The sequence below is a fragment of the Salvia splendens genome, chromosome 16, assembly GCF_004379255.2.
Source record: "Salvia splendens isolate huo1 chromosome 16, SspV2, whole genome shotgun sequence".
NCBI lineage: Eukaryota > Viridiplantae > Streptophyta > Magnoliopsida > Lamiales > Lamiaceae > Salvia > Salvia splendens.
Genome location: NC_056047.1, coordinates 17,435,974 through 17,577,020, shown reverse-complemented (window position 1 = coordinate 17,577,020; position 141,047 = coordinate 17,435,974). Strand labels below are relative to the sequence as shown.

Genomic DNA, 141,047 nt, shown 5'->3' with positions numbered 1-141,047 from the left:
TTGACTCGATTCAAGTTTTAAAAACTATACTCTGGAAAGTGGATAGAAAAAATTAGTAAATTGTGTCCTACTTTAATATAGTATGAGTAGTTTTATAAAAATAAGATATGTTAGTGGAATGTAGAATCTGAAGTAGTAGTAAATAGTAAATAAGACACTTAATTTTGATGGACAAAAAAGGAAATTTGAGATAATTAATAGTGGATAGACGGAGTATATTATACAAATTTATAGAGATTGTTTTAATTTGAAAAGAACATCAAAGTACACCATTTCTATCTCTCTTTGTTGGTTAGGGTATCCACAGTGGTGATAGCCCAGCAATAGCCCAGCCATAGCCCAGCCACAAACTCCTCCTGCCACATCATCAATACTAAAAATCCTCCTGCCACATCAGAAATAGCCCAGCCATAGCCTAGCCATATCATAAATAGCCCAGCCACATCAATAGCCACATCACTAATAACACAATATACGGAATTTAATTTACGAGACATATACGGGAAACATTAATAATACTATTTTAATTTTAAAAAAAATTTAAAAATTTTAAAAAAAAACAAAAAAAACGCTGGGCGATGCGCTGGGCGATCCCGACGCTGCAATGGCGCCGAGCGGATCGCCCAGCGCCCGTCGACCGCCTAGCGCTAGGCGATTTTTAATTCCGAAAAACCGCTCGGCGGTTTTCGGAAGCTGCAATGGTTCGCCTAGCGACCGCCTAGCGCCGGCGCTTGGCTAGGCGGTGCGCTAGGCGCCATTGTGGATAGCCTTATGGGACATAAAATGGTCTAACATATATAGAACGATGATCAAAATGTTAGGGAAAGGGAAAATCATGAGAAAGTGGCAAGTGCTGCTTCATTTCCAAGGCATCACCGCCACTATTATTTTGTCAGTATTTAGGCATGCCTCGCCCATTTCCATTTTTCGCCTATTTCAAGTGCGTTTCTTTTCTTTTTTTGTCAATATATTTTATTGAAAGAGCAGGTTTGCGTCAGGTGTCGTTTAAGCCCAAGTGTATTCTACTGATCAGGATAAAACAAGCCCCAACTAATCCTGAACCTGGTATCAATAATTCCTCAACCATTTTCTACTGGGTAGTATAGTGAAGGTAGAGGTTGAATCCCACACAGATGGTGACGATTTAGAGTGATTGTGGTGATATTCTGGAAGGTTTGGTTAGCTACCACGCTTTGGGTTGAGACTTATCTATGTTGGAATTTAAGGTGGTACTCTACTGACTAGGAGGTGTGAGAGACGTTTGATAAGCAGCTGTGTACGAGAGAGTAGGGGACATTATGTCTCTGAAAAAATGTGTAAGGTACGAGACTACTATAAAAAGCTAAACGGAATATCAGAGGAAAATAGGTAGTTAGGTGACTAGACTGACAGATCTGTAGGGTACCGCCTGAAAAGGTAGAAAAAGTAAAGGACAAAAGCAAAAAGTAACTAAAAAAATAAAAGTGGTCCCAAACTTAGATGGAGATGTTGTCTTCTTCAACATAAATCAAATCAGATCAGCAAAACCAGATTCATCACCATAAAAACACAGATTAACAACTTCAAGAACACGGATCTACAATTAAAACTTCAAATCAAAAGATCGAACACTGAAACTGCAATTATGCTTACTGGCCAACATGCAGGGTGGCAGAAATCACGTAAACTGGGTTTTCACACTTAACTAATTCAGATCTAAAATCTAACAGCTATCTAGACTTGCAAACTCAGAGAGATTAACTACAGAAATTAAAACATGCGATTCCACACTGGAAATTACCGTAACAGCTAGATCTAAGCTATCTAGGCAGAATGAAGCGAAAACAAACATGAACCGATGCTGGAAAACAACTTCATATTCAATAAAACGTTTGGATCACAACTAAGACTTCAAAGTAAGCAAATATTTAAAGTGCAACAAATCCAATCGTAAGAAAACAGAATGCGATTAACTAAGAAAGCAATAAAGATTGTTTGCCACTCCGGGCGATAAAACTGTTGACACTGCGAGACACGCTGACTGGAACGAGAGAAAAGAACTCCGGCGAACTGATGATCTTCAAGTGACCATGGCTGTGGCGAGGAACGAGAATCACGAAGGATAATGCTGAAGGAGTGATCTACCGAAGAGAGATTGCTAACTAAGCGTAGGAGTTAACTAACTAATTGATGATAATTCTCTCTCCAAGTGGCTTCCTTTTATAGGGAGGCATCCCTTGATTTTTAGGGTAGACTTCAAACATGAAATGACTCTTTTGCCCCCTTGCTTGCGGCTGATCTTCCCAGCTATCCTTCTTCTCCATCTCGAGCCTTTTTGGCATGCATACTGGTCAGGATAGCAACATCCTGACGCCCTTTTCGCCTGAAGTATCTGAAGCTTTGCCTACTGGCTAGAACACTCAACCTGCACACTTAAGCAACTGTTTTGCAGATATAATTCAATTATGCACATCATACTGACCAGTAACCAAGGCCTAGAATACGACTTATCATTTATACATGAAAATAGAAGAGGATCTATTCAGTTGAACCAAATCTATGAAATATTCCTCTCGACCTTTAAATAGTTACTTACACATATTTTACTATAAATGTTTAAAGGATAAGGTCAAATTTAAGTCTATATTAAGTTATTAACTGATTGATTAATTGGATGAATTGCATTGTAATTTTATACGTAAAGCATGAAATGGTATCATCTATATTCTATGACAAGCTAGTATGTAAAAGGAAACGAAATAGCCTCGAACGTAATTCAAGAGATAAACATGTAATCTTGTTTCAATTAAAACTAAGGTTGACCACACCCAGTGGTGTATAATAAAGATTATTTTTAGTGTTTATACTTGAAAATATTTCATTTATAAAATGGTACTCTTCTTAGATGTTTATGAAATTAGTAAATTGTGTCTACTTGAAATTTGAGTACATTGTAGCTAGGGCTGGCAATTTTTGACACGACACGATAACACGACACGAACCGGCACGAAAATAATGGGTTTGGGTCAGAGCTTATTGGGTTCGTGTCCTTATCGGGTCGACCCGTTAAGGACACGAAAATTTCGTGTCGTGTTCGTGTCGTGTTTGTGTCAGGTTCGTGTTATCCGTTAACAATACGTGTCAGTATCGTGTTCGTGTCGTGTCCGTGTTATCCGTTAACAAATATAATTTTAATATTATTAATTCTTATTATTTTCATTTTTAATAGGTTTAACCGTTATCAGGTCGTGTTGTTATCGAGTCGTTATCGTGTCATCTCGTGTACGTGTTGTTATCGTGTCGTGTTGACCCGAATTGGTTCGTGTCGTTAATGGATTCGTGTCGTGTTCGTGTCGTGTTCGTGTCTGAGGGTTTCGTGTCGTGTTCGTGTTCGTGTTTGAGGTTTTCTTAACGGGTCGTGTTCGTGTTTGTTGTTATCGTGTTCGTGTCGTTATCGTGTCGACACGATAACGACCCGACACGCACGATTTGCCACCCCTAATTGTAGCCCTCTATTCTTAATTGAATCCGCCACTTACCACACCTTAATAAATTAAATCATAGGATCCAACAAAGCTATGGATGTAGGGATTATTAAATGGTTAAGAATTAAGCCCTCTATTATCATTTTTTATGAATTTGTTCATGTTATCATTATGACTAGATTGATTCAAGTAATGTTTTTTTGTTATATTAATCAAATATTTAAGCATAAAAATGTTTGACTTTATGCCCTTGAGCATTTTTTTGCATCATAAAAATATTTAACTTCAAAGTTGTACCTATTTTTAGAGTGTTAGTAATTATTTATAGTACCAAATATTGCACTTTTAGTTTTAAGTCAAGAACCCATTATCTACATTTATTTATCCAATATTAATGAACAATAATCCGTTAGATTTCATATATTTAGTTAATGTGTAGAGAGTTAGTTCAAAACTTAATTTCAAAATAAGACATTAGATCTCTTTCATAAGTGGGAAAAAGGGTACTTGTGTAAGTGATTAAAGTACTAATGAGCACTGACTATTGCTCCATTAATTAATTATACCTGGAATTAATCTTAGTCAACCATAACTAATGTTTTTTAACCACAAACAAACAAAATCATTAACAATTCACACATTTTTCGAGCCCATGTGTAGCTACACAAAACTCCTGCACCAACAGATTACACATTTCTCTGTTACATACAATTGGATCATCACCAATGTTCTTCTTCCATTGTATCTACCTATATTCTTCAAGTAAAAAGAAGAAAATGTATACTAATAAACAACAATTGGATCCTAACCCAAGTCCCAAGTGTTTCATCTTGTGTAACAACACAGCTAACATAACACACAGTAGTATAGAATAGACGACGAAACACCATTCGCGATAGAGGATCCCGTGTGAATGCACACACCTCGAATGTGCAATGTATAGTCTTTACTTCGCCTAAGCCCTCTTGTGCGATTGCTGTTTCTGGTTCAGCCTCACCAGCAGCTCCGCGTAGAGGATCTCGTTCCATGCATCGGGCACTCCCGGGAGGCCCTAATGGCTGCAATCTTAGAAGATCAGTGGCGACCGCCTCTCCTCCTCTGTGTAATTCAGCTTCCTGTATATCGAGGGATGCCCATCCTTCCGATAATCTGTCAATTTCGTTATGTTCATGTATCCTACCGAAGTTTTCATCCCTCCAAAAACACGCTCAAGAACACTCATCTTGTCCAGATACGGCGAAAGATAAGCATCATTCTTGATTGGCTCTGTTTCATTGTCACATGCCCCCCCCCCAGAATTCCACTGCCCTCCACTGAAAAATTTATGTTCATTGCTTATTGTTAGGATTGGCACACACAAGGCTTTCACACACTCAATAAGATCACACACACACTCACTGTTGTATGAGATCACACAATGCAGAAAACACACACACTCACACTTTGAGTATTGAAGATGATAAACTTGGAGAGAAAACTGGAAAACTCTTTATTGATTAAACTCTTTTTAAACTACATACACGGTGAGCTTTTTAAAGCTCTATAATCAAGTAGCAACTGCTACTAACTAACTACAAGAAGAATCAAGAAAGCAAGAAGAATAACCGCTACATCTCAGCTAACTAACTGCTGCTTCAACGGCTAGTTCGGCTAGGTTGCTTCTACCTTCTCGGTTCAAGACCGAACTCCTTCCTCGGCTTAATACCGAACTCCTTCTCGGCTTACAACCGAACTCCTTCTCGGCTTACAACCGAACTCTTCCTTCTCGGCTCATTCCAGCTCAACGCCGAGCTTCCTTACCGAGCTTCCATACCGAGCTTCCTTACCGCTGAGCTTACCGACTTCTGCCTTCTTCTTCTTCTCGGCTAGTTCCAGGCTAGTTCCAGCTCGGTAAGCCGAGCTTACCGAACTCCTTTCTAGCCGAGCTTCTTCCAACTGAAATGAGCACTCCATTATTACAATTCTCCACCTGAGGGCTCATCTCAGTTCTTGCACAAACATTGATCAATTTCTTGCAACTGATCAGCTTCCTCTCCTTTCCATCTGTATTCAGCTTGGATTTGTCCACCAAAATCCATGTTTTGTTCTTGAGTAAAGACTCTATTTCCTCATTCATGGCTTCAATCCATCTTTCTCTATCTTTACTCTGCATAGCTTCTTTATATGTGAGTGGATCTGCACCATCAATACCTTCAGCTGCACACAGAGCATAATACACAACATCAGAGAACTTTGTTGGTGGCTTTGTTTCTCTTCTAACTCTGTCCCTTGCAAGCTGATAGTCTCTGATAGAGTCTGATATAGACTCACCAGCCTGGTTGCCCTGAGTTGGAGCCTCTTCTTTATCTGAATCAGACTCTCTCCCTGAGTCAATAACTCCACCTGCTCCTAGGCCAACCCCCACAGGCTCCACCTTGAAGAAATCACCCTCATCTTCATTGGAGTCCGGCTTATCTTTCAGGTATGGCATCTGATCCTCCAAGAACACCACATCCCTACTCACCAAGACCTTCTGCTTACCGGGCTCAATACACCAGAGCCTATACCCCTTAACACCCCTCTGATACCCCAGCAAGATACATTTCAGAGCCCTAGCTTCAAGCTTACTTTGCCTAGCATGAGCATAGGCCACACACCCAAACACCTTGTATTTTGAGTAGTCACTATGAGCTCCATACCACATGTAATCAGGAGTTTCAGATTTCAGGGCAGTAGATGGGCATTTATTGATGAGATAGGCTGCTGTATACACAGCCTCACCCCAGAATCTGCTGCTCAAACCAGACCCAAGAAGTAGGCACCTCACCCTCTCTAGGATTGTCCTATTCATCCTTTCCACAACACCATTTTGCTGAGGATTACCAGGAACAGTCCGGTGCCTCTTCATACCCTTCTCTTTACAAAACAGATCAAACTCAGCAGACAAGAACTCTAGGCCATTGTCTGTCTTTAAGCATTTAACACTTCTACCCTTCTCTAGCTCAACCTCCTTACACCATATCTTGAACTTTGTGAGTGTTTCAGATTTTTCTTTAAGAATATATACCCACAACTTCCTTGTATAGTCATCAATGATAGCTAGATAATATTTTCCTCCACCAATTGAACACACCGGTGAAGGCCCCCAAAGATCACTATGTATGTAGTCTAAAGGGGCTGTAGAAGAGTGAATACCTGTAGGATAGGGTGCCTTCTTAGCCTTTCCAAGTATACATTGCTCACAGGGGTCCATCTTGTTGAAATCTCCAGAGATCAGACCCTTCTTGATGAGTTCTTTCAAGCTTCCTTCGGCTGGGTGGCCCAATCTCTTGTGCCATAGCATTATGGAATCATCTGACACTGCATTGCTTTCTCCATCAACAGCCTTAGCCTTCAGATAATAGAGAATATGCTCTCTGTCAGCCTCCATCATCACTGCATCTCCAGATTTCACAAACAATTTTCCTTGACTCATCAATATGGTGAACCCTTTCTGCTCCAGCATTCCCAATGAGATGAGGTTCCTCTTTACTTCTGGAATATACCTCACCCCAGTTAGGATCTTTATAGAGCCATCTTGTAGGCTTAGCTTTACCTTCCCTATTCCTTTGATCTGACAAATGTGGTTATTACCAAGAACAACCGTACCCGATGCTTCTTGAAGATCATGAAACCAGCTTCTATTGGGGCACATATGGAAGCTGCACCCCGAGTCCATTATCCACCTATGACTGACCCCACTATCACTGATATTCATGAGTTGAGCCGGGGGATCAGCACTCTCCACACAATCAGATTGATTGTGTCCCTCTGAGGCCATCTTTCTCTTCCATGCATGACAATCTTTCTTCAAATGTCCAGGTTTCTTGCACCAATAGCACGCTCTGGTTTCCTTCTGAGCATCAGAACTTGAGGGTTTAGGGCCCTCAAACTTCTTCTTGAAGTTCTGCTTCTTGAACTTCTTCACATTCAAGGCCTCTGCAGCTTGAACATTGGAGCTTGCAGAGCCTCTGTTGGCTGTCTTCTGGAGTTCTTTGGCCATCAAGGCTGAATAGACTTCTGCATAGGTGATAGGTTTATCTCTTCCATAGATAATTGCATCACTTAGCTGGTCATACGAGCTAGGCAAGGCATTCAATGTGAGAATGGCCTTATCCTCATCTGAAATCTTGACATCAACAGATCTCAGGTCATCAATGATCTTGTTGAACTCCTCTAGCTGCTCAATGATGGACCTATCTCCAGAAAAACTATAGGCATACAGCCTCTTCTTGAGATACAGCCGGTTAGCCAAGGATTTGGCCAAGTAAACTTCATCTAACTTGTCCAAGATCTCCACCGCAGTCTTGGCTTCTTGAACTTCCCTCAAGACCTTATCTCCAAGGCACAGAATCACTGCAGAATGTGCCTTGAGCTGCATTTCCTCCATCTTTGCCTGAGCTTTTTCATCAAGCACTGGAGCCTTTCCTCTCTCCTCTGGTTTTGCAAGAACTGCCGCCAAGCCTTGTTGAATTAAAACCGCCTTCATCTTCATCTTCCACAGGCCATAATCATTCTTGCCTGTGAACTTTTCTGCATCAAGCCTTGCTGCCATCTCTGAAACCGTTTGATCCTCTGCAAATCAGTTTCAATATCCCTTTCCCACAGACGGCGCCACTTGTTAGGATTGGCACACACAAGGCTTTCACACACTCAATAAGATCACACACACACTCACTGTTGTATGAGATCACACAATGCAGAAAACACACACACTCACACTTTGAGTATTGAAGATGATAAACTTGGAGAGAAAACTGGAAAACTCTTTATTGATTAAACTCTTTTTAAACTACATACACGGTGAGCTTTTTAAAGCTCTATAATCAAGTAGCAACTGCTACTAACTAACTACAAGAAGAATCAAGAAAGCAAGAAGAATAACCGCTACATCTCAGCTAACTAACTGCTGCTTCAACGGCTAGTTCGGCTAGGTTGCTTCTACCTTCTCGGTTCAAGACCGAACTCCTTCCTCGGCTTAATACCGAACTCCTTCTCGGCTTACAACCGAACTCCTTCTCGGCTTACAACCGAACTCTTCCTTCTCGGCTCATTCCAGCTCAACGCCGAGCTTCCTTACCGAGCTTCCATACCGAGCTTCCATACCGAGCTTCCTTACCGCTGAGCTTACCGACTTCTGCCTTCTTCTTCTTCTCGGCTAGTTCCAGGCTAGTTCCAGCTCGGTAAGCCGAGCTTACCGAACTCCTTTCTAGCCGAGCTTCTTCCAACTGAAATGAGCACTCCATTATTACACTTATCAAATCAAGATTAGAACAAAATCAATCCGAGAATGTGAAGGGATTCACCTGAAATGCGAGGCTGAGTAGCCTCTGAAGAACACGAGAGACTTTCTTGGATCGACATTGGCATCAATCCATCTGCCCCACGTCGTTATTGCTCTGCAAAAGGCCTCAAGAACATTCAACTCGCTATACACATGGCTACCTTCTTGATAGTAGTCCTGCCTGAGAAAATGTAACATGATTCTTTAGCAACAACACAAACTAAAGTTGATTTGTTTCTAAAATTTTATACCCTTTTGAGGTCTTGTCATGAGTCCACCAGTGACCAGTGTTGAACAAGAGCACATCTGCATCTTTGTACTTATCAGCAAAGCTGCTGACTAGATCAAGTCGAAGCGTCTCCTTCTTCGTCCCGTTCTTCTCTGTGAATTCCCATTCTTGAACCAAGAAAGGAGACACGAACAACTCCACCGTGAGTTGAAGTCCTAAACGGATTGACAATACCAAGTTATAGCAACGAACAAATCAAAATTTCATCGAAAAAGGGATCATTCGCTTACTTCAAATCGAAACGAATAAGAAGCTTCGCTTCGAAAAAATTGCCTCCCTGAAACCTCATACACTTTTTTCTCATCTTTCACAGAGTTTTTCAGAATGCAAATGAGTGATTCCCACATATTCCTATGTAGAGAATCACCAACAAAACCAGCCGTTTCCCTCTCAGCATTTCCAACATATGGCTTCCATTCAACCTGAATATCTCCAACATTTAACACAGTGCAGATGAATATGATTCAATCAATGCAATTAGTTAAGATGTCACTCTATCTAAACACCTACTCTACACAAAAAGGAAATTCAATTACTGTAAAATTGTTTATTACTATAAATCAATACACACAAACCAGGGCAGATCGCAGGATTTAGGCTTCCATTTAGGCTTAAGGTAGGAATTATCAGGCCTGCCATTGAGGAAACAGTTGAACTGTTCATCAATCAATGAGCAAGAGCCAGGCTCGTACAACGGATAAGACTCATCTCTCACCCAATTTCCATCAAACAGATCACACTCGGACAACTCATCAATCACCCTCGAATAATCGACAACATTCTTCACCAATGAAGCCGAATTCGCAATTGCGCTGTGGTTCCTCCTCAGAGACCTCCGCATCGAGTCCGATTACTGATCGGTTGATGAGAAACCTCCGCATTCGTAGTTGAATTAGGATTGGACGATGAATTGGGGAAGAGGAAGAAGACAATCGAGGAGAAATGCGATGTGTGAGACCCGTCGGACGGAGCTGAGGAGCTGATGACGTCAGGGGTGAAGGCGATGGAGACGAAAACTAGGGCGTATGCGATGGAGGCGGTTTTAGTGGCTTTGGAGAGTGAGAGGTTGGTTTTGAAGTAGGAGAGGAGAGTTCCGCCGTTGAGAGGGGCGTACTTCGCTATATCTGCCATTGCAGTTGCAGAGAGAGACTACTGTTTTGTTTGTCTTCGTGAGAGAGAAAGATAGATACAATTGCTGTATGTATATCCTCTGCAATGTGTATATTGTGTGAAATGAAACATGAAGAAATACCGTTAATGATTTGATATGATTTAACCAAATTTATTTAGGCATATCTAAAAATGAGTATTCCGATTTAAGAGTGATTAAGAAGTGTGATTAAAAAACAAAGCACCGTCATTAGAGCATCCGCAGCGGTGCTCGCGCCGACGGGCGGCACCGCCCTGCTCGCCGCTACGCTCTTGTCGTTGGCACGGTGCTACTCGATACATCGAGCACGTCCGTGCCAGCGAGCAGCTGACGTGGCGTTTGCCGTTGGCAATTTCTTTTTTTTTTAAATCAGATTTTAATTAAAAATCCGAATAAATATAAAAAAAATATTTTCCCACTTCCCAAAAAATTATATCCGTTCTCTCCCAACTTTTAATTTATTTTGCCCCAAAAATTCACATTTTCATCTATAAATACTCACACTTCCACACAAAAAATTTCACACCACACTACACAATTCTCATCTAAATTCTCTCATCTTCTCTTATCAATTCTCAATCTTTCACTCTTACTTACAAAAAAAAATGTCTGGCTCCGGCGATCACCCTTCTGACTCCCGTGGTTGGAACCACGAATGGTTCGGCTCACAACCATTTCCTAGTCCGGAAACGCAATTTCCGGCCCCTCTTCAAACCTAAGGTTCTCAAGTTCCGGGTGGCTACCGGCCTTACCCGGTGGACAACCAAGATGCCCCCAATGGGCGATACGGGTGGGCACCCGAACCCAGATCGGGAGGGAGCGGCGGCGGCTCTCAAACTCCTCCTCTTCCTACTCCTACTCCTACTCCTCGTGGTGTCCGCAGCCCGTACACTCCGGCGGAGATGAATCAATTATTCAAAGCATATTTGATTATCTCCGAAGATCCGAAGATAGGCACGAACCAAAGCGGGGATAGGTTTTGGTGGCGCGTCTCTCGCCGGTACAATGAAAATCGCCCGGCTGGAACCATCGAGCGCAATGAGAGTATGGTGCGCAATGCCATATTCAGAGCCAACGAAGAAATCCAAAAGTTCCAGAGGTATTACCTCCAGGAAGAATGGTCGACGGGGAGCGGTAGGAGCGAGCTCGACATCATCAGTCCCGCCTTGGCCACCTACCAATCCATAAATTACAAACCGTTCAAGTACCTCAGCGTTCGGCAGTAGATGTGTGTGCATCCGAAGTATAGGGGAGACGTATCATCCTCCTCCAGCTCCTCCAGTAAACGGTCGAGGTCGGTATCCTTATCCGACGCCGGAAGGGATGAGGTGGCTAGCCAGCTCGCCGGAGCTAATTTGGGTAGCCCCGACGCCGGCCCAAGCAGTTCCCAATGCCAACCGCAAGGAAGGAAGAAGGAGACGACCAACCGCCGTCGCGCCGCGACTCCATCCGCCCCCGCTCCAGCTCCTGCTCCCTTTGTGCCACCTCAACCCCCCACCAACTCATTGTGGACCCTTTTGGCCCAACTCAATTTGGCCGATAGGTCAAATATGACCTCCGAGCAACTTGATTCACATTTGGCAATGATACGGAGTCTCCGAAGAACATTGGGGATAGGGCTAGAAAAATAGTCTTCCACGAGGGTATTTTTTAGCCTATAATTATGTATTTTTAACTTTTTTGGATTTTAATTATGTAATTTTAAATTTTTAGTATTTTAATTATGTAGTTTTTAATTTTTTTGTAATTTGTAATAGTATTCCGGATATTTTTAATGCATTTTTAATATTGTGGAAAAGTTTTTATTTAAATTCAATAATAGAATGGTGGGACCCTTGAGCATGTCCTTGCGGAAGAGCATGAATGCGGGTGTTGTCCTCTTGTCTAAGAGCAGGAAGTAAAAAAGTAATAAAAGTGGGTCCGGGCCCACATCCGTGCTCTTGGCAAGAGCACGGATGGGGATGCTCTTAAGCCTCAGTTTGTGTCAGACAAAAGAATTAATTGCGAATATAAACTATATTTAGTTGACACGGATAAGGATGCTCTCAAGCCTTAGTTTGTGTCAGGCAAAAGAATTAATTGCGAATATAAACTATATTTAGTTGACACGGATGGGGATGCTCTTAAGCCGCAGTTTGGGTCAACAAAAGAATTAATTGCGAATATAAACTATATTTAGTTGACCCTCACTGCAAAACAATTTTTTAAATAAAAAGAATTTAACTTGTTGGTTATCGAAATATATTTGGAAGTATTCAAGTGACGCAATAAACATTTTTGAAGACTCGCGCTACTTTTTAAATTTTTACTTGATTAGTGCATGTGTCGTTAAATGTATTTATAAATTTAAGAACAATCACGGGTTATTTGCAAAATACAAATTAGGGTTGTGACGGTACGGTATACCGCGCCGAAATGGCCATACCGCATATCGTACCGTATTGTGCGGTATGACCAAAAACCATACCTTTTGTTAGGTTTAGTATACTGAAAAGCATGTTTCGAGCGAGTTCGCACGAATAGAATCTTGCTTGTGTACGGAAAAACTCTACAATCCACTTTTGACCCGATTCAGTATTATTCGAGCATTTCGCAAGAATAGAATCAGTATATTATTACATTGTGTTTGCTTGTGCGTTTATAAGATGTTTTATAAACATTTAAATGCATAAGAAGTAAACAAAGCCTAAGTCTTTTGCTTAGTAGACTGGTTGTGGGCGTCGTCCACTTTAAGGTAACTACAGTCGGTTCTATGCAATGCTTTGCAAAAGAAAAAGAAGAATTTCACAACCTAGATATGCTTTGGCTACCTTTCGTGAAAGGTTGCAATGTCAGTCCGATTATTTCTAAGTCTTATTGAAATAAGATGACGTTGGTGTGGTATAGCACTGAATGGATCTAACAGCAAGACGAGTCTTTATGCTATCTACTGAAAGACGAGGTCTTGATAAATATCTATTTCTTAATCTACATACGTTAGCATTGAGCATACGATATTGAGTATCTACTACTTTGACTTACCAAAGGTGCGAGTTTTTCGTCACCCAACGATCCAGGTATATTGGGTAGTGGTGATCATTATCTAGCGGTGCTAGGATTGCTATTATGTTGAATCGTGCGCGAGGTGAGTCTCGTTTGATAATGTCCTCAAGAGGAGCTTGAACAAGGTTTTATTATTCGGAAACTGGCCAGTTGGAATTTAATAATTCCATGAATAATAAATAAGTGTTTCTTGCTAAGTCCACTCTTGGAATTAATAAGATGTTAATTAATTAAGTCCATAGCAGACTTTAATTAATTAATGGACATTTCTATCTTAAGCGCGGGAAATAAATAATAAACAAAGTGGAAACCCGGATTACTTGTAATTTCGGATTTGGAGAGGGAGTTCAATATTACGTCTGTAGTGGCTGCTCGTAATATTCCAATATAAGCTTGTATTAAATTGTGAGTTCAATTTAATTAGTAAAAAGCTAATTGGGGGAGCTCATATCCAAAGCCTTCCATATATCCCTGATTGGGCCCAATATGAACTATTATAAATAGGAGAATAAGAGAGACAGAAAAATCAATTATTTTCATCATGAAATTTCGCCCACTCTATTTTGGAGAAGGGGACGATTTTTCTAGTGATTTTCTCCTCCGTGAGTTTTTCAGCTCCTCCTCTGTGAAAAAGTTCTGTCTTCTTTATTCGAGTCCTAGTGTTTCGATAAGATCAGCCCACACTGATTTCGGAATACAGTTCGGGACACCAGTCAGAAGATCCGTGGTCTAGTATTGAAGATCATCGTGGAGAAGGCGCAAGCAATCGACGATTCTTTGGAGAATCAAATCGGTAACTCTAAACCGTTGAATTCATGTTTAGGATTTATATTCTATGAGCATGAATTATTTGCGTTCTAGCATGCAATTCTGTGTTAACATGTGAATAGATTAATCCCGTAATCGGTCAAATAGATTCCACGTCTGATTTATTTGTTTTGTACAAGTCTTCCGCTGTGCAAGGGGCTCCAAACCCCAAAAATTGGTATAAGAGCTAATTTTTAGCTCTGATTATGTGGATTAATTTCATGTTATATGATTTGCTTGAATGCATGTTTTTTATGCGTTTGTGCGTGGATTGTCCAAATATGATTACATGAAAATATTAATCGATATATGCATGTTTAATATATGTGTTGGAAAGAAATCAATTAGAATCATGTATTTAAGGAGAATTACCATGTGATTAGGAAATTAATTGGAAAGGATCCTTACCATGTTTAGCCATTGTTGAACATATTTATAGGGGTGTAAATTAGAATGTAAATCATAAGAGTGAATGAAGAAAATCTCTTCCTTTTATCATGGCATCAGAGCAAAGGCTCAGAAAAAATTCATCATAGCCTAAAATACCAAAATCTCGGCCAAACGGCTTCAACCTACATCACAGAATGTCAGACGACGAAGAAAAACCAAACCTCGACCACTCGAGGTTAAAGATGAGTAAAAACGTTACTCTACCAGTCAGACTCAAAGGAACAAACTACCCACTTTGGAAGAAACTAATGAGAATCGCGATTGTCGGCAGACGGGCAAACCGGCATATCACAGGTGTGCCAACACCACCGGAACCAGGGGAAAAAGGCTACACCGAATGGGAGGAATCCGACATGATTGTTTTTTCATGGATCCTCGACAATATCGATACGGATATTGTCGTGGATTTTGCTCACCACCACACTGCACAGGCTCTTTGGGAGAGCCTATCTGTCACCTTCGAGAGCGTCTCGGATCCGTACCTGCTCTACGACCTAGAGGAAAAAGCGGGAAAAATGATCCAGGGAGAACAGGGGCTCGAGATGTACTGGCGCCATCTACATGGGCTCTGGATCGAGATTGATCGATGCCAAAAATGCCCAATCGATTGTTGTGATAAGGGCGTCGGCCAGTTCAGAAAGTATGGAGGGACGAAGCGTTTGTTCAAGTTCTTAACGGGACTGAACGAACGGTATGATGGGATTCGACGGGACATTCTAAAAGAATGCCCACTGCCCTCAGCCGAGGCCGCATACGGATGGGTGAAACGAGAAGCTACCCGGCTCAAGATCAATGCACCGGCAACAAATTTGGATCTCCCAACCGGTGCAACCAACGATGGCTCATCATCGGGCGGAATAGGGTTGGGATTTGCAGCCCGAAATCAAACACCACAGCACCAAACCCAACCACCGCGCGCCGCCGCGCTACCACCAAACCGCCGAGGGTTTAAACCTGACAAATCCAGAATGTGGTGCACCCACTGTCAACGACCGAGACACACCAAGGAAAATTGTTTTCTCCTCGTCGGGTTCCCAGAATGGTGGGATGAAAGCCAAAAGGCGAGAGCACGACTCGCAATCGGAGTCGAAGAAGGAGGTGGATTGTTCCAAGAAACGACGGGCAACCGAGGAGCTGCCAACGCCCGAGGGAGAACAGGCGAGACCACCCAACAGCAGGGCGGTGGTGGCGGCAGGCGAGGCGAACCGGACCAGCGAATCGGAGAGGCCGCGTTTGCCGAACGGAGGGGGAGTTCTGTCGGAGGTAACGACGGATTAGGGAATGACAACCCTAATCCCCAAATTAACAAATCAATTTTATTGCATGCCCCCTCAAGTTTGGAAATGTTTAAAAAGGGACCCCCTTCTAGAAAAAATTATAAGCCCAGTCCCTGTAGTATAAATCATGTGCAAAAAGGTCCTCAGACTCAAAAAATCCGAAAAACTACCCCTATATTGCCTAAAAATTCCTTTTTAAGCCCAAATAGTTTTGCACCGTTGGAAAAAATCCCTATAGCATGTATGGCCCAAAGTAAAAATGATCCTAAGGAGAATGAATGGATATTTGATTGTGGAGCCACAGATACAATGTCTTATGATAAAAATTATTTTTCTGCATTTACTGATGCTACAAAGAGTTCGATACAAACTGCTGATGGGGAATTGACTGCTGTTAGTGGGAGTGGAACCATTGAAATTTCTCCCACCTTAAAACTCTCCAACTGCCTTTATGTGCCCAAACTGTCTCATAAACTCATGTCCATTAGTCATGTTACTAAAGAGCTAAACTGTACTCTATTGATGCACCCAAATTTTTGTGTATTACAGGATATCAGGACGAGGAGGATAATTGGGCGTGGCACTGAGCGTCAAGGCCTCTACTATGTGGACGAGATTACTCAACAAGGTGGCACCGCGATGCTTGCTCACGGATCTGCTGAAAGAGAAGCTTAGTTGTGGCACCGTAGAATGGGGCATCCATCTTCGGGTTATTTCAAAATTTTATTTCCTAAGTTTTCTAAGTTTAAGAATATTACTTGTGAGTCATGTGTTTTGGCCAAAAGCCATAGACAATCCTTTAAATCTAGTGATACTCGGGTTAAGGATATTTTCTTCTTAGTACATGCTGATGTGTGGGGCCCAGCGCCCATTACTGGTGATCATGGTTTAAAATATTTTTTAATTTTTGTGGATGATTGCACTAGATTAACATGGGTATATTTTTTGAAAAATAAAAATGAGGTTTTCGAAAAATTTACCATTTTTTTACTATGATACAGACTCAATTTCAAACCTCTATTAAAATTCTTAGGTCAGATAATGGTAGGGAATTTGTTAATAAGGAAATGACATCTTTTTTTAGGAGCAGAGGACTGGTTCATCAAACGACTTGTCCCTATACTCCTGAACAAAATGGAGTAGCAGAACGGAAAAATAGACTGATTTTGGAAATGACTCGAGCTTTGTTTTTTGACTCAAATGTTCCAAAATTTCTTTGGCCTGAAGCTGTAGCCACTGCAGTTTATTTAATTAATCGTCTACCTACAAAGATTTTAGGTATGAAGACTCCTCTGCAAATTCTTTCAGCCTCAACAAATATTCCTGAACCCCTGATTATTCCTCTCAAAATCTTTGGTTGTTCTGTTTATGTCCATGTTCCCAAGCATGAAAGAAGTAAATTCTCTGCATGTGCCATTAAATGTGTTTTTATGGGTTATGGATTGAATCAAAAAGGATATAGGTGTTATGATCCAACTTCTAGGAAGATTATTACAACCATGAACTGTAACTTCTTAGAAAGTGAGTATTTCTATCACACCCAAATTCGGGGTCAGGGGGAGAGTGTTCCAAGCCAGGGGGAGAGTGTTCGACCCCTTCATTGGGATGTGCCACAATTAGGCAACTCTGAGGTGGAGCCAACAGAGCAAGCTAGTGTCATCGCCGAGCAGATCACGTCCACTGTGGAGCCTCCTCAGTCGCCATTGCCTGAACCAGATCCTCCTCCAGTGATATCTGAGGTAATTCCCGAAACTAGCTCAGAAAATACAGTTATTGGTTCTAACCAACCTGATGCAGAGGAAGGAGAAAATGCAGCAATTGATGGTGATACTGGGCGGTATATCTTACCTCCTAGAAGCACCCGTGGGGTGCCTCCTAAACGATACAGTCCAGAAAGAACCAACTCAAGGAGTCGGTACCCTATGGCAAATCTGGCTAAAGCAAACTTGAGTGAAATGGCCAGGGCATTTGAAGCTGCTCTTTATGAGGAAGAAGAGCTCCCTAGAACGGCAGAAGAAGCTATGAAAGTTGCCCACTGGAGGGAGGCAATGTTGGTGGAGATGAGGGCCCTGATAAAAAACAAGACTTGGGAAGTATGTTTGAAACCAGATGGGGTCAAGACTGTAGGATGCAGATGGGTCTTTACTATTAAGAGAAGACCAGATGGATCGATCGAAAGGTATAAGGCAAGATTGGTAGCTAAGGGATATACTCAGACATATGGAGTCGACTATGCTGAGACTTTCTCCCCGGTGGCAAGGATGAGTACTATTCGAGTACTATTCTCCATAGCGGCGAACAGGGAATGGCCCCTACACCAATTTGATGTGACAAATGCCTTTTTACATGGGGAGCTGTCCAAACCAATCTACATGGAGGCACCACCTGGTTTCTCTGGCCAGTTTGAAGGAGGAAAGGTTTGCAAACTTAAGAAGACATTGTATGGGCTGAAACAATCCCCTAGGGCATGGTTTGGGAGGTTCACGGAGGTAATGAAAAAGTATGGATACAAGCAAAGCAACTCCGACCATACTCTGTTCCTAAAAAGGAGAGAAGAAAAAATTACGTGTCTGATCATTTATGTAGATGATATGATCCTCACGGGTGATGATGAGGATGAGATTAAGCAGTTGAAGAAGAATCTCTTTGCAGAATTCCAAATGAAGGACCTTGGATTACTTAAATACTTTCTGGGAATTGAAGTACTAAGGTCGAAGAAGGGAATCTTTATCAGCCAGCGAAAATATGTACTTGATCTGTTGGCAGAAACTGGGATGCTAGACTGCAAACCAGCTGATACTCCTATGGCACAGAATCACGGTTTGCAGATAATTGAAGGAGCGGAGTCTACTCATCGCACAAGGTACCAGCGTCTAGTTGGGAAATTAATCTACTTGTCTCACACCAGACCCGATATTGCATATGCTGTTGGAGTGGTCAGTCAGTTCATGCACGCACCCCAAGCAGCTCACTGGGAGGCGGCTCTTAGGATTGTAAGATACCTAAAGGGGACGCCAGGACATGGAGTGATGTTCGAAAATCATGGACACTTGGAGATCCATGGTTTCACAGATGCAGACTGGGCAGGAAACCCAAATGACAGAAAGTCGACCGCAGGGTACTTCACCTTTATTGGAGGGAATCTTGTTACGTGGCGGAGCAAGAAGCAAAAGGTGGTTGCCCGGTCTAGTGCAGAAGCTGAGTTTCGAGGAATCAAGAGTGGTCTGACTGAGATTTTATGGCTGAAGAAGCTAATGACAGAGCTAAGCCTAAAGTCACAAAAGTCGTGTAAGTTGTTCTGTGACAACAAAGCGGCAATCAGTATATCTGAAAACCCTGTCCAGCACGATCGGACAAAGCATGTCGATGTGGATAGGCACTTCATTAAAGACAACATAGAAGCCAAGATAGTAGAGCTCCCGTTTGTGAGATCTGAATACCAACTGGCCGATATTCTGACTAAGGCTGTGGATTCAAGAAGCTTCCGCGAAGTATTGAGCAAGTTAAGAATGAGTGATCTCATTACTTAACTTGAGGGGGAGTGTTGGAAAAAAATCAATTAGAATCATGTATTTAAGGAGAATTACCATGTGATTAGGAAATTAATTGGAAAGGATCCTTACCATATTTAGCCATTGTTGAACCTATTTAAAGGGGTGTAAATTAGAATGTAAATCATAAGAGTGAATGTAAATTAGATATGTAATCATAGCGCTGCACTTTTTGGAGAAAATCAATGTATACGTGTTTTCTCCTAACATGTAATCATTATTCTTGCATATAATAATTACATAAATAATCATTGCCTTACGTGAATTTACATTCCAAGTCGGCAATTCAAGAATTTCGCTGCGATACCGCGTTGATACAGCAGCGACGGCAGTTCTTGGCTGCCGGAGGCGTCAGACAGCAGCCGATGAGACGAGCTACACTGTCACAGCAGCGTCGGCGGGTGCGGTAGCGACGTCGCAGCAGCGACGACGATGTACCCGCAGTGACAGCTGCGTGAGACTGAAAGAAAGCAGCGACTGGGCTTGTGTGCTGGTAGAGACTGCTCATCTGGTGGAGCGCAACGGCTGCGGATTTCCGGGCAGCAGCAGAAACGGCACGGACAGCAGCGACAGTCCGTTTCTGACAGCGGCGGCGACCGGAGTTTAGCCTGCCCAAGCTTGAGGGCTGGGCTGTCTCGACGGGGCGCTGGCAGCAACGGTGATGACGCAGCAGCGGCTTCGTGTTGGGGCTGTTATGAGGATTGGGGCAAAACTGCACAATCAGTCAAGCTCGGTGTTAGCCGAGCTTAATCGTGCTCGGCAGGGACTGATATACTGTTAGGTGATTGATTGAAGCTCGGTGTTAGCCGAGCTTAATCGTGCTCGGTGATTAGCCGAGCTTGCAGGTGCTCGGTATTAGCCGAACTTAGTCGAGTTCGGTGTTGGCCGTTGTTATTAACTGATGCATAGACAAACGTGAGCCGTCGGATGCGATTAGTTAGTTAGCTTAAATGACAGCCGTTGGATTTGTTTTGGTTGTTAGATTAGTGTTAGTCAAATAGAGTGAATAACCGAGCTGTGCAAGCGGAGTGAGAAAAAGTTTTTTCATCCATCAGTTTGTAATCTTCCACAAGAAATTGAATACAAGATTTCCATTAATTCTCCGAGAGTTGTTCTTAGCTTTATTCATTTTCATATCGAGTGTTTGTTCTTCTTGTTCCGGAATCGATCTTGTTGTGATAGCAAGATTGAGTCGCGTATTTGATAACATTACAAATTGGCGCCGTCTGTGGGAAAACGAAGAAGGACGACGCATTCAACAATGTCTACCACGAAGTTCGACGTTGAGCGGTTCACCGGCGAAAATGATTTCGGCCTGTGGAGATTGAAAATGAAAGCTGTTCTTATGCAGCAAGGAGTCTGGGATTATGTCAAATCCAAGGCGGATGAGGAGGAGATTCAAGGAATGGATGCGGCGAAATCTCAAGAACTGGAATACAAGGCGTATAGCTCGATTGTCTTGTGCCTCAGCGATAGAGTCTTGAGGGAGGTTCAAAAGGAAGATGATGCCGCAGGAGTTTGGGAGAAGTTAGAGAAAATCTATATGGAGAAGTCGATCTCAAATAGATTGCATCTCAAACAAAGGTTATTCAATTTCAAGTTTTCTGACTCCAAGAACTTAGCAGATCAATTAGAAGATTTTTGCAAGTGCATAGATGATCTTGAGAGTGTGGATGATGCCATGAAAGATGAGGATAAAGCTTTGATGTTATTGAATGCTCTGCCTCAGAGTTTTGAGCAATTCAAAGACTCAATACTTCTTGGAAGGGATTCGAAGGTGACTTTAGAGGAGGTATATTCTGCATTAAAGCTGAAGGGAATGCAGAAATCTGTCAGCAAGCAAATCGATCAAGCTGCTGAAAGCCTTAATGTGAAGACTGCATCAAAGAAACAATTCAAATTCAAGAAACCCTCATCTGATAAATGGAGACCACGGGGTGCGAAGGAAGGTGATCAGAAGGAGTCAAGAAGTTGTTTTTGGTGTAAGAAACCAGGACACATCAAGCAAAATTGCTTTGCTTGGAAGAAAAGACAAGCTGAAAATCACAAAGAAGATGGTACAGCAGCTATCACTGAGGAAATTGAAGAGGCAAGAGCTCTCAATGTGGTGGAGGATAGTCCATTATCAAGGCTGTGGATCATGGATTCAGGTTGCAGTTTCCATATGTCCTCCAACCTTGACTGGTTCCAAGATTTAAAGGAATCTGAAGGCTCGGTGTTGCTAGGAGATGATCATGTGTGTGATGTAAGGGGTGTTGGGAACATATGCTTGAGGATGGAAGATGGATCACTGCGAAAGCTTACTGATGTAAGGTACATCCCATCCATCAAGAGAAATTTGATCTCATTGGGACTTCTTGAGAAGATAGGTTATAGATTGACCCTTTATGGTGGAGAAATGCTTGTTACAAAGGATGGCCAGATGATTATGAGAGCTATCAGAAGTAATGTACTCTATTATCTACAAGCTGAGCCTATTGATGGTTCTGCAAATTCAACTCAACAAACCATCAATTGGCATACAAGGCTCGGGCATGTAGGAGTTGCTGGGATGATGCAGTTGGTGAAACAAGGCATAATTCAGATGTCTGAGTCTGATGTACAAAGACACATTGGATCTTGTGAGGAGTGCATACTTGGTAAGAGCAAAAAACTGCCATATGGAGTGGGCAAGCACACATCGAAAGAGCCTCTCCAATATGTTCACAGTGACATATGGGGACCTACACCAGTGAATAGCCTTGGAGGAGGCAGGTATTTCTTATCCTTTGTTGATGATTTTTCAAGGAAGGTTTGGATAGTAATAATGAAAGACAAGTCAGAAACATTCCAGATGTTTCAAGAATGGTGTGTAGGTGTTGAGTTGGAGAAAGGAAAGCCATTGAGGTGTCTTAGGACTGACAACGGGCTTGAGTTCTTGTCCCATGAATTTGATGGATTCTGTAAAGATAAGGGGATAAAGAGGCACAGAACAGTCCCTCACAACCCACAACAAAATGGGGTTGCTGAGAGGATCAATAGAACCATTCTTGAAAGGGTGAGGTGCATGTTAATAGCGTCTGGAATGTCTAAACCATTTTGGGGTGAAGCAGCCTCTACTGCTGTTGTTTTGATCAATAAATGTCCTTCAGCTGCCATTGAAAATCAGACCCCAGACAGCAAATGGTATGGATCTTATGGGGATTATTCAAAACTGAGGCCATTTGGGTGTAGAGCTTATGCTCACATAAAGCAAGGTAAATTGGAACCTAGAGCTCTCAGGTGTGTAATGATTGGGTATCAGATGGGAGTCAGTGGGTACAGGCTGTGGTGCTGTGAGGAAGGAAACAAGAAAGTGGTGGTTAGCAGAGATGTGATCTTCAAAGAATCTGAAATGCCTTTCCTCAACAAGGATAATCAGAAAGTTCATTTTGAGGTGGAGAACCAGAGAGTAACTACAGATGTAACTCAGACTGATCTAAATGCTACATCTGATGTCAGTGGTGGTGGAGCTTCTGGAATGCAAGCTGAAATCAGAACACCAGAGAGAGTGATTGCTAGAAACAGAGCAAAGAGGAATATTAAGCTCCCTTCTAGATTTAATGATTATGACATGATGCACTATGCACTGGCAGTGGCTGAACAGATGGATTACCATGAACCTTCATCTTATAAAGAAGCAATCAGAAGCCCTGAAAAGGATCAGTGGTTGTTAGCTATGCAAGAGGAGATTGATAGCTTGTATAAAAACCACACATGGATCTTGGTACTGAGGCCTACTGATCAGAAAACAGTAGGGTGCAAATGGATTTACAAAAAGAAGGTTGAGGCCTTCAACAACAACCATATCAGGTTCAAAGCAAGGTTGGTGGCTAAGGGGTTCACACAGAGGGAGGGTGTGGATTACAATGAAATTTTCTCACCTGTTGTCAAACACAGCTCCATCAGGCTATTACTTGCTATAGTTGCTCAAAGAGATTGGGAATTGCAACAACTTGATGTTAAAACTGCTTTTCTCCATGGTGAACTTGAAGAAAAAATATACATGGAGCAACCACCTGGTTTTGTGAAGCCAGGAGATGAAAAGAAAGTGTGTTTGCTAAAAAGAAGTCTCTATGGTCTCAAACAAAGCTCAAGGCAGTGGTACCTGAGGTTCAATGTGTTCATGCAGAAGATTGCGTTTGAAAAATCTTTGTATGATCACTGTGTGTTCATCAAGAGAAAAGGTGGAGTTGCTGTAGCATATCTACTGTTATATGTAGATGATATGCTGATCTCTGCAGAGCATAAGGAAGAGGTGGAGTTAGTGAAGGCTGATCTGAAATCTGAATTCGATATGAAAGATCTTGGTGATGCCAAGAAGATTCTTGGGATGGAAATTATCAGAGATAGAGATCACAAGCAGATATGGCTGACTCAAAGGGATTATATCAGTAGTGTGATCAAGAAATTCCAGATGGATCATAGCAAACCAGTGAGCATGCCCCTGAGTTCACAGTTCAAGCTCAGCAGCAATCAAAGCCCTAAAGATGATGAACAGAGAAGAGAAATGGATAAGGTCCCATATGCAAACATAGTGGGGAGTATCATGTACACCATGGTGTGTACAAGGCCAGATATCAGCCAGGCAATAAGTGTTGTGAGCAGGTACATGGCTGATCCGGGTATACAGCATTGGCAAGCTTTGAAATGGATATTAAGGTATCTCAATGGCACTCGGGATTATGGCATACTGTTTGATGGAAGTAAGAATTTTGATACACAGCCTCTATTGGGATATTGTGATTCTGATTTTGCAACTAACATTGACACAAGGAAGTCACAATCCGGCTATGTTTTCTGCATGTATGGAGCTGCTGTAAGTTGGAGATCGAGTTTGCAATCTGTGGTGGCACTCTCAACAACTGAGGCAGAATATATTTCCATGGCTGAGGCTGTAAAGGAGAGCATGTGGCTGAAAGGAATCTGCTCGGATTTTGGAGTCGATCAAGAAGCTGTGACTGTATTATGTGATTCAAATAGTGCCATATGTCTATCAAAACATCAGACATTCCATGAGAGGAGCAAGCATGTGGATGTTAAGCTTCATTTTGTGAGGGATGAAGTTGAAATGGGCTCAGTAAAGATTGAGAAAGTAGCTACTGAGCACAATGCTGCTGATATGCTAACAAAGGTGTTACCCGGACTTAAGTTGAAGTATTGCATGGATTTGGTGAATCTGATTCAGCTGGAGTGATTGTGGAAGATGGATATGCTCTGTGGATTGTCCAGTTGTGTCCCAAGGTGGAGATTTGTTATGAGGATTGGGGCAAAACTGCACAATCAGTCAAGCTCGGTGTTAGCCGAGCTTAATCGTGCTCGGCAGGGACTGATATACTGTTAGGTGATTGATTGCAGCTCGGTGTTAGCCGAGCTTAATCGTGCTCGGTGATTAGCCGAGCTTGCAGGTGCTCGGTATTAGCCGAACTTAGTCGAGTTCGGTGTTGGCCGTTGTTATTAACTGATGCATAGACAAACGTGAGCCGTCGGATGCGATTAGTTAGTTAGCTTAAATGACAGCCGTTGGATTTGTTTTGGTTGTTAGATTCGTGTTAGTCAAATAGAGTGAATAACCGAGCTGTGCAAGCGGAGTGAGAAAAAGTTTTTTCATCCATCAGTTTGTAATCTTCCACAAGAAATTGAATACAAGATTTCCATTAATTCTCCGAGAGTTGTTCTTAGCTTTATTCATTTTCATATCGAGTGTTTGTTCTTCTTGTTCCGGAATCGATCTTGTTGTGATAGCAAGATTGAGTCGCGTATTTGATAACATTACAGGGGCAGCAGCGGCTGCGTAAGCGACGTCACAGCGGTGACGACGACGCAGCGGCAGCGACGGAGACGGGGCAGCGGTGGCCGTGGATTCAGTGGGAGTCCAGCCGAGCCATATTAGGGTTTTGTCCTATGCGCGACGCTCGCGCGGGTGGGACCCGCGCGACGTTGCATCGCCTCGTTCCGTGACTTCGATTTCCAAAAATTGATTAGGGTTTTTCCTTGGATTCAATTTTGGAAATAATTCAAGATAAATATGAGAATAAGATTTGAATATATCTTTTGTGGATTTTATATATTATATAAGATTTGATTTTGTATTAAATCATGGATTAATTAGATTCTTTCCTTATTTAATGGATTTATATGGATTTTTATTCCTAGATGAATCCTAGTTACATTTGGAAAATAATAATCTAATTTTTATCTATATCCTATGGATTTATTCCTAGACAAATCCTAGTTGGATTTAGATAATGATAATATTATTTTATTCTTATCCTGTGAATTTATATGAATTTATTCATAGATAAATTCTAGATGGATTTGGATAGTGATAATATAATATTTTATTCTTATCTTATAGATTTATGTGGATTTATTCCTAGATAAATCTTAGATAGATATAAATAATTATATAATATTATCTAATTCTTTGAATTTTTATGGATTTACTCCAAGAATAAATCCTAGATGGATTAGGATTAATATTTATATTAATTTATTTTATCATATGGATTTGAATAGATTTAATTCTATTAAGACAAATCTTAGATGGATTAGAATAAATATTAATCCAAGTTATCCTTATCTTTTGGATTTATATCCAAGATAGATTAGGATAAAGACAATATATAAGAAAATCCTTATTTAATTGGATTTAGATAAATTAATTTATCGAAAAAATCCTAAGTAATGTCTAATATATTCTAGATGTCTATTCTAAATAGAATTAAGATTTGTATAAATCTTGGTTAATTGGATTTTATTTATAGTATGGATTATGATGGAATCGTTTCTATCTAGTAATATCCTAGAACGATTTAAATAATGATAATCCTAGATAACGTTATCTTGAATTGAAGGATTTGATTTTATCGAAATAAAATCTAGAATGATCCTAAATGAAATTAGATGGTTAATACTATCTTGATAAATCCTAAATGATTAAGGATAATAATTATCCAATATAAAATATAATTATTTAATTGATTGTCCCTTGACTAGATTAAATAATTATCATTAATTATCCAGTGTGTTTAAATGCCATGCATTAAATGGATTTATCTGTTTATTTGGTGTTTATCTTTGTAAGTGGATTATCTGCTTTATCTGCTTATGTGATAATTATGCAAAAACCATATAAAATATTTAAGCGATAATTACAACAAGTGCGTTGTATATGGTCTCCATCAATTGGTCTGCAATTTATGAAGCTTTTTTCTAATATTATCGCCACTTGTTCTGTGGGGACAATAATCCTAAGAATATAGCGAGTTCATGAGGGCGGATTTCTCGAAAATAAATAGTATGAACTAGAATGTGGTTTCCAATATTATAGCCACCTGCTATGTGGGGACAATAATCCTAAGAAACTGCGAGATTCAGAAGTTCACACAGAATTTATGAGATAGCTTGATCTTGTTAGCAGCACATGAGCATTGTTATGGGAGTGTGTTGTAGAAATGAGACTCTGTAATGCTAAATTCGGTGGTCTTGCTTAGGCAACATTAGGCGGCCATGCCACTCTGTGGTCTCTAGACTATTCGTCGGTGTTGTGACCAGTAAAATTGTAAGATTTTAATGCGTATTGACTTCCTCTAGAGGGTACAAAATTTTAATTTTACAGTTGCAAGATACATAATTGTTTTGTGGTTATTTGCGATTATGTATTAAGCATAAGTATGTGATAATAAGTTTATATGCCAAATCTTCATTATGTCATTCATATTTTTTCTGCGATCCTTAAAGAAATGAACTCGAATGCCAAAATTATGTAGACTGGAAATTAAAATGGATAAGATTCTCATCGCTAAAACTTGGAGTTTATACTCAATGATTCATGTCCTCCATTTTCTCGACATAATTCCACGAAGATTGTTCGAGAATGCTTTTTGCATGTACTTGACAAGTTGTTTAAGGAATAAGGTCAAGCTATTTTCTATTAAGTAGCACGATAAGTCTTGGTTAGTGACGATGAAAGATGGATATCAATAGAATCTGTCAAGATGATTCGATTGGAATATCCTAAAGGGACAGAATATTTTGAGGAATATTTTGATCACTCAAATAGTTTCTGACGCAAGTCATCGCCTGGAGTAATAAGAAATGACTAAAAGAAGGTTTAACCGAAAAGTAGAAAATCTTCAGAATATTAGTCGTTATATTACTGTTAGAGGAAAGTAACATGACAGATGACGAATTCGTATAGGCTACATTTTTCCTAAGTCCTAGTTCATTTGAACAAAAGACTAGATATGGAAATGAGAGAGCCTGAATTGTCATCAAAATTTATTTAAAGCGAGTGAAGATGTTTTGTAAGTTGGATTGACCTTTTTTAAAGAAGGACAATGGCTTACATGACAATGCAACTTCTAAGTAAGAGATCTTGATCCAGTTAAGTTTTTGTTGCAGTGGGAGCTGTTTATGCTCAATTATTGTTTTATGGTTGATGTTTAAGGCATCATAGTATTGAGACAATATAGATGCAACAAGATTGAGTATTAAACAACACATCAACTTCTTAAACAATGAATGATAAAGTATTTATGGCTCTTAGTCTTAAGGCCAAGAAAATACTTAGTTATTGTTCAAACTGATCTAGACTATCAAGATTTTAACAATTTGTTAAATAGCTTGAATGTCGATATTCAGAATACTTATAGAAGTGCAACGTAGAAAGACTAGCAAGTCTCAATGGTTTACACCAATAAGGAGACGAGCAAAGCGTTATGATCAGTAGTGGGAGTCTAATCTCCATTAACGAATCCAAGCATTCTTTCAAAGAATGGTATAGTTATGTAAGAAGGAATCGAAGTCTTTCTAAGACAAGTTTGATCAAGTGATGAGTTGTACTCATGAAAATCTTATCATTGATGGGATAAGCGTTAGATATATCGAGATACACCTTAAAGAAACTACCATCATCAGTACCTTCTACAAAACACGAGTTGTGGACTAGAGCGACTCTAGTCTAGCACATCTCAAGGTGTAATGTTGTTCCAACGCATGTTGGAAAGATATCTAAGTAATTAGAGTTGAGTACTGAGGTATGTTTTAAGGTTGTCCCAAATGATGTAAGATTATAAGTTATGTAATCTTCAAAGATATAATTCTTGTATGAAGATCAAGAAAGGAACTAAAAGCCTAACAGTGTGATAACTCTCAGGACAGAGAGATATCGAATTTTCCAGGTTACCAAGGACTCATACCATTAGAAATTTGCACTAATAAAATCAAATTCAGAACCTAAGATTGTAAGAACCATGTCGTAGTGGGAGCGTTCCTAAGGAACATAACAAGTTCATGGGTCTAAGAGTGTCGTAAGACTCAGTCTTAGACTAACTTGAACATAATCCCTTTAACTACAATGTGGAATTAGTTCATTTGGATATTCGTCCTTGAAAAGGTGATAGATTCAAAACTACAATCTTAGATAAACAACATGTTTTACAAGACTTGGAATACTACCTACAGGTTGTGTCAGTCAGTGGGAGCTAGTACATTTGCAAGTGTAAATGTGGATCTCAAATGGCTGGACAATGACAATGGGCTATGCCCAAAGAGAAATATCATCTTCTCGCTGTCGTTGTGCCAAGATTTGTTCGATCCTACTGTCTATCAGGACTTACATAATTAGAATGTATGTATTATGATTGTCAAGACAGCTTTCTATTAATAGAAGTCTTGAGGAAATCATCTACATGGAACATCCTAATAGGTATGTAATAAAGGGCAAGAAACACATGATTGGAAGCTTATGAAGACCTTTGTGGTCTTAGGTATGCATCTAAATCAGAGTATGTGTTTTAGCGAGATTGTCAAATCTTTCGAATTTGACATGTTCCCTTAAATGTGTTGTAAGCACAAGGAAGTTGAAAGTGCATTAAATATGGTATTATTGATACTCTACGATGATGAAATCTACAAAAGTTGCAAACAACTAAGATTGGTATCTAGCGTAGGAAACTGGTTGTCTACCCAGTTTAAGATAAAGGATTTAAGAGAAACTAATTACATTCTAAGCATCTAAGTCTTTAAGATTGCTAGAAAGAATGTTGAGATTCTCTTAGGAATCATATATCTATACATTGCTTGGAACATTTTAGCATTAGAATTTCGGTTTTTACCTTTCACGATGGAATTGTCTTGTCTCTAGTCAAGTGTCGTTTGACGCTTAGTGAGAACAATAATTATGAGACTAGTTTTGGAGATAGATGTCTCATGTATGCTATGATGTGTACTAAGTTTGATATTAGTTGTGCTTTTGCATAGCAAGTGTATATCATATTAACCATGGCGAAGGACTTTGATTGATGTAATGGATATACCATAGTACTTGAGAAAGACTAATTGCTATATTCTAGTTTACCAGTCATTCATGTAATGTCCTTGGGGTTACACTGACTTAGTCTTATGACTGATCAGTGATCGAGTAAGTCATCCTCATTATATGTGCTTACATTAGGAGTATACTCCTAGTAGCTTTGATCGTAAGTTTGAGTATGCCTATGAGTATTTTACTCTAGCAAAGGCTAACTCAAGAGGAACACGAGATCATAAGCTAAGCAATCACATAGAGAGATGAAATTAATTAAAGATCAAGTACGCAGCCAAGACATAGTGGTGCAAAAGATATTATCAGAGAACAACCAAGCAGATTTTTCACAGAAATTGCCTTTGTGGGAACATGTTTCAAACATGATGTGAAATGAATGGTAGTTCAATATATCTAGCTCCAAGACTTGCTTTGTGTATAAGTGGGAGAGTTTTTGGCAGTGGGTATACTCGAAAGCATGTTTTGAGTATAAGTGGGAGATTGTTAGGTTTAGTATACTGAAAAGCATATTTCGAGCGAGTTCGCACGAATAGAATCTTGCTTGTGTACGGAAAAACTCTACAATCTACTTTTGACCCGATTCAGTATTATTCGAGCATTTCGCACGAATAGAATCAGTATATTATTACATTGTGTTTGCTTGTGCGTTTATAAGATGTTTTATAAATATTTAAATGCATAAGAAGTAAACAAAGCCTAAGTCTTTTGCTTAGTAGACTGGTTGTGGGCGTCGTCCACTTTAAGGTAACTACAGTCGGTTCTATGCAATGCTTTGCAAAAGAAAAAGAAGAATTTCACAACCTAGATAGGCTTTGGCTACCTATCGTGAAAGGTTGCAATGTCAGTCCGATTATTTCTAAGTCTTATTGAAATAAGATGACGTTGGTGTGGTATAGCACTGAATGGATCTAACAGCAAGACGAGTCTTTATGCTATCTACTGAAAGACGAGGTCTTGATAAATATCTATTTCTTAATCTACATACGTTAGCATTGAGCATACGATATTGAGTATCTACTACTTTGACTTACCAAAGGTGCGGGTTTTTCGTCACCCAACGATCCAGGTATATTGGGTAGTGGTGATCATTATCTAGCGGTGCTAGGATTGCTATTATGTTGAATCGTGCGCGAGGTGAGTCTTGTTTGATAATGTCCTCAAGAGGAGCTTGAACAAGGTTTTATTATTCGGAAACTGGCCAGTTGGAATTTAATAATTCCATGAATAATAAATAAGTGTTTCTTGCTAAGTCCACTCTTGGAATTAATAAGATGTTAATTAATTAAGTCCATAGCAGACTTTAATTAATTAATGGACATTTCTATCTTAAGCGCGGGAAATAAATAATAAACAAAGTGGAAACCCGGATTACTTGTAATTTCGGATTTGGAGAGGGAGTTCAATATTACGTCTGTAGTGGCTGCTCGTAATATTCCAATATAAGCTTGTATTAAATTGTGAGTTCAATTTAATTAGTAAAAAGCTAATTGGGGGAGCTCATATCCAAAGCCTTCCATATATCCCTGATTGGGCCCAATATGAACTATTATAAATAGGAGAATAAGAGAGACAGAAAAATCAATTATTTTCATCATGAAATTTCGCCCACTCTATTTTGGAGAAGGGGACGATTTTTCTAGTGATTTTCTCCTCCGTGAGTTTTTCAGCTCCTCCTCTGTGAAAAAGTTCTGTCTTCTTTATTCGAGTCCTAGTGTTTCGATAAGATCAGCCCACACTGATTTCGGAATACAGTTCAGGACACCAGTCAGAAGATCCGTGGTCTAGTATTGAAGATCATCGTGGAGAAGGCGCAAGCAATCGACGATTCTTTGGAGAATCAAATCGGTAACTCTAAACCGTAGAATTCATGTTTAGGATTTATATTCTATGAGCATAAATTATTTGCATTCTAGCATGCAATTCTGTGTTAACATGTGAATAGATTAATCCCGTAATCGGTCAAATAGATCCCACGTCTGATTTATTTGTTTTGTACAAGTCTTCCGCTGTGCAAGGGGCTCCAAACCCCAACACGTTTACCGTACCGCTTTTGTCGGTATACCGCAATTGCGGTATACTGAAAAGTCGGTATACCAAAATTTAGATATCGTTACCGTACTGCTTTTGTCGGTATTCCGTACCGTGATTTCGGTATACCGCAATATGCGGTATACCGCGGTATACTGTGATTTCCGGTATATACCGCAATTGCGATATATACCGTATTTGCGGTATATACCGTAAATTTGCGGTATATACCGCAATTGCGGTATAACGCGGTATACCGCGGTATATACAAAATGCATACCTTTACCGTACCTAAAACTGTCGGTACGGTATGATACCGTACCGAAAAAGTACGATATACCGAAAATTCGATATTTTCAGTATTTTCTCAGTACGGTAAGTGCGGTATTTCGGTATTTCAGTATATTTTCCCAGCCCTAATACAAACACAATGCATGTATTGAAGATGTTTAAACTATCAAATAATGAGGAGTACCAAATCTCTTTATTAGTATTTAAATTCATAGTGGTTTAAATAAGAAATTATTATAAAATAGTTGTATCTTAGTGTATGTAAAGGAAAAAAATTGTTGCCGACAGAGTAACTGCCTAGCAAGTAGTATTATTCGACAAAGAATAACTTCAATTATAACGAAATGGGTGGGTGTAATTAAATCTCATATTATTGAGTTTTAAATTATAAAATAAATGACAATAATATGAAAGGTTATATTTAAGTATTAATCGAATGTGATGTGCCTTTCTTGGTCGATATAATTAGTTGGACAACGCTACATTTATTGAGAGGTCCCAGTGAAATTAATTTTTCGAGAGGAAAATGTCAATATTTGTGGAATTTAGAGTTTTAATTTCTACGTTGTTCTTTAGTGAACTGAAAGATTGGATGGATAGAAATAATACCAAGACTCATTATTTATTTGTTTTCTCTTCATAAATATCGCTATTGTAACCTTTTGAACGCTTTATTATTTATCTATTTATCTAAAAGGAGAGTTTTGGTAGTAGTATTTATAAAAATATTATTTTAAATAATTTTTTTTTATTACTTAAAACCATTCTTTTCATTAATGTGATAAATATTTGAAAGGTCAAAACGTCTATATTCATTCAATTTATTAATGTAACCATAATTTGAAAGATCAAAATGTCTATTATTCATTCAATTTTTAATAAATAAAATTCAACTAAAAAATCACTAGAAGAATGCTAACCATCTATCAAACTTCTACTATAAATTTGGCTTTGCTAAAGGCAATCGGTTATGCAAAGAAAGATATCACAGAATAGATATTGTTTATGGAAAGAGTATACATTTATATAAACATCTTTCCACTAGCTGTCTCTAGACAACGGTCAGCATACTAAGAGCATCCGCAATAGCGGTTAGGGCGTGGGGACGTCCCGAAGTAGGACGAGCGCTCATCCGCGACCTAGCACCGTTAACCGATCGCTAGTCCGCTATTGCGCAGACACTGGTCTGCTAGCCAATTTTTTAATAATCTATATTTACAACTCATTGCACTTCATTTTTTTTAATATTTGATAAATACCAACAATTAAAATGAATTAATCGTATTTGTCAATTTGTTTTTTGGCTAGAGCGTCGGCTAGTTCTAGTGCTAGCCTATGTGTGATGTATCTACATGTACAATGTATTCCTTTTGATGTGTATATTTTGTAGTTCAAAAATTTATATATCAACGAATGAGTAAATTTATTACCAGTAGTGTTTTATCGGTAAATATTGTGAGAAAGACAGAGCTTGAAAAAGTTACTACTACCAAACAAGAGTGGATAAAACAACCAGTATAATAATTTATATACTACTACTAGTAGTAGTAGTTAAACATAATTGCATACACTCCCAATTAAACATTAGTATTAGGATCTTTGTACTATACTCCATAGTAAGTGTGGTTCCATGTTTTTATATGATCTCATGATTCTCATCCTTATAATTTGAGTTAAAGCAATGAAGTTGTACTGCTGATAGTAGGCGGATTCCGGCTAATCCTGCTCGACTGGGTTTGCGGATTAAGGCCGAAAGTCTCCCTGCAGATGGCGGAGTTTGAACCCGTGACCTCAAGGTCACCACCTGCGACCCATTGGTTTAGTTCAGATATTTTGAATGTAAATGTTGTGATTTCATTGATTGTTGATAGAAATAAACTTGTAAAATACATACCAGCACATACTTTTTATTTATGATGTTATTCCATAGTAATGGAGTTAAAATAGAGGAAGTGGTTTGTGGCTCAAACTGTTGCATGCGATATTCCCGTTAAAACACAACAAACTGTGGGAAAAAATTTCCCTTTTGAATTTGCCTCAAACCGCAGAAGAAAAATTAGGCAGAAAGATTTCATCGATTTGCTTCCCATCTTTCTGTCTCTTTACAGGTTGCTTTAATTTTAATTCATTTTCATGTTTGATTGAAAAAGGGCTTTTCATTGTATTAATAATTTTCGTTGCAAAATGTATTTTAATTCCTTGTTTTTCAGGAATTGGGTGTGTTGATAGGGTTAAAACGTAATTGTATGTATTTTATTGCAGATCTTGAGCATCGTAATTGTAATTGTTGATAGGGTTAAAAGGTGAGAAATGTTCTGCTGTGGAGGTGGGGAGGTAGAAGCCGCCGCGCCTCCACCCAAGCAGCACACCACCCCGCTTAAGCCCGGCAACGCCTATGCCGGCACCGCTGGAGGAGGTATATATGTCGTTGCTTAATAGTACTACATACTCCCTCTGTCTTATTAAAATACTTTGTTTCTATTCTTCACACGTATAAAAAATACATTTAAACGTATACATATATCCCTTCGGGGATACCTGATAAAATTGGAAGAAGATTAACATTGAATCGATACAGAGAAGATTAATATTGAATGACATGCATAAATAGAGAAACAGTCCGATTATGTTTTTTAATTTTTTTCAAAATGATGTCTAATTTACTTAATAAATGTGCATACATAGGTGATCGAGGGGACCCTCGGGCCGCCGGGAGAGGCGGAGCGCCGAAAAAAGTGTTGCCAATTGAGCTTCCGGCGTTGCCGTTGATCGACCTAAACCGGTTAACCGATCATTTCGGACAAAAATCCCTCATCGGCGAGGGCTCTTATGGCCGAGTATACTTCGCCACCCTAAGCGACGGCAGGCCCGCGGCCATCAAGAAGCTCGACACGAACTCATCCGAGACCGAGACCGACATCACCGAGCAGCTCTCCATTGTGTCGAGGCTCAAAAACGAGTATTTCGTGTCATTGTTGGGATATTGCTTTGAAGGAAATAATCAAATTTTAGTGTATGAATATGCGGCAATGGGCTCATTGCATGATGTTTTGCACGGTCGGAAAGGGGTGCAAGGCGCTGAGCCCGGCCCGCTGCTGACGTGGAATCAGAGGGTTAAGATAGCCTATGGCGCGGCCAGAGGCCTTGAGTTTTTGCACGAGAAATGCCAGCTGCCGGTTGTGCATCGTGATATCAGATCCAGCAATGTGCTTTTGTTTGATGATTTTCTAGCTAAAATTGCTGATTATAGCTTGACGAATCAGTCTTCCGACACGGTGGCTCGCCTGCACTCTACTCGTGTTCTTGGCACCTTCGGTTACCATGCTCCTGAGTGAGTTATTCACCCGATTTTTCTTTTTATATATCTTATATTTTACCTATTGTGCATTAAAACTCATGCTACTTCAAAAGTTCTTATATATAAAGAACAGACGGAGTATATATAATTATATATGGATAGTTTAATGACTCATGATTTAATTAGGTACGCGATGACAGGCCAAATAACTCAAAAGAGTGATGTGTATAGCTTTGGAGTCGTGCTTTTAGAACTCTTGACTGGGAGGAAGCCAGTGGACCACACTATGCCCAAAGGGCAACAAAGTTTGGTCACATGGGTAAGTACATATAGTAGATTTTGCTCAAAAACACTATTGATACAAATATTGACATATGAAATCTAATCCAATGGATGTTGAAATTATATGTAGGCAACTCCAAGATTGAGTGAAGATAAAGTGAAACAATGCATAGATCCAAAGCTCAAAGAGGACTATCCTCCTAAGGCCATGGCCAAGGTATTCAACAAGAAAAAAAACACATAATTATTTATAAATAGAGGAAATGGTCTGAGTGTTTTCCGGCTTGACAGATGGCGGCGGTGGCGGCACTGTGCGTGCAATACGAGGCCGATTTCCGACCAAATATGACGATCGTGGTTAAGGCATTGCAGCCACTTCTCAATGCAAAACTAGTTGGACCTACGGGAGATTCAACTGCATAAACTACAATTTGAAGTAGTTTCTTTGTAATGATATTCTATGAAGATCATCAAGTTCAAAATCTAACTAAATTTTGAGTATTCATTGTTAGCCTTTTGCCTCAAGTTGATGTAACTTAGAGATCTTCTAAACAATGATACAAAATTATCAAACATGTTGTGGCCCATGTTAGGATAGACATGTCCACGGTTCGTAAACCGACGGTTTTGATTCAGAACCGCCGGTTCCGGTTTCGAGAAATGTGGAACCGGAACTGAACCGTGAGGCTATTTCACGGTTTCGGTTTCGGTTTCGGTTCAAAAACCGGCGGTTCCGGTTCTGGTTCAGAACCGCCGGTTTTCCGGCAATTTTTTTACGGTTTTTCACGATTCCGAACCGGCGGTTTGCGGTGGCTTTCGCTATTCTGGCTAGATTTCACGGTTTTTCGACGGTTTTTCACAATTCCGGTTTGGAACCGTCCAGAACTTGCGGTTCCGGCATGGTTTCGGTTCAAAAAATTTAGAACCGGAATCGGCCCAAGGTTCAAAATATGGCGGTTCCGGTTCAAGAAAAAAGTCACGGTTCCGGTTCGGAACCGGAACCGGCTGTTACGATTCCGCGGTTAACCGCCGGAACTGAAAACCTTGGGCATCTCTATGTTAGGATCTCCTCCTAAAATACAATATTTTATTTTATATTCATTACTTTGTGATCAAAACCACAGAAACATATCAACACATTTTAATAGTCCATCCATCCATGTAAAATACTATTATTGAACTATTTCCTTTTTAATTTGTCCTAAAAGTACGAACTTTTTAATTTTAAAACTTCTTTCTCTCTAATGATGTGAGACTCATTCTCCACTAACAATGCTTTAAAAACTGTTTCTTTTTATCTCTCTCTTGCTTTTTCAATTATGCATTAAAACTCGTGCCGAAACAAATGTACATACTCTTTGGGGACGGAGGGAGTAAGATAATTCTACACAATACCAGTTGTGATATGTTTTATATAGTAGACATGCCCAAGGTTTACGGTTCGGGTGATTAACTGCGAAATCGTAACATGCGGTTACAGTTTTAAACTGGAACCGAAACTGCCACTTTTGAAACCCTGGGCTGGTTCAAGTTCTAAAATTTCATAACCGAAACCGTACCGGAACCGCGAAAAATCTTAAAACAGAACCGGAACTGCAAAAAACCGCTGAAAACCGACGGTTCGTAATCGAAACAAACCGCGAAATGCTGGAAAACTGTTGGCTCGAAACCAAAACTGGAACCGACGGTTTTCTAACCCAACCGTAACCGCGAAATACGTATAAGGTTCGAGATTTTTCCACTTGGGTGTAGGAGAGTAGGTAATAAGCATAAAGCTGAGAGCATCAGCAACGGAGCCCGTCCCGATGGAATTCCGACCGGTGTGCCGGAATTCCACGGCGGACGTCTGCCATTGTGTATGGTAGGCACGGATACGGAATTCCGCCGAGGACACCGCAGTTCCGCGGCGTTTACGCGGAATTCCGTCGCGACGCCGCGCGGACGTCCGCCATTGCGTTGACTCTAGGGCTGGGAATTCGGTCATCGGTTAGTCGGTTAACCGAGAACCGAACCGAAAAAATCGGTTCTCGGTTAACCGATAACCGAATTTTTCGGTTATCGGTTCGGTGTCGGTTCCCTTGTGAAGGTCACGATCGGTTCTCGGTTATAACCGAGAACCGATCGGTTATAACCGTAAAGAACCGATTGGGCTTAGCTGATGTAATTTAATTATTTAAAACTGGCCCAAAGACTTATTTTGATTTTGAGCCCAAGTTACATGAAGCCCAATATCCCCAAACAATTACAAACCCTTCTCCCACATACCACAGTCCCACTCCCAGAGCTCCCTCCCACACGCCACACCGCTCCTCCCACACGCCACACCCGCCGGCGACTCCTTCCGCAGCGACTCCTTCCGCCGGTGGAGAGCTCAATCTGGTGGAGAGCTCAATTTCGCTCTTTTAATCCCGTTGCAGAATTCGAAAGGGGTAAATTTAGTTTTCCGTTGCAGAATTTCGCTCTTTCAATTTTGACATATATATACACACACGCATTTGGCACATCAATTTCCAGCTGCATGATTCAGTTTCTTTTTTTATGTGCTCTTCATATTGACGTGTGGTTAATTTTGGGCATGACAAACTTAAATCTTTTGAGTTGTAAAGTAGTTACATTTCATTATTAACAAAAGCATTAATTAAAAAGGTTAATAATCTAAAACATGCTGAAGAAAATTGAGGGAGGGATAATGTGTATACAGTGTTCTATAAAGTGGGAATTCAACTGTTCAGTTCCACTTAGAAAATTAGGAATAGAAGTAGACATTAAAAAATAGACATTGTTTTGATGCGGAGTTGGATTTTGCTTCCATTTCAGCTGACTTTCGAAATTTTGATGTGTGGTGATTTTGCTTCCATTCCAATTTTTTAACTGCATTTTGATGTGTGATGATTTTGCTTCCATTTCAGCTGACTTTCTCAAATGATGTGTGGTGATCTATTTGGTGACTTTTTGTACTTTTTGGTTTCCATGAACTCATGCTAGATATAATAGGTTCAAGTTTGCAGTTGGTTTAAAATTGTTTATTGTGTTCAATTGTGTAGTCTATCTCAATCAGCTTCCACCGATTCTTTATTTGTTGTCTGTTTGAAGATGGAAACTTCAGAATCTCTCACCCAAGACGTAGGTAGCAACCGGCCAGACCTCGATATTCTTGAAGCTATTGAAATTGAAGAACTAGGGCTAGGAGAAGAAGGATTGGTTGAGGTCTAGTTCAAGTGATCCAGATCAAAGTTAAATTAATCGTGCATTTGTTTTGGAATTTTGAAAAATTGAACTTGGAGGTTTTCTTTTGAATATTTTAACTTTGAATGTTTGTTGGATTGAGTAGGTTGTAAACTTTGTTGGATTGACCATGTTGTTTTGGAAACTTTGAACGGTGTTTACTTTTTTTGAATATTTGAACTTTTGGTACTATAATACTATTAGGTTGGCTGGCCATGTTTACTTTTGGATTGAGCAGGTTGTAAATTTTTTTAATTGTTGGATTAAGCATATTATAATAGGTTGTTTTTATTTTTTATTTTTAATTTATAATACGAAATATAAACATAAGTATTTCTACAAACATAAGAAAAACAAAGAGCATTGTAGCGCAAGTGGTAGGTTGGCTGTTTTTCTCAAGCATTGACTAGGGATCGAATCCTGGCAACAACCTTTTAATTTTTTTTTTCCAATTCGGTTCCTATCGGTTAGAACCGAACCGAACCGTGTAAAATCGGTTCCTAACCGAACCGAACCGATTCCTTCTCGGTTCCGGTTCCGGTTCTTTGTTTTCGAAAAATTGGAGAGTCGGTTAACCGACTTTTCGGTTCGGTTAGAACCGAACCGAACCGATTCCCAGCCCTAGTTGACTCCCACAGACGTCCGCGCGGAATTCTCTTTTATTGCATTAAATATTTTTTTTAATTTCTATAAATACGTCCCGTTGAACTTCATTTCATTCGCACCACTTGTATTAACGAGTATCTCTCCCTCTAAAAATACCTTTCTTTCGAAGAACAATGGAGCACCACGATAGCGATTCCCCAGCCACTAGCGAGTCACCGACGCCTTATTTTCCCATCGGCGGGAGTGCCGGAATGCCGGGGAGTGCCGGAATGCCGGGTTTGATGCCCCAATCTCAAATGCCATCGGGAATAATGCCCAGATACTTCAACATGTACCCGCAGTGGTATGGGATGATGCCCCAGATGCCCGGGGATGATGTCCGGAATGTCAGGAATGATGCCCCAAATGCCGGGGATGATGATGCCCGGGATGATGCAGGGATCGCATGTCGCTGTGGGGGGGGAGTAGGCAGGGGGTCCCCCAATCGCCGGTGGACAACGTCTATTGGCCCTATATGGATTTACTGTCGACGGACAACCCGACGAGTTCTCCTCTCGAGACTCAGTTCACTGGCAATGACACGTTCTCGCTGGAGGAGTTGGGGCTTTCTCTGATCCGGGATTCTCCCACTGACGCACCACCGGCGACAGTGATGAGGGGGAGGACATGGCGAGGAAGGGGCCGGGGACGGGGCGTCCCGATGTACGGTGGTGAGGAGGGGGCCGCTGAGGTGGGGGAGGGATCCAGCGGGAACAGGAGGACCGTCTGGATCATGGACGAGTGTGTCGCGATGGGGAAGGCATGGATCAGTGTAGTGGAGGATCCTTACGTCGGGGCGAACCAGCACATCGACCGGATGTGGTGGCGCATTAGCCAAAGCTACCTCCAGTTCAAACCGTCAGGGGGAAGCTTAACAACGGAGAGCAATGCCAGGAACAGTGGGATCGGCTGAAGAGGCAGCTCGGCCGATTTGCCGGCATTTACACAAACAACCTTCGCTCGGCAACCAGCGGCATGTCTGCCTAGGATGTGAAGCTCCTGTCTCATGAGCAGTTCCCTGACACTCAGTTGGGCTTCGGGGAATTCAAATATTGGGCGGTGTAACTTGTTGTGCACTCTTCGGCCAAGTTCACTGCGGGTGTTGAATCTGGCTGGCCGAAGCGGACGAAGATCAGCGACTCCGGAGAGTACAGTAGCAGTGTCGGTTCCGCGGAACTCCCCCCGCCGAGGCAGAGTTCCCGACACCCACATCGTTGGCCCGCCGCCGTCACCCGGTTGGGCAAAAGTTCACGGCGCGGATGGCGAGGAGAAGCCCCAGCGGATCCGCCGAGGCCCAATCGCAGCACCCGTCCAAAACGATCCCGAGAACCCCTCATTCGCCCGCATCGCGGCACATGAAACCTTGTTACGTGTAATGGTTGAATGGATCCAATCGACCAACCACCATTACATGCGGTCGCTTAAACCCCTCATCAATAGTATGCCGCGCGATTTGTGGTTCGGAGACATGTCGGAGGGTGACGGCGAGGGGGGGTGGCGGCGACGGGGAATCCGAGGAGTGAGAAGCCGGTTTTTATTTTAATAATGTAATTTTTTTTAGTAATTATGTATTTTTTTATAATGAAGTATGTTTTTTTTAAATAAAGTGGTTGCATTTTCTCCGTATTCGTGTCGACTATTTAATTCCGTAAATTTCTTACTTCCTGAAATTGTTTAATTTGTGAATTTGTGAATTTTTTTAATTATAGGAAGTCCTTCGAGAATTTCTTATGACGTGGTAGTGCAGTAGGAAGTTCGTATGACGTGGTAGGAGGTGTTTTTGGGAATTCCGTGCCACTGATGCTTTCTGGAGGGGAAATGCAAAAACAACAAGACGATCGCCAGTTTTTTAGTTAAGCCGCAAGCAAAAGTGCAAAGAGCGAAAACCAGAAGAAGCGAAAATGGAAGTAGAAAAGGAGGAATCAGTGGAATTATGGTGCCGAGAAACGTTACCGAAAGTGATGAAGATTGTCAGTGTGAGGCTCCCTCAAAGGGACCTGATTAATCTTTTGCTCGTTAGCCCTTGGATTAATCGTAATTTGGTTTCTCACCCTTCACTGTGGCTGGTAATTTGTGCTTCTTCAGAGTCTATTTCCTCTCTAATTTGTTAACTTTGATTAAATGGGTGATAGGGTTTTTTTCTCAATCAATTCATTGGAGCTTTGGGTTTTGTTGATTTAAACTCGATTCTTATTATTGGGGAAGTTGGGTTCGTTGTAAGATTATTAAAGATTCCTCCTTTAATTGTTTTTAGTTAGAGAGAGCTTTTTCTTTTTCAATAGCATTTTTTTGGGTTTTTTTTTTCAGGTTCTTGATTTTCATGAGATGAGTGATGCAGGGAATCGCCTTGTGGCAGCTCTCTCACTGGTTAATATCTTCTTCTATCTTTCCCCTTTTCTGCTTTAGTGCCATTTATTTCAGCTGTTGTAAATACAGTAAATGGATTTTTTGCTGATTCAGAAATATAGTTGAAGAAAGATAGTACTAGTCTTAGCATTGGACATATTTGAATAAGTTGATGTTGTAAATGAGTACCTATCTAGGAAACTAGTATGTTAATCAAGAGTTCTTTCATTTTTGTAAAGGAATCCAATCAAGAATGTCCTTCTATTAGCAGCATTGGCCAGCACAATATACGAATTGTGTAATGCTTTTATTGAAGGAAGAACATTACTTACTGGAGTTGCGTTTGAAGAATCTGTTTGTGTTATTTGTTTTGCAGCCGAGATACCAGAATGTGAAGCATATAAACCTTGAGTTCGCCCGTGATATTGAAGACAAACATCTTGAAAATCTTAAAAACAAGGTGGTGAATGGAAGCTGTTATCGTATCCTTCTATATCTCTGACTCGCTGATCATTTTGTGTGAAAAAATTCTCTTTTATTTTTGAGCCTGGTACATTGGCACTATCATGAAATATATCTGAGTAACCTATTAGATTTCTAATTGATGAACTAAAAAACTATAAAAATATATCTAAGGTGCTTGCTGAACGCAAAGTATTGGGATGAGTGATTTTGTTTTTGTGAATCAGGATGGTGTTTCTTGTTTATCCTCTTTTCTAATATATGTATATTTAGTAGTGACTGTATTTTCCTCTGCAGTGTGGAAATTCTGTTAAGAATGTAGAGACTCTTAATTTGAATGGCTGCCAAAAGATATCTGATATTGGAATTGGATTTATAACCAGCAATTGCTCAAAATTGAAGGTGTTCTCGATCTACTGGAATGTTAGGTAATTGATACCTGTGCTATGCACTTGGGTGTATTAGTATAGACTCATTCTATACTGGCACGATTAAATCAACAATAAACGTCCAAACTCGACAGTAACTTAAACAATTTGTTGCAGGGTGTCAGATCTTGGCATTAGGAGCTTGGTTAATAACTGCAAACTCGTGATTGATTTGAACCTGAGTGGTTGTAAGGTATGGTGAATATATTTTTTTGCCTGAGCTGCTATACACTATTCTTTTATCTAGAGTGATCATCTGACATTGGGTGGTTTTATCTGAGACTACAGAATGTCACTGATGAAAGCTTAAAATTGATTGCCGAAAATTATCAAGGATTGCAGTTGTTGAACATAACAAGGTATTATGGCCTTAGTGACCTCTGATGTATTATTATAAGTTTCGATGATTCAGTTGGATCATATAAATGGGCCATCCCGCTTGAAATACCGAACAGTATATTCTGATAATGCACCAAGTTATCTCTTTGTTGCGAAAGTAATACCTTATCCTATCTCATGAGTCCTGACAAGCATGACTGATTTAGATGTGTCAAGATAACGGACAAGGGTTTGGATATGGTACTGGTCAAGTGCTCCTCACTTCATAGTTTGAATCTTTACGCCCTTTCCAGGTAAAGTTCATAAAAAAATTTCTCAGAATCTAAAGCACTGAGAATATTAAGAACGATTATTCTAATATATATCTACGTCCATACAGTTTCACAGATGCCGCCTACAAGAGGATATCGCTCTTGACTCACCTGCGATTCTTAGATCTCTGTGGTGCTCAGGTATACAATAATCCATTCAAGAAACAATGTTTTGGTTAAAGAATTCACTTTAGCACAATAAACATGACTATGGATTACTTTTCAGAATCTGTCTGATGATGGCCTTTCTTGTATAGCTAAGTGCAAGAACCTAACTTCGCTAAATTTGACTTGGTACGTGGAATGTCAGTGGCTGCCCCGTTTGTCATTTGATGAAGCTAAAATAGCATATTCATACCCCCAAGTGCTTGTGTCGTTTATATGAACAGGTGCGTGCGCATCACTGATCAAGGAGTTGTCTCTCTTGCAGAAGGCTGCAAATCTCTCGAGTTTCTGAGGTGAGTATTTAGAACATTAATATATATATATATATATATGGATAGGAGTTTCTTATGGTTTTTATGCCTAAAATATTACTACAACTTTGATATGATTCTTGAATAAGTTGACAGTTTAGTCTGTTGAGATTCTGATGTGATTTACTAGTGCAGCCTGTTTGGAATAGTGGGAGTTACAGACAAGAGCTTGGAGGCTCTCTCAGGCTGCTGTTCGGCTACGCTTACGACGCTCGATGTTAACGGTTGTATCGGCATAAAGGTATACACTGATTTCCTTCATAGATACAATATACCTACTTGAAATAATTCTATCAATATTTACATTATGTTTCAGAGGCGAAGCCGTGATGAATTGCTGCAGTTGTTTCCCAAGTTGGTATGCTTTAAAGTCCATAGCTAAAATGGAGAAATATGATTTGGGTGCAGACTATCTTTGAACTTTAACTAATGCCTTTCTATGTTTTGAAAGTTTTGGATGTAATTCTTTGACATTTTCCCTAGAAAGATTCAGTTAATGTTGTATTCGATATAGAATTACTTAACATTTCTTTGTCCCAAAAAAGGCTATTAAATGTTGCCTTGAAAAAGTTCCACAATTTAGAGTTTAGATTTGAATCCACCTCGATCGTTAAAACCAATGCCAAGAAAAAAAACATGGATATTCAATAATAAAAAGGAATATGGAATGCTTAGAAAAGATGAATAAGAACAAAATAAACCTATTGTAAGTTGTAACTCCATAAAAAAAAGTCAAATTGATGCAAGCAAACAATAGGGGTTTCAAGTTTCATCAAATGATTTCATCAAAAAATCTGAAAAATATTTATTGCCACAAAGAGCTATAGACTCTTTAAATCATGATCATCCCAAAATAGTAAAATTGGTATCTAAGTCATGGATAAAAGAAGAATATGATAATAAATAAAGCTGAAAAATAAACTGAAACAAACTAAAACAAAGTAAATAAAGTTCCATATGTCATTGCTAGAATTGAACATGTAAAAGTGTTGCAGTGGATTATCAATTTCCAACGAATTGTTCATCACAAAGATAATCAAAGGAATCCTCAGTAACCACCTTTGAGATCATTGACCACATCATAGGGGATTGGAGTTACAGTCTCTAATGTTGCCCCTCCCACCATGAATCCAGGCTTTGGACCTTCTGGCTGCCTCTTTGTGCTGATGATTTTACCCTGTGCCTTTGCCTCTGCCTTCAACTGGTCGTTCTTCTTTATCCTCATCATCACTTCTTCGTGGCAACGTGATTGCTGAACGTGTTCAATGCGGACGTGAATTCTTTTCCTTATAATTCTGTTGCCAACCTGGAATCAAGCATAATAAAACAATGGTCAATAAGGAGGAAACACCAAAAGTCCATAATTTATGTAATAACCCAAAACATTATGATAATAGCATATTAAGCAAATAAGAAGTGGTGTCTCAGACATCCAAGGAAGGATAAAAGCAGCATAAGCTCTCAAGCCTGGCGAAGGCGAAAGCTCTTAGGCGGCTACTGCGAATGTTTTGAGAAACAGCCTTAGAGTTTATCGTCACAGACACCAAATGCAACATTTCATAAAAAACATTTCTTGCAAAAAACATTCAGAACATCATGTATCTATAGCTACAATTCTTGCTAAAAATGTAGAGTAATTAGAATTTAAAGGGAACACACAAAAATACTCTTCGAATACACATTCAAGGTAACATTTTTATCACTTTCAAAAAACAGAGCATTAATAAATTAGGTAAAACACTTTTATTTACGAGCATAGTATATTAAGGAAATTGAAGTAGTGTCTCAGACATCCAAGGAAGGTTAAAGCAGCATAAACTCTCAAGCCCGGCAAAGGCGAAAGCTCTTAGGCAGCCACTGCGAATGTTTTGAGAAACAGCCTTAGATTTTATCATCACAGACAACAAAAAGTAATCCAAATATCATAATGCCTCTATCAAATGCAACAATTCATTAACCATTCAGAATTTCATGTATCTACATCTACAATTCTTGCTATAAAATATTGAATAATCAGAATTTAAAGTGAACACACAAAAATACTATTTCAAAGCAAATTAAAGGTAGCATTTTACTTTTATCACTTTGCAAAACTGAGCATCCACAAACTAGGTAAAACACAACAATACATAAATAAAATACACATTAAACACAAGAAAATGGGGATCTCAGATATCCAAGGAAGAATATAAGCATCAGAAGCTCTCAAGCCAGGCGAAAGGCGAAAGCTTTCAGGCGGCTACTGCGAATGTTTTGAGAAACAGCCTTAGAATTTATCATCACAGAAGCCAATTAATCCCAAATAGAATGCTAAAAATCACACAATACGAATACGAGAAGCAAAATACAGAAACGAAACAAATCGGGAAATAAGGGGACGAGGGATACCTGCTTGTTGACTTCAACGCCGACGGCACGCTTGGTGACGTTCCAGACGCGACCAGTTCGGCCGTGATAGAATTTGTGGGGCATGCCTTTGTGGATGGAGCCGTTAACCTTAACATCTACATAGTCTCCGATTTTGTAGGTGCGGAGGTAGGTCGAGAGATGGGTCGGACCCTTCTTCCTGAAGGCCCGAGAGAATGAATCTCTGGTGCGCGACCTCAGTCCGTGGCCAGCCGGCATTGTTGTGATGGATTGAGCTGAATCTGATGAGTGTGAGGTTAGGGATTTGGGGAAGATGAATGGTATATAAATGGGGATAAAATTAGGGTTTTACCCTATTCGGAGGGGGATGGGCCTTTTTGGTGCGTGTAATTGAGCTATTGGGCTTGCTAATTGGGTCTTATATGTTTGTGGAATTTTATTTTCAAACTCACTAGCAAAACCATTCCGCCGTAGAATTCTTCAGATAGAGAGGAGTGAGAAAATATCATTAATAAAAATTAGAGCATCCACAACAGTCTCCTTGTCGACGGACGTGCTCTTGCCGTCGGCAAGGACAAGCCCTGTCCGCTGCTGTGCTCTTGCCGACGGCAGGGCGATGCTCTATGCATAGAGCACATCCGTGCCAACGGCAAGAGCACGAGGCGTCGACGTGGCATGCTCTGATTGGTCTGTTGGTTTATCATTTTTTATTATTATTTTTTTAAAAAATCAAAAAAATCTGAAATTTTCAGATTTAATAAAAAAAATATTTCCCCACTTCCTAATAAAATCTATCCATTTTTTCCACACTTTTAATTTATTTTTTCATTATTTTTACCCCATAATTCATACTTTCATCTATAAATACTCTCATTTCAAACACAAAAAATGACACTATACCAAACAACTCTCTCAATCTCAATTTTTAGGATTTTAATTATGTAATTTTTAATTTTTAGGATTTTAATTGTGTAATTTTTAATTTTTAAGATTTTAATTATGTAATTTTTTTTATAATTTGTAATATTATTCCGGGTAATTTTAATGCATTTTAATATTGCGGAAATGTTTTTATTTAAATTGAATAATAGAATGGTGGGACCATTGAGCTTGTCCTTGCGGAAGAGCACGAATGTGAGTGTTGTGCTCTTGCCTAAGAGCAGGGAGTAAAAGTGGGTCAGGGCCCACATCCGTGCTCGTTGGCAAGAGCACGGATGTGGATGCTCTTATGTCTTCAAGAGGTTTAGGAACAAAATAGGAAAGAAGGGGTTAAGACTGAAATGTGACTTATAATTTTTCAATGACATGTACTGATATTCATTTCAGTTCATGGATCTAAAATACACTATCTTTGTCCATAAATATAAATTTTTCAATGACATGTACTGATATCATTTCAGTTCATGGATCTAAAATGTTCATGGATCTAAAATACACTATCTTTGTCCATAAATATAAATTTTTCAATGACATGTATTGATATCATTCCAGTTCATGGATCTAAAATACACTATCTTTGACCTTAAAAAATATAGTATATTTAGTTGTTTATGACACAGATTTTAATGTGCAATTGATAAAGTACTTAAATATTACGGACGCCACGTGAGTTTTAATGTGCAATTTGTCCCATGAGGATGATGGTCGTCTCCTTGTCTTAACCCAGGCACAAGTTGGGTCCGGCTTGGTGGCTCTGCACAGAGGTGTAGTTGGCATTCTCTCTTTCAGCAGGATGAATTAAATGGAATTTTATTAACGGTTTTTTTAAACTTACTTTAGAAGCTATCACTTTATTGGACCATCAATTCAACCAATAGTTATGTTTCCACCTAAATAGCATTCCGGTAAATAATCACACAACTGCCACTTTAAATATAGATATAAAAGTGCAACTTAGGCCTGCTTAATCGGTTCTCGGGTACCCGGAATCAGAACCGGAACCGACCGGGTAATTGAGGAACTGAGAACCGGTTTTCCGGTACCGATTCTAATGTTCTCAAAATTTTCGGTTTCGGTTCTACTCGGAACCGACCGATTTTTACCCAGAACCGAAAAATAAATCAATTTTAGATTTTCAAATTTTATAAGATACTAATAATTAGTATCGAATTATCTTATAGGGGTTGTGTGGGTATACGGGTGTGTGTCTGTATTGAGGTTGTGTGTGTGCGTGTAACGCCTGTGTGTGTGTGTATGGGGCAGTGTATGTGTGTTTAAGATGTTGTGTGTGTATGGTGTTGCATATGTTTAGGTGTATACTTGTTAGTATTTTGTTGTGTGTAGATTTTGATTTTTAGGTGTTATACTTTTTAGGTATTTATTGAATTATTGTTTTTAGATATTGGAATATTGGAAGATGAATATTGTTATCTTGTTGATTTGTATTTTTGTGTGTTTCTTTGAATTTTTCGGTATAAATTGATATATTTCTAGATGTTGAATTATTCAAAAAAATTAAAATTAAAACTACAAATTGGATCCGATTCGTAACCAGAATCGGCCGGGTAAGAACCGGTCGGATCCGGTTCCGATTCCGGAATTTATGAAAATTTGTAACTGGGTACCCGGTCAAACCGGACCGGATAGAACCGGCCGGTTAAGCAGGCCTAGTGCAACTTTTAATTTATTTCCCTTGAATTTAACCTTTAAATTTGACTGAAAAAATCATACAAATGAAGTATATTAGAACTATTTTGGAACACATATTTCCTCTTTATACAAGTAAAAGTTGAAAAAGACATATTTTTCCATAACCATTTCATCTCCCCAAAATAAAGAGACACCAATCTCAATCCTTTCTCATGCCCTTTAACTGCATTTGCGCGAAACAATTTTCTCTTTCTTTACTCTCTCTCTCTCTCAAATCCGCCATGGCCAGAGCCGCCGCGACCACCATTCTCACCCTTCTCCTCCCCACAAACTCGTTCTCAACGAGGCTCAACAAACGAAAAATGGGGATATCAACGAAGCGAGAGAAGCTAAGCCACCTCCACTTCTACTTCCACGACACCGTCAGCGGGCGCCACCAACTCCTCCGCCACCGGCTTCGGCGCCGTGATGGTAATGGACGACCCCCTCACCGCGGGCTCCGAGATCGCTGGGGCTCTACGCCTCCGCCGACTCGAGCCAGACGGGGCTCCTGATGGCGCTCAATTTCGCGTTTTTGGAGGGGAAATTCAACGGGAGCACGCTCATCGTGCTGGGGCGGAACGCGGTGTTCTCGGCCACGAGGGAGATGCCGATCGTCGGGGGCAGCGGCGTGTTCCGGTTCGCGAGAGGGTATGCAAAGGCGAGGACTCATTTCTCTGACTTCAAGACGTCGGATGCTGTTGTTCAATATGATGTCTACGTTTTACATTATTAATAGTAGACCATTAGCTCGCAGTTGGTTTCAGAGGGTCAGATTTACAAGATTAGTAGGCTGTTGTGATCGATTTTTCGGTGTTTGAAGTGATAGCAAAAATGTAACGACTAATTTCTGTCATGTTTGTTGAGTGTTGTAACCTCTAGTGGGCTGGTATAATAAATAAGGATGATCATTTTACTTGTGGGTACACTTAATACACATTTCATACACTGTCAATAATCGTAGTAGTCAACTACCAGTAGTTTTAGTGTTAAATTAATATAGCAGAAGTGAGATTGAGAGAAAAATGGTTGAAATGTTAGTATTAGTAGATGATGTGATCTACCTGATCTGAAAGACAGGTTTACTATAATTTGTGAATAGACAAAAATGAACCGAATGAATTTTATTAAATCATGTCATTTTTTATTATTTAGAATTTACAAAATTTTATTGTTGATCTCATTGGCGGATCTCCCAATAGTCCTCCCAAAAACTACCCATGCCACATTATAGGCTTAGGGCACCCACAATGGGGCGCCCGATGGCACGCCTATGCGTGCCATCGTCCTCGGGCGCGGACGATGCCTCCATTGTGGGTGCTCGCCATAGGGAGCGGAAGAAGCGCGGACAACATCGTCCGCGCCATCGGGTACCATTGTGGGCTCGGTGGACGATGACACGCGTTTTTGAATTTTTTTTCCGAATTTTGTCTATTTAAACCTCGTTTCTCATTCATTTGTTCATACGAACATCTCGCCTCTCTCATTTCTCTCATCTCTCACATTTCTATCTCTCTCACATACCAAAATGAACCACGACGACGACACTAGTTCTAGTTCCTCGGAGTCAGGTAGTCCGACCTCGGAAGCCTTAGATGCAACCGTTGAAGAGGCCATGGCGGAATGCTTAGTAGAAATGCAGCGCGAGGAGGCGGCGGAGTAGATCCATAGGCCTATTCGACGTCGGACGGTTGTCCGACGCGACCACGCGGCAGCTCACCAACATCTGATTGCAGACTATTTTGCCGAGCAACCACGGTGGGGACCGACCGTTTTCCGCCGCCGGTTTAGAATGTCGTGTTACCTTTTTCTCAGCATTGTCCGGACTTTGTCGTCCCGTGATGAATACATGATGTATCGGGAAGATGGCGTCGGCAGACCCGGCCTTACACCGTTGCAAAAGTGCACGGCTGCACTCCGTCAGTTGGCCTACGGCACCACGACGGACATTTTCGACGAGAACCTCCACGTCGGGGAGACAACAGGCCGGGAGTGCCTGAAGAGATTTTGTAAGGGAGTTGTGGAGGCCTACGGCGACACATATTTGCGCAAGCCGACTGCCGTTGATTGTCAGGGCCTGATGAAGATGCACGAGACGGCGCACGGCTTTCCTGAGATGCTAGGGAGCATCGATTGTATGCATTGGGAGTGGAAGAATTATCCGGCGGCGTGGAGAGGCCAATTCACTAGTGGATACAAGGGCAGCCACCCGACGATGATCCTCAAAGCTGTCGCTGACCATCGGCTCTGGATCTGGCATGCTTACTTCGGCGTGGTCGGGTCGAACAACGACATTAACGTCCTCAACTCATCCACCCTCTTCACCGAGCAATGCAATGGCAACGGCCTGGCCATCGAGTTCACTGCACAGGCGCCAATACCACATGGGGTACTACTTGGCCGATGGCATATACCCACGGTGGCCTGTTTTTCGATCAGTTGCCCAATTGGTGAGAAGAGGGTTTTATTTGCGCAAAAGCAGGAGGCGGCGCGGAAGGATGTCGAGCGGGCATTTGGTGTGATCCAAGCACGGTGGGCAATTGTGAAAGGCCGGCTCGTCTCTGGCTCAAGGAAGTCATCGTCGATGTCATGTATGCGTGCATAATCATGCACAACATGATAGTCGAGCATGAAGGTGGGACCATCACCGACTGGAACGATGATGAAGGTGCATCTAGCTCGTCCTGCACGGCGACCGAGCCCCCCGCTAGAGGATTACCGACGGGCTTCAATGAGGTTCTATCTAGACAGGCCTCAATGCGCAACCAACAAGACCATGTCCAGCTCATGAACGACATGATTGAAGAAGTGTGGGCCTAACCACCGTCGCTGATTTTGCGTATTTTTTTAATTCGTATTGTAATGTATTAATTTTTATAAATGAAATGAAGTTTTTTCCCAATTTTTATAGTTATTTAAATATTCAAATAAAAGAAAATGCATAGGGCGCGCCTTAGGGCGCCACACTGCAGGTGGGAGGGTAGGAGGATAAAAATGATGACGTGGCAGTGCATAGGGCCCGCCTAAGGGCGCCCCATTGCTAATGCTCCTATCATCTCACAGCCCATCTCAATAAAAAAATCAAAAATAGCAGATGGCGCCCGCTCGGCGGTTGGACGGCGTGCAATAGGCGTCGAGCGCCTTCACGCCCTGCCATTCCCTACGAGCGCCCGCCGAGTGCCATCTCCAGCCCTGCGCCTAGCCATAGGGGGTGTCGTCCGCACGGAGGCGGGACGGCGCCCTATTGTGACTGTTCTTTCTTATGATTCTGAAAATCGAACAATTAGATGATTTGACGTGCCCTTTTTGTTATCCTATAGTAATAGACTGCAAATTAAAAAATATGCACAAGAAGAGGGTAGGTGTTTTAGTTTTCATACCACTCGATTAGGGGTGTCGAAACGGGTACCCGCGGGTACCCGCACCCGATTTTGGCCGAAAAGTTAGTCCCGATACCCGTCCCGCAGTTAGTCGGTATTACCCGATACCCGAGTCGGGTATCCCGCACCCGACACCGGGGGTACCCGACCCGAAACATTTTTTGTTTTTTGAAATCTTCTTTTTTTAAATATGATTTGTATATTTTTAGATGATTTTTTAAAAATACTACTTGATGAATGTAATATTCTCACTTGAAACTTTTTATTATTATTTAATTTTATTGAGAATTGAGATCAAGCCATGTAATCTTTGAAATATCTGCTTTAAATAATCATATGAACTGTACAAATACCACCCGTCGTAATTTTTTGCAAGCCGAGACATAGTGCTAAGATAAAGTGGCCAAAGCTTCTGTTAAGCAGTGTTCATCGAGGCCTCCGCAAAAGCACAAATAGACTACGCAACATAAAGCATAGAATTACTCTTTACATGAAAAAAGATGCAAAATATTCTAGCACGTGAATTTTAAGTTTTAAATGCTATCACAATGTTTAAAAAATTGAATCCTAGTAGTCTTTGCAGTCAGTCAAAATCTAAAGAGTTTTTCAATTACAATGCCAAAAAATCCAAACTCCAAATTACCATTAAAAAATCTAAAGTAATAAAAGTTTCACATGGTTTCACCAATCATTCTTCATCTGGCGCGTGCATCACTCTTGCACCATGGACATTGCTCGTTGCCTCGTTGGAGCCATCTCGTCAATCCTGACTAAAACTAAACAAATAAACAGAAACAAATAAGAATTCTAATTCTTATGATATGAAAAGGAAATGTAAATTGTGTATAAATAAGAATTATACTTACCATCGCGGTATTCCTTTTCTTGTTCTTCGTCATCAACGTCTTCTTCATCTTTCTTGTCCAAATCACAAGTCTTCAACCAATCTCCGGCACAAATCAAAACCTCCACCATCGTGCAAGACAATGAACTTCTATACGGAGAGAGAACACGACCACCCATGCTAAAAGCAGACTCTGAAGCAACACTCGAAACGGGAATTGCTAGAATATCCCTTGCCATCTCGCTCAAAACGTGATAGTGTGTATGCTCAGACCACCACTTCAGCAAATCGAAACTTGCCATTTCTTCCCTCGGGACTTTGTGTCTCCTGTCTGTTAGATAAATATCAAGCTCAGTCTGATTACTAGAATCCTCGTCATCATCACTCATAGCAAACATGCTGTAAGTATCTTCTTCACATGAGGAGTTCTCTTTATTCGCATCAAACGATGATCGACTAGGAGGACGAGGTGCATACCTCGCACTATAAAACACAAACAACTCCCTAATGGAGTCTCTCACCTCTTTCACCATTTCAAGTCCTCGAGCATTTCCATACAACAATTTCAAGCACGTTTCAATATGCTTCATCTTCTGTCTCGGATCTAGAACAGCAGCCATGTATAAAATCTTGTTCATCTTCACATTCAATTCGGTTTCCTCCAGCCAATACTTACCAATCTTTAACCTCATCCTTGAAGCCATGGAACTAACATCATATTCACTGCTCATCTCCAATCGACGGATAAGGTCAAATATACCACACATCTCTGTAAAAAACAAATGCGATGTTGGCTTTTTAGTAACAGAGAGAATCTGAGTAAATGAGTGGAACTTCTTAAGGTAGGAAATCATCTTCTTCACATTTACCCAATCGTCTTCCTCGGGCGGCCCTATAGGTTTATCATCTTACATTCTTTCACGCAAATCTTTCCCGAAAGAAGAATTCGTGATTCCAAATGTAGTGAATGCCTCAGCATACGGTATAGCTGACTCTAACATCAAATAAGTAGAGTTCCATCGCGTTGGAACATCCATACACAATTTCTTCTTGGAATCAATCTTGTCTCCTAGATAATCCAATACTTTTTCCCACAACCCCCATCTCTATGGTGAACTCTTAAGCCACCTCACCGCCTCCCTAACTCGCCTAATGGAAATGCCAATTTCTTTCAAACCGTCTTTTACAATTAAATTCAAGACATGTGCTGCACAACGCACGTGGAAGTACTTGCCACCCAATATATTTATGTTATTCTGCTCCATGTGCGTCTGTACGACATCAATTGCGGTATCATTTTGTGATGCATTATCCAAAGTGCAAGAGAATAAATTATTCAAACCCCAATCCGTCAATGATTTCACTATAGCAGCGCCAATGTCATCACCCTTGTGGCTATCGATCTTGGAAAAGTTGATTATCTTCTTGTGCAATATCCAGTCTTTCCCGATATAGTGTGCCGTGACACAAATGAAGCTGTTGTTGTTCAACGAAGTCCAGCAGTCGGTTGTGATTGAGACTCTTCCCATGCCTCTTCTCTGAAAGAATTTGACCAAACTTTGTTTCTCCTCAAGAAACAATTGTACACAGTCCGAACGTATTGTTTGTCTCGAAGGTATCTGAAACTGTGGACAAACCAGCCGCATGAAATATTGAAAACCTTCACGCTCAACAAATAAAAAAGGAAGCTCGTCGAGAAGGATCATCTTGCAAAGTCCTAGTCTGATCGTCTTCTGATCAAACTTCCAAGTTGTCAATTCTCTACTGCCACCATCCACAGAGTATGCCAAAATTGTCTGACCATCACCAACTTCAGCATTTTTCTTTAAACAAGAAATTGTGTGGTTCTTCAAGCCGTTGGTCCCGCACCCCCGTGAGTCTGCAGCAATCAACTTACCACAACGCTTGCACTGTGCTTTCATTCTCTGAACAGGGGGATTACCTTCTTTAACCATCACTTTGTCGTAGTCTTTCCAATGCACCGATGTGGTTTTCCGCTTGGAAGCCCCCTTGGCTCCTTTTCTTTTTTTATTTGGACTTGGAGCTTCTGTCCTTGCTTCTTCTTCATCTTCAATATCCTTTAGTATTTCATGATCCTCAGACTGTTGATCATCATCGGTAACGGTAACAATATTGTTATTTTGACGCTTCCTTGATCCCATCCTACAAAAACATAAAAATTTCAATATGAGATGTTACTGTATGCATTGTGTAAATATATGAGTATGAGGTATGCCGTATCATGTGTAATTGTGTATGTTTCCCAGTAATAAAATATAGATTATAGATATAGATATGTGTGTAGCATAAAATATAATAGATCCTATATGTGTCATGTGTGTTGTTTTGTATAATATAGTTTGTGTACTAATATACTGTGCATTAAACATATACTATATTTGTACAGTATATGTGTACAGTGTGGTAAAACTTATATTATATATTGCAAATATGACAAATTCATATTACTACTCGTTACTCTCTACATAAATTTAAACCTTGGAGTTATATAATGAGGTGAAAACATGCTGAGAAAGTGTGGTTTGTATAATACGTTCTATGAGTATTTTCTAGATAACCTTATCATGATACTCTGCATCCCATTCCTTTGCAGTAGTAAATCTAACACTCATTAAACTAAGAATAATAAATAGTTAATGAGGACTCATCTAACTTTGATTTTCTATAGCAACAACTTAGAGAGATAGCACCATCCACAGAATATGGTCAATTAACAGTTATGCATTCTGTTTAGAGAAGTTATTCCTTTTAAGCAATAGACAAAGTTAAGCAAATTCCGTAAGTTTCTATCGTTGACATTCTATTTCTATCTCCAACTTTTAAAATGGAAATTGGAAAATACGAAAAAAAAAATCATAGTTACCTGAATGGACGGAATCAGCAGCGGCAGATGCGGGTTGAAGGAGGGAGGAGGCTGGTGGGAGGAGGCTGGAGTTGAAGAGTAAGAGAAAAGACGGGGAAAAAGATTTGTGATCTTAACTCTTAAGATTCTTAACCCTAACCTAGTTACAAGTTATAAACTTAAAAAATACATTTTATAATATATTACTAATAACATAGGCGATGGTTTTTAAATATTAAAATCTTTAAAAAATTACATCATGAAGAGCAAGTATTAAAATAAAAATTATAAAATTATAAAATATAAATATATATCGGGTATTTTCGGGACTATCGGGATTACCCGATCGGGTATCGGGTATCCCAATACCCGCAAAACCCTAAATTATTATACCCGACCCCGCCCCGTTTCCCGATTCCGTCGGGTAACGGGTACCCGATACCCGGCGGGTATCGGGTCGGGTTCGGGAATACCCGTTACCCGCTACCCGTTTCAACACCCCTACACTCGATATATAGAGTTCTTGAAAGGGCTCTTGAGTTTAAAGAAAGAATAAACCTTGAAATTGGTCCCTGAAAAATCATTAATCATATTTTTGGTCCTTCGTAATTTATTTATTTCCATCTTGCTCCTAACTCCTTGAGAGTTTATAGTATATTTTAAGAATTCAAATCTTACATTCCATTTTTTTAAATTACAATATATATAAAAATACACATAGATTACAATTTATATAAAAATACGCATTATATTTTAGAATTATTACTATAAATATGTAGTTTATTAAAATAGTATTATATGTAGTTTTTTAAATATTTTAATGAATAAATAAATTAAATTTTAGTTTATTAAAATAATATTATATGTGATTTTTTAAACTTTAGTCTATTACTACAACTTTAAAAAAATTAAGTGTCTTATGTTATAATATAAAAATTATGTACATAAAATTATATAACAATATATGGAGTATAATAAATATATGTAGAAGCCTACTTCGGAATATGTACTTAATAGTTAATACTTCATTTTTCACTTATTAACTGCATTCTTTTATAAATTGGAACTAAAAATGATATCTGAATAGTTAGTTTTGAATTCGTAAAATATTAAATTTAGATAAAGTATGCCTAAAGGAGTTCAAGGGTAAAATGAGAAAAAATAAATGGAGAAGGACCTGAAATGTGATTAAAGATTTTTCAAAGAACTGTGTTGATATTTTTTCGAGTTCGGGGATTTAAAACGTGCAACTTCATTTTCCAGGGACCAATTTTGAACCCATTGATTTTTAATCAGTACAAAGAACATCAATAGTATTTGATAATAACGAGTATATTCAAATATATACCCCCTCCAAAAAAATAGTCTTATTTGTGGACGAAATGAGTTTTAACGAGAAATTGATAAAGTAAGAAAGAAGAAGACAAAGTAAGCAAAATAAGAGAGAGAGAGATGAGAGAAAAAGTGGGAAAATATGGACGAAAAACTTTTCATTTTTAGAATTGAGACTTAAGTTTGTGAACATACTAAAATGACAAAATAAACAATTTTTCGTGTGGAGCGAGGTAGTAACAAATTTGAATAATATGATTAACGCGTATAATCTAAAACTCCATAACAAATTTGAATAAACTGATTAACATGTATAATAACAAATTTCAGCAAATATAACAGAATTTGATATCCTGATTAACGCGTATAATCAAATATAACAAATTTGAATAATCTGATTGACGCATATAATACAAATATGATAAGAAACTTGATTTAAAGCATGAATAACAAATTTGTGATTAATACTATCAAATTGTAACAACAATTAATTATAAATTAAAACCTGAATTCTGACTATGTCTTCCTCCATACAAGGGCAGAAGAACAAGAAGGCGTCATCCTCTTCCTCTCCAAATAAGGCATTAAGGCAAGGCGTCTTTGATTACTTCCCTAACATCAGCATAGCATTCTATTTGCATCTTTTTTCAATTTCCAACAACAAAATAAGGATCCTTGTCGGAAATCGCAAAAAAGACGGATTGCCTTAATGCCTTGTCTTGAGAGGATGAGGATGACGATGAGGATGACGCCTTATCAAGTTCCATATGTACCTTTTGTCTGCCCAGGCCTGCTTTCTTAAATTCTCTTAAATTCCAACTCTTATAAATGTATAATACTACTATAAGTTATTTGATGAAGTTTATTTCATACTTTGATTTCTGTTTGTCATTTTCATGTGGTGCATTTGTATAAAATTTCACTTTCCAGTAGTATTAAACATGAATCAATTGTACTATACTTGTTTCTGTCTTCCAACTGGGTCCATACATGAAGGTTCTATTTTGTTATCTCTGGCGCTATTGCTGATACTTCACATTTACTTTCTACTTCTACATTTTGATAGCATTTTTTTATTGATAATTCGATAACATTTTCTATACTTAATGTATTTTTTTTACATTATCAAACCATACTGACATATTTTTTATTTCTAGAAAATAATTGTAGAAGTAAATTTAAAAAGCCACCCATGTAAAAATATTTACTTTTAAAAGAAGTTATGACAAAATAAAATATTTAAAATAATACCAGACGTAAGCATGATTAGAGGTTGATCAAGAGCCGTAGATGAATGCATCACCCATGATGCATACACAATACCAACTGACACATAATAAAACCACAAGGCGGGAGTCATGATTTTTACTATGCGGCGGTATTTTGATGGCAATCCAGTTGCCAATGACAGTCCCCCAAATAATGCAAAAATATTAATTAGCTGCAAAAATTGGTTGTTATCGACGCACAAATGCAGAATCATCCCTCTGCCGCCGACCTTATGCCTGCTACCGGGAACGTTCGATCTCGTAGAAGATAGCGGAGGACATCCGCCTTCCCCATCATTGTTGCGACATGAATTGGGTTCATTAACTTCAAAACACGCTTCTGGCCACGCTAATACCAGCATTTTGCATATATTTACTTTGGCGGCAAATACACAGATCTTTGGAAAATCGTCTTAGAGCAAGCATGATTAGAGCTTGATCGGGAGCGGTAGATATATGATGCATCACCCAAATTGATGATGCATACACAATACCGATTGACACGTAGGAGTCATTATTTTTAGTATTCGGGGGGTATTTTGTTGTTAAACCAATTGCCAATGCGCAAATGGTAAACAGCCCCCCCGAAAAGCGCAAAATAATTAGCTGCTACAAACCAATTATACATACCTGACTCTCACCTCTCTTGTTATGTCCTGACGCCACCAGGTTGGTCGCTACACATTTGAACAACAAATACTGCGATTTGAATGGCGGCACTCATCATCAACTCATGCCGTTATTCTACGGGGTGTGGTGGTTCCGCGAAGTTGGCGAGCAATGCACCAATTTCTTGACTGCCTGCATCTTCAATTTCAAATTTCCCTATGTTGTTTTTGTGCAGGGTCTGCACTTTATTTTTGTCAACTAGGTGGCGATTGAAGTGCGTTCTCCCCTTTAACACTGTTATATGCTGAGCAGTGTTCCCATTGTCAAAAAATGGATACAAACGGCTAGTACCAAGTACCACCAAACTTGGTAATTGCTATTACAATAAATGTGTGAACTTTCCTAGATACTATAAATTAGTGATAGTTCCTAGAGTGATGGAGGTGTTTCCTAAAGTTGTAAGATCCCTATAAAAGGGAGTATCTGTATCTCCTTCAAATATAACAGAAATACAATCAACTCTCTTCGCTTCAACCTTGAGCCACCATGAATTATCTTTCACACAATGCCTCTCTCGATTACTATTTCTAAGATGGTATCAGAGCAGGAAATCAATAGAAAACCTCCAATGGAGGTCATCCAAATATACACTCTCGAGCAATTGGTCGAGACAATATCAAATCTAATTGATTTGTACAGATCAAACACAAATCAAAGCCAAAATTCATCCAAACCAAAGAATCTCGGAGTAGAGTCCAAATGTATCGCTCCTACTGCAACAACGGTACAGGCAAACAACCAAAGATGTATCACCACAAACCCCGACCTTTCTCACAAATTTGCCCTCACCCCGAAGAAGATCAGCGGCGAATCACCTCCGTCTCACACGGTGACTAACGGCGTTTCTGCCGAAAGACCATACCTCCGCTGTAAAACTCTTTTGCCGCTGCCAGAAACAAGAGGAAAAGAGGACGGAAGTTACGCACCGGTGTCAGAGAATAAGGAGGGGCATACCACTTCAAAGAAGACATATGCTAGCGCCCTCGTCGATTGTCGTGATTCGACGTCACCATCACTCCAAAATCAAGAGGGACGACAGACAGCTGTCGGTCGACACGTCGGCACGGAAGGCGTTGTAATCAGTGCCGAGGCAGGGATAGGCGGTGGCGCTAATGCATACGTGGCAAAAGCTGGTGGAAGAGCAGTGGAACTGGCTGCCATTGGAGGAAAGGTCGGCGGCAACGATGGCGGCCATCTGGAAATTTACAGATTTCATCCCAATCATCCAAAAATTCCAAATTTAAGGAGCTAAAATGTGAAAACCTCAAGTTTCACCCCACCATCAAGTGTGAAAACTCCTTTGAAGCTCTAGCTTGTTCCTCATCCTCAAATATAGGTCCAAAAGACAACCATTGGATTTTTTTATTATGGAGCAACTGACACCATGTCTTTTGATGCATCTGATTTTTTAGACATCTCAGAATCTCGAAGAACCTATGTCCAAACAACCAATGGCGATTTAGCTCGAGTAGAGGGGCAGGCACCATTGACATTTCTCCAACTCTCCGGCTTTCTAACTGCCTCTTTGTTCCAACTTTCTCACACAAGTTGTTATCCGTCAGTCATGTGACGAAAGAGTTAAACTGTAAATTACTGATGCAGCCTCGTTTTTGTACGTTACAGGATACCAAGACAGGGACGATAGTTGGGCGTGGCACTGAACGAAACGGACTGTACTACATGGATGAGATAGCTCAACAAAGTACTTCGTTACTGACTCATAAACCAACTACAAGGAAGGTTTGTCTATTACATCGTCGGTTAGGGCACCCCTCTATAGGATATCTGAAATTAATGTTCCCTAAGTTAGCTTCTACTGTGCACTCTCTTGATTGTGAAACTTGTCACCTGGTCAAAAGCCATCGACATTCCTTTAAGCTAAATAATACTCGAGAGTCTACCCCATTTTCTTTGATTCACTCAGATGTCTGGGGTCCTGCCCCAATCAATGGGGGCCAGGGCTTCTGTTATTTCCTCCTGTTAATCGATGACTATTCTCGTATGACTTGGGTATATTTCTTAAAAAATAAATCTGAGGTTTTTGATAAATTTACTCAATTCTACAGTATGGTTCAAACCCAATATAAACAGAATATCTAAGTCTTACGATCCGACAATGGGGGAGAATATATAAATGCCAACATGAAAACTTTCTTTGTTGAAAAAGGGCTTATCCACCAGACTTCTTGTGCCTATACACCTGAACAGAATGGGGTAGCAGAACGTAAGAATAGGTATATCCTAGAAATTACCAGGTCTCTCCTCATCGAATAAAAAATCCCCACATCTTTCTGGCCAGAAGCTATAGCCACCTCTGTGTACCTTATGAACCGTCTTCCAACAGGTATCCTCGACTTCAAAACTCCCATTGATACATTTATCAACCATGAAGCCATACAGAAACCAATCTATCTCACGCTTGACCCTAAAGTCTTTGGTTGTACTGTCTTCGTCCACATCCTGAAACATGACCGTACCAAATTCTCTCCTTGTGCCGTTAAATGTGTTTTTCTCAGGTATGGTGTCAATCAGAAAGGGTACCGGTGCTATGACCCTATCACTAAGCACATGTACACTACCATGAACTGTGTCTTTATTGAGAGTGAATACTACTACAGTCAATCTAGCGGTTAGGGGGAGAGTCAACCACATAGTCCAATTAGCGTCCCACTAAATTGGCTATACATCCCAAAGGACACAACCCATCATACAGAACCTATACAAGGGGAAACCGAGCAAGGGGAAGTTGAGTCAAGGGAAGAAGAACCCATTCCTGCCATAGAAGTTAATCCAACAGACGAGCTATCACAATCCACTAGTCAGACTGCAGAGTTTGGAGACATCACCCAACCATCAACCCTGTCTTCAAATCCTGAGGTAAACAACTCTGAAATCAATACAGTTCCATCAGTTCCATTAGAAATCCCTAACACTGACAGGATAAGCCAAGAAGGAGACACCGGCAACAGAAACGATAGTGAAAAGCGGTATGAACTACCACACAGAAGTACAAGGAGAATCTCTCCCAAAAGATACTCTCTAGACTGGAAAGGGAGAAAAACAAAATATTCAATGAAAAACATAGTTCAAGGACACCTTACAGAGATGGTCCGAGCATTTGAAGTTGCCCTATATGAAGAGGAAGAAATTCCCCAGTCTTTCCAAGAAGCAGTCAAGCACAAACATTGGAGGGAAGCTATGAAGAAGGAAATTGATGCTCTGATCAAGAATGGAACGTGGGAAAAATGTACTCTACCAGAAGGGAAGAAACCAGTCGAATGTAGATAGGTTTTTACCATCAAAAGACGTGCAAATGGATCCATCGAGAGATATAAGGCGCGATTGGTGGCCAAAGGATACACTCAAGTGTATAGAATTGATTACGACGAGACTTTCTCTCCAGTTGCCAAACTTGACACGATCCGAGCATTATTGTCAGTTGCAGCATGTAAGGATTGGTCGCTACATCAGTTTGATGTGACTAATGCCTTCCTCCATGGAGAATTAGACAAAGACAATGAAGTCTATATGGCAGTTCCACCAGTATTTGATAGCGAATTCGGTCCTGGAGAGGTGTGCAGATTGAAGAAAACTCTATACGGCTTGAAGCAGTCTCCGAGAATATGGTTTGGAAGATTTTGCCAAGCAATGGTCAAGCATGGTTTCAAACAGAGTCTTTATGATCATACACTTTTCACAAAAAGGAGAGGAGATAAGATAACATGCCTTATCATCTATGTTGACGATATAATTGAGGTTACACGTACTTCCAATAGTGATCTGATGCCAACAACATGCCCATATCGTATGGCGTAAATCCAAAGTTTTTTTTTTAATATACAAAGTAATTTTCTAGTGTTTGTTTGATCTTTGTACCATGTCAATTGTATTTTTTTTATTCAATATTATTTGACTACCTTGAATTCCTTTTGTAGATTAACTAAGAAAATGAAGCACTCCACAAGTTTCGGTAGATTGAGGTTAAAGATTTTGATGGTAACATGATCATGCTTGGTTGCCAATAAAGAATAAGTTTAGTCAGTACTGTTGACTAGTATAAATGAAAATGAAAGAAATGAAGAAGAAAAAGGGTTTAATTTTTTTTTTTTGAACTTTATTGAAAATTCATAGAATATTTCAGATGTTTACCTTCTAGAACAATCACAAAAATTGAGTATGAATAAACAAAGCATGGGTATTTTATTAAAAATGCTTTTACTTCTATTTTATTCTCTCCGATTTACTAAAACACAAAATATCATTGCGTGGACCATATTTTCCTCTTTATAAAATAAAAAATTGAAAGAGACATTTTTTTTTTCTATAAAGGAGATGCCAATCTCAATCCTTAGTCATTCCATCACAACTTTACTTACACAGAAACAAACAATTCTCTCATTCTTTCTCTGAAATCCGCCATGGCCAGAGCCGCCGCGGCCACCGTCCTCGCATTCACCATTCTCACCCTTCTCCTCCCTGCAAATTCGTTCTCAACGAGACTCGACAAACGAGAAATGGGGATATCAACGAAGCGAGAGAAGCTAAGCCACCTCCACTTCTACTTCCACGACATCGTCAGCGGGCGCAACCCCACGGCCGTCCGCGTGGCCGGGGCCGCCACCACCAACTCCTCGGCCACCGGCTTCGGCATGGTGGTGATGATCGACGACCCCCTCACGGCCGGCCCCAACGTGAGCTCCAGGATCGTGGGCCGGGCGCAGGGGCTCTACGGTTCTGCCGACATGACTGAGTTCGGCCTCCTGATGGCGCTCAATTTCGTGTTTTTGGAGGGAAAATTCAACGGCAGCACGCTCAGCGTGCTGGGCCGGAACGCGGCGCTGTCGGCCGTGAGGGAGATGCCGATCGTCGGGGGCAGCGGCGTGTTCCGGTTCGCGAGAGGGTATGCGCAGGCGAGGACGCATTTCATTAACATGAAAACAGGGGATGCTATTGTGGAATATAATGTCTATGTTTTGCATTATTGATGATTTTTTTCCCTTTCTTGTTGAATTTTCTTTAGTAGTCTTACATGACTTTGGACTTTGGACTTTGGACTTTGGAGTCGTACCAATAATGTGACGACTAATCTTGTCTTGTTTGTTGTACTACTAATAAATAACGAGTTATGCATTGTTTAACTATTTTTTTTATAAAATTTAGGATTATCGTTGGATGTTAATTTTCTAACATTAAGTTTGTGAGATTTAATCTTAGGAACTAAACACCATATATATTTAATCATGAGATATAATCTTTCAAATTGAGAAAATGTTATTTGGGCATTTTTGTCCAAGAAGTTGCTAAAACATTGCATTCTTGATTATATTAAACGATCTGGCTCTATTTTTTTTTATTAGGGTCTGCAGTGCAAGAACTCAAAAAGTTAAGGACTAGTGGTGCAATTCACTCTTATTAAAATGATAAAGCATATTATGAATGGAGAAAGATGGGTTTATATAAGCGAGTTAAGTGATGAGCTATATATATTGAAAAAAAAAAGGAAATGATGCACTTAATGTACCGTTCATTTTTTCTCATTTTCTTTTTGTCATTTTTTTATTGAATTTTGTATTTATTACTCCATTTAGAAATTAGTTACACCAAATTAGGGTGTTTACTTTTTTTGGAATGGAAATCTCATTATGATTTATAATGCTCAATATGGAAAAAACCGTCTATCCACTGACCACTGTATTTATCATTTCTACTATTAGATTAAAAATGATTGTTAAAGTTGATAACTTAAAAAGTACTTATTGTATACAGTTTTACAAATAATTTTTAATTCTGATATTTTATGATATCCTGCGAGTGAGAGACATGTATGATAAGGAATTTCATCCAAATTTTGGAACTAGTGAGTCAGTGATTCGAATATTTTCTTATTCATTTAATTATTATCGGAGCTGTATAAATTAATATTGTGAGCAGGTTTGTTTAGTGTACATATTCTTGTCCCATTATCATAAAATGTGTGCATGATTGAGTTGTTGATTAAAGTGGGGTAGATAGATAGATATCATTTTAAGTAAACTACATCGATCCGGCCGTGGCTTAAGACAATGCATATAGGAGTAATTAATTAAACTTAACTTTTATGGTATAAAATTATTAATTATATTGGGAAAATCTAATTTCAATATTAACATGAATATTCATTATGTGAGCCTCGTCAGTCGTAGGTTGGGCCGTTGGAATTTTGGAACTCACCCCACCGACAAGCTCCAATAATTGACTGAGCAGGGATATTTCCCACGAAAGAAACAAAAAAGAAGAAAAGGAAAAGACAAAGCTATTAATTATATAAAGCAATGCAGACTAATTAATAAATTAATTTTATTGTAAATTTGTAATGAACACTTATGGGTAGGATAAAGTATGCTTTGAGTAATTATATTATTCGATTTCTAACATACTACAAGGTCAAAAATGGCATTTTCAAACCATAAAGAAAGAGGAATGAAAACGAGTAATATTCTTTTTTAAACAATTAAAGTCCCCTCTTCTCAGTTATTTTTTCATTTGGAGTTGATTTTTGTGATACTTGCCAATGATCTCGAGCTCAGTCAAGATCGGAAATGGAAACGATATGAAGAAATGAAATACACAAACGATCGAATGATGAACACCAAATAAGAACACACAAGAACTTGGATTGAAGAATGAATGGGAATCTTTTTCTCTTAGAAAATATGGAGAAATCACAAGATGTTAGATTGACAACCCTCAATCTCAACAAGCTCGATTACAAATTCTGAGAAAACTTAACTCATACAAATTTGCATTCTGGTCCTTTGAGTTCTTTAGTTTTTGCAAATATGCCCCAAATCCCAACAAATCTCCACCTTTGGGACATATCTTGCCACAACACCTGAATCATCTCCAATCCTTTCCCATCATTCAAACCGAACCATACTGATCTTCTCCATGCAGTGTTTCACCTTTGCTGCAGGTAGCACTTTGGTGAGCATATCAGAGGCATTATCTTCTGTTGCTACTTTCACCACTCTGACATATCCCCTCTCCACTTCATCTCTTATGAAATGTAGCTTCACATCCACATGCTTACTTCTTTCATGGAAAGTTTGGTGCTTTGATAAGCAGATTGCACTATTTGAATCACACAGCACAGTCACTGCACTTTGATTGATCCCAAAATCAGAACACATCCCTTTCAACCATAGGCTTTCTTTCACAGCCTCTGCTAAGGCAATGTACTCAGCTTCGGTTGTGGAGAGAGCCACCACTGATTGAAGGCTTGATTTCCAGCTGACTGCAGAACCATATAAGCAAAACACATATCCAAATTGTGACTTTCTTGTGTCAAGGTTTGTGGCAAAATCAGAGTCACAAAACCCCATTAGAGGCTGCTCCACCTCCACTTGATCTCCACCAAACATGATCCCATAGCCCTGAGTACCATTCAAGTACCTCATTATCCATTTTAAAGCATGCCAATGCTCTAAACCCGGGTCTGCCATATACCTGCTAGCTACACTCACTGCATGGCTGATGTCTGGCCTGGTGCAAACCATGGTGTACATTATGCTTCCCACCATGTTTGCATAAGGAATTTTATCCATTGCTCTCCTTTCATCATCATCTTGTGGACTCTGGTTCACACTGAGTCTGAATTGTTGGCTGAGAGGAACAGAAACTGGTTTACCTGCACTTATCTGAAACTTCTCAAGTACACTCTTGAGATAGCCTTTTTGTGTCAGCCATATCTTCCATTTATCTCTGTCTCTTATGATTTCCATGCCCAAGATCTTCTTTGCATTGCCCAGATCCTTCATGTCAAACTCTTTTCTGAGATCAGCCTTCACTCTCTCCATCTCTTCCATGTGCTCAGCAGATATCAGCATGTCATCTACATATAAGAGTAGATAGACCACAGCAATCCCATTTCTCTTCTTAATGAAAACACAGTGATCATAGAGGGATTTCTCAAAACCTATCTTCAGAATAAACTCATTAAACCTCAGATGCCACTGTCTAGAGCTTTGTTTCAGACCATAAAGGCTTCTTCTCAGCAAGCATACCTTCCCTTCATCTCCAGCCTTCACAAATCCAGGTGGCTGCTCCATATAGATCTTTTCCTCCAATTCTCCATGAAGAAAAGCTGTTTTCACATCCAATTGCTGCAATTCCCGGCCTCTATGTGCAACAATGGCAAGCAGCAGCCTGATTGAGCTGTGCTTGACAACGGGGGAGAATATTTCATTGTAATCCACTCCCTCCTTCTGAGTATACCCTTTAGCAACCAGCCTTTCTTTGAATCTCACCTGATCATTGTTGAAGGCTTCGATTTTCTTCTTGAAAATCCATTTGCAACCCACTGTTTTCTGATCATTGGGTCTTAATACCAGAATCCATGTCTGATTTTTATACAAGCTATCAATCTCTTCTTGGATAGCTTGCAACCATTTGTCCTTTTCTGGACTTCTCAGAGCCTCCTTGTATGAAGATGGTTCATGGAACTCCATTTGTTCAGCCACTGCCAATGCATAATGCATCATATCAAAATCATTGAATCTTGATGGGAGCTTGATAACTCTTCTGGGCCTGTCTCTTGCTACCACTCTCTGGGATTTTCTTGTGTTGTTTGGATCACTAGCAGGTCCTGCATCAGTATCACTTTCTGAGACATTCTGGGGCTCACTTACATTCTCTCTGTGAGCCTCCACCTCAAAATGAGTTCTCTGGTCTTCTCTAATGGCAAATGGCATTTCTGATTCTTTGAAGACCACATCTCTGCTTATGATTACCTTCTTATTACCATCCTCACAACACCACAGCCTATACCCCCTTACACCTTTCTGATAGCCAAGCATCACACACCTTAGAGCCCTTGGCTCTAGCTTGCCTTGCTTTATGTGAGCATAGGCCCTGCACCCTAAAGGTCTTAATTTTGAGTAATCCCCATCAGTTCCATACCATCTCTTATCAGGTGTGTCATTTCCAATTGCAGAAGATGGACATTAGTTGATGAGCACAGCTGCTGTGGAAGCAGCTTCAGCCCAAAATGGCTTGGATATACCAGAGGAAATTAGCATGCACCTCACCCTTTCCAACACTGTTATGTTTGCTCTTTCAGCAACCCCATTTTGTTGGGGGTTGTGAGGAACCGTCCTATGCCTTTTGATCCCCCTGCTCTTACAGAAATTATCAAATTCAGAGGACAGGAACTCCAAACCGTTGTCTGTTCTGAGACATCTCAGAGACCTCCCAGATTCAAGCTCCACTTCTGCACACCATTCTTTGAATTTCTGAAATGTCTCTGACTTTTCTTTCATCACAATTATCCACAATTTCCTTGAGAAGTCATCAACAAATGATAGGAAGTATCTGCCTCCCCCAATGCTCTTGACTGGAGATGGTCCCCATATGTCACTATGTACATACTGCAGTGGCTCAGTGGATATGTGTTTACCCACTCCATATGGTATCTTTCTACTTTTCCCCAGTATACACTCCTCACAAGTTCCCATATTCTTGCTCATCTGGTTATCAGAAAACTCAATGACTCCTTTCTTGGCAAGCTCCTTAATGCCTGCTTCACCCACATGACCCAGCCTTGCATGCCAATCAATGGATTGCTGAGTGAGATTTACTGATCCATTTACAGCTTCTGCTAGGAGATAATATAGCACATTCTTTCTAACGGCTTTCATCATCACTTCTCCATCCTTGGTTACCAGCATCTCACCCCCAAATAGAGTCAATTTGTAGCCACTTCTCTCAAGCAGACCCAATGAAACAAGATTTCTTTTGATGGATGGTATGTACCTGACTTCTGTAAGTTTCCTCAAGCATCCATTCTCCATCTTGAGGCATATGTTTCCTATGCCCTTGACCTCACAAACGTGGTCATCACCTAACAGGACTGTTCCATTGGATTCTCTCAGATCAGAAAACCACTCAACACATAAGGACATATGGAAGCTGCATCCAGAGTCCATTATCCACAATCTTGATAATGGGCCTCTTTCCACAACGCTCAGTGCTCTAGCTTCTTCAATTTCCTCTGTCACAGCAGCTGCAACTTCCTCCTTTCCTTCCTCGGCTTGCTTTCTTTTCCAGGCATGACAATCCCTCTTAATATGACCTGGTTTCTTGCACCAGAAACAGCTTCTGGTCTCCTTTTGATTTGAGTCCTTTTGAGGCTTTGTTTTCGATTTATCATTGCCAGATTTCTTGAATTTCTGGTACCTTTTCCCACCAGCTTTTATGTTGAGACTTTCTGCCGCCTGATCAACAACTTTAACTGAGGATTTCTGAGCAATCTTTAGCTTCAAAGCCGAATACACTTCTTCCAGCGTCACTTTCGAATCCCTACCCAAAAGTACTCCAATAAATATAACAAGATACATATAAGGCTCAGTATCGTACAACACAACTGTGAAAAGGTCCCTTTAGTGAGGATCTCAACATGTGAGACAACTAGTTTAACCCATAACTCTGCTCGCCAAACCATTGACAACCGTTACACACACGCGCACGCGCCGACATGTTATAAGGTGTAAGCCTCTCACGCACCCTCTGAAATCCTAGTTCCTTGAAGACCTTAAGTTCACAAGTAACTAATCATGCAATCCTCGAAACTGAATTGCCTTAGAATGGAACAATCTATCTCACACACTCACAACAAAAAAATAAGTGAGAAGATTTGATCAGAGAAGTCACAAAAAAAGTTTCTGATCTAGGTCGAGATGATTTCTAGTAAAAGCGAAAGAGAAGACCAAAAAGCGAGGGATCAAAGATAGAGAAAAAAAATGGAGAAAGTAAAAGAGAGTTGAAATGAGATAATATATCGTTGAAAGGAATCCCAAAAAATGTAGTCCTTTGGGCCAACACTAGGAGCGGATACTGATTTATTAGGTGGGATAGTTGGGCCACGAGTTTGGAGTTGTTGGAGTTGGGCTGCTACAAACATCTTAGACCTTTAACTTAATATCACGCTCCTCACTAAATATCCCACAACGGGAAAAAAAAAAGTAATATATTCAAATTAATTTGGTAAAATATTATTGGAATATGCATTTTTTTCATCAGCCATAAAATATTGTATTGATTTCCACCGCTTAACTAAGTGGATAAATATGACTAGATTAATAGTTTTATTTATATTACTATAATAAAAAGGTAAATATTTGTTGAGGCATTGCTTGATTTATTTGTTTTAGTTCTACATGCCATATGTTTTTCCTTTTTCTAATCTTGATATGATAGTTTATGGTACTAGTAGTACTATTTAAGACCATTAATCCTCAAAACATTATTATCAATATTAAAAGGCCAAGATAGAAAATCAGGGCCCGGCTACAATGAGGGCCGATATGCCCAACTAAATAAGTACTAGTAATAAATTTAAAGGCCATTATTTTTTAGGCCCAAATTACGGAATTGTTAAACTACTTTTATACCCTTGTTATGCCTAAATGAAAAAGCACTTATGCCTATTTTTACTTTGTGCTACATCATATCACTCCACCTCATATTTCTATTTTATTAATATCATTTTCTATTTTTTATATATAACTAAAACTTGCATAGGCACTAAGCGCATATGCACGTTGCTCATCTTCTCTAGTTCTCCTCTGCCACATTTGGCATGTCCCTCACAGCGTCCACCTCCATAGCCGGCCGTCATCTCCTGCTACTTTAACGTCCTGCCTTCACCGTTGCACCATCCAATATAATCGAGAGAGGAAGAGAGAAACATTTAATGTCTAGCTTTAATTAAGATTTTAGGTCGGATTCCGGTTTAGTACCCGCACAACTGCGCTCACAGGGAGGTGAGCGGTCACAAGAATGTGTCCCTACGTACATCATTCAAGTAATTGATTTGTGTCATATGCTACTTTTATTTTTAGAAAATATTAAAATATCATCGATTTTTATGTATCAATATACTCTATACTCCCATTTGTGGTAATAAAAATATAAAGCAATGAAAACACATCTTCTTGCAATAGTAGAGAATTCGGTAAAAGGAAAAGAAAAAGAAAAAGAAAAGAACAAGAAAGATATCTTGAAATACAGAAAAGGAATCAACGCAAAATTTTACTGCTCAAACTTGAACATGACAATTTGAAATCTAAACCAACTTTTTCTCGAACTTCCATTTTGATTGTTAAAACGTAGTACTACTAAATAAACGTGAAATGTGGTCACCATTTTCAAAATCCAAATTAGTAATAAAAATGATGTCCACACCATTTACTCATTTAGTTGTAAATTGAAATTCATTAAATACCACTACAAATTATAGTAGCACTCTTCTAAAGAAAATAATATTGTTTCATTATATTTTGAGGTATAACTTTTGTTTGTAAGTTAACATTATCTCAAATATTCACTACATTCATGTATGTATAAAGAATCATATAATTCTAAGCAACCTTCTAAAGTACTTATTCTTAATAATTTCACAAGTCACCTCCAAAATATAAATAAATAATAAAAAATTAACGCCGTTTAAACACATATAACAGAATGTACTAAATTGAAACACGAAATAAAACTTTTTGTATGATTTATATCAACTTCAAGCTTTTTATAGTAATATGAAACAAATGTGATACATTTTGTATTAGGTACATATTTACCCCTCCTTTGTCCCATTAAAAATAAAATGTATACCAACGCCGACGCAAAACACACCAAAACGGCAAAACCCCTCTTCTGTTCTCTTCTCTGTAAATACCTAAATTGGAATTCATCGCCGGATAACAATCTCATTGCATTTCTCAATCAGTAACACACAGATGCGCTGATTCTATAAGGAGAAGTCGTTTGCAATCCTTCTCTACTGATACGGACTTCATTTGCATATCCGCCTCTGCGGTCGCTTTAATTCATTCTTTCGCCAATTGCCTCTGGGTGTTTGGAGGGGATTTGGCTCCTGGAAATGAGGATTGGTTGCTAGAGGAATCGATATTAGGAGACAGAATGCCTGGGATTGTGCAGAAGAATAATGTTTGCGGCGGTTCTAATGCGACTCTTTATCACAATCAGCTGCAGAAGGTATTTTATCAGCTAATGTACATTCCAGTTCGATATGAATTTAATTTTGAACCGGTTTAATGTGTTTTTGCCAGTTTTTTGTTGACGGTATGGGGTGAGTTCAGCTTCAGTATTTTGTTTGGGAGGTTGTAGGGTTGAATTGGATATGATTGAGAGTTGAATTAAATGAATCTGGCAATGCTATATGGATGTCAATTCAAATTTTACTCGCATTTGTTCTATGTTTAAATTCATTTTGTTTGGTGGGGGTGAAGCAGTTGTTGAGGTTGAGCCTAAGGTTACCACTCTGTTTGTACTGATTTTGGTGGGTTAGGACTTGAAAGTTAAACAAAGATTGATAGTGTTTTTGCATACATTTGCTGCATCAATCCGTTTGAAAAATTCAAATGCCTTTATAGATTATACTAGTCATGTTCAAATTCCATGAGTATAGTCTTTTTTTGTTCATTTAGGCCAGACATTTCCTTGCTTCGTTTGTGATTCTCATCTTATTCTTAAGTTTCTCTCTTTTTATATTTTTTCGTGCAGTTTTGGTGTGAACTGTCAACACAAGCTCGGCAGAAACTTATGAGGATTGACAAACAGACACTGTTTGAGCATGCTCGTAAGAATATGTACTGCTCAAGGTGCAATGGGTTGTTGCTTGAAAGTTTTTTACAGATTGTTATGTATGGAAAGTCTCTACAGCAGGACTGTGGAAACTTGTGTATTGATAATGAGCGCCAAGACAATGTGATAGATCCGTCTATCCATCCGTGGGGTGGATTAACCACATCCAGGGAAGGGACAGTGACGCTTTTGGACTGTTACCTTCACTCAAAGTCTTTGAAGGGTCTCCAAAATGTAATTGTCGACTTTGCATAGTTTTATCTTCTTTAGTGCAAACCTTAGGCTTAATTACCTTTAATATGAATCAGGTATTTGACAGTGCACGTGGAAGGGAAAGACAACGCAAGTTACTCTATCCTAATGCATGCGGAGGAGGTGGCCGGGGATGGATAAGCCAAGGAATTACAGGATATGGTAGAGTACATGTAACAAGAGAAACGTGTGCTCTTCACACTGCTAGATTATCAGTGAAAACATTGGTTAACTTTTGGTCAGCCCTTGGAGCAGAGACTCAACAATCTCTTCTGAGGATGAAAGAAGAGGACTTTATTGAAAAACTCATGTTTAGGTGTGCCACCCTTTTTCCTTGTTAGTTTTCTATTTACTTGCTCTTGAATGACTATAACAGTATTAAACAAATGTAAAGACGCCAATCTGTTCATGTTGTAAGGATATAGTATGTCTTTTCTGTTAAACATTGGCTTATTCTAGTTTTGAGTTCCCTGCTTAATACCTTGTCTCCACTCTCCATTGGACAAGGATGCCATAATGGTTACAGCTAGCACAGTAAGATCTTTAGACCTAGGCTAACTCATTTGTTTTGGTAGTACACAACATTTAAAGAATAATTCTATAGACTAACTTAGGGTGCCATAGTTAGCCTAACTCAAAAAAATATGGTATAGATTTGTATATGTATGTCTTATCTCATCTTAATATTCAACCAAAACATTAGTTGGAGTTCCCATGCTTGACAGCAAATATCTACTAGCTCCTACCTTTTTTGTTGATTATTAAACTTATAGTACTGGAAGCTAGTTTGGTTTCCTCTTAGCCAGGTATTTATGTCAATTCTAAAGTAAGTTTTCTAAATCTTTATTGCTACACGAGATGCTTCAGCGTACATAAATTGGTGTTAAGCGTAAAGTTGTCTCATGATTAAATTTGTAGCGATCATTTCAGAATATCAGGGAATGGTGAGTTTTGTTGTGATTTTATCATCTGACTAGTTTTTCACGTTTTAGCCACACATTCATTTGAAATAGGTCAATGAACTTCTTATTCAAATGTTGGTTCTAGGACAACCCAATTTGAGTTCATTTCTGAAGCAACTTCTGAATTCCCTTTTTGCAGGTTTGACAGCAAAAGGTTTTGCAGAGATTGTCGAAAAAATGTGATACGTGAATTTAAGGAGCTAAAAGAGCTGAAGCGCATGAGAAAGGATCCTTGTTGTACCAGCTGGCTTTGTTCAGCAGATTCTGCCTTCCAATATGAGGTGCACAATCATCTGGATTGTCTATCATTCTTTGGGAATTTGATATCCTGTTCCTACAATACTTAATGATGCATCATTTATTTCAATTCTCAGGTTTCTCACGATACAGTTCGAGCTGATTGGCATCAAACATTTTCAGATGCTTGTGGAACGTATCATCACTTTGAATGGGCTATTGGAACTGGAGAAGGAAAATCTGATATCTTGGACTTTAAAAATGTTGGGCTGCGAGTAAGGGTTCAAGTGAATGGTGTAGATCTAAGTGGTCTGAATGCTTGCTACATAACTCTAAGGGCTTGGAAAATGGATGGACGATGCAAAGAACTGTGTGTGAAAGCTCTTTCTTTGCATGGGCAGCAATGTGCTCACTGCAGGCTAGCTGTTGGTGATGGATATGTAAGAATTATAATAGGGGAAAATATCAGAAGATTCTTTGAGCATGCAGAGGAGGCCAAGGAAGAAGAGGTTAGCAGCTTGTTCAAAAGAAGGATTTGCTTGATGTTTTCTTCTCCACACTTAGTTCATTCCTGCTAAGCCTATTCCATCCCTGATATTGTGATTTATAAATATCCTTTCCAGGATGATGACTCCATGGATAAGGATGGAAATGAGCTTGATGATGAGTGCTCTCGTCCCCAGACACATGCAAAGAGTCCCGAACTTGCTAGAGAATTTCTCCTAGATGCTGCAACTGTCATCTTCAAGGAACAGGTATGTTTATTATGTTTATTTCTCCGTCCTTACAAATTTAGTTTTGAAATATTTGCATGCAGTCAGAATTCTGAGTTTCCAACACGAATGATCATTTGAATCTTAAGCACCTACTTTAACTTTACTAGTTTTCAAGCTGTTTGTAAAGTGAAGTATAATTTCTAAATTAGTTTCATCATGGAGTAATATATGTTTATGAGCTTGTTTAATGTTTAAAATTTTCTTTAGTGGATGTACTTGTTATTAGCTCTGCGAATTTTCCTAACTTGGCAGGTGTTCCTGCAGGTTGAGAAGGCTTTTAGGGAGGGGACTGCCCAAAAAAATGCACAGAGTATATTTGTTTGTCTTGCTTTGGAATTGCTGGAAGAGCGTGTGCATGTGGCGTGCAAAGAAATCATCACTTTAGAAAAGCAGGTGCTTTCATCTGTAATTTTTAGTCTGCAGCAACTATCTATCTAGTTTGATATTTTTTTTTCTGGAGTTTGGATTGACTCTCACTTTTCCCATTCAATTCTCTATTTACAGATGAAACTACTTGAAGAAGAAGAAAAGGAGAAGCGTGAAGATGAAGAGCGCAAGGAGCGCAGGAGAACAAAAGAGAGGGAGAAAAAGGTGCGCAGAAAGGAAAGATTAAGAGAGAAAGAAACCAAAGAAAGGAGATGTGCTGAATCGAATACAGATCCTGTGGTTCTTGATACTCGAGATGAGGCAGAACCTTGCTCTGATGACAGTGTCAATGTTGAGAACACCAGAGATTGTACTATGGAAACAGGGGAAGCTACCCCCCTACCCAGTCCTTTGTTCCCTGACATTCAAGATGAAGAATATTTTATGGATTACAGTTCGCCAAATGTGGAAAATCACCTTGAAGATATATTGGAAGAGGAATCTGGAAATACCAGAGATTTTAAGGCCTCTTTGCCATATAACCACTGTAGGTATTCTCGCAGGAAACCAAGGTTACATAAAGATACTGAGCAGGATTTGACTTCAAAGTGGTCTGATAGGAGAAAGGGTACAGCAATGCCAGAGACTGAAGTCACTACTGGCAAGTATGAATCAAGAATTCATGCTGATGGTTTTGATTCCACTAGGAGCAATAATTGCTTCGATAAGCTGTTAAGAACGAATACTGCAAAGTTAAATCCTAGATATCATCCAAAGTTGAGTGAAAAACTTCAGTGTAGAGTAGGTGACAGATGTGATTCCCATGTTTGTAGTTGTAACCATCCTAACGACTATCGAGCAAGGCCAGAGTCGCATACGACGAGATCAACTGGAGAGCCTAAATATGAGAATAAGTTGGAGTCTTCTTGTGACATTTCAAAATCATATCATCGAGGGAAGTGCACTCAAGTTGAGTGCGCGCGTGAGATTAATGGACGAGTTAAAGCCAACGTCAACTGTGGCAACTCACCTGTTACAAAGAAAGTCTGGGAACCTTTGGATTCACAAAAAAAAGGTGCTCAAAGCAACCTAGGATCTGATGTTGCCTTGAAGCCCAAAGTTGAAGCTACTGAATCTGATCAAGTTACTGAATCATCTGGTACTGCTACTTCTTGTGAATTGACAGATACTTCGATTGAAACTAATAACGAGGACATAGAACTGGGGGACTTGGCAAAGTCTGGAAATGGATTTTATTCAATGAAAAAGTCTGAGAATTACATAAAGGTGGAAGAACCGGAGGATGGCAAGTTATGTTTCATGGATAGACCTCCACTCAGGACAGAAGGGTCATTGCTGAGCAGATCTTCCAACTCCCGCAGCTGCTCTTCATGCCTCAGTGAAGGCGACAGCAATACATTCTCCTTAAACCACTCTAATCTGGAAACAACATCCACATCAGATTCAGAAGAGTCTAGCCAAACCTCTGAGGGAAGAGATATGCTGCATTGTCTCGAAAGTAGGTTTGCTGAGTGTCACAAAGTTGTGGGCGATCGGATTACAACCAGAGCACATGATTCTAACAACCAGGAACGAGCTTCTTTGAGCAGTTTGCCTGCAGAAACAGCCGTATATTGCAAGAGCGGGAAAGCAGATGCTGTTGTGGATGCTCAGCCTCAAATCGTGCTTCCCACTATGACGCAGAATCAGAGCATACAGTGTCCCATCTATCAGGCCCAAACAATGGCTTATTACCATCAAGCTCCGGTCTCTTGGCCAGCCAGCCTTACTAATGGATTAATGTCCTTTCACTACCCCAACCATTACTTATATCCCAACAGGTGTGGGTACGACTTGAACACAAATGCACAGTTGATGCAGTACGGGGGCTTACAGCATCTCCCTCCGCCGCTAATAACTCCTGTTCATATGCCTGTTTTCCCCACTGTGGCTAATGTAGCATACACAAAGGATTACAACATAGATTCGTCAGTTGCAGAGGATGTCAAGTGTGAGAAGGGGAATGATGATTTCTCTCTCTTCCATTTTGGTGGCCCTGTAGGATTCAAAACTGAGGAGGCTGTCACCTTGAAAGGTGGACGAGGTGGTGATTCGTCAGAGAAGAGCCCCCATCCCTGCAATGCAAAAGAGTCCATAGAAGAATACAATTTGTTTTCTGCGAGTAATGGCATAAAGTTTTCTATTTTCTAATTTATTGTGGATTTGTGATACAAAGAAGCCTGAGTGTGTAAACAATAATCCTGCTCTGCAAAAGATATAGGAATTTTATTACATTATATTGATTTTTTCATTTGCTTGTTACCACTGTCTTTTTTCATTTGCTTGACATACAACGATCATCTAAAATGAAATTCCTTAAGGATTTGTGTATCTTGCTATTTTGTTAAAGATTTATGCATCCACATTAAGTCACACTAGGAGTTTAATCTTTCCCGTTGGCTTTACTCGGATTTTCCTTGATGTCCCGGCCTCAGCCTGGGATACATAACTCACTCAAATGAACCACAAATGTGGCGTCGAGAGAGGCTATCAGCGGGTAAGCTGGTCGACCCACATACTTGTTCGCAACATGAGAACGGGTCTAATTTATCCAAGTAGAACTCACGGTGACACCTTGTCTTCACAGTGTAGATGATAGTGACACGGAAGGAAGTTTGGAGAAGAAAACGAAGAAGAATATGATTCGGAGGCAGGCCCCCGATTCTGACAAGAAGGAATATCATGATAGGAGTCGTCAGGTAGAAATTAGAATAGTTCTGAGCTCAAGAGGCCTAAGCAGTTGTAATGTGCCTCCTTTGTTGTTGTTTAAGCACAGTGATTTAACAAGCAAGTCTCCAAGAACTCAAAAATTCATACAAAGTAATCAAGTCTTGCTTATGCAAGCAAGAAACAAGTTACATTAAATCAAACAATAACAATAACTACCAACATTTGTATTTAAGCAGTAAATAGGTATGTACTCGAACTCGGACATATAACATCTCTGCCGTAATCCAATATGGATTACACAATTCAGTAATTATGAAAAGAAAAATAGGTCAAAAGGAGTGATTTTTTGTTTATCACTGACACAGCATATCATATTCATCATATTGATATGTACTCTTTCATCATCATAACATTAAGCATACAGTTAAAAAATGCTCTAATCCCAGGCACTGGGGTATCCTCCGCCATAGCCACCGCCGCCTCCTCCTCCTCCTCCTCCACGGTAGTCACTGTTGTTGTTGCCTCTATTGAAAGAAGAATCTCTTCTGAAATCACGGCCTCCAAATCGCCCCCCTCCGCGCCTACCTTTGTTTCCAAATGAAGCTCGGCCTGCGAACCGGGTCAACCATTCGGGGACCTCCTGATTTGCTTCCTTCATCAACTCAGCTAGCGACTTTGCCAATGACATGTTATTCTCATTGAAGAACGCTGTCGCTAGTCCTGATTTGCCAGCGCGGCCTGTACGGCCTATGCGGTGAACGTAGTCATCAATGTCATTGGGAAGGTCAAAGTTGATCACATGAGCAACGTGCGGGATATCAAGACCACGAGCTGCCACATCAGTTGCGACTAGTATTGGTGTGTTTCCGCTCTTGAACGATCTTAATGCCATCTCTCGCTCCTGAAACGACAAATTAAACAATGTTTGATGAAGCAAAAGAGCTAAGAATATACAGTTTAGAAGAGCAAATTAGTTCATGGATCAATCTAAAGTTTTCTGCTCTATGAAAATCACTAAAAGCCAAGAACTGGGCATAGTTAGGTTTCTAGTTATAGCAGCTCTGGAAAGATCATGACACTATATATCAAGGCGGCACTTCTCAGCTTCATAACAGAAAACTGAGGGTTACCTTGCAATATATTGCAGCCACTAAGTAGCAAATGACATGAAAGTCGGTTGATGAGTATTCTCAATTGCATTATTTTCTGACCTGTTGTGTTCTATCTCCGTGAATTGTAGTAGCAGGAAAGCCATTCATACATAACCAATGTTCCAAAGAATCAGCTCCTTTTTTTGTCTCCACAAATACTAAAGTAAGAGCATGCTGTCATACACCAGGAAAAAGAAATGCTCTTATCAACAGAGAATTAAGCAAAAAAAGAGATTAAGAATATGAACTGGTATATCATGGAGAAAAGATGAACATGTCAGTAACCAAATGAGGCAATATACCAGATATGAGACTGCAGCTATTCATGTGATAAAATGCAAGCTCAAAGTTGAATAATCAATATTAGCACATAATTTAGGTGGTTTCTCAGTATTGACATGGAGAGGAGCATATACACTAAGCTATATCATCTATTATAGCCCAGTCTCGAGACAGTGCATCCCATGATCCATTTAACATGTTCATGGTGGAATTGGTGGATCACAAAAAAACTATTTCATTCAATATCTAGTGCTGTATGATCATAGTTTTGTGGGAATTTTGAAGGCAGAATTATTAAGTGTAGACCAAGTAAAACGTGTATATGCAAATACAGATATATCAGAGATTTGATTCCAGCCAATCAAATGCAGCCATTTCAGTTTTGATAGATCTGAATATTAACAATGTCCCTCTTTTTTGTTTTGTTTTTTATCTACTTGTAGTCACGTTATCTGGTAAGAACAAAATTTTGTACAAATCAATGTACCTCGACCAATTCAACAAATAGAAGTAAAAAATTGACAGTGCAAATGAAGTTTGGGACTCAATTTGTATGCATATCGGACCTACTACATGCATTTTAATTTTTTATAATCAGTCTGCAGGGGAAGCTCTTCTTGTTAATAATCAACATTAACAATACTATAATTTGGTCAAAAGTAGAAGAAATCAAACCAAAAGATCAACAAGTAGTGAATATAATATATTGATTCACCAGAATGATAAGATACCTTCCCTTGAACTCCATTTGCCCTTTGTGCATGAATAAGATCCATCAAATGGCTTCTCTTGTCACTGTCATTAACATATTCAACTCGCTGAACAATTAAGTCTGTACTGGAACCAACCCTTCCAACTGCCAAAAATATGTAATTTGAAAGGAAATCTGATGCCATTCTCTGCATTCCGAACAATAAGAAGAAATTTGAGAATATCATATTTAATTTGAAAGAAACTCAATGTCATCGTCACCATTCACAAATTAGTAGCTTATCTAAAAAAAGTATATTATCTTCACTTGGTTTGTAAGTTCAAAATGATGCCCGCTTTCCTTCCGAAGGGTCTATTTTTTTCATCACTTATCATTGACCAAGTCAGAACCAGAATTTGACACGAGTACTGACTCCTTACGCTAAAAATCAATGGTAAATTCAGTTCACTGGATAACAAATCGGATCCAAACAATCATAATAAATACTCCCTTTGTCCCATAAAAATATGTGCACTTTCCATTTTCGTCCGTCCCACAAAAATATGTGCATTCCATTTTTGGAAAGTTATATCAATTTAATAATGTAGGTCCCACTATCCACTAACTCTACTTTAACTACCATTCTCCTCCTCTCTCTTACTTTACCATACCATTCTCCTCATCTCTCCTACTTTACCAATTTTGTCTTAATTCCCGTGACATCTCATCCGCCCATATTTTTATGGGACGGAGGGAGTAGAATTTGCTAGCTAGTGATTCTTATTTCTGAAAAAATTCAATTCTTAAATGCTTCTGATTTGCAAACAATTTTACGGACAATTCAGTGAAGAGCAGCAAGAATCGAGTTGAGACTGAATATAAGATTGATTTACGAGTATGACCTGGATCTCTTTAGGAAAGGTTGCGCTAAAGAGCATTGTCTGTCTTTCACCAGGTGGTGGCATATCCATCTGCTCGACTATCTTTCTGATCTGAGGCTCAAAACCCATATCCAGCATTCTGTCTGCCTCATCAAGAGCCAAGTATCTTATCATTTGTAATGAAACTTTGGCTCTCTCGAGCAAATCAACCAATCTTCCAGGAGTTGCCACCAGAATGTCTACTCCCCTTTCAAGTTCACGTAGCTACAAACAAATGAATGACTTTTGGTCACCTTTAAGTTGTAGCAACTATAACAACGACATCAAAGCTGAGAGCCAGTAATAGGACATCTACCATGAGAAGAAACTTCACCTTATACAAATTATAAGGGACAAATCCTTATAACATCTAAAGAACATCTGAAGATTCTAAACCCTTAAATTATCAGCAAAGAAAATCTTTACATCTTCAACCAGGATTAAAACAAAAGTTGGGATGCATGTGTCCCAGGGAGACAAAGTGAATTCAATCTACAAGTTTGAAGTTTCTTGTCGACATTGTGGCATGTCATATATTTTCATGAGTTGATAGATTTTCGGTCAGAGTCTGGTGGTTCACTCTGTCTCTCGGTAGACTTTGTTGGAAGGAAAAATGAGTGTGCAATTACAATCCCACAATGGTTAAACATAGGGATGGTTTTAGATAAACCAGCCAAATAGGACAAAAGGAAAATGCGTGCACAGGCATTGATTGCATACGAATGAGATAGTCGAAATGTACTTGACATAATTGGCTGGCGACTTTATCTTAATGCACTCAGTTGTCTCATTTCCAAATTTGTTAATATGTAGCATAATTGAACAATTAAAATCAAATCGCGGAGCTCAAGAAAAAAGGGAAACCATAAAATCACTTGAGCATCTACATGTTGTAGGAAGATATATTAAGTAATCATTTAAACTGTGTTTCTAGCTTTAACCCTACCACGTGAAATCAAGTACAGTACTATTAACCAATTCTACATTCATAACAGACACTCTCTTTATTAATTGGACAAGTAAGGAAACATTTTAATCCAAAATAAGAATGTAACAGCATTTAGATTTGTAAACCTGCTGATTTATTGGTGCTCCTCCATAAGCAACAACTACTCTAACTCCAGTTTGATATGAAAACTTTTTAGCTTCCTCATGTATCTGCAGGTTAAATGCAACACAGCCATCAAACATTCCTACTCACCGAATAGTTAAAATCAAATATAAAAGTAACAAAAACCAACATTATTTGATAAAGAGGCCGACCTGCACTGAGAGTTCTCTTGTAGGTGAGAGGATAAGAGCGAGGGGAAAAACAGTACGGACTCCACGTGGTCTCTGGGGGAAGTTACCCGTCATAATACCACTAATAATTGGGAAGCAAAAGGCAGCTGTCTTGCCAGACCCCGTCTGAGCACAAGCCATTAAATCTCGTCCAGCTAGTGAAATAGGTATTGCATGTCGCTGAACAGGAGTTGGTCTGACGTATTTACACCTACGAATATTCAAATTAAGTGCATCCCCCAAATCAATCTCCGCAAATGTATTCACAGGCGGCGGCACGTTAGCCCCACTTGTCTCAACGGGGATATCCTCATAGGCATCAAAGTTAATGCCAATATTCTCCTGCTCGTTAAAAGCAGGCTCTGCTTCAGCACCCACGTCATCATTAGCAAAGGGATTGACCTCCCTATCCCTGCCACCCCAACCACCTCTCCCTCCCCAACCCCCACTTCCACGACCCCCACCACCACCATACCCTTGTCGTCCATAATCAGACCTTCCGCCGCCCCACCGGGACCCGCTAGTGCGCCCACCAGAACCAGGCCTATCGTTAAAGGACTGCGGTCCACCAACTGATGCAGCGTGTGGCTCGGATGCCGGAAGTCTGTTCCTAAGGTGTGGGGGAACATAAGCAGACTTAGCCGCAGCCGATGGCCGCTCATTCCCACCACTTGTCCCAGCATTATCCGATGATCCACCGACTGAATTCTCAACAGCATCTGCCCATGAAGACCTCATTTTTCCCATAAATTCTTCAAAAATATGTTCCCAACTAGTGCAAAAAGAATCTGCGATCCCAGAGACTGTTAGTAAACAAAAATTCCAAAACTCTAAAAGCTCCTTTTCTTTTCCGAATGCACCACTTGAACCAAATCGATCTCACACATCGAAAATTATAAATAAAAAAAATAAGGAAAAGAAACAAATTCAATTCTCCCCGTCTCTCCCAGTCAAATTAAGCACGAAAACAGCTCACCACTTCGAACATGCAAGCAAAACAAAAGTTAATTAAGATTCATAAAGCTGAAAACAAAATTGCACGGACAAAAAGATTTAAAAAAATCGACTTTCTTTTCCCCCTCACACACACATACAGAAGAAGAATTCTCAAAAACTCGGATTGCATATGCAGAATGCAGAGGACAAAGCTACAAAAAGAATGCATGCGGAAGAGAAAACGCAGTAGACATCGAAGTGCGTGTAAATGGGGGAAGTACCTGAGGTAGATCAGCAAAAGATTTGAGTTTGGAAGAATCTGTTTAGAAGAGAGACGGTGACAGCAGAAATATTGAAAACCCTAGATACCAAACAGTAATAAAATTAAAAATGGAGGAGGAAATGTTGGAGATGAATTAAGCAGAATAGAAGTAGGATTTGGGGATTCTTTATTTATTACCATCAAGTTTTTACTTTTACCCGCCGCTTCTTCTACTTTCAATTTCCACTACCGATAAAATAAACGGGCTAGTGTTTTTTATTAGTCAAAGTCGCTGCTGCTCCTACTTCTTCAATGCGTATGACTGAGGAGGGAGGATAAGAATCATATGGTTAGGTTGATTGCATACTTATCTAATTTACTTTTAAACTTTTGATTGAATGATTGTATTAGTATTTAACTTGTGGAGTGTGAATACATTTATACTAGTATTCCGGTGTAAAGAAATTTGCATATAATTTGTGTACATGCGAGAAATCTCTATAAATTGTATGTGTAATTTCATTTTAAAATTAAGATTTTTATCAACATATCAATATAGCGTATTAAACATATTAATACGATTCATTGAATATGTCAAAATAATTTGGCATTGACATGGTATATGTATAATGTATTATATTGACATATTATGATAGCTACATTGACATTGAGTTGTTTCTTCAAAAATACGAAAATTTAAAAAATAAAAAATTATTTTTGACATCGAAACATATGCAAGTGAGATCTCGTTAGAATCCGTATAAAATTGTCTTTAATTTGATATAAGTTGTATAAAAAATAATTTAGATTGAGATAGTTATAATTATTTAAAATTTGTACATATTTTTTAAAGTTATTTATAACTACCTTTTGATCAATTGACATTAATACTCTTGATTGACATTTTTTGTATTGTATTGATACTCGTGAATGAATGAATGATCTTGTGCATTTATTTCATAATCCAATGTCTATTATTTGGTTGTAGTTAGCAATTTAGGAATAAGTTAGCAATATAACACACCCATTTGTATATATTTATAGGTTGTTACATTATAAATATATATAAATTATATTTTTTGTGCAAATTTATTCATCCGAATATATTCAATTGAGATTCTATTAAAATCCTTATACAATTTAATTTAATTTAATATATTGTATATAAAAATATAATTTAAATCGAGAGTTATATGTTTTAAGATTTTTTTAAATATTTAAGTATGTCAATTGTTATTCAAAAGTGACACGTGAGCTAAAACATTATTACGCCTTATTTATCAACATCGCACTATATAAACTTGTTCAAATTCATCAACATAGTTGATTATTCCATAACTAAAAAAATGATTCTCTAATTCACCCTTTATGCAAAAAAAATGATGTATCTCATAAACCTGTCATGTGGCACAATTAAGAGATCAATCACTCTGACCTAATCTAAAAGTTATAGTTTGATCTTAATTTTCATTAGGGGTGAGCAAAAAAACCGAAAACCGAATATCCGAACCGAACCAAACCGAAATTTTGAAATTCGGTTCGGTTATTTCGGTTTTTCGGTTCGGTTTTGAAAATACAAAAATTTCGGTTTTTCGGTTCGGTTCGGGCGAAGAAAAAAACCGAAAAACCGAATAACCGAATAACCGAATTATATATATATTCTATTAATTTAATATATTATATTATATATAATATATAGTATATTCTTTTAATAAATTCTACTATATTATATATTATATGTATTATTAATTTTATATTATATATATATATATATATTCTATTAGTATATATAAAATAAAATAAATTACACACACATATATATATATATTAATATTATATTTTATTTTTCGGGTTTTTCAGTTTTTTCGATTTTGTTCGGGTTTTAAGTTCGGTTTTCAGTTTTTCGGTTTCGGTTCGGTTTGGATTTTGAACTAAATTCGGATTTTCGGTTTTGACAAAAAACCGAACCGAAACCCGAATGCACACCCCTAGTTTTCATATGAGACATAGTTATATGTTTTTGTTTTTCATATATATATATATAGGGATGTAATCAAATGCAATCTCTAAATATTGTACAAACTCTAAACTATGATCTGGATTGCTATAAAATGTGAACAGATGACAAAATAACATCAACAGAAAATATTAACACAATGTCAACCGTTATCACCGTGTTGATATTGTGTTAACATTGTATTGATATTGTGTTGAAATCAAATTCTTGAAATTTTATATTTTATTAACATTGTGTTGCCATTGTATTGACAATGTATTGAACAGTTTAGAGTTTATATAATATATAGAGTTTGTATTTTATCAGTGCCATAGTTATATTCAAATGTGAACATTTTTTTCATACATCTAAAGTAGGACTAAAATATGGAACCAATAGGATTTTGGTGTCATTTATGAGTCGAATTTCATTATTGCTAACCATGAAGAACAATTATGTCAAATTACTACATTATCGATTGCGGTATCTCGTGATTCTTGCTATATTTTTTGCATAATTAAGTAATTAATACATTTTGACTCCTAGGATGTCTTATATTGCTAACTCATCCTTAAATTACTAACTAGATCAAAATGATATGCATTGGATCATTAAATTAAGGTACAAAATCATTAAGTCACGAGTATCAATACAGTGTATAAAAAATATCAATTAAGCGTATTAATATCAATTAACAAAAAATTAGTTATAATTAACTTTTAAAAAATATTTCAACACTTTAAATGCTATAACTATCTCGATTTAAATTATTTTTTACACAACATATATCAAATTAAAGATAATAATCCAACGAGATCCTACATGCATATGTTTCGATGTCAAAATTTGATAATATTTTCATGAATTTTCATATAATTCGTGTAACAGATTAGGTCAATACTACTTCCAAAATATGTCAATATAATACATGGATAATGTCTATGAAACTGTATTTACGTTTTCATGTATCGGTGTTAACATGCATATTTATTATACATAATGTTCCTCAACCCTGAATTTGGTAGTTATTCTTATATTTTCAATATTAAAAAATAAAAAAATGAAATTACACATGGTAATTTATAGACCACTAAATCTCTAAACTTCTATAGTTTTAGATTAGCTATAGTTAGCAATTAAGGAGTGAGTTAACGATTGATCACGTTCATAATATAAATTTCATTGTTGTAATACTATAGATTCAATATTTGTTATGAAGTCGATTAATGTTATATTGTGGGACATTGAAATTTGAAACTAAAACCTCTCAATATTTTTTTTAAGGTGTCTTAATTTTGCTACTCCTTCCGTCTCATAATAATTGTCACTCTTTTCCATTTATGTCCACCCCACAATAATTGTCACACTTCACTTTGACCATAAATGGTAAGTAGGTATCACCTTCCACTAACTCACTTTACTCACATTTTATTATAAAATCAATATAAAAAGTGGGTCTCACATTCCACTAACTTTTCTAACCTATTTTTCTTTAGAGCATCCACAATAGAGGACTAGCCCACGGACTAGTCGCTAGTCAATGTGCTAGTCCACTATTGTGGGCGGCGAGCGGGTGAAGGACGTCCCAGGAGGACGAGAGGTCGTCCATCCGATAAGGCGGGCGTTCGCCTCCTTGTCCGTGCGCTCGTCCCGTCCGCTATTGTGGGCATGCGACGGACAAGAAGTAGGACGTCCCATTTTTTTATTATTATTTTATTTGTTTTTACTTTTTTATTTATACTCAATATTTACAACTCATTGCACTTCATTTTTTTATATTTGATAAACACCAACAATTAAAATAAATTAAACATATTTTTTAATTTATTTTATTGGCTAGAGCGTCGGCTAGTCCTAGTGGTTGTCCACTATTGTGCAGTGAGATGTCCTAGTGATGTGACAGTGGGGTGGGAAGTCCTAGTGATATGGCAGAAGGTGTTTTTGGAATGTCCTAGTGCTAGTCCGTGTGTAAGTCCTTCCGATTGTGGATGCTCTTACATTTCTTAAAACTCGTGCCCACAATAAGAGTGACAATTATTGTGGGACGAAGGGAGTATTATTGAACTGACCCAATTAACTTGAAATTAGTAAATTACATATTATAGTAATAAATCACAGATAAAAAATGCAAAGCTTATCGAGAAGAACATATGTTTCTTGTTTATATTATTGATTATTGATGAGTCAATTTGTGCAAATGAAGATTTTTGCTAAAATTCATATGCAAAGTGGTCAAATGTTGTGTTCGGTTGTTACATGAGACTATTTCATATCAAGTTGCGAAAATTAAATAATTGTAAGAGGGAGCATCATTTTAAGTCTATGGACTTTGCCAAATTATCATTTTAGGTCCGTGAACTTTGAAAATCTTATTTTAGGTCCGTGAACTTTGAGTTAGTTTCATTTTAGGTCCTTTTTACTATTTCCAAGTTTTTTGGACGAAAATACCCTCAATACCTTAAAATATATATATTTTTAATAAATTTATCATATACTCATATTTTTTTATAAATATCTTTACAATATATTTTTGTCAAATTTTCTAAATATAATTTGACCTTAAATATTATCACTTAATTTTGTGACATGCAAGTAAAATTGCTTCTTCAATTTTTTATATTAATTTTTTTAAAATTGAATAAATAACTTTTCTCTAATAATAAAAAATTGAATAAAGATCTTTTCTTGCATGTCACAAAATTAAATTATAATATTGAAGATCAAATTATATTTAGAAAATTTGTCAAAAATATATTGTAAATATATTTATAAAAAGATCTTTATTCAATTTTTTTATTATTAAAGAAAAGTTCTTTATTCAATTTTTAAAAAAATTAATATAAAAAATTGAAGAAGCAATTTTACTTGCATGTCACAAAATTAAGTGATAATATTTAAGGTCAAATTATATTTAGAAAATTTGATAAAAATATATTGTAAAGATATTTATAAAAAAATATGAGTATATGATAAATTTATTAAAAATATATATTTTTTAAGGTATTGAGGGTATTTTCGTCCAAAAAAACTTGGAAATAGTAAAAAGGACCTAAAATGATACTAACTCAAAGTTCACGGACCTAAAATAAGATTTTCAAAGTTTACGGACCTAAAATGATACTTTGGCAAAGTTCATGGACCTAAAATGATGTTCCCTCTAATTGTAATTATGCTCCAAAGTACACCGCATAGGATGTGAATCGGGCCGGCCAGTCGGGTTTCGGGCCAATCCTACACGGCCTGCGGGTTAATCGGGTGAGGGCTAATCAAGTTATGATTTCTTTCGGGTTATAAAAGTTCAACCATAACCCTAAAAGCTCGGGTTTCGGGCTAGCCCAATGGGTTAATCGGGTTGCTTCCGATAATATTAACATGCGATCAATCTAATAAATAATGATTAAAATTAGTTATATTCATACAATGTAAAACATTTAATTATGATATATTTGAGATATATGCTTAAACTCAATCATAAACATGATCAAATACTAATATTTGAGATATTTTACGGAATTTTAATGCATGTTTTAGAAATTTAAATATTTTTTTAGTGAATTTGAAGTTTTTAATTTATTAATAAATTATTATATTAATAAAAATTTAATATATAGTTTGTATATTTAATATAAATTCGGAAGTTATTTTTTAGTTATCTATATTATAAAATTAATCAATGAAGTGTCGAATTAAGAGTTAAAAAATTAGAATAATAGAAATTTTATCGGGTTTTCGGGCCAACCAATCGGGTTTTTGGGTCTGGCCCTAACGGGTTGCGAGTTAATTGGGTGCAGGCTAATCGGGTTTTGATTTTATCGGACTAGAAATTTCCAGCCTTAACCCTATAAATTTGGCGGGCTATTCGGGTCAGCCCACCTGTTACAGGCTGCATTGACCTCCATAACCGCGTACAAACTCAAATGCTGACAATTTCTAAGCCAATTTGAAAATTCTTCAAGAATCTTGATTTCTTCGGCTCTTATTGTTCATTCTCCATAGTCCATACCTAGTGTTTTTTCAGGAGAAAGAGAGAGAGAGGGAAGGGGAGAGAGATGGAAAGCATAACAACAGGGTGGCAAGTAATTTCATTATGTGGGATAGCACTTTGGATTGTGATTTCTTCTAAGTTGAAGGTGACTCAAAAGCTCAGATCTTGTACACAGCCATGGATCTGTCAACGCGTTATTTCTGGAACTCCCATTGTTATTAGGATTCAGGTTTGTTTTCTGAGGTGTGTTTTTCTTGAAGAAGAATGGCTAAAGATTGTATTTTTGAGTGTATTTTTTTCTGGGCTTTTGCAGAAATACCAGCACAGATGTTTGGATGCATTCTTTTCTGGGTTATCTTGTGTTGTTTCTGTACCTTTTTATACTTCCTTTCTTCCCCTGCTTTTCTGGGTAAGCTTCTCTAAAGCCCCTTTATATGCAAGGTTGTGTGTATCTGATTTGAGTATTTATGTAGTGATTTGAGAGAATTACAAAAAATTGGCTGCTGGTTTTGTGAAAAGTTCCTTTCCTGGAGGCTAATGCTCTTGGTTTTGTGTTATATATAGACTGGGCATTGCAAATTGGCTAGGCAAATGACACTCTTGATAGCTTTCTGTGATTATACTGGAAACTGCATAAAGGTAACTTATTTTGCTATCCATAAAATTAGATGTGCTTCTATCATTTGTGGTGCTGTTTCTGATTCAATTCATGACTACGTGCTTGCTTATAGGATGTGGTTTCAGCGCCTAGACCCCAAACTCCACCTGTCAGAAGAATAACAGCCACCAAGGATGAGGAAGATAATGCAATGGAATACGGATTCCCTTCGTCACACACTCTTAATACTGTCTGCTTATCGGGGTATTGAAATTTTTTCTCGCATCTGTCTCCTAACTATTGCATTTTTTGTCATTTAAATTGTCCTGATGCTAACTTAGGAAAAAGAAGAAAGGGATATGTTCTGATTCTCAAATACGTAGCTGACCATTTTCTCTGGAGTCTGATCTAAAAGTCAATTTTACATGTTCACATGCCAATGCCTTGTAGGTTGGCTATCGGCTGCTGGCTAAATCTTATTGTGTGTGTGTATAGGTACCTTTTACACTACATTCTTGACTACAGTGAAAGTAATGATCTCTACATTAGAGTGGCTGGAATCATTCTGGCTTGTCTGGTTGTTGGTCTCATTGGTTTTGGTAAGTTTATAAATATTGTGTGAAATTTGTAATGTTTATTTATATATTTGAAAATCATCAATTACTCCCATTAAAATATCACAACATCATTTGGAGAGATTTCCTTCAATCAATTAATAGGTACTTGCTGTACATCAAACAATGAGAATTCAAGGCAACTATTAGTCTTAGGGCAGTTTATGTTTGAACAGGGCCAAACCAAATTCTTCATTCTTCTCTCGTTTTCAATTCTGCCACGAAGTTCAAATGCTAACATATATGCTTGACCTGATGCCTTCCTCCTTTATTACATTGCCAGGAAGGATATACCTTGGAATGCACAGCTTGATCGATATTATTGGTGGTCTGGCTTTGGGACTAGGAATCTTGGCAATTTGGCTCTCTGTGTCAGAATACATAGATAATTTTGTAGTTTCTGGTCAAAATGGTAAGTGTGATGTTTCCCTTTTCCAGAGCATGCATGTGCACCAATCGATTTGAGGAAATTACTAGCCAGCTCCTTAAAAAAAAGCAAGAATATATATCCTAGCGAAAATGGAGCAGAGGTTAACATCAGACAATGGTTACTATATATAGAGAAATGATGATTTTAGTAAATGTTCAGTTGTAAAGTTACTGCTTGGATGATGGACCTACGCTGTCCCTATTCTTGCAAAATTTTAAAACTCAGTCTCTCTCTGTGCAGTTGTATCTTTCTGGGCTGCCTTATGCTTCTTGTTACTATTTGCATACCCCACTCCTGAAGTTCCAACACCAAGTTTTGAGTATCACACGGCCTTCAATGGCGTTTCCCTGGGTATTGTAAGTGCGGCTTTCCTTTTTCTAGTGTGAATTTTGCAAATGTGTGTATAGACCCTTGATCTATCGTAAACGGAAAACTAGAGCACACGATCGGAAAATTAGAGTGAAGGCCTAGGGTTTTTGAAAATAAAAGAATGAGAAAAAGGGTTTAATCTTTATTTCTCAATGATTTATGACCTCTAAGGATCCTCTGCTTGATTTGACTCTCTTTTCTGTTCGGGAAAGAATCAAGAAGAAAATCCGAGGATAATAATGAAAACTTAACTAAGAATGTCTTACCTTTTGGGTAAGATAAGGTGGTTCAAAAAATCCAAAACTTAACTAATAACAATAAAAGTTAACTAAAAGATATTGATTAATGCAATCTATTTTGGACTGAAATCCTTGAAGCACGCTGGTTTGGACACGTTCCTTTTGGGCCTGTCGTGCTTCATCTTCGTCTGCTGAATTACTTCGTCCTCTTGGATTGGCTTCACGCTGGTCTGCTTCTTGCTGGGCTGATCTGCACGATCAGCCAGTGATAGGGACGTTGTCGGCCTTCCTTGCCCTGAGTCCCGATCAGTGTGTTATATCTGTTGAGATCTCTTTGAATTGGCCTGGTATCATGGGATTTATGTAGCATGAAAGGATCTCTGAGCTAGATCATCCCATTTCCGTGTTAGCAAACTATTGCTTCTTACACTTGCATAATCAGCAAAACAACCTGATGAAATTGCCATTTTACACTTTTAGCCCTTTTCTTTTCTATCTCAAGTCTTGAGTCTCTTTGCTAGTATCATTAACAGGAAATTGTATGACCCAGGTGATAGGAATCCACCAGACGTTCGATCAGTTTCACCATGAAGATGTCGCTCGTGTATTTTCCCCTCAGCTTGCACTTCCTGCCTTTGTGGGTAGACTACTACTAGGAATCCCGACAATCCTTCTTGTGAAATTCTGCAGCAAGGCTATTGCCAAATGGATTCTTCCAATTTTTTCAAATACTTTGGGAATCCCAGTAAGATCAACAAGCTATATACCTAACTTAAATGTAACCGACAAGAAATCTGATGTATTGAAGCAGTCGGGTTATCTCCAAAAAATGTTCTCCAAGCAGACGTCATTTGATGTCGATACTGGCATCAGGCTCCTTCAGTATGCTGGTCTTGCCTGGTCTGTTGTTGACCTTGTACCTTCAATGTTCTTTCACATAGGATTGTAACGCCATATTACTGATGTATGATAGAAGCTGCATTTTTTTTATAATCTTTCTACTTATTTTTGTCTTTGGGTTTCCCAGGTAGGGTAGTGGTGGTGGTGGTGGATGATTAATTAGGCTGTATGGATATTACCAAAGCTATTGGCATTGCTATATTCTTATTGTATAGAGACATCTCCACAATTTATTGCAAATTATGATCCATTAAGGTGGAAGTTGTTATATTTCGCATTTTGAAAACTCTTCCAATAGAATCCTTTTTCATCTGAAGCTCCGTGGTACGTATGCAAGAGAAGCTGACCGTGCTGAGTTCTCCATCAATGAGGTCCCAAGGTATATTCCATTTTCTCTTCTTTCTCACTTGTATTGTCCTGATATTTCAACCTGTCATCAACTAGATATTGGAATACCTAACATTGGCTTGTGCATCTTCTCTCAATCGGAGTTGCTGTGTTCTTGTTGGACTGCGATTTCGGTAACAGTTTGTTTGCAGGATCCATTCCTATCTAGTCAAAGCATTTTTTTCTAGAAATTTAGGTGTGTTAATATTATCTTCATGCATATTCATTGTTGATCGAACTGATGAAGCCTTATACTTACGTGCTACTACAAGTGTAAAACGATGTTGACTTGTACAACATTGATTATTTCATTGCCTTGGCAGAAATCAGAAACTGAAGCATGTATTAGTACAATTTATCCTAAACGAACGAGTGACTGTTCTATAAATATTTTACGAACTGGCAAATTGCTGGCCTCTTCTTAGTGGATTGTACATAAAACATGAATAGAAATAGAGACAAAGAAAACGCCCTTTTACAGTTGGCTACAGAAAACTAATGATAAGTCTTTTGTGCGACTGAAGTTGCATTAACTATTGCCTCTTCCCTTCATGACATGCCTCCTTAACCCCGGAATGTGCACGTTAACGATGTAGTCTTTCCAGTTGATGTTCTCCACATCAAATCCAAATAGTTGTCTCTCTTCCTTCGACATGCATCCCATCAATCTCTGGGTGTTTCTGTTGTCGAACCTGCCATTTTACATGTCTTTTTTACTATTAATATCAAGCTTCGGAGAAACACAGGATAACATCGAGATTTAGTTGATTTTTACCATCCGCCATAGAATGTGTATGATTCATAGATACTTGCTAGATAATTTGCTTGTTCCACTGATTTTCTGCAGATGAATTCGAGCTTTTTGGGACAATTTCCCGTCAAGGTTGGCCAGAGCTCCTAATCCCGTTCTATTGATTGCGTCCTTCCTCAGATGATTGGAGAAATCTTCCGTAGAGCTGAATAGCTTCATTTTTGGAACACTAACTGGAGTACCAGTCGAATCCATGACGGGGGAGGAACTGAAGTGCTCGTTGAGCAATTTGGCTAGGTCCCTGAAAACTAATGGGTTGACAACAGATGATGCCACCTGATAGATGCTACACTCTGGTTTCCCAACTGTCCCGTGCTTTGCCATGGCTGCTAAGGTTGCGTTAACAACCGTATCCGCTGGAACCTAAAGCAAGTCATTCTTTCAGTTACCTGATTTGAAGTCCCAAACAGGTACCAGTCTTCTATGTCTTTAAACTACTAAGAAATCAATATAGGTTACTCACTACATCAAGAACTCCATTGGGGTCGACAAGGAATCCCGTGAGCTGCCCCTTTCCATATTGCAATATGATAGGATCCATCATTCTGGTGGTCATATATTTTGGTTAGTAAACGTTGAAAAACTAAATTGGAATATTGCAGAATTCTTCAGCAGACGTACCTGTTTCCTTCCATCCATCCAGGGAATGGTTCTTTATGCGTGCTCTCGATGACACTGGGTCTAATCACAACTACTGGTACATCGCCCCTTAAATTATCTATCATCATTTCTCCCATAGCCTTTGTGAATACGTACGTATCTTGCCATCCAAATTTCTTAGCCCTGGATGAACGCACACATGTTTTCGTTATCTGATTAGGGACGACTAGAAGAGAGTTTGATATCCTTTGCTTTTCGTGATAAATTGAGATTACCTCTGCATTCCTAATTCTTTTATTGCCTGAATCAGTGAATCATCTCCAAGTGTTTTCTTTGCATCCACAACTATCTTTATTTCATCTTCGACACTCAATTTGGGAAGTGGGACCTGATGGTTTCCGTTAACAGTCTCACCCACTATAGTTTCACCGATGCATAAAGGCTTTTCCATGATTCTGCCTTGCCTTTGTCCATTTACATAAGCTGTTACCAATAAAATGGAAATAAGCATGATGAAGGTTTCATAATTAAACCCCGACGAAGAAAGTGTGAAACTTGTTAGGTATATACCCATAACATGGTAATGTAGACAGACTAGAATGAGTTTAGGAAGTTAGTTAGAAGTTGTTTACTATTAGGACATATCATTAAACTACTTTTTACTTGCCTGTCGATACTTGCACGAAGAGCTTCAGTTTCAGGCATTGTGTGGCGAAGCTCATGAGTCGATTCTGGCCGCCTGTGTTTATGTCAAGGGCTGTATCATACCTGAGATCATAAAATCATTTACTTGAAAAATCATCAGTAACCTTGGAACAACTAGTATGGATTTCATAACCTTTCATCGAAAGTGGTATTTGCTGCAGAATTTATGATAACATCAACCTCTCGGGTCATGAACTCAGCTGCATCTTCATCTAATCTGAGATTAGTTTCGCAGACATTTCCAACCACAGGAATTAACTTACTCAGCATGAAAGCTTGATATGATTTTCCGTGAATTTGTTTCAGATTCTTGAACAGCGCGGCATTGATGATCTACAACACACACATATAAGAGGCTTATACGGAAAAAAGAAGTTGAAGAGAGAGCGGGATGAAAGCAAAGCTCTCCATACTTCGTTTTCAGTCTCTCTTCTACAGCTTCTTGATTCTTGGCCTTGATCACAACAAATATCTTACGAACATCAGGAGCCGTCCGCAGCATTTTCTCGATGAGGACTGAAAATCACGCAACGGACAACTGGAGGAGTTAACCGACGTTTTTGAGGAATCTGAAAAGGTCAGGAAAGAAAAACGATACCTTTGCCAAGAAATCCAGTTGCACCAGTGATGAGGAAGGTCTTCCCTCTTAGAAATTTGACAATGCCGATACCCTCGTCCTTGGCATTATTGCTCAAGACTAGGCTCCCGGTTTCCATCCCTTGACCTTGGGTGATCAAGGCCGACTATGTCTCTGTGAGAACAGAAGAGATCCCCGTAGACTTGATGGCATGGCTACCATTGTAGCAGCAGACCATGCTTCTCCGACCACGAGTAGAAAGCCTCGTGTGGTTGAACTTGGCAGCATAGGAGATGGAGGAATTCAGGGAGAAATCCTCCATTGCTGCATAGGGGAAAATTAGTAAAAAGGGATGCTAGGTGAGATGAAGCTCTTTTGATGAGAAATGGTAGGTTGGGAAAAGTTAACTATTCTTTTTTTAGTCTTTATTTTTTCTTGCAACAAACCATTTTTTATGATGTGAGTTTGGTTAGATTAAGAGGGGTGTGAATGAAATTGATGAATTTTTAATGATTTTAAGGAGTGTGGAGATGAGAATTAGGAGGATAACGAGAAGGCTCTCTTTTTGCCACTAATTTGGTGGAAAGTTGATATTTTATATAGTTAGGTGGCATTCGGTTGCCATGACTAATATCATAAGACTATCCATCTAGGATTAAGTTGTGGGATTCTTTTAGTTGAAGGGGGAGGCTATGACTAATTATCATGAGACTATCCATCTAAGATTAAGTTGAAGAGTTCAATCTTATGAATTAAACATGATACATATTTAATCATGAGATTTAATCTTGCCAATCGGACACCCCTTATAGTATCTTTTTCATCTCATTCACTAGAATATTTAACCGAGTAAAACCAGAGTAAAGGGTGTGAGGTGCTGATTAGCTTTTTCAATCTCAACAAAATCACGATGGGTAGCAATTGCAAATTTCTCCATCGTTAATCATGTGCATAAAGTAGAAAATATTCAAGTTCTGTATTTTTATTTAAGGGAAAGGCCTATTCAATCTCTTCAAGTTGACAAACATAACATCATCCACAGTGTGGCGGACGATAGCGCGCCCGATGCAAATATAAGATCATCCATAGTGGGGCGGACGATCGTGCCTATCGGGCGCGCTATCATCCGCCACTGTGGCTCCGGGGACGACGGACGATGCGTCGTCCGCGGACGAAGCGCGGACGATAGGGCATCGTCCGCCCACTGTGGGCGCCGCGGACGATGACGCGAACGATGCAACGCGTTTGTTTTTTATTTTTAAAATTTGAGAAATTTGTTATATATATACCCTAGCTTCACCATTCATTTGTAACTTTTCGATTAACTTTTAAACTCTCAAATTACTCTAAAATGGATTCCAGTGGATACTCAAGTCCTAGTAGCCCGATGTTTGGAGATGGCGCACGGTGGCCGGGTACACAACCCTGCGAATATCGGTCGTTCGACGCTAACACGTAGTACGATCCGGAGTTCAGTACGGATTCGTACGGTCTCTCCGACATGGAGCCGTCTCCAACTCGCCCTGCCGCCGCTTCCCGCCGCGCTGCCTCCGCCGCCAGAAAGAAGCGGACCAAGCACATGGCGCACAAGTTGCCACCTCCGACAACTTGTGAAGAGTACGCCCCCGGCCGTACGAACTACCAGCCGGATGAAACCCTCGTCTTGGCGAGGTGTTGGGTGGATATATCGGAGGACCCGATATTCGCGAACAACCAAAAGCAGCTCGTGTACTGGGAGCGCATCGCCGAGCGCTACAATGAGGCGAAGCCGCCGAGAGCTTACAAGCGCCAACGGGAGCAGCTCCGCAAGCACTGGGATCAGGTGAAGAAGCAAGTCAACCTGTTCGCGGCGGAGTACGAGAAGTGCTCGAGGGATCAGGGAAACGGCGAGAGCTTGAGCGACGTGCGCGATAGAGCGCTGTTGTCGTACCAGTCCATGTACGACGACTTCAAGCATTTCAACATCTGGGCGCTCTTGAGGGACAAACAGAAGTTCCAAGGCGGGATTCTGCACATCGGTGTGGCGAAGAGGACGAAGACCACCGACACTGGTGGTTACAATACCAGCAAAAGTGGAACTCGTCCGGTGGACCTCAACCAGATGTGCACGGAGGAAGAGACTTCCGCCACACCGATGTCCTCCCGGCGGCGTCTCATAGACGTCAAGGCTGCGAAGAACAAGGGGAAGGCGAAGGCGACATCCTCCTCGGCCGCCGCCCCCCATTGCCGATCCCGACCCCTATCCCGACCCCTACCCCGACCCCGACGACACTTGCCTATGCGGATTTGGCAACAGCCTCGATGGCGCAGACGTTGTTGGATACGCACAACGCCCTTATGAAGTGTACGGATCCGGCCAGAGCCGAATTCCTCCAAAGGTTGATTGATGAGCTGAGCCGGAAGTTGGGGCTTTTGTAGGATAGTCAATTTTTTTTATTTCTAACCCGTGCAACTTTTTTTTTATAATCAATGAATTTTTTTGTCGTTCTTAGTTAATCGTTGTGTTTTTTCTAAGTTTGTATTTATATATAGTAAAATGCTTAGGGCGCGCCACTGCAGGTGGAAGGGGAGGAGGATAAAATGCTGATGTGGCGGTGCATAGGACGGGCTTTAGGGGCGTCCCACCCTGGATGCTTTAAAAAGGCGAAAATTCTTCTAGTACAAAGAAAATTCTTGTTTTAAATGAATAAAATAATAACCTTTGTATGGCATGTATTGTGCACAAATCTATTTTATCGGTTGGGTGGCGGAAGTGGCGAAGGATTAGCATTTTTTAAAATCTGTCTGATTTTTTATGATACATTTATTTACATTACATGATAAAATAAAATATATGGCATGGGTTGTCCACAAATTTATTTTCATGACTCTTTATAGGGATGGTCTGAAAAAAAAATTAAAAGTACCTTGATTAATTGAACCATTAGATTATAATGTAATTGTAATTGGACGATAGTATATCTATGATCAGTAGTAAGTAGTATACCATTTGCATGTCTTTCATGATCGGTTGTGGACTTGTAGGTAATGCGTATATCAGAATCCAAAAATTAATTAAAAAATAGCAATATTAACATTCAACCTTGATAATTATTTCGATTATTAATAGTATCTTGATTATATAAACTACTAGCATTTTAATTCTCAATAGTAAAACCCAGTTGATTATATGCATACAAATTATTGACCCGAATAATCTGCCCATTTACCCACTGACCCGCGTCACTCGCCACAAACCCAACCACTGGCGCCACGTCATCCGTCTCTCCAAGCCGCCCAAACGGGCACTCTGCCACCGCCTTCTCTATCACCTCCTCCAACTTCCCCGCGAAAAACATGTCCGTCGCCACCGCTCCCGGCGCCACAGCGTTCGCAGTTATCCCCGTCCCCTTCAGTTCCTTGGCCAAAATCTTCTCCATCGCCGCCTTCGACGCCGCGTAAGCCACATAACCCGGCTTCAGCGACGCCACCAGCGAGGTTGACAAGCATATGATCCTACCCCCACCGCCGCGCTTTATCCTGTCAACGATCGGTTCAATTTCCATCTCAATCGAGCGAAATCAATCAATCAACACAGTTAAAATCCAAAACTCACAGAGATCGATCGATCAATCGGTTACCTGTTGGCAGCTTCTTTGCAGCAGAGGAAGGCACCTCGCGTGTTGATTGCGATGGTTTTGTCGAAATCGTCGACGTCGGTGTCGGCAAGTGAGGGGTATTTCGGATCCAGCACGCCGGCCGAGTTGCCGAGGATGTGGATCTCGGAGTTGAAGGTCGATTCCGCAGCGTCGAAGAGCGATTTGACCTGCTCTGGAACGGAGATATCGGCTTGGAAGGTGGCGGCTGAATTGATTTCGGCGGCAATGGAATCAGCGAGGGCGGAGTTGGAGGAGTAGTTGATGAGAACTCTGGCGCCGAGGGAAGCTAAGTGGAGAGCAATGGCGCGGCCGATTCCACGCGAGGCGCCGGTGACGATGGCGACTCTATCCTTGAGTGGTTACGTGTTAGCCATGGAATTCAAACTGAGTGAATACTGATACTGAGACGTGACTCTGATTTCTGCGGCAATAGCAATCAATTTAATTGAATTCGAATCAGTACACTGTAGAGTTAGGTAAACGGTTATTCAATAACCGAACCGAAATCGATCAATTATCGGTTTAGCTGGTAAGTGAAATTAAGAGCACCCACAACCGTGCTCTTGCCTGCGAGCACGGTTGTGGGCCCGGCCCCACTTTTTCTGCATGCTCTCTGACAAGAGCACAACACCCACAGCTGTGCTCTTCCGCAAGGACGAGCACAATTTAATTTAAAATTCAATTAAACAAAAACATTTCCATAATATTAAAATTCATTAAAAAAACCTAAATAATATTACAAATGACAAATAAAATAAAAACGACATAATTAAAATCCTAAAAATTAAAAAGTACATAATTAAAATCCTAAAAATTAAAAATTACATAATTAAACTCTTAATAATTAAAAATTACATAATTAAAAGCTAAAAATACCCCCGTGGAAGACTACTCATCCGGCGGCACTACCCCCAATTGTCTTTGGAGGCCCAATATCATGGTTTCATGCGATCGAAGTTGCGAGGGGGTCATAGTTGACCTATCGGCCATATTGAGTTGGGCCAAGATGGTCCACAACGAGTTGGTGGGGGTGGAGGTGGCGCATATGGAACGGGAACGGGAGCATTGGCGGTTGCAGCCGCGGCGCGACGGCGGTTGGCCGCCGCCTTCTTCCTTCCTTGCGGTCGGCGTTGGGAACCGCTCGGGCCGGCGTCGGGGCTACCCAAGTTAGCTCCGGCGAGTTGGCTAGCCACTTCTTCGGAGCCGGCGTCGGATAGGGATACCGACCTTGACCGTTTGGAGGAGCAGCTAGAGGAGGATGTTATGCCTCCCCTATACTTCGGGTGCGTCCGCGTCTCCTGCCAAACGTTAAGGTACTTGAATGGCTTGTAGTTCATGGATTGGTAGGTGCTCATCGCGACAGTGATGATGTCGACCTCGCTCCGGCCGCTCCCCGCCGACCGCTCTTCCTGGAGGAAATAGCCATTGAACTTGCCAATTTCTTCGTTGGCTCGGTAGATGGAGTTGCGCACCATACTTTCGTTGCGCACCATACTCTCGTTGCGCTTGATTGTTTCCGGCGGCCAGTTTTCATTTTACCGGCGAGCGATGCGCCACCAAAAGTGATCGCCGGATTGGTTCGTGCCAACCACCGGATCTTCGGAGATTTCCAAGTACGCCGCGAATAATTTATCCATCTCCGTCGGAGTGTACGGTGTGCGGACACCGCGAGTAGGAGGAGTCGGAGTTTGGGAGGGGCGGTCGGCCTAGGCTCGGGTGTCCACCCGTATTGCCCTTCGGGGGCATCTTGGTCGTCGATTGGGTATGGCCGGTAGCCACCCGGAACGCCCGAACTTTGGGTTTGAGAACGGGCCGAATATTCCATTTTCGGACTAGGAAACGGTTGTGAGGAGAACCATTCGGGGTTCCAACCGTGGGAGCCCGAGGGGGTTATTGCCTTGGCCGGACATTGTTATGTTGTAGGCGTGAAAGAAAGATTGAGAATGGATATGGGAGGATGAAGATGAGAATGGATATGTGAGAATGAATATGAGAATTGTGTAGTGTGGTGTGAATTTTTGGGTGTGAAAGTGAATGTATTTATAGATGAAAATGTGTAGTTTTGGGGGGGAAAAATAAAAAAAAATAAAAAATGGTAAAAAACGGTAAAAAATGGATATATTTTTTTGGGAAGGGGAAAAATATTTTTTTCTTATTTTTAATCGGTTTTTAAATTAAAAACCTATTTTTAATTAAAAAAATAAAATTCAAAGGCAACGGCTATGCCGGTGCCCAATCGCTACGCGCCACGTCAGCTGCTCGCTGGCACGGACGTGCTCGATGCATCGAGCAGCGCCGTGCCAGCGGCGGCGGAGCTCGTCCTTACCAGCGGCGCGGACGAACGGACGCCGTCCGTCCAACGTTGCAGATGCTCTAATGGTGTTCGATTTGGTTCTTATTTCAATTATAATTTAACATAAGTTTAATTATAAATTTGGTAGGTGTATCAAAAAGTCAAGAAAATCTTACATTAATCTTTAATTAAATATTTTTAAAATTTATATATTTCTATATTAATTTCCTATAGAAATTGAAATTGTAAGAGAGTATTATTTTTGTCATTTGTAAATTACAAAATTTATAAGTTCTAAGTATTAATAATTAAAATAGCATCATTTAAATTTATACTCTAAACTTGAAGATTATGTTTTGTTGGGTGAAATCAAGCACTTGATTATATATATATTTTAAAAATATTGTAAGATGAAGTATGAACAATTGAACATCATGAAAAATCAAGCACTTGATTATGTTTTTTTTTTAATTGAAAAAATTAAAAAATTGGTGTATTGATTTGGTCTCAACGCTATTTTTTTTTATTTTTGTTGGAATTAAAATTTTATTTCTGTCCAATTCGGTTATTACCGTAACCGATAGATTCTAACCGAGTTGGCTAGTGAAGAGTTCGGTTCGATTCTAGTTAGTTTTTCGACTATTTTTTGTGGTCGTTTAACCAAATCAATCGAACCGACTGTTTACCCAGCCCTAAGTATCAGCGCATCCTCCAAGAAATATTGGCCCAACATGTCGAAATAACTAAAAAATAAAAAGCTTCATTCTATTTTCAATAAAATATAATCAATCTTCCTCCATTCCAGCCTGATTTTTTTTCCGCCCGTCCCATAAAAAACCTCAACATCCATTTATAAAAATATTTTCTTCTTTTATTTTACTTTATGAGTCAACTCACCTAATTGAGGTTAGTAAAAATTTGTGGAGCGTCTATCTTGATCAAGTGATACTCTCTTCCAACTCAACTCAATAAGATTAAGACATTATTGGATTTGCTTGTAACATACATGCGGATTTGTTGAAATGAACAGGAGATGTGCTTTGGTGACGATGATCTGATCCGTGCACTATTTGAGAGAGCAATAAGTTTGAGCCTAGCTATTTGATTAAAGTTGCTCCATACTGATCTGATCCGTGCACTATTTGAGAGAGCAATAAGTTTGAGCCTGACCATTTAATTACAGTTGCTTCATATCCAAAGGCAGATCGATCCTCTCACTATTTAATTAAAGATGGATGAGTCTCGTGCTACTCGACCATATATAGGTGCACCTTTACTGGTTGAGTAAGGTTTTGAATACTACTAATATATATTTGAGGCCCATAAAAAACGGGCTAAAGACCAATGGAAAAGTGGCCCAACCCAATAACTCCTGTTAAGAGCTTCAATTAGGGCTTTTCTCCTTCTCTATCTAGCTCGCTGCTCTCTGCAATAACCCTACGCCGTCGGCATTCCTCAAGGTTTTACTCTTATCTCTTGCTTTCACTCTGCTATTTTTCATTCTTTATGCTCAAAAGTATCGATTTTGACGAGACCAGGTGAATCGGGAAGAAATGGCGGAAGCTGTCGTAGCTGCTGTTGCTCCTCCGGTGATCGAGGAAGACAAGATTCACACCGGCGTTTTGCTCTTCAACCGTTGGACCTATGACGAAGTCCAGGTCATTTTTCGTTTCACAACAATGCCCCTTGTCAATTCACTCCACTTCTTTTGTGCTTTTTTTTGGCTTTATGCATTTATCGTGCAAATTTACTTTCTATTGTTTGACCTAAATCTCTTAGTCACATTAGGAATTGATATTCGTTTTAGTTATTCAGAGGAATAGGAATATTAGGATAGAACTAAATGTCATTCAGAAACCATAATTTTTTGGAATTAATTCCACTATTTTAGTCTGTTTGTATAGTCAATTTATCCATAAAAAAACCTAGCTTCTGGTATGGACTCTTGCTCTACAAGAAATTCCTTTCAATTAATGCTTGGTTCATTTGCTAGTACTCATTTATCTTTTACAGATCAGTGATATCTCTGTGGAAGATTACATCACTGCCACTGCAGCCAAGCACCCCACCTTCATGCCTCACACAGCTGGAAGGTACCAAGCTAAGCGCTTCAGGAAGGCTCAGTGCCCCATCATTGAGAGACTTACCAACTCCCTCATGATGCATGGCCGCAACAACGGAAAGAAGCTCATGGCTGTTAGGATTATTAAGCATGCCATGGAGATCATCCATTTGTTGACTGACCTCAACCCCATCCAAGTCATTGTTGATGCAGTTATCAACAGGTTTCCCAATTTCCTGCTCGCACACGTAACTTATAGAAGAATTGGAACCAGTTTGAGTATGTATGTACATCTTTGTCTATGTTGTTTTAGCTCACTCAAAACCTTGTATGCAGTGGGCCGAGGGAAGATGCCACCCGTATTGGGTCAGCTGGAGTGGTGAGAAGACAGGCTGTGGATATTTCTCCACTGCGTCGAGTCAATCAGGCTATTTATCTGCTCACCACCGGTGCCCGTGAAAGTGCATTCAGAAACGTCAAGACTATTGCCGAATGCCTTGCTGATGAACTAATCAATGCGGCCAAAGGTTCTTCAAACAGGTGAGCAACCGTCGATCTCAATCTCAATCTCATCACTTTTTGATTCTAATCTATGATGTCAATTTGTTTGTATTGACAGCTACGCCATAAAGAAGAAGGATGAGATTGAGAGAGTTGCTAAGGCTAACCGTTAAGAGTCGAAGCAGCAACAAAACACTTTCCTAGATTACATATGCTGAACCAGAATTTATTTGTCTTCAATGTTCATTTTTGTTGAGATATTAGAACTTATTTTATGTTATTGCATATCTTTCCTCAAGTATAATTTCGTTTTAAGCTGTTAGTAAGCAAGGAATTTGATGCAGTTGGTTTGAGTTATCCTATATCTTTAGGGCTTGTTCTGTTTGTCATATAGGGGTCATTTAAATTATGTATCTTTACCTATCATGCAGTGTTGTTAAAATCGCGCCCCGAGCGCGGCTGGGTCGCGGGTCGCAAGGGTCGAGACCGACATCGCCCCGACGCGGCGGGGTCGTGCGAGATCCGTGGAGCGACGGTGGGGCGCGGCTGGGTCGTCTGGGTCGCCGTGGAGCGCCTGGGTCGTCTGGGTCGCCTGACTCCCGGTTTATGGAGGATTGTTGATGGTTGAAGAGCTTGGGCAGAAAATTTTGAGATGCAGACAGAACCAGAGAAGGGAACGAAAAAATAGAGAAAGAAGAAGAGAGAAGAAGAAGATTGCGGCGCGGTGAAGATAAAATTAGGTTTAAAATTCAATTAGTAGTATGATATATTGATGGGCTGGGCTAATCATATACTGTGTATTTATTTTTTGTACAAAGTCATGATTCAATAATAATATACGCGATGAAATTGCAAATTTTGAAATAATTAGTTTAGAGATAATTTTGATAGTCCGTCTAGTTGAACTAATCAAAGGATTATTTAATTTATTTTGTTCTCCCTAACATATTTGTAGTCCAATATTGGTTCGTCCTATATTTAAAAAAATTTGAAAAGAGGTAATGGTTGATCTTGCGTATGAATACTGAGATATTGCAATTAGACATGATTGCACACTATATCAGACGGTGTCGACTTATCGTTTTTTTTCAATTATCATTTTGTCTATGTATTTCAGACTAGACTGACTATCACATCATATCTTATTTCACCAGAAAATAGATGGATGAGACAATTATAAATTTTCATCTTTCGTGATTTAATTTTTTTTCAATTTAAAAAATGAGTAATACCAAAATTTGACCATCTATCTTAATTTATTTAGCAAATTACCCCAAAAAACACTTAAATTAATTATTTCTAATACTAAAAGATAGTTGAAGAGGGGAAGTGTCTAATATAGGGCAACTTTTTTTGGAACTCTGATGCTTTTTTATAATAAAATTCAGTTATTTAGTTATGTTATGTTGTTTAAAAATTTATATTTTTCGTCTAATCTTCTTTTTTTTTAATATGGAGTAATGATATACGTAGATTTATTTGATGTGATAAACATTCAAGCAACAAACTTATAAAAGAAACTCAAATATAATCATCATTCGGCTATTCTGGCGCCCCGATTCGTGGGTCTCTCGCCCCGTCGCCCCATCGCCCCGCGACCCGGGGTCCCCCCTCATCGCCCCGGGGCGCCCCGCGACCCTAACAACACTGCTATCATGTGTTCTGTTTGACATACATCATAAATGCACAGCCCTACAAATGGGCTTTGGCCCGTTTCTTTTTGGCCATATAATGGCGTTAGTGTATCGGGGTGTAGCCCCACGATACATATTAGGTGTGTATCAAGTTTTTGAGGTAAACCAATAACGCCACTTTGAACATGCGTAGAAAATTGGGGGAATTGTAACACAAGCCCTTTGAACAAAGAAGAGAAGCGACAGTCCCACCGCAACGAGAGATTTCAGGTGAGTTTGTTCTTTGTTTTGTTTGCATTGATTAATTTTTTCGAAGGCTACAAACCCAATTTGAATTTGTAATTTAGAATTAATCGTCCTACTGATTCAATTCCAAAATATTTTTTCGAAGGCTACAAAACCCATGGAATCTCCCTTTCTAATTGATTAATTTGAATTTGTAATTTTGATTCCAACCCAAGTGAATTTTGCAATCGAATTGATTAATTCATTTGAATTTGTATTTTTTTGGAGGCAAAAAAACCCTAGATCGAATAAATTTTGAATCTGCCTTTCATTTAATGTAGCAAACGAATTGATTAATTCATTTGGCGATTTTCGAATGCAATCCGGTGTTCAAGGTTATATGGATTGTAGAATTACTTGGCTGAATCGTTTTGTGCGTCTCGAAGTGTGGTCAATGGTTTTTGAATGCATATGAGACCGCAAAATAAATGTTAATTGAGATGTCTGGTTTAAAGATAAAGAATTAAAGATGCTGAATTTCGGTTGAACTCAGTGAGAAAACTGGGAATTTTGAAGTTTTCCACTGCAATGGTGAATTAAGCTTCCTTTATTTGAATATTGAAAGATTAGTTGGAATTGAAACTTAGTTGTATTTTTATTCGCAGATGAGGGAACATAAGAAGCAAAATGCTTATGTGAGGCAAATAATTGAGGACATAATGTGGACTCAAACGGTGGCGCGAATTTGCATCCTGTACATGATTTTTAGCAAAGTTTCGAAGAAAAGGAGGCGAGCTGAATTTGCGTTGGCTTACGACATTCTGAATCGAGTACCGATGCAGATTCAACGTTTAAACAGACTGGTTGGGGTAACTGACACAGATTGTCTAGTTAATTGTAGGATGGACCGGAATACGTTTGGAAGGTTGTGCTCATTGTTTACAGAGTTGGGAATGTTACGCGTCCGGAGGTTCGTAGGGATAGAAGAGCAAGTCGCCATTTTTCTAGGAGTCATAGCACATCACAAGAAAAACCGTATGGTTCGATTTGATCATTGGCGATCAGGGAACACAGTTTCATTCTACGTTCATGAGGATCTCAATCGGATGTATAAGCCATCAGATGGAGCTGGAATGGCGCCGACTGCGGAGCTAAGCGTGTCCGTCTCTTCTCCTCACATGCCCAAAGTGCCAAAGATGAAACGCAATTTGTTTGGAGACGGGTTCACGAATGTGGGTAGTCAGTCCAATAACGAGGATATGGACCCGCGTATGGGGAAGAAATACCCCCCAAAGCCGAAGAAATTTCCTCCAAGCAATTTAGGTTCGCCACATGGAAGTTCATGTGGCTCATCGAACACCCACAAGTATTGATGGCTATAATCGACCTTGTTTGTTCCAACTTACTTTTGTTGTATTTTCTAATTGACGTTTTATGTTGTATTTGGCTTCGTTCTACTCTATTAAGCTAGGTTGTGTATGTGATCTATCGTGTGTAGGTTTTGTTGGAATATCTATGTGGAAATTCAATCAATGTGATCAATATTTGCTGATTAAGGTTTTCCCACATATGCAGCTGCATACCCAAATTCTTTTTTTGTGCTAGTCTCTTAGTTTTATAAATTTGACACATTGTTACGTTATATTAAAGCTTCCACATAGCACAAGAGTTCAATGTATTAATCAGATGTTTCGCTTTATACATTTCAAGCATTTGAGAACTTTGATAATTTTTTAACATGGAAATGCTTTCCAAGGAATATAAAAACACCAAATGCACAGTAGGTAGGGCATTGTCTCCAAATGTTGTTCAAGAACATGATCCTTCCTACAAAAGATGATAGATAATAATATAATCTACAGACCATTGCAACGGGCCAACGTTGAAGAGGGGCTTCCAAAAAAAAAGTTTCAGACATAAAATAGGCTTTATAAATTATATCAGGCAAGCCATCGACCTACGCCACCCCTTCACGGGTTGTAGATTTCCCCATCTATCCCGATCCATATTTCGCAAGCACACGAAACACGAACGCGATACGGTCATCATCCGGCATCCCAAGAAAGAAATCCAACCTTTCCACCTTCTCCAAAATAATCTCCCCTGCATCAAACTTTTGCTCCCTTGTCAGTCCAGGCAAGCGGCCTAGTTCCGCAAATACTTCCTTTCGGGCGTTGCTCAGATCGAACTCATAACCAATGCGGAGGGATAAACTCTCCAACCTCGCATTGGTGGCGTCATTCATTTTCCCCAGCATGTCAACGAGGCCATCTATAGAATGGTCAGCCTTTCTCTTTTTCCCACCCCCAGTCCGAGCAGCTTTCTCACGGTTAGTGTTGCCTGAGCTTTCAACCGGAGCATCAGGAGGAGTGTTGGTCTGACTCGGTGGATGAGAAGTGGGCACATCAGTAGAGCCAACAGAGTGGCTAATCCCACCTCCATCGCTTGAGCCTAAGCCGGTGTCCTGAGTGTAAAGCCCGTTCACCACATCCATCAAACCAGTAGCTGATCCCCCAGCAGCCCTATCCTTACCAAAGATGACCTGCCAATGGTCCCAGAATGGCCAGCTCTTATCCCTCATGTAGCGAGCATGAGGGTCTTGCTGTACATAAGAATTCGTAACATAACGCACACCATCAGAATTGCCAATGTGAAGCAAACATATTGAGCATTATTTTTTAAAACTAACTTGAAAACATGATGATATCCATTAGAACAAGATTTTGTACCTTGACAATTTGCGACCACTGATCGTCGTCACAATCTATCTTGTAGTCGTCGTGGAGGTTGAACCCCACACCGCTACGACTCAAGATTCCACGCAAAGAATTGTAACATCTTTTCCAGGAAGTGAGCTTTGAGTTAATATGAGGAGGTGCTTTGATGTCAGTGTTGGGGTAATGCTTCTTCAGGGCTTCCACGAGTCTGCCAAGGTAGCCTGTCCGAAATCCATTATCGGCTTTCCATCCGGTGACGACAAGGTCCTTCCGCGCAACCACAAGAATCTCCTCCTCACGGTACGACCAGGTTCGGCGGGTTCGGTCACCGTTGCCTCTCCTTGACCGTCCAAGGTGGGAATTCACTGAACCACAACAAAATCACCCAATTGAAACTGTACAGCTCCGCAAAATCTAAGAACGAAATGCGAATTCACTGGTGCTTTCAAATCAAAATCTAAGAACGAAATGATGTTGAACCCTACAAAAATAAACTCTCTTTGATTAAATTTCGGGATAGCTATATGTACCTTGCGAACTCGGCACATCATCGGAAGTGAACCTTGAACGCATGTAGTCAGACATCTTCAACTGGACAAAGTGAAAATAGCTTCTATGGAATTTGCGAGGGGAGTGTGGAGTGCTGAAATGGAAGAGAGGCGGAAATGAGTTGTAATATATATTCTCCAATTTTAGGGTTGGGTATTGTGGTATTTGATTTACAGCAAGCCAAACACACGATATAAATCATTTGTGCTTTATATATTGCAAACCAAACAGCTGTTTTGGAATAACCCAACTTCTGATTTGTGACTTTTTTATCTAGCCTCTCCTTATCTACCCTAAACCCTAGACAACCTTTTTGTTTTGCTTTATTAGTTGAATGAGAGAACTCAGAAGTGAGATGTGAGTATAACATCAAGTAGCAATATTGGCACAAGTAGCACACAACATGGTGCTAAATTTACGACACAATGCATTCACGCAACACCAAGATGCAAAGCACACTAACAGTGTAGTAGGTTACACTTGCAACGCAACGGGACAACGTTTTTCCTTTTATCTCTACTCTGAAAATGAATCACTGGAATTTGAAAGGAGTTGGCAAAGAACTGAAAAAAAAACAGATTTGCGGATTGAGTTTGATAAACGATTGGATCTATTCAGAGCTTTTAATAATCTTCTCCTCCTTCCTCGTCCTCTTCCACATCTTCTGAAGCCACTTCCTCGTAGTCCCTTTCAAGGGCAGCAAGATCCTCGCGTGCTTCTGAGAATTCACCTTCCTCCATACCTTCACCCACATACCAGTGCACAAATGCTCGCTTGGAATACATAAGATCGAATTTGTGGTTGATCCGGGAGAAAACTTCAGCTACAGCTGTGTTGTTGCTGATCATGCACACTGCGCGCTTCACCTGTGCAAGATCACCCCCTGGCACCACTGTCGGTGCCTGGTAATTGATGCCGCATTTGAAACCAGTTGGGCACCTGCAAACATCGAGTGTTGTTTTTTGACTGACTTTTAGCAAAAATCACCCATCACCGTTAAGAGCAACACAAATCTTAATCATTTGCAAAATTTAATCTAGGAAATTACCAGTCAACAAATTGAATTGTCCTCTTTGTTTTGATAGTAGCAACAGCAGCATTAACATCTTTTGGAACAACATCGCCACGATACATCAAGCAACATGCCATGTACTTCCCATGTCGTGGATCACACTTGGCCATCATACTTGAAGGTTCAAATACTGCATTTGTGATCTCAGGAACAGATATCTGCTCATGGTAAGCTTTAGCTGCTGAAATTACCGGTGCATAAGAGGAAAGCATGAAATGAATACGAGGGTAAGGCACAAGATTGGTTTGAAACTCAGTGATGTCCACATTAATGGCTCCATCAAACCGCAAGGAAGTGGTCAGGGATGAGATAACTTGTGAGATCAAGCGGTTTAGGTTTGTATAAGATGGCCTGTCAATGTCCAAGGATCTCCTGCAAATATCATATATAGCTTCATTGTCCAAAAGCACCACAACATCTGTATGTTCTAGAAGGGAGTGAGTGGACAAAACGCTGTTATAAGGCTCTACCACTGCAGTAGAAACCTGGAAGCACGAGGATAATTATGTCAGTCCAATCTTAAAGAATCTGTTGGGGTATAAATGCATCGGTATCAGCTTGTAATTAAAATTAATGATAACCATCAAAGGAAACAACAATTGCATGAGTGATCAATGATGCAAAATTCCAATCACAAACATTTTGGTAAATAAGTCAAGACGAATAACCTGGGGAGATGGGAATATACTAAAGCCTAGTTTCGATTTTTTGCCGTAATCTACAGACAAACGCTCAAGTAGCAGGGACCCCAGGCCAGAGCCAGTTCCACCACCAACAGCATTGAACACCAGAAAGCCCTGCAATCCAGTGCAGTTGTCTGCCAGCTTCCGCACTCGATCAAGGCATAGATCAATGATGTCTTTACCAACTGCAGTAATAGTGTTTTACAAACATATTTAACAAAAACCACAGCAGAGTTGGGCTTAAAAAACACTAGATAAAAATTAATGAAACAAAATGCTACCAGTGTAATGTCCTCTAGCAAAGTTATTTGCCGCATCCTCCTTTCCAGAAATGAGCTGCTCGGGGTGAAAGAGTTGTCTATACGTCCCAGTCCTAACTTCGTCGATAACAGTGGGTTCGAGATCAACAAAAATAGCACGAGGCACGTGCTTGCCACCACGCGTTTCACTGAAGAAGGTGTTGAAGGAATCGTTTGCGACTCCAACAGAAGTGTCACTGCACGTTAAGAGCAACAATTTCATCACATAACAAAATTAAAAAAAAAACAGAGACAATCGCATTACACCAAAACAAAGTACTAGTAGAATACAGAGAATTACGAACAGGATTAAAAAACGAAGATCGCGTTGAACATCGTACTCCAATAACGTCAACTTACCATTGATCACATTCATAATGCAATTTAAGACGTAATAGACCTAAGCAAACAGTAACAACAACGATCATTCTCCACAGCGTGAGATGCAAGTTCATGAAGGAAATTACCGCATACAAGCAAGTATTCAAGCCGAGGCAAAAGCATGAGAAGCGAACTCTCCGAAATAAAATAAACAATTAATCCGATCATTAACGATGCCGAAAACAGAGATTTGAGGATCTAAGAATTACGAAGCGGCAAAAATCATTAACTCGCAGCATGTAAAATAAAATAAAGTAGAGAAACAAGTAAAATAAGAAACCTAGGCATCATTCCATCGGGCTGGATGCCGTGTTCGAGGCAATAAAGCTCCCAGCAAGAGTTCCCGACCTGAATTCCGGCTTGACCGATGTGTATGCTTATGATCTCTCTCATCTCTCTTCGATAAGGATTCTCGCCTGCTCGTGGAGAGCCTTTCGATTAGGTGCGGAGAGAAGAGAGAGAATTCTGTTACAGTTGTGGAAGAGAAGGAGAAATGAAATGCAGTGAGTCTACCTTGGTGGAGAGAGGGAAAGAGGGAGAGAGAGGGGATTTTTGTCAAATGTGATGAAGGGAGGTGGGGACCACAGGTTTTAGTGGGCCAATACAGCTGGCCGTCGTGTGCTGTGCTGTGCTGTTATCGTCACTTCTACAACTGCACTATCGAATTTGGATATTATCACAATTTTATTATTATTAATATTACTACTATTATTATTTGCAGGCTGGCCTGCCCGATTTAATTATTTATTTATAGAAATTGTATCAATTTTATGAACTAAAGTTGGGCCGGTTGGCGATTAAAACAAAAAATATAATATATAACTGTCCCACATCGGTGTCAAGAGAAAATTGAAACTAGTATATAAGTCTCATGGGCCCATCCTCCTATCACCAATTGGTTTTAGGATGGAACCCATGGATTTCTATCATGGTATCAGAGCGGGTCGCCGACTGTGGGTCATATTTAACTGACCCAGCAGTATATCTGGGCTGAAACCGAAAAAAATAACTGACCCAGCAGTATAACTGGGCTGAAAATTTGGACCAAGTGGTCCCAAAAAAAATTGAACCGATTGTCCAATCGATTAGAAAAAAAAAGTCCAACCCCTCCAAGGTTCACCTAATTGAACCGATTGTCCAATCGATTAGAAAAAAAAAGTCGGTTCACCTAATTGAACCGATTGTCCAATCGATTAGAAAAAAAAAGTCCAACCCGGTTTGAGGGAGGGTGTTGGCAATTGAAACTAAAAATATAATATATAACTGTCCCACATTGATGTCAAGAGAAAACTGAAACTAGTATAAATTGAACCGATTGTCCAATCGATTAGAAAAAAAGTTGTGTTGGCAATTGAAACTAAAAATATAATATATAACTGTCCCACATTAATGTCAAGAGAAAACTAAAACTAGTATAAATTGAACCGATTGTCCAATCGATTAGAAAAAAAAAGTCCAACCCCTCCAAGGTTCACCTTGAAGGGTTTGAGGGAGGGTGTTGGCAATTGAAACTAAAAATATAATATATAACTGTCCCACATTGATGTCAAGAGAAAACTGAAACTAGTATATAAGTCTCATGGACCCCTCCTCCTATTACCAATTGGTTTTAGGATGGAACCCATGGATTTCTATAAGGGCCGACAATAATAGATAGGTGAATTATTAGTTAATATGTTGCCACTGTAAAATAAGAGTCATTGTTGCATTTAATAATATATAAAATAATGCAGGGTACCAAAAGGAATCTATTCAAGTTTTCAGGAATATATAAAAGTTACTATCATTATTTCAAATTGATATAAAAAATGCTATATATAAATAATATAAAAGTTATCATTATTTCAGATTGATTTTAAGAAAATTGTAGGAGTATATAAATAATACAGAGTAGTATAAAATATTTCATTTGTGATTAGTGTAACACATGATGTACAAAATATTTAATAATACTAACGTGAATTAATAATGAATCTTTTTATAACAACGTAAAATAATGTTAAAACTTACTATAGTATTAGAGCATCCCCAATAGCGGATTTCCCGGCAGACGTCCGACTGAAGTGTCGGGTGTCCGCGCGGGACGCCCGCCATTAAACCTGAGAGACGCGGATGCGGACGTCCGCTGCGGACACCGTATATCCGTCGACGTCCCGATTTTTTATTTATTTTTAAAAAAAACTCTATAAATACGGCTTGTTGAACTTCATTTCATTCGCATCACTTGTTTTAACGAGCTTCTCTCTATATACTTTCATTTCGTTTGAAGATAAATGGAATAACACGATAGTGATTCCCCTGCCACGAGCGAGTCACAAACGCCGACGTTTCCCGTTAGAGTAGGGGGAAACGCGGACCGAATTGCACCGATGTCCGGGATGATGCCCGGAATGACGCCGATGATGCCCCAACCCCAAATGATGGGGATGATGCAGGGGGTACTACAATATGTACCCCCTTGGTATGCAGGGATGAGTGGGATGATGCCCCAAATGCCCGGAGTGAGTGCCGCGATGACGGGGGCGGTGCCCCAAATACCCGAGATGGGTGGGATGATGCCCCAAATGCCCGGGATGATGCATGGCATGTCTGTCGCTGCGGGGGAGCAGACAGGGGGTCCCTCAATCACCTGGGGACAATGTTTATCGCCCCCACATGGATTTATTGTCGAGTGATTACTCCCAGAGTACTCCTCTGGAGACTCAGTTCACCGGCAACGAGACTTTCTCTTTGGATGAGTTGGGACTATCTCCGGTCAGGGAGTCTCCCACTGAGATGCAACTGGCGGCAGGGAGGACGCGGAAGCAGGGTAGAGGGAAGGGCAAGGGCACTACCTCGTCCTCAAGTGCGGGGAACGAGGGTGGGGCTGGGGCCGAGGGGGTGGGGGAGGAAGCCGACGGGAGAAAGAGGACTGTCTGGAGCATAGGGGAGTGCGTCGCGCTGGTGAAGGCCTGGGTCGATGTAGTTGAGGATCCCTACATCGGGGCTAACCAGCACATCGACAGAATGTGGTGGCGCATTAGCCAAAGCTACCTCCAATTCAAACCGCCGGGTGGGAAGCCTCACGATGGAGAGCAATGCCGGAAACAGTGGGAGCGGCTGAGGAGACAACTCAGCTGATTTGCATGCATCTACCAAAACAACCTCCGCACGGCAACCAGCGGCATGTCCGCCGATGATGTGAAGCTTCTGTCTCACGAGCAGTACCCCGACAGTTTATTGGGTTTCGAGGAATTCAAATATTGAGAGGTCTATCTTGTGGTGCAGACTTCCGCCAAGTTTAGTACGGGTGTTGAAGCTGGCTGGCCGAAGCGGACGAAGATCAATGCCTCCTGGGAGTGCTGCAGCAGTGCCGATTCCCACGAACTCCCTGATTCCGAGGTAGAGTTCCCGACCCCTCAATCGTCTTCCCGCCGCCAGCGCCCGGTTGGGCAAAAGACCGCGATGCGGATGGCTAGGGGAAGCACCAGCGGGTCCCCCGAGGTCCAATCGACAACTCCTTCCCAGTTCGATCCCGAGCTCCCCTCACTCGCCCGCATGTAACAACATTAGAGACTGATAGACAGCATGGACAAGTGGCATGCCGCGACTAACCCATTATACAAGTTGATGCTGAAGGATGTCATCGACAGTTTGCGGCCCGATTTGGGGATGCCACCCCTGCCTGTGAGTGACGCCGGGGCTGGAGGCGAGGACGACGAGGAGTGAGACGGGGGCCATATTTGTTGAAGCTTGAGGTTGTTTTTTTAACTATCCATTTTTTTAATAATTATGTATATTTTTTGTTTTAAATAAAGTGGTTGCATTTTCTCTGTATTCGTGTCGAAATTTTAATTCCGTAAATTGTTTAATTTGGTGAATTTGTGAATTTTTATTATTGTAGATGTCCGTCGGGATGTCTTTGGGGATGTCCGCCATTGTGCAGTGAGATGTCCTTATGAGATGACAGGGGGTTTTTTAGGAAGTACGTCGGGTGTCCGCGTGGGACATCCGCACCATTGCGGATGTTATTAGTATATTATTCATGCAGACCAAAAGTTGACGTCTCAAACACAATTGACAAAATGTAACGCGAACAAAACCTTTTGTATAGTACTAGTACTACTATTTATGCTTTCAAACTTTTTGTACCAATTGATAGAAAATAAAATACATAAAATAAAAGATTGGAATAGTCGTAAAGATATACTTGTTCTTGTTCAATTCTAATATATCCAACTCTTTATATAAAGTTCAATTATAGAACATTAATAAGGAAAGCAAATAATCTACTCCATTTATGATTCAATTATCAATAATTGATCTAATTGATTTCTTCATTTCTTAAATAGACTCTAATTGTAGTTTGTTGATCTCACATATTTTCTCATTCCAATATCAACATTAAATAATAATTAAAGTATAAAACATTTTGTGTGAATAATATACTTAGTTGTGATTACTAATTTTTGGTTTATGAAACAATATTATTTTCGTGAATGAGATGGTATGAGTAATATGAGGTAATTACATTATCGGAACTAAATATTTTTTTTTATTTATTTCTATTGTTATAAAAAGCTTGAAGTTTATATAAATACTAATACAATACGCATTCAGTTCCGTTACAACTGAAACGTTTATTTTGAGAAAATAAAATAAAGTAGAAAAGTCAAGAGACACATGAGCTACAAAATATGGAATAAAAATTAAACTTATTGTACCAATATACAATAATAATAAAATATTTTATAGCAAAATATAATAATGATGAAACTAGTTATACTCACCAAACATGAAATAATAGTGGAAGTTTTTTTAACTCAACATAAATAAAGAGTTAACAACATTTAAAAATAGATGACAAAATATATCAAAGAAAATGCAAATTAAACCTTTTACATTATTAATGCAAATTTTAATATTTGAATACTAATACCAGCATGAAACGATGAATAAATAATAATTAACCCTAATATGGTTGGGCTTCTATAATCAATTCCGCATAAAATGATTGGGCTCCTTATAATTGGGCTCCTACTTTATACTAGTGGCCCGTTATATTCTAGTTACTTAGTCATTGGCCCATTTTTACTCACTTCTATTTAGTTAATGAGCTATCAAATAAATAAACACATTTAACTTCTTAAAATGGCAGCCAATAAATTGTGTTTCTTTGCCTAAACTATATGGCTGCATTCCAGTTGAGCTACCAATGATCCAAGTTATATAACTTGTTAGTTCATAGAAAAATGTACTACTATATTTCTTTATTCATAAAAAATAGATTTATTTTCTCATTTTTATTCGTCCACCAAAATTATTCATATACAAAAAAAATAAAAAATCTTGTCTTTGTTGTTCTTTTATTATCTCTCTCCACTCATAAGACTATTTTTTCTTGACGAATATATGTATATATATTTAGGCTGTGATGTTGTGACTCTCGACAAAATTAACTTGTGATACGGATTGTGGAAAATTTTAGTGTTATTGGTATAAGTTTTTTTAGGTGAGTTATTATTTGACCACTCCGTGGAATAAATACAACACAAATATTTGTAATTGATTAATTGTATATATATAACAATCAATTTACGAGAGAAAGAAAAAGAAAAAGATATTGGAGAAGACTATTTTTCTATACCATCATAAAAAGTAGATCGATTTTTTATTCATTTATGTATGAATATTAAAGTTTGGAGAGTGTAGTTGTACACGTAACATGGTGAGCGTGGTTAGGTGTGGCGTGGTCCATCGCTATTTAATCGCACCACGTCCGCCACTTTGCAACCCCTCATTTTCTATACTCTTTTTTTTTTCTTTCTCAATAACCATCTATTCCAATCAATTAATGTTAGTATTAATTTCTCATAATCTTACCTCAATACAAGAAAATTTATCTTATTTTACAGTCAAATTCAATTACATTTTCGAAACACTATCAATCAGTAAAACATAAATTAAATATCTCAAATTGGAAAATGTGAATTCTCATATAGGAGAATACAAAATATATTCTTCATGGAACATAACTATTGTCGGTTAAGAAAGAGAATGGATAGATCCCAAATTGGATTTTATGCATAATTGCATATCAAAAGAATCAAGTTGGAAGAGAGAAAATAATAGAAAAATACTAATAGAAAAAAAATTTAAAAAGTAAATGTAATATCTTTTATAGAATAAATTAAAAAGGGGAGTATGACATTTATTTTGAAATATAGGGATTATTAATTTAACTAACTTAACATGTGTACTTTTAACAATAAAATGTTCTAGAACGAGATTAGTACGTGTAATACATGTTGGAATTGTTATTGGTTACTATACTACTCTCTAGTAGGAGTAGCAAAATAGGTGAAGCGTGAAGGTGAAGGTGAAGGTGAAGGTGAAGGTGAAGGTGAAGTTAGTTTAATTAAAATGATTAATGCATTGATGATATATTGATATGTATGTACGACCTTCACATCAAACCTATGGCAAATAATAAATTATTATTATATTCGAAAGAAAATAAAGAAATATCTAGAGAAGAGTAAGCAGGAGGTTAATTGGGGGTGGGGTGGGTCCCATGCAACATCTACATCTCCAATATTTTGGAGAATATATGAAAAATAAAAATAGAAAATTCCACGATTCATCTCTCCAATTGCAAATAGACGAATTAGCTCTCTCTCACTCGTAGTCGTAGTAGCAATTAGCAATCCAAAATCGAATTCCCCCACCGCACTCAACTACTATATCCAAATCAATTCAATTCAATTCAATTCAATTCTGTTCTGTTTTGTTCTACGCAGTTGAATTTAATGGATGTTGAAGATGAGTGGGAGCTCCTCTCCGACGACGGCTACCTCGAGATCAGTCACGACGCCGACAAGCAAATTTACACCCGCAACCCTTCCGGCGCGGCGGTTCTCCACATGAACTACTTCATCTGCCCTCCGCCGCCTCAATTTGTCGAAACTACTGCCAATCATCCCCTCCTCCACGATCCTGATCGCGATCAGCCGATTCAGATCAGTATCGAGCCCGATCAGGACCCGATCTCGCAGGTTTTCTTCAAAAAAATAAAGGAGCCTGAATTTGTCGACATGAAAGTGGAATCGCCGAAGCCGAGCAGATTCGAAGCGAAGGAAGATCCTTGCAAATTCGATGTGGAAATGGCGATCCAGGACGAGAAGGACGATGGCGCCAACGCGTGGAAGCGGGGCTTGAGCGGGATCGGGGCTATCTGCTCGTTTGGAGTGGCGGCGGCGGCAACTTTCTGCATCATCGTCTTCAGCAACAAACATCCACACCGCAATCACAAGCTCCATTTCCGGATTTATACCGACGACAAGGTTAGGATGTGCGGATTAAATTGATTTTTTGCAATTTTTTTCTGCGGTGAAGACTGTTTATCACTCCGTCGGTTGCTGCAGAGAATAATGAAGGTGAAAGGGGCGATTGCGGCGGTGAGTGGAGTTTCGATAAGCAGAGCACGGATCACTGTGGGTGGCTACTATGATGCAGCTCTTTGATCAGGAATGTGAAGGGAATGAATCGATGTTTGATAAATAAACGGTGCACTCTTTGTTCATCGTTATCAATCAATGTTTCTTGTGCTAAATTCGGTATATCAACCACAGTTATTAATTATTACTATTACTATTATTATTATTATTGTGATTGTACAAGATATATTTAATAATTTTAATTTGCCGTAATATAATGGAGTTAGATATATTATGCTATTGATGGTTAGCTTGCGTTAGCATTAGTATATTTATCAACAATCACCTCCATTTAGTAAATTAGCACTTTTTTTTTGTTTTTGTTCAGATTCAAATATTTTTACACTGTTATTGATTTTATAAATTACATTAAAAATAAAAAAAATTTGGTTGTAATATTAGTACTTTATTTGTATTTATATAAAGAATAGAATGAAATTTAATTTGTGGTTAATTTTGAAATTTTAAATATCAAAATACAAATATGAAGAAATGGATTAAGTCGTAAACCAAGCGACGACAATATTAGATTCCTAGTGAATAGTGAATACAAAACAAATATTCCGCAATTTAATGGGCAAGACCAAGAACGGTGGTGAAGTAATTAGGGATAAATAAAATATTAGTAGTAAATGGTATAGACAAGCTCTAAATCATTTTTAATTTATCAAATTCGTCATTTTTGGGAAGCTGTGACCCCATATAAAGTTCATAGTTTTTCCCAACTTCAAAGTTGGTGAAGAAAAATTCATATTCCGGAGAATTGCATGATATTAGGCGCCGATGACCCGCAATGACAATTGGATTTGCATATATTTAAATATGGTACTATGAAAGAGATGGATAGAGAGAATTCACATTTGTTGTGACTAATCTGAAACGTGAAACATAAAGATTTATAGAGAAAAGAAAAAGCGGAATTTTGATCATAAGAGCAAAATCCTCATCCACCCGAACTAATTACTAAATCACTAATAATGCTATGAAACATGAATTTTGATCACAAAAGCATTCCAAAGGGGTAGCGGCCGAGGGTCCCGGAGCCATTGCCTCCGTCAACGCCCCACCAGCCGCTGCCGTGTATTGGACGGACAATGCCGCCACCACCACAGCTGCCAACACAACAACCTTTTCATCTTCATCGCCATCTTGATTATTCTTGTTAATACTACTACTACTACTACTTTTTTTATTTTTTTATTTTTTTTTGCTAATAAGAGAATGCGAGCATGTTTAGGTTATATATATCCATTGGGGGTAGTGAGTGACTGAGTGGTGGCCGTTGCTTTGCTCCGCCCTTGAATTTGTTAAAGGAGTGAGAAAAATAGGAACTGTCATACATGTGTCGCCGATTCGATTCCTTTGCCTCATACCAGCCAAAATTGAAGTGGTCAATATAATTATAATTATTCAATTTCAGCTTACTTATACGTTAATTTCACGCTTTCAACTAGGATAATTAATGTGATCTAATTATTTTTAACCTTTTCTAGTTTAGCTATGTCAGTTTAACCATACAAATCAAGAAAACAACTAATGTACATGCACCAAACACTAACAGGCCTCCTAAATCCAATGATTGTGTATGTTTTTCCAATTTCAATTCAGCACATGATTAAACATCTTATTCATTTTGCTAATTTACTTGAAAAAGATGGTATGGCATGCATGGTGGTGGATTGACTGGAATTACAAGAGATACACAATATCGGGCGTAATACAACCCAAGAAGGAAGAACTAAAAACTGAAAATTACAATGAAATCGAAACTGTAAACTGGAAATAAAACTTAGCCGAGTCGAGGAGGCCTCTTTCCGCAAGAAGAGATACGCCCCGGTAGTGCTCTCGGTTTGGCGTGTCGTCCCCAAAGATAAAACGGCTACGTCTCTGGTGAAGCAGCACCGCAATCAACAAAGCTCCGGCGAACTGGAAGAGGAGAGGACAGAGCTTCGGGAAGAAAGACAATGCAGAGAGAGTATGATGCTTGTGAGTATGTGAATGTTATTCTTTTTTTTAATGCAAGGAATGACTAGCCTATTTATAGGCTTGGTCCACTGCGGGGGTCAACTCAGCCTTGATGGCTGTCATCATGGCTCATCATGGCAGGCCTGTAACCGCCGACCGTTACGAGTTTGAAAGCTGGAGTGGTCGACGTTGAATCTAGACGCTGTACATGCCTAATTCAACCGTCACATGTGGACTTCGTGAATTGATCAAGACACTGATCAAGCCATCGCTCAAGGCGCAGCAGGCCGAGTTGATCAGGCTGCTGATCAAGGCGCAGCATGTCGAGTTGATCAGGCTGATGCCCGAAACTGAGGTGGTCAAAAACATTAAGTCTGGATCCAGGGACAAGCCTAAGAACCAAGCCCAAAGACCAAGACCAAGGGCGCGGGTGCGGCTCGGATCGACGTGCGTGTGCGCGCGTGTGGGCTCTTTCACCCATCTTAGTCCACGATAATTACTAAGTGTAATTAGTCACTTAATAAATACACATTTAAAGATGTGTCTCATCTCCTATGTGGGATAATTAACACTAGTTAATTACTCCATACACTTTCAACTCATAGCTTTATCAAAAGCTACAATGTGACCAACTTTAATCCACTATTTCTTGCTCACCGGGAATCGGATTTGAGAAAGTGAGTATACTACGGTCATCTACGCGGAACGTAGATCGACGCTATATCATTTAATTCTCCAAAATTAAATGTCTCGTCACATTTATTATTGATCAAAAACTTCATTGACCAGACATCTTAAAATCAAGATTCCAACAATGCAGCGATCAAGAGGCAGGGTGGGGGGTGAGTCAGACTTCTGGCAGCTTGAAGCATTTCTACTATCAGTGTCTTCACATCCCTAGTCCAAAACATTAATACACAATTATATTCATAATAACTGAAATTTGAGATAAACGTCAGCTTCCAAATTTACTCATCATATCAAAATTATCACTGAATCCCAATGTAATAGTACTAGTAAGCAACTAAGTGAAATATGTAGCACGTCTTGTAATAAAAGGAATCCGGAGCTTGAAAATGTTGCCTTGACAGCCTACAAAGGAAAGATAGTACATTCACAAACTCTACTATGAATAATGAAGATAACTTCCAGAGTAAAAGCGAAAAGGTATAGAGAACAATTTATTGACCAAATACAACCTTCACGTTAAAACCCAGACTGTCTATGTCCAACATGTCCGCGAATTCCACCTGAAAAATGGACTGGTTTCTAAGTTGCAAACTCTCAGGATCTCAAATATGTGTCGTAACGCCCCACTTTCTGAACCCTAATTTTCGAACCATGAAATTTTTGAATTTAATGCTTTTAACGCCGTGAAGTATGCAAATTAAATGATGAGTGAATTAATTGCTTGATTTCTATGTGACCTAATTTTGTTTTGGAGTTGAGATGTGGGTGGAATAGTCAATCGTGTTGAATTGTGACGTGGCTATTTGAATAATTGATGCGGGGTGAAATATATTGTGGTGAATTATTTTTTTCTAAGGGTGAGTGAGATTAAATAGGATCATCAATAATTACCTTGCCCATTTTATTTGAAATTTTCGACCACTCCTATTTATTGGAGAGTGATTCTAATTTCCTTGGATTTAATTATTTGTTTGGGATAATTATCCAAATTAAATCCAAAGCCAATTATTCTTTATTTTCTTCATGAGGAAAGTCGACCCCCCATGCTTGCCCCATGGAGATTTCGAAAATCTCCTAATTGTGGAGAGGATGAATTATTCATTATGCTAATTGATCCCCTATTTATTCCCTCCCATGAATAAATTCAAATATCCTAGCAAATATTGCCTTATCTTGTTCAATTAAAGATTTGAAATTTATTTCCTTGTGGAAGAAGCATTATTCACGCCACTTCCCTATTTTTTTATTGAGAGAATTATTATTTTATTATGCTCCGTAATATTTTATTCTACTCCGTGAAATACCAAATAAAATCATTGGCTAATTAAATAGCCAAGATTTCAAAATCTCTCCACCAAATTCACGCCAATTCCCACTCCCTCATATCTTCCCCAAATCTTTATTTAATTGTGGGATATTTTATTCCTAACTCTATAAATAAGAGATTAAACCAAACACTAACCCTAGCCCCCACAATTTCACACGCCTACTCCCTCTCTCACACGCCCATTCTCTCTTCCCCACTCCTCCCACACTTGTTCTTCTACTCTACTCAAGATCCTTTCGATTAGCCAAGAGTTTGTTGAAGAATCAAGAGTTATATTCGTTTCTACCGATTGTTTCGTTCAAGAAAGGTACAATCAAACCTCTATTCTTCATTCCTCTCCATCTAAACATTCCTTGACTCCCTCATGCATGTAGAGAGTGTAGGAAATTCAAATCTAAGGGTTTAATCGGTGGGAATTTGTGTTTGTATGCGTGTATGCTTCTTGAACGTAATTGTATGATGAATTTAAATGAATCTTTGGTGAATGATGTGTGATGTTATGAAAGCATGAGGGTGATGACTCTTTTAAGCATGTTTGTGTGTTCAAAGCATGAGAAGATTGTGTTTGAATGAATAGGGATAAAACCCTAATTCGGATTTAAAAGCATGAAAAAAAACTGTGAGTTCGGACAGTAGGTTCCGACACGTATTTGACCGACCAAATGAACTCCGTTTCGATCGATTCTTTTTCTTGAGTACACTTCATGATGTCTTCTGTGTTGTGTGTGAATTTCAACCCTTCTGGATAAAAGATGAATTTGTGGCGAATTTTTGAAGTTGACTGCGCAATTCTTTTAGAAAATATTTCCTCGACCAGTAGGTTACGTTTTCTATCTGACCAACCAAAAAGGGGTATTTTGATATGAAATTTAAACTGGAAGTTATTTGATGAGTCTACTGTATTGTGGTAAAGGTTTAGCCCCAACGGGAGTCGGGTGAATTTTTAATGATTTTTATAAAATGGTTGCGCAGTGCCGCCGGATTTCTATCTTTACAAAAATAACTGTATTGTTATGTTATAAGTGATATACATGATTTATATATGGATTAAAGAACCACTCTATGATGAAGTGATGTGTTAATCAAAGTTGTATGCTATGATGCGATTTCCATATGTTGATGGGGAAAAGGGAACCGTCGGGGACATGCATAATATTAAGTCAATGTTTGTGACTAATTGGTAATACCTTATCTAAAGGTGAAAATTCGTGCGCGAAGCGTGATATCAAAGGGAAAACGATACTTGAAATCGAAACGGTCGAGGTGGGCTCTCTTTTAAATAAGGACGATGTCCTAAATGCTTTATTGATGAAAATTTCTATGATTATCATGCCGTGATTTGTTTTAACTCGCCTATCTGATGTGGCTTTTTGCCACTGTTATATAAATCGAATTCGGGTCCTCGTAGGGCCGCAAACCCTACGAGGATTAGTGTACACCTATGGTAGATCGTGTGCTAGCGTACGGGCTGGCCGATCTAGTGACCTGGTTTGCGGCCGCATTCCTTGTCATGTATTGGCAGATATGGTTGACGTCTATGGGAAAATGACTGCGCAGTTGCTATTTTGATCAATGGAAAATATTTTGGGTGCCTCAGGCCTTTCTAAAGTAAAACCCCGATGGTTACTTACGTATGGCATGATAACATATACTCTTATTTGAAAATATTTTCGACATGAGCCACTGAGTATTTTCATAAGTATTCAGCCCTGCATGTGTTTTCTCTATGTGCAAGTTGAGCGGCGACGAGCGGTTGGTGGTGTTGAGCAGAATTAATAAAATAATATTGCTATTTTGAAACTCCGAGTGTCGTTGTGTCTTCACACATGACTTCACTCTTCTCTTGGATGTTTCCGCTGTGATAATTTCTTTACTTATTCTTATTTAACTATGAAACTGTTTGTTGGGATGTTTGAAAACTTATTATCTTTTGAATAAATGCTAAACCTTTAGTCTTTTTATTTATTAAACTTAAATTCTTGGTCAGACTTTTATTGAAACCCTAGTCTTTTATGTCTGTTCATTAAGTCATTTTAATCACAATCGCCCACTTTTATTAACCCTAAAGGGCGGTCGTGACATGTGTTGATGGCATTCATTAGGACATGTCACCACCGAAGTTCGCAGACCAGTTCGTAATTCAGGGAGAAACAACTCTAAAGATAATTAAACCTTAATGAATCCTAATAAATCATAACACATGCATAATACAGTTGCACCAACAACTTCAGAACTATCAAATGCAGAAGCAGCATAGCCATAAAGCAACACCAGTACGCAGTATTACCGGAACAGAGGTAGAGTGCTGGACTATCAGCTTTGTCTCAGCTGCATGATCTTTATTCATGTGGGACTGCAACAAATATATGAATCTAGTAGCATTCAGAGAAGATCGAGATCCCAGCCAAAGAATGACTTAAATTTGTTACCACTGATATTGCTGGTTATACCGTTATAGGCTTTGAGAATTGATATACTGGATCCACTTTTGCTGTTCTGAATACTGCAAGTACTCACACAGCAGAATTCCACCAATCAACAATAACAAATCAGGTGAATTCTAACATAAAAATAATCTTGTATGAAAAGCTCAAAATTGTTCTCTTCAATTATAGCTGAGTAGCAACACACAAACCTCCCCGATCCTAATAAAGTTGTTGCAACTCCCGATACATATCTAACTGCTGGAATCTTGTTTTAAGATGTCCGGTCAATGAAGTTTGACCAATAATAAATGTGATGAGACATTTAATTTTAGAGAATTAAATGATATAGCGTCGATCTACGTTCCGCGTAGATGACCGTAGTATATTCACTTGCTTAAATCCGATTCCCGGTGAGTAAGAAATAGTGGATTAAAGTTGGTCACATTGTAGCTTTTGATAAAGCTAGGAGTTGAAAGTGTAGGGAGTAATTAACTAGTGTTAATTATCTCACATAGGAGATGAGACACATCTTTAAATGTGTATTTATTAAGTGACTTATTACACTTAGTAATTATCGTGGACTAAGATGGGTGAAATAGCCCACACGCGCGCCGAGCCGAGCCATTGCCCTTGGTCTTTGGATCTTGGGCTTGTCCCTGGATCCAGACTTAATGTTTTGGACCACCTAAGTTGCTAGAGGGAATGAGTTTGAAATCCACAAACTAAAGAAGTATCATAGTGGTAACCCAACCATGATGACTGGAGATCCCAAGAACTTGGTTCAAAGGGACAACTAAGCTATGAGAGTTCATGAGAAACACTCAACTATATCTATTCCCTAGAGAGCAATAGAGTGTTGGAAAACTTGCCTAGTGGTGAGGCTAAGTCTATGACTTTTAATGACTCCTAAGGATCTCGAGGAAATTGAGTTCTCAAGGAGACCGAGTAGGACAAGATACTCGATTAGGAATCACCTATATAAGTGTGAAGTGATGCCGCTTCAAATAACACACTTATGAATCCAAAGTGGTGTCCAAGGCCGCAAAGGACACAAAACATGAGAACGGATGAGGTTGGAGTGTTTAAGCGTTAACACCATTATCTCGGTGCACGCCGTGGGGGATTAGTTCAAAGCATCGCGCTACTAAGCCGCATGTGTATCCGATGGTGTCGACTATGGAGGGTTCAAAGCCAACAACTACCTATCCTTATGCTTATATACCTCGTGAGGGTTGAGCTTGTGTCTGCATGCATATGCATTTGGCTATTTCCACTCATGTGGGGGATTGTTGGAATCTTGTTTTAAGATGTCCAGTCAATGAAGTTTGACAAATAATAAATATGACGAGACATTTAATTTTGGAGAATTAAATGATATAGCATCGATCGACGTTCCACGTAGATGACCGTAGTATATTCACTTTCTTAAATCCGATTCCCGGTGAGTAAGAAATAGTGGATTAAAATTGGTCACATTGTAGCTTTTGATAAAGCTAGGAGTTGAAAGTGTAGGGAGTAATTAACTAGTGTTAATTATCCCACATAGGAGATGAGACACATCTTTAAATGTGTATTTATTAAGTGACTTATTATACTTAGTAATTATCGTGGACAAAGATGGGTGAAAGAGCCCACACGCCCGCACACGCGCCTAGCCGAGCCCGTGCCCGTGCCCTTGGTCTTGGTCTTGGACTTGGATCTTGGTCTTTGGGTGGTCTTTGGGCTTGGTTCTTGGGCTTGTCCCTGGATCCAAACTTAATGTTTTGGACAACCTAAGTTTTGGGCAGCAGCCTGATCAACTTGACATGCTGTGCCTTGATCAGCAGTTTGATCAACTCGGCCTGCTGCGCCTTGAGCGATGGCTTCAGTAGCCCGATCAACTTGACCTGCTGCGCCTTGAGCGATGGCTTGATCAGCGTCTTGATCAAGTCGAAGTCCACATGTGACGGTTGAACTAGGGCGTGTACAACGTCTAGATTCAAAGTCGACCACTCCAGCTTTCAAACTCGTAACGGCCGGCGGTTACAGCCCCGCCTTAATGAGCCATGATGACAGCCATCAAGGCTGGGTTAACCCCTGCAGTGGACCAAGCCTATAAATAGGCTAGTCATTCCTTGCATTAGGAATAGAGCACAATCAGAACAACATACTCACAAGCATCATACTCTCTGCATAGTCTTTCTTTCCGAAGCTCTGCCCTCTCCTCCATCCAGTGCTGCTTCATCAGAGACGTAGCCATTTTATCTTTGGGGACGACACGCCAAACCGAGAGCACTACCGGGGCGTATCTCGTCTTGCGAAAAGAAGACTCCTCGACTCGGCTAAACGCTTTTACGCTTTTACAGTTTCGATTTCATTATAATTTTCAGTTTTAGTTCTTCCTTCCTTCTTGGGTTGTATTACGCCCAGTATTGTTTATCTCTTGTAATTCCAGCATTATCCCCAACACTAACAACTTTAGGTTCAATCCGCAGAAATTGGAAGTCACCAAAGTCGACCTTCATAATATAATTGTAACAATATTGTCAATTTCAGGACAAAAAAGCTTTTTGAGAAAGTTAAGCCAGCCTTACCCAGAAAGCTTCAGGATGTCTAGCCAAATATGCACTACGGATAGCTTCCTTTTTCCGTTTCAGCAACCTGTATTGATCACAGTTAGGCGAATAATTGCTCGAATAGTATAAACTCGAAACTATGGCAGACGTGATGCTTTTCGTACAGGGAGGGCATCACCGTGCCCTACAATAACTAGCTAGGTCAGTCCTATCCTCAGGATCTTTCGACACAAGCAACGGGGGCTTGCTAAAAGGTCATGTCCTGCAAAGGTTAGCAATGTCTTTAGATGGAAGCTTGGCAATATTCACGCAAGTCATGTCTAAAATTTTATTTACCATTAGAAGGGGCTCAAATGTGTCCTACAATAGCCCCGCGAACACACCACCGGTATGAAAAGTTGGTAATGTTAGTTGAGTATCCAGTTCTCCAATTGATTTATTCAACAGTAGACTTTGGCCTGGAATCCACGCTTGACTCTCCTTATATACGCTTAGTTGTTCGACGAGAGCTATATTCACGATTCACCTAATAGTCTACTCATCTCGTTAGTTGTTCGATATGAATGAGTAGTGAATAGTTTCCTTCTTGGTAGAAGGCGATAGAGGCAAGACTTGAGTGAGAGGGTATATATATATAATGTAATATTTCAAGTAAAAGGGATAAGTAAGGAGATACATACTTGCCACTAATTGCTAGAGTTCTTTCCATGTCTTATTGTTAAAAACTACTCATGCGTTCGTTAAAACTTGTAAGTAGTCCCTTTGATAGAGTATATTAAATTATTGTTAAAAACTACTCATGCATTTGTCAAAAAATAGTCCCATACTCCCATTGATACACATTTTAGTGTGAAATTGACGTATTACAAAAAAAAAAAAGAGAGAGAGATAAAGCGGCGGGTATGGAATGATGATTCCATTTCATTAAAAAAAGTGATTAATAAATTAGATATAAACTTTTTTATTATAAGACTAATTTTCATGAAAGATTGAAACTATTTTTATGGAGTGTTAAATCTAATTGGCGTATCAAATACAAGCTGCTAAAGTGCGTTGTTTAAGAAATCATGCGACGATAATAGTTACATTTCGTAAAGCCTAGTAGTTTCGGCCCATGTTATATAAAGGAGAAATAAAGAAAGAAAAAAACAAACAAAAGGCTTCATTCATATTCTTCATCCCATCTAGGGTTGCTTTACTGCTCTACTATTCTGAGTGTGAGATCGAGCTACCCCATTTCATTTTTCAAATTCCAAACGAAAATGGTAGGTTTCTCGATGCAGCCCTATGGCATACAGTCCATGCTCAAGGAGGGCCATCGCCATCTCTCCGGCCTCGACGAAGCCGTCATTAAGAACATCGACGCTTGCAAGCAGCTTGCCGTCATCACTCGCACCTCCCTCGGCCCCAATGGTATCTCTACCTCTCAAATCATTCTCTATTTCTTCACTATATCGGTTACCGTTGATTTTTTTTTGAAATAATGAAGCTTCTCTTATTTGAATTTGTGTTACCTCATTAACTTGTGTGCTTGCAGTAGCCTGAGCTTCTCTTATATGAATTTAAACCCTAATCCCTACATTTTGATCAATTGCTGTACGAGTAGGCAAGTACTGATTACTGCGAGCTTTGTTTAGAAAAACTAACAACTACTAGATTTCTAATACTAAGGATAAAATCAGGTGTTTTAAGCTTTTCATGATTTTATGAGTTCAAGGTCACCAACACTAGCTTAACGTTTGGTCCTGTTTGGGAACTTAGGAATAAGATACATTTGGATCTGATATAGTTTGTTTTATTTGTTATTTCTATGCCAGTTATAGAGATCTCCCGACTTTGTTACGACCTGATACTGATCTTGTATCTGTTTCCCCGGAGAAACTTCGTCAAATACAATCTTTGTTGAATTCACTAGTGAAACTATGATGACCAGGGACTATAGTGTTTCTTTAATTAACATTTCTATTACTCCCAATTGGAGATCTAATTGGAATCTTTTATTTATCATATTAGGACTGCTCGTAAACTCATTAGTCTTTGTGATATTTGAAGTCTTCATCCATTTTCTACTAATGTATACCCTTTTTCGGTTAAGGTATGAATAAGATGGTTATCAATCATTTGGATAAGCTTTTTGTCACAAATGATGCTGCAACAATTGTAAATGAGCTGGAGGTTCAGCATCCTGCAGCCAAGCTTTTGGTTTTAGCTGGGAAAGCACAGCAAGAAGAAATTGGGGATGGAGCCAATTTGACTGTTTCTTTTGCTGGGGAGCTTCTCCAAAATGCTGAAGAACTTATTAGGATGGGACTGCATCCAAGTGAGATCATTGTTGGATACACAAAGGCAATTAATAAGGTGTGACATTGCTGATCTCTTTTCACTGATAGTGAAGAATATTTTGTGGCTTTTAAGTTGATGGTATCATGTTTTTGCAGACCATTGAGGTACTCGAGGAAATGGTTGAAAAAGGTTCTGAAAATATGAATGTGAGAGACAAAGATGAAGTAATTACACGAATGAGATCCTCAGTGGCAAGTAAACAATTCGGACAAGAAGAGAAGTTATGCTCTCTCATTGCTGAGGTAAATAAATCTGAGGTTTCTACTGTTTCATGCAATGATATAGTAAAGTTTCATAGTATTTCTTAACCAAGAAGAGCTTTCCTTGAAGTCTAGTATGCAGTTTTAAGTCAACTTTTTACTTCTCTTTATGGAAACCCTTTTGCTTTAGGCTTGTATACAAGTTTGCCCCAAGAACCCTGCAAATTTCAATGTGGATAATGTACGAGTTGCAAAGCTATTGGGCGGAGGTTTGAATAATTCTCTAGTAGTCAGGGGCTTGGTGTTGAAAAGTGATGCAGTGGGAACTATAAAGAGATTGGAAAATGCCAAGGTATCTGTTGTCTACAAGTCTGATTTGTTTAGAGCTTTCTGGATTTCATTGTATAGCCCACACACATTACAATGATCCATTGCAATAATTTGTTAGGTTGCAGTTTTTGTTGGGGGTGTTGATACAACTGCAACTGAAACAAAAGGAACTGTTCTTATTCATAGTGCTGACCAGGTATCCCTCAAGAACTTCTCTCTCTGGTCAATTTTATTAGGAATTTGCTCAACGCATGCCCTTTCGCCTTATAAATTGTTTTTGGTACTTGTTGATTATGTGATATACCCTGAGTAGTTGCCTGCACTATGAATTGGCTATCTGAGTGTGAAACTGAGAACCAAGCATCAGTTTCCTTTCAACGTTTTCCGTATTTAATCATTGGTCTTAATGACATTCACCTTCTATAAGGTTTTGAATCAGTTCTTACTAACAGTTTCTAACTTTATCTCCTTATTGACATCTGCTTTCATGGAACCAAATTTTGAAGTCTTATTGCATGAAGAGCATGGTTGTTCTGCTTATAGTTGATTTATATCTATGATTTATCACATGGTTAAATGTGTTACAGCTTGAGAATTATGCAAAGACTGAAGAAGCTAAGGTTGAGGAGCTTATCAAAGCAGTTGCAGATTCAGGTGCAAAGGTCATTGTTAGTGGGGCAGCTGTTGGGGAAATGGCATTGCATTTTTGCGAGCGCTATAAGTAAAGCCTCAATCCTTCTCAGTAAACTGTTTCTTCCTGGTGTTTTGTCCACATTACATATTGTCACGAATGATCTTTTATACCTTCTTTTTGTTGGATTATCGGCATGTGTAACTGAATACACAAATTATGGTTTTGCAGGCTCATGGTGTTAAAGATCAGCTCCAAATTTGAACTACGGCGATTTTGTCGCACCACTGGTGCAGTTGCTCTTGTAAGCATTGCCGATATAAGAGAACATTGTGCATGCTCTTTTTGGTGGTTCTGACATTGTGTGTTTCTCCATGGGCAGTTAAAGCTAAGTCAGCCAAATCCAGATGATCTTGGATATGTTGATTCTGTTTCAGTGGAGGAGATAGGCGGGGCAAGAGTATGTGAACTAGATTGTGGCCCTCTTACTTTTAACCCCCAGTTCTGTTTACTCACTCTCCACACTGTCGTATAGGTTACAGTTGTAAAAAATGAGCAAGGCGGAAATTCTGTTTCCACTGTTGTGCTGCGAGGGAGCACTGATAGCATATTGGATGATCTAGAAAGAGCGGTCGATGATGGCGTGAATTCATACAAGGTACTTTTCATACAAACGTTTTGGAGTTTTACCAATTGGTCGCCTTTTCTTTTATTCTGCCATCAGAGAATGAGAAATTGTCATTTTCTTGTATTTTAGTTCCATTTCATATTATGTTGATCAAAATATCTCAACATAGTTTTTATGCTATTATCCACCAGGCTATGTGCAGGGATAGTCGGACAGTACCTGGAGCAGCAGCTACTGAGATTGAATTAGCTAAAAGACTGAAAGAATTTTCTTTAAAAGAAACAGGGTATTTTTCTAATTAGATTCTCAGTTAATGTTTTTGCTAAAATGTATATTTTCTCTGGGAATTTGTTTAACATGAAGCCATTTCCGTTCAGGTTGGATCAGTATGCAATAGCAAAATTTGCTGAAAGTTTTGAAATGATCCCTAAGACACTGGCTGAAAATGCTGGGCTCAATGCTATTGAAATCATATCATCTTTGTATGCTGAGCATGCATCTGGTAACACCAAAGTCGGCATTGATTTGGAGGAAGGTGCCTGCAAGGATGTGTCTACCATGAAAATATGGGATCTCTACATCACCAAGTAAGCTGCCTTTTCCAAGAGAGAACAAATGTTACCATTTTGGGTTACGGCTCTTAACTTTTCTTCTGTAATATCCCATAGCAAAACATATTGTGTAGCGTGTGAATCAGGTAATACACAATCAAAGCATATTTTGGAGAAGAAATTAAATTATGTCTTTGTGCAGGTTCTTTGCTCTAAAGTACGCTGCAGATGCTGCCTGTACCGTCCTGCGTGTGGATCAGGTAAATACACTATCCGTAATTGTTTCTTTATTTTGTAGGGTGTCAACATGTTACATAAGTTTTTTTTTTTTTTTTCAGATCATTATGGCGAAACCGGCCGGTGGTCCAAGGCCGCCTGCCCAAGGAGCTATGGATGAAGATTAAGTTGGTGGTGACAATATATATAGTTGGTAGATGTATTTCTGTATTGCGGACTGATGCATTTTAGAAATGTTGTTACTGTGAGATGTTTATTTGTGTTTGGATGGGGAAATTTTTGGAGAGCATTATTTTTTTTAACTGTATTCATCTTGGGGGAATGGTGGAAACACTTTTTCAGTGTTAATTGGGAAGTTAATTTTATTTTGTATAGATGCTATTAGATGTAGAGACCAGGTACAAACTTCGCAAATTCCTCCTAATAAGGTCCTCAAAGAGGAAAGAGTAAAACCATAAGTGATTATGAAACAAATTATCAGTATGGCTCCATTTATAGGGGATGCCCAAGGTAGAAGGTATAAACATGGGAGTCTCGCTATTGCCTATCTTAATTGATTGGCGACCTCTATCCAGTGATACCCTAAAAATGAATAGAGATTTTGCCTCTAGGACGAGGTTTTGGAGGAGGTTTATTTCGTCACAAGCTTGGAGCATGGAGGTTTGATTCTAGGACGTTTTGATATTCCTGGCAATTGCCGCTCTAGAATTTCAAGTCAGTTGTGGTTTGTCATATGCACCTGAATTTTTGTCGCATTTTGCGTATAGCTTTATTAGAAGAGTTCATGTTTTATAAACCCCTACGGCGAGTCTAAGTAGTCAGTTAATTGCTTCATGATATTACATGTTTCTTATGTTCGTTAGTTTCTCTCTTCGAGCACTCCTCGGTATTATACCAAAAACATAATTTAACACAATCTCTATACTAACAAAAAAGTATAAATAGAAACTCCTATAGAATATTGATTGGAGATTTAAGCAGTCACGTAATTATTGATTTTATTAAAGAAATTAACTAGCAATCTACTACAATTTAATCTGCATAGCAACTTCAGTTGTAGTATTATAAAATAATCTAAGAATTTGTGATTTTATTCAAAGTTGATCTATTGTGGGGTAAATACATTCTACATACAAAATGTTTAACCATTGTTTCAATTTAATACAAAAAGTTTTACGTTTACGTATTTCATACAAAAAATTTATTTAGTGTTCCAAATTGATACATTCCGTCAAATCCCTCTAACACCGTTACTTCTCTTCCTATTCAATCCCATCCATTTTATTATTAGAACAAACTCTTCCTTAAGGAAAACATGGGTCATTATAATTAATCACAATAATTAACTATGGTTGACAACCGTCATTTATACCAATACAAATTCGACAATACACTTCTTATAACATTTGCACCTTATGATACGCAAATGATTGGAGTCAATATATTCAGAAAATTATCATTCACATAATTACAAAATTCATTAAATTTGCTCTATTATATATATTGAATTTATGTAATTATAAGTTTATAACATTGCAATAAATCTCTTTATAATTAGCATATATACTTGCATATTATATTGTTCCGTGAATTTTTTTTTTGTGAACACACGGTACACATGCAATTAGAAATTTGTTAAAATTTGTGTAAACTTACCATTAATTAAGTATACTACTTCCGCATCATGTCTCATGCTACTCGTACTTTTCTTTTTCAGTCCGTTGCAAACTACTTGCACTATTTCTATTTCAAGTATAAATTAGGGTATTTAATTAAGATATTAGAATTAATTAAGTATTCTATTATTAAATGTTTGCTTATTACATTTAAAATATTAATTTAATTACACTTATTACTCAATCATTGATTTACGATCCAGAAATAAAAGTGCGAGTAGCAGGGGTGGAGAAATTATAATTTATACAAAAATTTAATCTCAAAAGCTATATAAAATTCAATAATTTTGAGTTAATTTTAAATTTAGAGTTACATGATTATTGAATTTTTGATATATGATTATTGGATTTCTAATATATGTTAATTGAATTCTTAGTATATGTTATTTAATTTCTAATGATATGATAAATTGATTGATTTTGTAATATATATATACTGACTTTATTACAATATTTATTGAAAAAGAAAAGTATTAGGATTATGTTTGTAATCTCGATGCTCAGTTGAGATATATAGCCGTTAAGAAAGTGGGGCCCCCTTCCCCCTATAATCAATCCAGTTTCATCACCGCCCACTAATAATTCCAGTTTTTGACATTGGATTAGTAGTAATTGTTTTTTGTCTTTATTCCGATAGATTGAATTAAAGTAATCAGAGACGAAGTCGATTCAAATAGAAAGCTAGCTCTATGTATCCGTTTTATTACAAATAATCTCCAATTTAAAGCTATCAGGAAAAGGCTTTGTTCAAACTTCAAACACATCCCCTAAAATAATCTCTCCACTACTTCACCTTCTTCCTAGAGAAACAGCACACGTTCCCACAAACTCTTCCTTATCAGTTTACAGAAAGAAGGGAAATCATCAAAACTTAAAAAAGGGGCAAAAACCTTTTAATTTGAGGTAGCAATGTCAAGATCAATGTTGAAAGATATGAGTATTATTCATTCAACTTGTTCATAGAATTACAATAGGTACGCCTCCTTTAAATAGGCCAGGGGTTACATAAAATTGGCAAGATTTGCCATAATACTCATTCCCTAATTAATTTTTTTTCCTTGCTTACCTATTTTCCTTACTTACATATTTTCCTTTCTAACACTCCTCCTCAAGTTAAGTAATGGGATTACCGATACTTAACTTGCCCAATACCTCATGGAAGCTTCTTGCATCGACCTCTTTCGTGAGTATATCCGCCAACTGATCTTCAGATCTCACAAAAGGAAGTTCTACCGTCTTGGCCTATATATTGTCCTTGATGAAATGTCGATCCACCTCGGCATGTTTTGTCCGATCATGCTGAACTGGATTTTCAGATATACTGATTGCCGCCTTATTATCACAGAACAACTTACATGACTTCTGTGAGTTTAAGTTCAACTCAGTCATCAATTTCCTCAGCCACAGAATCTCAGTCAACCCACTCTTAATCCCTCGAAATTCAGCTTCTGCACTTGACAAAGCTACCACTTTCTGTTTTTTGCTTCTCCACGTGACAAGATTTCCTCCCACAAAGGTAAAATATCCAGCAGTTGATTTTCTGTCATTTGGGTTCCCTGCCCAATCAGCATCCGTGAATCCATGAATCTCTAAATGTCCATGATTCTCGAATAGAATCCCATGGTTCGCTGTCCCTTTCAGATATCGAACAATCCTCAGTGTTGCTTCCCAGTGAGCTACTTGAGGTGCATGCATAAACTGACTAACTACTCCAACTGCATAAGCTATGTCGGGTCTAGTGTGGGATAGGTATATCAATTTCCCAACTAAACGTTGATATCTCGTGCGGTGAGTGGCTTAAGCTCCTTCAACTATCCGCAGACCATGATTCTGAACCATAAGAGTATCTGCTGGCTTACAGTCCAGTAGTCCTGTCTCGGTTAACAAGTCAAGTACATATTTCCTCTGACTGATGAAGATCCCCTTCTTTGACCTTAGCACTTCTATACCCAGAAAGTACTTTAGTAATCCCAAGTCCTTCATTTCAAACTCTGCAAACAAATTCTTCCTTGGCTTGCTTATTTCCTCTTCATCATCTCCCGTGAGAATCATGTCATCTACATAGATGATGAGGCATGTAATCTTTCCTTCTCTTTTCTTCAAGAATAATGTATGATCAGAGTTGCTTTGATCATACCCATACTTCTTCATTGCCTCAGAGAATCTCCCAAACCAAGCTCTAGGTGACTACTTTAGCCCATATAGTGTTCGTTTTAGTTTGCAATTCTTTCCTCCTTCGAAATCTCCAACAAATCCAGGTGGTGGCTCCATGTAAATGGGCTTCTTCAGTTCCCCATGTAAGAATGCGTTTGTCACGTCGAACTGATGTAGTGGCCATTCCCTGACTGCCGCTATTGAGAAGAGCACTCGAATAGTACTCATTTTTGCTACCGGTGAGAATGTTTCAGCATAATCAACTCCATAAGTCTGAGTGTATCCTTTGGCCACAAGTCTCGCCTTATACCTTTCAATCGACCCATCTGGCCTCCGTTTGATAGTGAAGACCCATCTGCATCCCACAGTTCGAACTCCATCAGGTTTAAGACATACTTCTCATGTATTGTTTTTCATCAGAGCCCGCATTTCTACTAGCATTGCTTCTCGCCAGTGAGCAATTTTCATAGCCTCCTCGGCCGTATATGAGATTTCTTCTTCTTCGTAAAGTGCTGCTTCAAACGCCCTAGCCATCTCTGTTAGATTTGCTTTAGCCAGATTCGCCATAGAATATCGGCTTCTACTAATCCTCTCAGGACTGTATCTCTTAGCTGGGACCCCACGAGTAGTTCTGTTGGGGAGTATATAGCGGCCGGTATCACCATCAATTGCTGCATTCTCATTCTCGTCTACACCAAAAGTGTCAGGAGTAATAACTGTATTATCTGAGCTAGTTTCAGGAATTACCTCGGATATCACTAGAGGAGGACTCGATTCAGGCGTAGGCGGTTGAGGAGGCTCTACAGCAGATGTGACTGACTCGGCAGTGACACTAGCTTGTTCTGTTGGTTCCACGTTCGAGATACTTGGATGTGGCATCAGAAAACTGAGGGGTCCAATCATCATAGCCTAATACCTTTCCCGACCAAGAAGGTGGTTATTTTCAACCTGCAACATGTCAGACGATGAAGAGAAACCAAATATGGAGGAGACACGATTAAAGATGAGTAAGAATGTTACTCTAGCCGTTAAACTCAACGGGATGAATTATCCCCTATGGAAACGGCTGATGAGAGTAGCCATCGTGGGAAGACGAGCAAACAGGTATATCACCGGTACACCGCAGCCGCCGGAACCTGGAATGAAGGGGTACACAGAATGGGAGGAAGCCGATATGACAGTGTTCTCATGGATAATTGACAACGTCGAAACAGAAATTGTTGTCGACTTTGCACATCACCAAACCGCGCAAGCTCTGTGGGAGAGCCTACAAACTACATTCGAAAGTACTGCAGATCTATATCTGTTGTACGATCTAGAGGAAAAGGCAGGCCGAATCGTGCAAGGGGAACATGGGCTAGAAACATATTGGCGACATCTCCACGGAATCTGGGTCGAAATTGACCGATGCCAATATCAACCTGTGGATTGCTGCGACAAGGGGATTAGCCAACTTCGAACGTATGTAGCAACAAGACGGCTGTTCAAATTCCTAACAGGCTTGAATGCAAGATATGACGGGATCCGAAGGGATATTCTCAAGGAAACCCCGTTGCCCTCAGCCGAGACCGCATACGGTCTGGTAAAACGAGAAGCTATGCGGTTGAAAATCATGCCGGCAGCAGACATCGATCTCCAGACCGGCGCAATCAATGATGGATCATCATCGGGCCAAGTCGGACACGGGTTCACCGTCAGAAACCAACCACCACCGCGACCAAAACAGCCACCACCACGAACCGCAGCGCAACAGCCCAATCGCCAAGGCGGTTTCAAACCCGACAAATCAAAATTTTGGTGCTCTCATTGCGGAAAACAAAGACATACTCGAGATACATGTTTCCTCCTCGTTGGATTTCCGGAATGGTGGGATGAAAATCAAAAGGCTAAAGCTCGATTAGCCATCGGAGTCGAAGATGGAGGCGGATTATTTCTGCAAGGAGCAGGGAATAGGAAGATGACTAACACCCGTGGGAGAGCAGGAGATACCGGTCCTCAACCGGGTGGAGGCGGCAGGCCCGGCGAGGCAGCCTTCGCGGAGAAGAAAGGAGGCGGGTCATATGGAGGTAACGGATTGGGGTTGAGAAACCCCGATCCCCAATTTGATTTTCAGAATAAACCCCAAAGCATGAGTAATTTAATTTCTGGTCCTTATAGTTCAGAATATATGCAATATGACCCGGGAAAATTACAGTTAGGACCCCAGAAAAACTATATTCCACGTTTGACCCCAAAACTGTCTGAAAGTTCCGTCTTAAGCTCATTCTCGTCTACACCAAAAGTGTCAGGAGTAATAACTGTATTATCTGAGCTAGTTTCAGGAATTACATCGGATATCACTGGAGGAGGACTCGATTCAGGCGTAGGCGGTTGAGGAGGCTCTACAGCAGATGTGACTGACTCGGCAGTGACACTAGCTTGTTCTGTTGGTTCCACGTTCGAGATACTTGGATGTGGCATCGGAAAACTGAGGGGTCCAATTTTATCACACTCCCCCTGAACAGCACTCCCCCTGACCCCGAGGTTGGGTGCGATAGAAGTATTCACTTTCTAGAAAATTACAATTCATGGTTGCTATAACCTTCCTAGACCCCGGGTGATAGCATCGATAGCCCTTCTGATTTACCCCATACCCCAAAAAAATACATTTTATTGCACATGCAGAAAATTTTCCTCTTTCGTGTTTCGGTACATGCACATAAACGGAACAACCAAAGATTTTGTTATGAGTCTTTGCTTTGATACCATGTTGAAAGATATGCGTATTATTCATTCAACTTGTTCATAGAATTACAATAGGTACGCCTCCTTTAAATAGGCCAAGAGTTACATAAAATTGATAAGATTTGCCATAATACTCATTCCCTAATTAATTTTTTTTCCTTGTTTACCTATTTTCCTTACTTAGATATTTTCCTTTCTAACAATCAATACTTCTAACAATCAATACTTGTAATAATAACAGGGTGGTGGTTTTTGCTTCTGGTGATGGGGATTGAGGGGCTTGGGGTGAACTGGGGCATCATGGCCAACCATTATGGTGAACTGGGGCAAAAATTAGGGCTAAATTGAGGGAGAAATTGGGGGAAAATTCGAATTCTTACTTGATGGTGACGCCGCCGTCGAAATTGTAGCGGCGGACGAAGTCCTTGGCGCGGGCGTAGGAGTTCATGGCGGAGAGCTGGTTGTTGGGGATGGCGATCATGGTGGATTGATCGGCGTCGAAGAGCTTCACCTTGCTGATGCCGTTGTCTTTGAGGAGCTGCACCACCGTCTTCGGAGGCAGCTTGTGGTTGGCCATGGTGCCCCAGTTCACCCCAAGTCCCTCAATCCCATCACCAGAAGCAAAAACCACACCCTGTTATTACAAGTATTGATCTTGAGATTGCTACCTCAATTTTTGTGGGAACGTGTGCTGTTTCTCAGTGAAGAAGGTGAAGTAGTGGAGAGATTTATGTGTTTGAAGTTTCAACAATACCTTTCTTATAAAGCAGCAAGTAACAGAGCAAGGAAGGTGCCTTTCTCATAACGCAACCAAACATTTTGATAATTTTGATGAAACTATGAATGATGTCTTTTGGCAATTGAAACTAAAAATATAACATATAACTGTCTCACATCGGTGTTAAAAGAAAACTGAAACTAGTATATAAATCTCATGAGCTACTCCTCCTATCGCCAATTGGTTTTAGGATTGAACTCATGGATTTCTATCATGGTATCAGAGCGTCGCCGACTGTGGGTCAAATTTAACTGACCCAGCAGTATATCTGGGCCGAAACCGAAAAAATGACTGACCCAGCAGTATATCTGGGCTTAAAATTTGGGCCAAGTGGTCCAACCGATCGAAAAAAATTAGGCCGATTGTCCAATCGATTAGAAAAAAGTCCAACCCCTCCAAGGTTCACCTTGAAGGGTTTGAGGGAGGGTGTTGGCAATTGAAACTAA

General features: G+C 39.3%; 13 protein-coding genes, 3 non-coding genes and 4 pseudogenes across 21 annotated transcripts; 10 read left to right on the top strand and 10 right to left on the bottom strand.

Annotated features, from left to right (window-relative positions):
• Positions 1-4,419: 4,419 nt before the first annotated feature.
• LOC121770289 lies at positions 4,420-10,309 on the bottom strand (annotated as a pseudogene).
• A 23,624-nt stretch (positions 10,310-33,933) lies between these two features.
• Positions 33,934-36,090, top strand: LOC121770077 (probable protein kinase At2g41970). 2 transcript variants are annotated; one of them, XM_042166880.1, is made up of 6 exons: positions 33,934-34,107; positions 34,294-34,415; positions 34,685-35,330; positions 35,484-35,616; positions 35,710-35,796; positions 35,871-36,090. In XM_042166880.1, the coding sequence occupies exons 2-6, from the start codon at positions 34,310-34,312 to the stop codon at positions 36,000-36,002; spliced, it is 1,104 nt and encodes a 367-aa protein (XP_042022814.1). In that variant the 5' UTR covers positions 33,934-34,107; positions 34,294-34,309; the 3' UTR covers positions 36,003-36,090. The 2 variants fall into 2 exon arrangements, with proteins under 2 accessions (XP_042022814.1, XP_042022813.1); XM_042166879.1 differs by having other exon boundaries at positions 33,935-34,107; positions 34,262-34,415.
• Positions 36,091-37,870: 1,780 nt separating this feature from the next.
• On the top strand, positions 37,871-44,380 carry LOC121769689 (F-box protein At3g58530-like). Of its 4 annotated transcripts, none has more exons than XM_042166425.1 (13): positions 37,871-38,008; positions 41,197-41,515; positions 41,757-41,816; positions 42,172-42,255; positions 42,555-42,685; positions 42,803-42,878; positions 42,974-43,044; positions 43,231-43,317; positions 43,404-43,476; positions 43,562-43,629; positions 43,725-43,793; positions 43,947-44,052; positions 44,128-44,380. In XM_042166425.1, exons 2-13 carry the CDS (start codon positions 41,351-41,353, stop codon positions 44,191-44,193), a joined length of 1,056 nt encoding a protein of 351 aa, XP_042022359.1. In that variant the 5' UTR covers positions 37,871-38,008; positions 41,197-41,350; the 3' UTR covers positions 44,194-44,380. The 4 variants fall into 4 exon arrangements, 3 of the variants coding, with proteins under 3 accessions (XP_042022359.1, XP_042022358.1, XP_042022357.1); XM_042166424.1 differs by having other exon boundaries at positions 41,159-41,515; XR_006043672.1 differs by lacking the exon at positions 37,871-38,008 and adding an exon at positions 40,167-40,996 and having other exon boundaries at positions 41,159-41,515; positions 43,942-44,052.
• Positions 44,381-44,753: 373 nt separating this feature from the next.
• LOC121771193 (60S ribosomal protein L21-1-like) lies at positions 44,754-46,492 on the bottom strand. Its single transcript, XM_042167976.1, has 2 exons — positions 46,200-46,492; positions 44,754-45,117 (listed from the first exon to the last, which is right to left on the bottom strand). Exons 1-2 carry the CDS (start codon positions 46,434-46,436, stop codon positions 44,860-44,862), a joined length of 495 nt encoding a protein of 164 aa, XP_042023910.1. The 5' UTR covers positions 46,437-46,492; the 3' UTR covers positions 44,754-44,859.
• On the bottom strand, positions 45,232-45,354 carry LOC121773071. The gene has a single exon (XR_006044647.1). It is a non-coding gene; the product is annotated as a small nucleolar RNA SNORD14 (small nucleolar RNA).
• LOC121773069 lies at positions 45,593-45,714 on the bottom strand. Its single transcript, XR_006044645.1, has one exon. It is a non-coding gene; the product is annotated as a small nucleolar RNA SNORD14 (small nucleolar RNA).
• On the bottom strand, positions 45,976-46,099 carry LOC121773073. The gene has a single exon (XR_006044649.1). It is a non-coding gene; the product is annotated as a small nucleolar RNA SNORD14 (small nucleolar RNA).
• Positions 46,493-49,000: 2,508 nt separating the features above from the next.
• On the top strand, positions 49,001-49,687 carry LOC121771192 (annotated as a pseudogene).
• Positions 49,688-63,506: 13,819 nt separating this feature from the next.
• Positions 63,507-64,300, top strand: LOC121770088 (dirigent protein 21-like). Its single transcript, XM_042166891.1, has one exon. It carries the CDS (start codon positions 63,581-63,583, stop codon positions 64,145-64,147), a length of 567 nt encoding a protein of 188 aa, XP_042022825.1. The 5' UTR covers positions 63,507-63,580; the 3' UTR covers positions 64,148-64,300.
• A 7,525-nt stretch (positions 64,301-71,825) lies between these two features.
• On the top strand, positions 71,826-77,715 carry LOC121772355. The gene is made up of 8 exons (XM_042169423.1): positions 71,826-72,191; positions 72,720-73,034; positions 73,109-73,368; positions 74,154-74,295; positions 74,389-74,760; positions 74,875-75,006; positions 75,292-75,420; positions 75,532-77,715. The coding sequence occupies exons 1-8, from the start codon at positions 72,117-72,119 to the stop codon at positions 77,602-77,604; spliced, it is 3,498 nt and encodes a 1,165-aa protein (XP_042025357.1). The 5' UTR covers positions 71,826-72,116; the 3' UTR covers positions 77,605-77,715.
• Positions 77,716-78,245: 530 nt separating this feature from the next.
• LOC121772152 (DEAD-box ATP-dependent RNA helicase 37-like) lies at positions 78,246-83,800 on the bottom strand. Its single transcript, XM_042169148.1, has 7 exons — positions 83,666-83,800; positions 82,431-83,236; positions 82,242-82,325; positions 81,150-81,392; positions 80,288-80,455; positions 79,335-79,448; positions 78,246-79,024 (listed from the first exon to the last, which is right to left on the bottom strand). Exons 2-7 carry the CDS (start codon positions 83,193-83,195, stop codon positions 78,560-78,562), a joined length of 1,839 nt encoding a protein of 612 aa, XP_042025082.1. The 5' UTR covers positions 83,196-83,236; positions 83,666-83,800; the 3' UTR covers positions 78,246-78,559.
• Positions 83,801-89,553: 5,753 nt separating this feature from the next.
• On the top strand, positions 89,554-93,047 carry LOC121772343 (lipid phosphate phosphatase delta-like). Of its 2 annotated transcripts, XM_042169406.1 has the most exons (9): positions 89,554-89,856; positions 89,941-90,036; positions 90,192-90,266; positions 90,359-90,489; positions 90,721-90,824; positions 91,123-91,251; positions 91,510-91,625; positions 92,428-92,777; positions 92,905-93,047. In XM_042169406.1, the coding sequence occupies exons 1-9, from the start codon at positions 89,692-89,694 to the stop codon at positions 92,906-92,908; spliced, it is 1,170 nt and encodes a 389-aa protein (XP_042025340.1). In that variant the 5' UTR covers positions 89,554-89,691; the 3' UTR covers positions 92,909-93,047. The 2 variants fall into 2 exon arrangements, with proteins under 2 accessions (XP_042025340.1, XP_042025339.1); XM_042169405.1 differs by having other exon boundaries at positions 92,428-93,047.
• Positions 93,048-93,518: 471 nt separating this feature from the next.
• On the bottom strand, positions 93,519-96,407 carry LOC121772344 (annotated as a pseudogene).
• A 2,500-nt stretch (positions 96,408-98,907) lies between these two features.
• LOC121770288 lies at positions 98,908-99,869 on the bottom strand (annotated as a pseudogene).
• A 3,249-nt stretch (positions 99,870-103,118) lies between these two features.
• On the top strand, positions 103,119-105,215 carry LOC121772295 (40S ribosomal protein S5). Its single transcript, XM_042169333.1, has 5 exons — positions 103,119-103,248; positions 103,327-103,446; positions 103,802-104,073; positions 104,187-104,390; positions 104,470-105,215. The coding sequence occupies exons 2-5, from the start codon at positions 103,342-103,344 to the stop codon at positions 104,522-104,524; spliced, it is 636 nt and encodes a 211-aa protein (XP_042025267.1). The 5' UTR covers positions 103,119-103,248; positions 103,327-103,341; the 3' UTR covers positions 104,525-105,215.
• An 887-nt stretch (positions 105,216-106,102) lies between these two features.
• Positions 106,103-107,766, top strand: LOC121771880. Its single transcript, XM_042168769.1, has 2 exons — positions 106,103-106,255; positions 106,876-107,766. The coding sequence occupies exon 2, from the start codon at positions 106,876-106,878 to the stop codon at positions 107,581-107,583; it is 708 nt and encodes a 235-aa protein (XP_042024703.1). The 5' UTR covers positions 106,103-106,255; the 3' UTR covers positions 107,584-107,766.
• Positions 107,767-108,203: 437 nt separating this feature from the next.
• On the bottom strand, positions 108,204-109,512 carry LOC121770287. The gene is made up of 3 exons (XM_042167041.1): positions 109,458-109,512; positions 108,940-109,292; positions 108,204-108,812 (listed from the first exon to the last, which is right to left on the bottom strand). The coding sequence occupies exons 1-3, from the start codon at positions 109,510-109,512 to the stop codon at positions 108,204-108,206; spliced, it is 1,017 nt and encodes a 338-aa protein (XP_042022975.1).
• A 346-nt stretch (positions 109,513-109,858) lies between these two features.
• On the bottom strand, positions 109,859-112,445 carry LOC121771879 (tubulin alpha-5 chain-like). The gene is made up of 5 exons (XM_042168768.1): positions 112,192-112,445; positions 111,513-111,727; positions 111,217-111,416; positions 110,525-111,033; positions 109,859-110,415 (listed from the first exon to the last, which is right to left on the bottom strand). The coding sequence occupies exons 1-5, from the start codon at positions 112,302-112,304 to the stop codon at positions 110,100-110,102; spliced, it is 1,353 nt and encodes a 450-aa protein (XP_042024702.1). The 5' UTR covers positions 112,305-112,445; the 3' UTR covers positions 109,859-110,099.
• A 6,061-nt stretch (positions 112,446-118,506) lies between these two features.
• Positions 118,507-119,626, top strand: LOC121769882. Its single transcript, XM_042166646.1, has 2 exons — positions 118,507-119,233; positions 119,315-119,626. Exons 1-2 carry the CDS (start codon positions 118,700-118,702, stop codon positions 119,411-119,413), a joined length of 633 nt encoding a protein of 210 aa, XP_042022580.1. The 5' UTR covers positions 118,507-118,699; the 3' UTR covers positions 119,414-119,626.
• Positions 119,627-129,496: 9,870 nt separating this feature from the next.
• On the top strand, positions 129,497-133,643 carry LOC121772087 (T-complex protein 1 subunit theta). Its single transcript, XM_042169054.1, has 13 exons — positions 129,497-129,762; positions 130,445-130,707; positions 130,788-130,934; positions 131,083-131,244; positions 131,341-131,418; positions 131,810-131,943; positions 132,085-132,157; positions 132,236-132,313; positions 132,389-132,511; positions 132,673-132,767; positions 132,859-133,068; positions 133,235-133,292; positions 133,371-133,643. The coding sequence occupies exons 1-13, from the start codon at positions 129,612-129,614 to the stop codon at positions 133,434-133,436; spliced, it is 1,638 nt and encodes a 545-aa protein (XP_042024988.1). The 5' UTR covers positions 129,497-129,611; the 3' UTR covers positions 133,437-133,643.
• The last annotated feature ends 7,404 nt before the right edge of the window (positions 133,644-141,047 follow it).

What these genes read in the sequence shown, in the direction of transcription:
- LOC121770077 (XM_042166880.1), top strand. Translation starts at nt 34,310, where the DNA reads ATGTTCTGCTGTGGAGGTGGGGAGGTAGAAGCCGCCGCGCCTCCACCC. An exon ending in TTCGGTTACCATGCTCCTGA is followed by an intron (nt 35,331 to 35,483) that starts GTGAGTTATTCA and finishes TGATTTAATTAG; the next exon opens with GTACGCGATGACAGGCCAAA. An exon ending in CTCCTAAGGCCATGGCCAAG is followed by an intron (nt 35,797 to 35,870) that starts GTATTCAACAAG and finishes CCGGCTTGACAG; the next exon opens with ATGGCGGCGGTGGCGGCACT.
- LOC121769689 (XM_042166425.1), top strand. Translation starts at nt 41,351, where the DNA reads ATGGAAGTAGAAAAGGAGGAATCAGTGGAATTATGGTGCCGAGAAACG. An exon ending in TTGTGGCAGCTCTCTCACTG is followed by an intron (nt 41,817 to 42,171) that starts GTTAATATCTTC and finishes TTTGTTTTGCAG; the next exon opens with CCGAGATACCAGAATGTGAA. An exon ending in TTGAAAATCTTAAAAACAAG is followed by an intron (nt 42,256 to 42,554) that starts GTGGTGAATGGA and finishes TTTCCTCTGCAG; the next exon opens with TGTGGAAATTCTGTTAAGAA.
- LOC121771193 (XM_042167976.1), bottom strand. Translation starts at nt 46,436, where the DNA reads ATGCCGGCTGGCCACGGACTGAGGTCGCGCACCAGAGATTCATTCTCT. An exon ending in GCGTTGAAGTCAACAAGCAG is followed by an intron (nt 45,118 to 46,199) that starts GTATCCCTCGTC and finishes GCTTGATTCCAG; the next exon opens with GTTGGCAACAGAATTATAAG.
- LOC121770088 (XM_042166891.1), top strand. Translation starts at nt 63,581, where the DNA reads ATGGCCAGAGCCGCCGCGGCCACCGTCCTCGCATTCACCATTCTCACC.
- LOC121772355 (XM_042169423.1), top strand. Translation starts at nt 72,117, where the DNA reads ATGCCTGGGATTGTGCAGAAGAATAATGTTTGCGGCGGTTCTAATGCG. An exon ending in ATCACAATCAGCTGCAGAAG is followed by an intron (nt 72,192 to 72,719) that starts GTATTTTATCAG and finishes TTTTTCGTGCAG; the next exon opens with TTTTGGTGTGAACTGTCAAC. An exon ending in ATTCTGCCTTCCAATATGAG is followed by an intron (nt 74,296 to 74,388) that starts GTGCACAATCAT and finishes TTCAATTCTCAG; the next exon opens with GTTTCTCACGATACAGTTCG.
- LOC121772152 (XM_042169148.1), bottom strand. Translation starts at nt 83,195, where the DNA reads ATGGGAAAAATGAGGTCTTCATGGGCAGATGCTGTTGAGAATTCAGTC. An exon ending in CCTTTCCTAAAGAGATCCAG is followed by an intron (nt 80,456 to 81,149) that starts GTCATACTCGTA and finishes TTCGGAATGCAG; the next exon opens with AGAATGGCATCAGATTTCCT. An exon ending in ACGGAGATAGAACACAACAG is followed by an intron (nt 79,025 to 79,334) that starts GTCAGAAAATAA and finishes TTGTCGTTTCAG; the next exon opens with GAGCGAGAGATGGCATTAAG.
- LOC121772343 (XM_042169405.1), top strand. Translation starts at nt 89,692, where the DNA reads ATGGAAAGCATAACAACAGGGTGGCAAGTAATTTCATTATGTGGGATA. An exon ending in AATACTGTCTGCTTATCGGG is followed by an intron (nt 90,490 to 90,720) that starts GTATTGAAATTT and finishes GTGTGTGTATAG; the next exon opens with GTACCTTTTACACTACATTC. An exon ending in TGTAGTTTCTGGTCAAAATG is followed by an intron (nt 91,252 to 91,509) that starts GTAAGTGTGATG and finishes CTCTCTGTGCAG; the next exon opens with TTGTATCTTTCTGGGCTGCC.
- LOC121772295 (XM_042169333.1), top strand. Translation starts at nt 103,342, where the DNA reads ATGGCGGAAGCTGTCGTAGCTGCTGTTGCTCCTCCGGTGATCGAGGAA. An exon ending in GGACCTATGACGAAGTCCAG is followed by an intron (nt 103,447 to 103,801) that starts GTCATTTTTCGT and finishes TATCTTTTACAG; the next exon opens with ATCAGTGATATCTCTGTGGA. An exon ending in GCCAAAGGTTCTTCAAACAG is followed by an intron (nt 104,391 to 104,469) that starts GTGAGCAACCGT and finishes TTGTATTGACAG; the next exon opens with CTACGCCATAAAGAAGAAGG.
- LOC121771880 (XM_042168769.1), top strand. Translation starts at nt 106,876, where the DNA reads ATGAGGGAACATAAGAAGCAAAATGCTTATGTGAGGCAAATAATTGAG.
- LOC121770287 (XM_042167041.1), bottom strand. Translation starts at nt 109,512, where the DNA reads ATGTCTGACTACATGCGTTCAAGGTTCACTTCCGATGATGTGCCGAGT. An exon ending in TGATGTGCCGAGTTCGCAAG is followed by an intron (nt 109,293 to 109,457) that starts GTACATATAGCT and finishes GTTGTGGTTCAG; the next exon opens with TGAATTCCCACCTTGGACGG. An exon ending in AGTGGTCGCAAATTGTCAAG is followed by an intron (nt 108,813 to 108,939) that starts GTACAAAATCTT and finishes TCTTATGTACAG; the next exon opens with CAAGACCCTCATGCTCGCTA.
- LOC121771879 (XM_042168768.1), bottom strand. Translation starts at nt 112,304, where the DNA reads ATGAGAGAGATCATAAGCATACACATCGGTCAAGCCGGAATTCAGGTC. An exon ending in TGCTAGAGGACATTACACTG is followed by an intron (nt 111,417 to 111,512) that starts GTAGCATTTTGT and finishes CTATTACTGCAG; the next exon opens with TTGGTAAAGACATCATTGAT. An exon ending in ACAATTCAATTTGTTGACTG is followed by an intron (nt 110,416 to 110,524) that starts GTAATTTCCTAG and finishes CGATGTTTGCAG; the next exon opens with GTGCCCAACTGGTTTCAAAT.
- LOC121769882 (XM_042166646.1), top strand. Translation starts at nt 118,700, where the DNA reads ATGGATGTTGAAGATGAGTGGGAGCTCCTCTCCGACGACGGCTACCTC. An exon ending in GGATTTATACCGACGACAAG is followed by an intron (nt 119,234 to 119,314) that starts GTTAGGATGTGC and finishes CGGTTGCTGCAG; the next exon opens with AGAATAATGAAGGTGAAAGG.
- LOC121772087 (XM_042169054.1), top strand. Translation starts at nt 129,612, where the DNA reads ATGGTAGGTTTCTCGATGCAGCCCTATGGCATACAGTCCATGCTCAAG. An exon ending in ACACAAAGGCAATTAATAAG is followed by an intron (nt 130,708 to 130,787) that starts GTGTGACATTGC and finishes ATGTTTTTGCAG; the next exon opens with ACCATTGAGGTACTCGAGGA. An exon ending in TTTTCTTTAAAAGAAACAGG is followed by an intron (nt 132,768 to 132,858) that starts GTATTTTTCTAA and finishes ATTTCCGTTCAG; the next exon opens with GTTGGATCAGTATGCAATAG.